Genomic DNA, 129,681 nt, shown 5'->3' on the forward strand with positions numbered 1-129,681 from the left:
TCCTGAGTTGGGTACAACTACACTGTAGAGTAACTTGGAAACTTTGAATGTTGGATACATTAAACTCCCTCTCCCTAGGCTTGTGTGTAGAAAGAAGAGAGGATGAGAAAGTAGGTGAAGTGCTTTCTGGTTCTTATTATCACTGCCCTCTACAAAGTTCAGGAACTAACCACCAGTGATGAGACTAAGACACTTCCTAGGTAATGGGGGAATGTGGGGGATAAGGCCTTGCTACTGTCCCAAAATGAAGACTGTTTCCCTCCAGTTCATTGCATCATCATCTAGAACAGCTCTGTGGGATGAGGTGGGACCAGCAGCCATTGTAATAGCACAGGGACTCCATGGTCTAATGAAAAGGGCATATTTGAAGTCAGCAGATCTGGTGCCAGTCCTGGCTCTATTAAGAACTAGCTGTGTGACCTGGCGAGTGATACGAGAACCTACGTAAAGACAGAGTTCTATTTCCTAAGGCAAAAAACAGGTGATGATCTGTCACAAGACTTTTTTCCATGAATTATGGACTAAAGCAAGGCCCAGAACACCAGACCCCTGTCAACAGCATACCCAGGAAGATGTTAAGTATTTTCAGATTTTGGTGCTAAACCACCCTGAACACCTGCCTATACCTTGACCTGTTTCCCTGGCCTCCTTGGTGGTTGACCTTGGTCAATTCGGGTCTTGCTGACACCTGATCTTTTTGTTTGATGCACTCTAGGTTATCTTGTCCTAGCCCTGTTTCCAGTAACAATTGTTTCCCCCTCAATGAGCAGAGGTCTCATCTGGCCTGATCCAGCTTCAGGGAGGAGCCAGTGAAGAAGCCATCTAAGAGATGTGTTCAATGCCAAAATACTAGAATTCCAGGGCATTTTAATGAGCTATATGAAGCAATGGAGCAGAATACTTGAAACCTGAACTGTCCTGGAAATGCAGGACATATGAGCATAGTAACCTGTTTTCAAGCAGTCTGCAAACAAGATGTCAACCTCTAAAAAGATCACTAAGAATATCAAACAACAGATTATAAATGCCAAATGAATGGTATGGATAATATTAATTCTGTAGTGAGAGAATGGTCAGCACAGGTTTTCAAGGTGGAGGACCAAGCTTAAGCGTTCAGGAGTGTGAGGGATTGGGAAAGATGGAAAGGAGGCAGTGAGGTATCCAAGAGATAATGGCATGAGCCATGGTGCAGCAATGCCAGGCACATATAGGCATACATGGAATGGGGACCATATTACAGGGCAGGGATAGGGATCATAGGCAAATGTTGAGGGCTCTGGGATGCAGAGCTGCTCTGATGCTTAGAGAACAGTGAGGAGAGTCACCTTGGAGCACAAAGTGGCAGAAACCTAAAAAGAAAGATGGGGCCAAATTATGAAAGGTCTTAACTATTAGGCAAAGGAGTCCATACTTAATGCAGTAGACAAATGGAGGGTGTCTCAGAATGATCTGAGCAAAAGAAGAGCAAGTGAGTGCAGAACTTCAGGAAGGTAAGTCTGCTAACAGTGGGAAGGGTGATTTGGGGATTGGATTTGACAGAGTCTACTGCAACCATCTCGATACGAAGAAGTAACAGGTCTTGAGACTGGATCTAAGGAGCAAAGTACAAGGTGAAGCCAAAAGTGAGTCTGAGTTTTCTGGGTAGAGTGACTGGGAACCGATGGTATCTGATAGAAATGGAGATCAGGAAGGAAGCTGGCCTTGGAGAAGACAGTGGGCTTAGGCTGACACTGATGTGGTGGCTGGACATCCGAGGGGAGAGACAGAGCAGGTAGGAGGGGCGGGATGAGAGATGTGGACAGACTATGCAGATAAGAAAGTCAGTAGTAAAAAAGTAAACATCAAAATGGACAACATGAATAGAATCTCTCTAAGGAAAGAGAGTGGAGAGAAAAGGAAGAGTGAGTGGACATAGTGAGGGAACGGGGACAGGAAGAGATCCAGGGAAGACACAGCCGGGGAAGGAGGCAGAGAAACCTGGGGTCAAGGAAAAAGAGGGGAGACTGCCTCCAGGAAAAGGTGGTCAAGGAAAATAAGAATTTACAGAGGCCACTGGGTTTGATTCATTTAACATATATGTATGAGGCACCTATGTATGCTGGACCCTGGGATATTGATTAGGAGTTATCCCCATTCAACAGACCTCTAGGAGTGCCTGTGATGCTGCCAGGTTCTGAGCCTGGTTCCTCGTGTGGAAGAGGAAGACTGAAAAGTTTTGCAACACTCCCTCCACCCCTACCCACCCAGCAGTAGGTAAGACTCGGATGGTTCTAGGCAAGAGAAAAAGCATTGCTGTAGAAGAGCATAACTTGTTGGGGAAGTTGGTGTTATTGTGGAATTAAATAGAATACTTAGTCTCCATTTCCGGAGAGCCAAGAGGAACCCATTCCGACTAGTTAGGAGACGCGTCAAAGCTGTAAAATGGGTGAGTTCTGACAGGGTGTGGTTGAAAGTGGGGGAGTCAGAAAAGGCGACCTCCTGGGAGAGGTGGTGTCAACGAAGGCTTCTTGTTGGAGGTGTTCTTTAAACTGTCTGGAAGAATGGGAGAATAGGAGAGGTCAGAGAATCCCCAGCTTGAAGCGCCGCTCTCCTTTCCAGAGAGCCTTCGCGCCCCGCACCCCTTTCTCCTCCCGCCTCCCTCAGCCTGCAAGCCCAGCTACCGTTCCCAGCACTGACGTCAGCGGGCGATGACCTCAGCGCAGAGGAGGCAGCGGAGGGGGGGGGGCGGGACTGAGACCTATGGCGCGCGGGGCGGGGCGGACGCCAGGCTCCGCCCCTATCCGCTGGCTGCGGCCAATGGACTCCGCCGCCGGCTCCTCCGGCTCTCGCAACAGTATGAAAGGCGCGTAGCAGGTAAAGTCCGGGCAAAGCCCTCGCGACTGGCGAGCGAGCAGAGGCTTACGGTTCGGCACGTCCCATCAGAGAACTCTCACTGACCCCCCGCCTCCGCCACCGCTCCCCGAGTTGCACACGACATGAGCCAGGCCAGCTGGACCGGGAAGAGAACAAACATGCTCCCGGAGATCGCCGCAGCTGTGGGTTTCCTCTCCAGCCTTCTGAGGACCCGGGGCTGCGTGAACGAGCAGCGACTTCAGGTTTTCAGCGGGGCTCTCCAGGAAGCCCTGATGGGTGAGCACATTGCAGAGGGTCCTGGCGCCCGTCAAACCCTGCCACCGGGGCTCGGCCCCCCACCCTGCCTGAGGCGTCTTTCCTCTCCACTTAGGGCAGGGCTCCCCACTCGAGCAGCTCCGGGACTTGGTTTCCTTCCAGGTCCCAGGGCGGCCTGCAGTCTCCTACCCCCACCCCCACATCCCCACCTTCCGCCCATTCCTCTGGGTCCTGTCTCTCCTCCTCGGCCCTGCTCTCGGGTCTCGGTCCGCGGTTGTTCTGGTTGGGCGCTCCCCTCCAAGCTGTCGCGGGCGCAAACACTAGTCCTGAGTGCGATCCCGAGTCCCCGGCTTATGCCCCGGAAGGGGGGGTACCTGCGGGTCTGAGTGCGAGCTCATCTCCCTCACTGGACTCTGAGACCCTGCAGGCAACAAAGCCCGACCGGCCGGGGGGTCCTTATGGAACAAGCAGGCGCAATTGAACCTTCTCAACAACTTGGGAGTCCCAGCCGTGGTTCTTCCGGCCGCGCGGGGCTGCGCTGAGCCTGCGTCTGCTGTTGACTCAGTCGAAGTTGGAATCCGGGCCCCCTTTGTATTTTCTCCCCCCCCCCCTCCCAACCCTTAGCCATCTGCCACCTATTATGGTACAGGGAGAGCCTTGTACGTAGTAACTGCGCTCTGCGGGCGTGTGTCGGGGTTGGGGGCAGTGCGACGTGAGACGGAGGAGGTTGACAAGATACAGGCAGCCGCTGGCTGGGGAGAGACCCATCTCCCAGCTGTTTCTAGCGGGTTGGCCGGCGGTCTTGGGCAGCAATAGCCATCTCTGAACGTGCCCACACAGATCCTGCCTTCTGAGGAACAACGTATGTTTCATCCAAACATCCCGGTTTTGCCTCCCTTACCCGCTGAGACAAGCCTCTGACTTTTCAAGGCAGAGGGAACCACTGAGGCACAGGGTGGGAGACATGATGACTTGCTGTGGGTCCGACAATGATGGCAGCCTTCTTGGCCTTGAAACTTCAGCTCATAGGTCCCCAGAGGCCCTGCCTGGACATGCCAGCCCCAGTCACACCCCTCCTCCTTAAACTGGGGATGTGCCAAAGGCAATATACTGGCTACAAAGGATTGACCCAGAGCTCTGGGACGCCCTCCCAATACACATAAACCCTTGTCCTGGAAGGAGGGGTTTTTCCAGATCCCATAATTTTTTTTCTGCTACAGTGTCGGGAGGGTTTCAGGAGGGTCCTGAAACTCATGAGAAACCATGTTGCTTACTTAAAATCACTAGGTCCCTTCCTCTCCTATCCCAACACCCCTACCCCCCTTGTGGTAGCATCCATGGCCCAGCTGCTCTAACTAGTGCATATCCCCCTTGTCCTGTCTCCACAGAGCACTACAAACACCACTGGTTTCCTGAAAAACCATCCAAGGGCTCCGGCTACCGCTGCATCCGAATCAACCACAAAATGGACCCCATCATCAGTAAAGTGGCTAGCCAGATCGGACTCAGCCAGCCTCAGCTGCACCGGTTGCTGCCCAGTGAGCTGACCCTGTGGGTGGACCCCTACGAGGTGTCCTACCGCATTGGGGAGGATGGCTCCATCTGCGTCCTGTACGAGGAGGCCCCGGTGGCCACCTCCTATGGGCTCCTCACCTGCAAGAACCAAATGATGCTGGGCAGGAGCAGCCCCTCAAAGAACTACGTCATGGCAGTCTCCAGTTAGATCCCCCGCCGCCCCACCTGGCACTCTGCTGTACTCATTCTGCTGTGACAACAGGCCACTGCATACCTCTACCTGGGGAACTGTATTTTAAGTGAAGAGCTATTTATATATATATATTATTTTTTTTAAGAAAAGGGGGGAAAAAACCAAAAGATTTTTTAAAGAAAAAAATCCTTAAAGGGAGCTGCTTGGAAGTGGCCTCCCCAGGTGCCTTTGGAGAGAATTGTTGTGTGCTTGAGTCTGGGAGCCAGTGTCTGGAATGGGAGAGGGGGATGGTCAGGGAGGGCATGGATCTGGCCAAGGTGAGGTGGGAGAAGCTTGGCTAGCAACCCAGGAAGATGTGAGAGGGAGCAAGCAAGGTTAGTAACTGTGAATGAGAGAGGTCAGGATCTGCCCTGGGGAGAGAAGAGAGGCTGAGTTCAAACCTCTCACCCAGGACACCTGCATCCCTGGCCCCTCTCTTAATCTTACTCAGGGGCATTCAAGCCTGGACTTAAATCATACTATATTGCCTAATCTTCTCTTTCAATTTTTGATGAGATCCTAGGCAGAGAGTGAAAAGACCTCTCCTGATTCCTTCTGTCCTGAGCAGCTTTTCTTGAAATCATGACTTGTTTCTAATTCTATTCTCAGGGGGCTGTAGATGTTGCTTCCCACCAAGAATATAAAGCTTTTTGTTTTGGGAGGCAGGGGAGTGAGGCAGGGGTTGAGGGTTATTGGAGTTGGGACAGAAGGCACTCTGCACAAAACCTTTGCCTTGCTATGAGCTGCTCTGTGTGTGAGTATGTGTGGCAAATACCTTGGGGTTGATTTGCAGTGGAATTTTGGTACCCAAAGAGTATCCACTGGGATGTTTTTTGGCCAAAACCCTTCTTTTTGTAACCAGACGGAAGTCCTCATGATGCTGCCATTATCCGTTTGAGAGGTGGCTCAAAAGCTACAGGAAACTTCAAGTCCTTGAATACTGCCTTCTTTTTAAAAGCACAACACTCCTCTCTAACTGCCCCCCCCTGGGCCTCCCCGCCGCTCCTCTCCCCTTCTGGTTGGGTCATGGAGCTCCCTATTTTCTAGGACAAGAGTTCTCAGCCACTGTGCAATATGGCCTCCTGGGTCCCAGGAGGATCTGGAGGAGGATCTGGCTCTCACAACCTCCTGGTGCCCTGGTGGGCTTAAGGAATCATTTCTCCCTCTGTCCTCAGGACTATGGCTGGATGCTTAGCCTTGTAGATATTCCTTGGCCGAATGGGAGAATGCCCCAAGTTCTGCAGGACTACTTGGTATTCTTGTAGGGCTGACACTAAAAGCCAAACCTTGGGCATTGTTTTTTCTCCCTGGTGCTCAGAGCACCTGTGGGAGAGGCTACTGTCTCTCTCAGTACAATCCAAATTTGTCTATAGACTTGTGCAATATTTACTGTTACTGTTGGAGAAAAATGGAAAATTACACAGGGAAGAAATCGCCTTCCTTCAGTTTCTCGGTGACATTAGTGAGGGATCCTCAGAAGGCCTTGAGTTTCCCAAACCCGAATCACCTTAAGAAGGATGTAGCTAGAACATCTGGTCAACCTGGCTACCCTCCTGCTGTTGCCTTTAGTGAGGAAACTCTCTCCCCACTGCCAGTCCCCTTTCCTGGATTTCTTAAATACTCAATTCTGACTCAAGGGTGCTAGTTACCAAACACTCCCCTACCCATTCCTGCCAGTACTGCCTCTTCAACTTTCCAGATCCCGAGCTACCTTCCCAGATCCTTTTTCCAGTCCTTATTCCTTTAAAGTTAACTTCAGGCCAGTAGACCCAAGAGCTCATTTTCTGGTCTGTGGGTTGAAACAAAGCTGTGAATCACTGCAGATTGTTGTTGCATCTTGTCTGCAAACCGGTCCCTGCCTTTTTATAAGCCGCCTCATGGTCTCATTCTTAATCTTTTCTCTCTTCTTTATCACGTTCACTTTAAAAACAACAAAACACACAGAGCTGGACTGTTGAGCAGGCCTGTCTCTCCCGTTAAGTAAAAAATAAATAGTAAGTTTGTAAGCTATTCTGACAGAAAAGACAAAGGTTACTAATTGTATAATAGTGTTTTTATATGGAAGAATGTACAGCTTTATGGACAAATGGACACTTTTTTTTGGTTTCTTTAATAAAAATGTAGCAGATGAAGTCGTGTGGTATAGAGAAGATAAAATTCCCACATCACTAATTTGCATTTCCCTCAAGCAAATCCTTTGTGTCTCATAGTATTTCTCTTCAGTTGGATTCAGAAGACCTATCACATAGGTGGTAGGGACATTTCCAAGCACCCCCTCTTTCCTGGGAGATAGCTCCTTACTTCCCTTCTTTAATGCATATTCTAACTTCCCTATGAAAATGCTAGATGGGCTAGTGTTCTAGTCTGAGCATTCCTCAGTCTAGCCAGGGCTCATCTTATGCATCCTGTTCTTGCTCTGCCTTACTCATTAGTTCATTCTGCAAGCATTTATTGTATGTGCTAGGTACTAAAATTATTAAAAATGATTAAGACTAACAGCCTGCTCACAGACTGGGATGGTAAACAGAGGACACTGAACCCCTTTCCAGGTTGGGGCAGAATTTTTTGAAATTCCTGGTCAAGCTCTCTTGTCATCTTTGGGGCTCCCGTTTGGCAACCACCATTCTTATTATACAAGAGCAATTGGGCCTCAGGATACAGGCACTGGAACTGAACATGTGACAGAAGGCCAATGTTACCAGTTAGCTAAAAAGGAGCTACTTCTGACAGCAAACACCAAGAGCATAGGTTTGTTACCCATTTATAACTCTGGCTATGTAGATAGGATCTATGCAAGGACATAGAAACAGCCTTTCTCATCCCTGACTCTTGGGTTCTACCCATGAGGTTTTGAAACAGGCTTCCCCACCCCCACTTCACTTGCTAGTTCCACAGTTTGCACTAAGGTCACAAGTACATTTTTGACCTGGGCTATCTTTTTTCTTGGCTGTAAGTGGACTATACTTAAACTAAATTTTAAACATGTTGTCTCATGAGCAGTGGCACCACCCCACACACACACACACACACACTTCATTTCATACCTCCATGACCCTCATCAACAAACATGCAGTTTGACCTAGGTGTCCTAGGTGGGAGGTAGGCCTGGGAGGCTGTGTGTGATATACTGGGAGGGTAGGTGAGCCAGGAGATGGGGGTCAGGGAAGCTAGCTTATCTGTATCACAAATAGAATTGGTTAGGGACCCACTTGTGTCAAGGAGTTGTTTAAAAGAATGGTCCCATTTTCATGTCTAGCTTCTAACACAAATGTCCTAGGTACTCATTTGTTAAGGACCTACCTAGGTTCTTAATCAATGAGGTTAGGGTCGAATTTTTGCCCATCCTGGTGTACTCTTCTCTTATTCGGTACAAAATCAGCATCTATCTTCTTGTTTGCTAACAGGCTTCTCTCATGAAGGATATTTTATTGTTTAGTCGAAGGCCTGAAATTCAGGGAGGGTTGTCTGGAGGCTAAGGGGACACCATCACCCACCTCTGTTTCCAAGCCAGGTAAACCACAGAATGGCAGATTGATCTTGAGGTTGCTCATGGCTCTAGGTAGAACTAATAGTCCCTCAATTTAAATAAGAGGGTTCTGTGATCAAGCAGTTTGTTATTTACTTTAGATCTGACCAATGTCAATAGGAGTGGAGAGTACCCCTTAGCCAGGTGAGGGAACAGGGGCTGTAGACGGGAATTGCTTGAGGAATTGCAGTTGGTGGCTTTTATGTGTGCAGGGACCGGGCGTTGGTTGGTCCATTCTGCTCCCAGCTTCCCCACTTGGTAAACAGTGCCAGCCTGGGAGACCTGTGCTTGGTCAGCTGTTTCTGGATGATAAGTACCACCCCAAAGAGTGTAGACAAGGCCCTGGGAGCTGCAGATTAAGAGCCCATCCTGGCTCCTGATAAGGAGGTTTGGGTGGGGAAGTCCTTGATGCTGCAACAAACGAGCCCCAGGGGGAAGAAACCCACTGCTGTGAGGCTGACATCTGCTCCTCGAGTAGCCTGTGGTCCGGAAAGATAGTGAGGACTCCTGGCTTCCGGGCCAGTGCTGGCACCTGGCCCAACAAACAGTGGTGCAATAGAAAGAGTTCTGGGCTGGGTGGGGGCGGGGGGTAGAATCTATGGGCTGTGGTCCAGGTTCTTCTTCCTAACTAGCTATGTGAGTTCGTATAAACCCCTAAAGTTTCCTGTCTCAGAAATTAGGGGGTGGATTAGATGAACTCTGTTCCTTTCTTCAGCTTGTGGTTCTAAATCATCTCCATTATCCTAGCAATTACTGGAGGGCAAATTAGCACAATTATTATCATATTTTCAATTAGTTGAACTAAAAGTTCATTTGGGCTGGGAAGTGAAGTCAGTAATAATCTTCCCTTGTTTGGATCAGACTCCTGCCTGATAAGGTTTCAATTTCCAGGTCTAGTGAGACAGTGCTGCAAAGAGGTCAGGAGCTCAGGCCCTGGTGTCAGGCTGCCTGGAGGTCTAATCTCAGCTCTACCACCTACCTACTGGCTGTGAAACCTAGGGCAGATTACTTCACCAGGCCTCCATTTCCCCATTTGTAAAATGGGATTAAGAATAGAACCTATCTCAAAATGGTATGAGGATTAAATGAGATCCATATTCTACTTAGAATAGTGCTTTGCACATTTAAGTACTAAATAAATGAGAATTGTAGTTTTAAGTAGAAATTAACCTCATCTCTTCATGGGCTCTGAACTTGTCCTGAGACGGATAAGGACACTCTGACATTCTGATAACTGGAAGGAAACCATTATTAAATTAAAGTTCCTACTAGGGCCTCCAAGAGCAGCTACAGTTAACACCAAGAAGCCTCTATAAGTACCTGATAAATGAATGAATGAACTGATGTCTGACCTTTGTCATTCTTGCTGAAATGGACAGTGTCCTTTCCAGACATCTGATTTCATTGACCACTGAGCAGTTTTGACCTGTTGGCTTCATGTTCTGCTTGTGGAGATTAACCAAACTGGCTACGTGCTCATTCACACACCAAGTGGGTGGGGAAAGGGATTTTCCAGTAACAACTTTGCTTACCTCCATCCTGCCCATCTGTGGAATCACACCCATCTGCTCTCCCTTCCCAGAAGAGAGAGAAATGAGGAGGTTGAGAAGGGGAAGGGTGATGAGTTCTGGAGAGTTCTGGCCTTCTCTCTGCACCATTTCTTTGCAGAGCTGGCCAAAAAAAAAAAAAAAAAAAAACCATTTGAGCTTAGTCTAAAAGGCTACCAGGGCCCTGGATAACAATGATCTTATACAAACAAGTGTACCCCAGATGTGCAGCCAGTCCTTTCCCTTGGATTGAGAGAAGCCTGGTTCTGTGAGCTCCCACCAGCTCCAAGACATTTTGTTCCCAGCTGAAGCCTGGCTCTTCCACTCCCCACCCTCATTGCCATAAACAAGGGCGGCCTTAATTCAACCCTGGTTCAGTAAACCTGACAGGCTGCCCAGAGCACATCAGGTAAGAGGAGGTTATAGCTGGGCAGGTTGGACCAAGGGCTACTTTATATACCAGCAGGGAGGGCCCCTTTAAAATTTGGTGGGTAGCAAGGGTGAGGGTAAGGCCAGACAGTCAATGAATGAGGCTAGCTGGACAGAGGCCACAGTGAACTTGGAGAGCCAGCTCAAGCCTTGTCAGAAAAAGACCCCACTCGTTAGCTCTATACCAGATATTGTAATTTTTCAAGAGAAACCTGAAATGTAGACTTCTATTTGACATCTCCCTAAATTCTAATGACGGCAACTAATTTTTTTAAAGTGTTAAGCTATTTTTTTTAAGTGCATATCAGCCTAGGCTGCCAGTTTGTGACCTATAATGCCCCTAGGAGTGGGGATGTAGAAGTTTCTGACCCCATCCCCCATACTAACAGTGAGGCTCTGCATTGAGGACATCAGTGGCTGGCTGTCACCATGGCCATGATCTTTAAGAAGGAACATCCCTAATAGAACCAAGGGCACACCTGGGGCCTCTTCCCCCTCCAAGGACTGGACTAGAAGCAGCTCTCCCTTCCCTCAACTGGTGTCCATTAACCTGTGCCTGGGACTGTGGCCTCTGGACCTTTACTCAGGGATGCTTTGCCCCTCTCCTACTCACCCACTTGATCTGGTTAACTCTTGCCTCTCAAGATTTAGACCATCTCTTCCAGGCAACTTTTCTGTGACATTTCCCCTTCCCAGTCTGGGACATGTGTTCCCATGTTAGTTCTTTCCTCTGCCCTAGTCCTTATAACCCTGAGTTTACAGCTAGAATGTAGGCCAGGGGCCTTATCTGAGTAGTGTTTGGTGCTTAGTGGGTGTTAGTGAATATTGGTTGAATGAATGAATGTCAAAGTGACCAAGAGTAGAGGCTAGTGGATGAAAGAGATTTAGATCAGAGATGGGAGGAAAAACTCAAGTCCATTCAGGGTCGGCCACGATGGGTCCCAGCTCAAAATACCAACCTGTGATTGCACCTTCTTAAAAAAAAAAAACCAATCCTTTGACTCTAGCAGGCTCTTAGGTCTTTAAGCACCTGCCATTGAAATGTAAATGTCACTTAAAGAGGGGTGCACACACTTTAAGTCATAATATGGGAGAGCCTTAGTTTACAATTAACTCCCAAAATGGGTTTACCCAGAAGGTAATCACCTGGAGAAGAAAAGCCTGGGCTGCCATCAGGAAGGAATTCCAAGGTGGCAGGAGAGAGAATAGACTCCACAGCTCCTGAACACTGATGCTGTCTACAGAAATTCTCTTCCCAATGTCTGCTTGTGAAGCCAGCTGTGGGGTGGTGGAAATAACTCTAGGTTTAGGAGTTGGGAAATAGGGTCCCTAGCTTCAGGTCTGAAAATAACTAGTAATAGATGTCTTTGACAATTTAGACTGGTCACTTTCGCCTTCTGAGTCTTGGTTTTCTCATCCGTAAAATGAGTCACTTATGCTAAATCACCTCTCACCATTCCATTTCCATTTCCAGATGGAACAGGAAAATCTCTGATTCTTCTGTCCCATTTAGGCCAGCACAGAGTCCTAGTCGGGCTCCTGTCACACTTGAAATAAAACAACAGCCTTCTACCTGCTCTACTACCTGGCCTGGCCAGCAGCCCGGGGCAAGTGCAAACTATTTTCGTCGTGCCATTCCCTTCCTGCTGCCTTTCTTTGTCATTCTGAATCCCTAAGATGGGAATATAAGGCTCTCCCAGTCTTTCCAACCTCAAATACTCTGTGCAATGGCCTATCTGCACCAGGACCCCTCACCTTGTCAATTCTTACCTGCTCACCTTTCCTTGCCGCCATGTCCACATTTGCAAGTTTCTCTACTCTGACAATTATCACGGCCCAAAACTGCTTGTAAAAGACTTTGACACACTTTCTTCTAGGATATGAGCACTTACCATGTGCTGAGCACCCACAATTGCCAGATACTCTGCCTGGTGCCTTGCACACAGAATGTTTCTTGTAATGTCCACAGCACACTGTGAAATATTGTTACCTCAAGTTCACAGATGAAGAAAGCAAAGCACCAGTAACTAGAGGGGGAGGTAGTGGAAACAAGTTTAAAATCTATGTGATTCTTGGGACTTCCCTGGTGGTCCAGTGGTTGAGAATCCATCTTGCAATGCAGGGGACACTGGTTCGATCCCTGGTCAGGGAACTAAGATCCCATGTGCCACGGGGCAACTAAGCCCATGCGCTGCAACTACTGCGCTCTGGAGTTTGCATGCCACAGCTAGAGAGAAGCCCGTGTGCCGCAATGAAGAACCCACGCGCTACAACGAAAGATCCCTTGTGCTGCAAGTAAGACCTGACGCAGCCAATAAATAAATAAATAATGCTTTAAAAAAAAAACACCAAAAAAACCTATGTGACTCTCTAGAGTTTTTTCCTTCACCTGTTGCCTCTTCAGGATACTTTTCCTGAATAATCCTGCTAGTCCTCTTTAAAAACATTCTTACCTCAGGGCTTTTCAATATTTGTACATATGGTTTAAAACTGCTTGCACTTTTATAACACATTTCTTACTCCAGAGCCTCTTAATGATATATATACATGTCATTTATTACTGTTTACACTTTCATAACAAAGAGTCAGCACATCTTCATGTTTTGCTTTTGGTTGAGGTCTGGTGGCTTTGTAAGCTTGCATCCCCTCTCCAACTGTTACCGTATACACCTCCATAGGAGGAACCATTGTGTTCTATTTCTTTTTATACCCCCATGTGCCATCCACAACTTGGCATGAGACAGTCTTAGTACACTGAGTACACTGGCAGTTGAATGAAAGGATGTGCCCACAGGTGACTGTGGGGTAAGTGCCCTCTTCTCACTGCCCTCTTCTAATCCTCCTTCCCATTCAGGACCTAGAAAGGAAATTGCCCACTTTGGGAGTTTCCTAAGAGGGGGTGAGGGAGCCCTGTGAGCTGAGTCCCCCTGCAGATATCACAGTTCCCAGCACATGGTCTACACACCAGCAAATTTGTTCTTAGGTTGATGCTGATGGTAGGACTTCACTTGATCTTTTCAGTTAAATCTGTTCCACACAACTGGAACCACAACAACTTGAAATAATAAGCAATAAGTAGGCAGATATGGATGCAGATCTAGATAAATAAGTTTGGAAATAAATGGAGACTTACTGTTGGAAAAATGCTTTCACATAACATAGACTGATGCATCATTTAAGGATTCTGTCTTCACGCTTATACCATGGGTTTAAATTTACATGGTCTGAAGAGGATTAAACTTCCTGGCTGAGAGTGAGGAGGCCACGGAAGGAAGGAGAGGGGCAGAGGCACAAGCCCTCTCAGGAGTCTTTCCTTTATGAGTATTCTTGTCCTGGCTCTAGGAAAGCTGGTGCTGGAGGGGGATGATCCCTTTCCTCTGTGTGTGTGTGTGGTTGGGTGGTGGGGGAGTGATAGTGCATTGGAGCAACTCAGCTGTTAGTCGGCCGCTGGTGGGTACCAGAGAAGTGCAATTAAGCAGCCAAGCCCCTCCCCCAGCTCCTCACTGGCCTAACTAATCCTGAAAGCCCTTTCTTCTCCTGGGCAGAGCATCCCCTTGCCAGCTGCCCATTCCTCCAGGTGTTTCCTGTAGCTCTTTGTTTGCTGGCTGGGTGGCTGAGGGCAGCGAGAGGGAGTCTGTTTTGGCTTCCTGTTAACCAATGGCAGCCAGTGTGGGGGTAGGTCTGGAGCTCCTGTATCTGGGGGGAACTGACCACAAACAGCAGCTGCCTCCTGATACCTGCCTTTCTGAGAGTGTATAAACAGTACTGGGCCCAAAGAGGAAGAAGGCTTTCTCAGCAGAGCAGGGCAGGGGCTTCAGTTGGGTCAGAACAGAGGGTCATTTCACAAGTGAAATGTCTAGAAGCTTCCCACCTTAATTCCCCTCTCCCCAGGGGAGAGGGTCAAGGTCTAAAGTGTGAGTCACCACAGGGACCTCAGGACAAAGGCCTGGTTGCCCTGGACTCTAACGCCGACATGACAAGGGCTGGTGGTGCTGGGTCACCCTCCACCATTCATCTGCCATAAAGTGGAGTGCATTGCTTCTCAAGGCAAAAGCTGAGAGTGGAAGGGGCCATCTTGACAAAGCCTCTGTTTTCTTACCTCAGAGCTGAAGCGACTGTACACCCCATCTTCACCAAACCTACCTAACCCCAGACAGTTGGTGCAAAGACAAACGCTGTCTTGGGTTTCTCCCTGGCCACTCTTCCCAGGAAGGTAGGGTAGTATTTGCGGTTCAAGTTTCTCCATTTTAGTTGAAGTGATCCACTCATCTGGATGATTATTTTATTTATGTCTCCCTGGGAGGCTGTTGGCTCCGGGAGCTGGGCTGCATATCTTGATGCTACATTGTATCTCCAGTGCTTGCATAGGACCTGGCATACAGTAGGTTCTCAACAATATTGTAAATGAATGAATGGGAATGTTACCTCCTTAATCCTTTTCTGTCTTTGTGTTTGCAATGGGCTAACAGAATAACACAATAATAAATGGCACTAGTGAGCATTCACCATGTGTATAATATCATTAAATTCTCAGAGTAACTCCATGGGTTGATATTATTACCCTTAGACTATAGATGAAGAGACTAAGACTCAGGGAAGGTGAAGCAAATTACCTACAGGCGTACTGCTAGTAAGTGACAGGGTCGGGTCAAATCCAGGACTGGCTGAATAAACAGAGGGGAAAAAAAAAGAAATAAAAACTAAGGCAAAGCTGGATCCAGGGTTTCTTCTAATTCCCCCTGTCACCCTTAGCCCTCTGGTCTTCTGGATTCCAGGAACTTTTACACCAAGCCACAGTTCACATTGCAGATAGTCAAAAAAAGGTAAGAAGTCTGGAATCTCAATCTTACGTATATTTTATGTCCAAACTCAGATTGCCTGTCCTCTGAAATCCTGCCACTTATCCTAGCCTTGATTGATTTTATAACAGCCCTCTAAACTTTTATAGGAAGAAGTTGCTGTTCCCTTGCTTATTCATGTATATGATCTTTTATTTGTGTATGTCTTCCTTGAATTTCTTTTTTGTTTATGTGTCATATTTCAATTTGAAGGTTCTAGAGATCACCTCTGGTATTTCTCAATACCCACTGTAGCTTCTGGGTTTAATGCAGTACCTGGGTATGAAACTGAGAGCAAGAAGGGCTGGGGAACCAAGTAGTCTAGTCTATACATTTCAGTGGACTCCCCCCAACCCCATAGGGCTCTCTCTCTCTCTCTATCTCTCCTTTGTCCTTTGCCTCTTTCCGGATGGAGAAATCCTGATCCAATAGAGACCAACCAGCCAGATGGATTGCTTCATCCTCAGCTGCTGACTTCCCAGCTCTTGTGCAAAACACAGGAACTCCTTGTGCTCATTGTGACCCACTTCCTTTCTTACTGGGACCTGCTCAGGGTGGAGGCTTAGGTCTCAGTGGCTTCTCTTGTTTTTGCAAAAGGAAAATAATCTCCCGGTCATAGTCGCCAATAGGCTTTTCCCATGACTTTTCCCATGGCACCTCCCAGGTGGGAGAGAAAAGAAAGGAACACTGTGTCCTGAGATGAGCTTCAAAGATACCCAGGAGGGCGGAACACGATGTAAAACCACTTGTTAAGATTATAGTGTTATTTGAATATGAGGGATTGAAGTGGGTCAATGCAGGTCTTGGAGTCCAGGGTCTATATCTGGGCTCTAGCACAGATCAAGCTGCACGTGCAGCTTGAAGGACATTTTTATGGTTTTGAGTTTTCAGTTTGGCAGGCAGGCAATGTGTCCTGGAGTAAGGGCTCTCTTATGTCCAGAGATGGGTCCTTGTGAGAAGCACAGTGTGGGGGGGTGGGCAGAGGCGAGAGTTTTTGTCCTCAGTGTGTTGTCAGTCCAAAGATGTTGATGGGATAATCATAAATGCCAGTATATAAAACACTGATATGTGATTAAATACAAATTAATGGAACTACATAGAATGATACATTCTACATAAATAAGTGCTTAGACAGTTGCTAGACAAATGGAAATGATTAGAGATGGGTGAGGTTGGCTGAAGCAAGGATCGGGAAAGAGAGATGTTTTGAGAAATGCCTTTATTATCTTGTGCCCAAAGGGCTCTGAGCACAGGCACCTTGGCCAACTCAAACAACAGGAGGTCCGGTGGGTGGGTGGAGGAGCAAGGCATGGAGCCATGTAGGAGGAGAGTGGTGAGCTCTGTTCCCTAAGCTCTGAGCGACTCTGCCCACTCCCACCCCTCACCCCTCACCCCCAGCACCACAGCTCAGTTCTTCTGCAGAAAGAGCAACCAGGGGCATTCAGCCCAGAAGAATGCAGACCTGTGGCCTCAGAATCATAACTTTGCATATGCTATACCTTTTTACTGTTTTAAGACATAAGGAATGATTCCCTTTTATTCTGAATGTATCGAGATCTCTTAGCACCTTAACCTAGAGTTCCCATTAATCCTCCCAAAACAGACTGGACTGATGTTGGAGGGTGGAGGGAGAAGGAGACAAAAATCGGAGATTCAGGAGATTAGGGGGCCAGGGGAGCCTTCACCTCTACTCTTTAAAAAAGATCTTTGCATTGCCCTAGACCTTTCTGGTCTCAATTGCCTCATGAAATAATAGATGTGAAGCACTTTGAAAAATGTTTCAACACTCCACCTCCTGGGAGTTATGACTGTGGGGAAGCTGAAAGTAAAGCCTCCATGGGGGACTTCCCTGGGGGACCAGTGGTTAAGACTCCATGCTTCCACTGCTGGGGGCACATGTTTGATCCCTGGTTGGAGAACTAAGATCCCACCAAAAAAAAAAAAAAAAAAAGAAAAGAAAAGAAAACCTCCTATTTGCACAGCCTGTCCTGTTTATAGAGCACTGGATTGCACATCAGCTTACTCTCCACTATGCTGGGAGGTAGAGGTGGCGGGTGATTTTACCATTTATGAAGAAGAAACTGAGGCTCAGACAGGCTAGATGACTTGCCCAGAATTATACAGCAAGCAGATGTAAGCTGAGCATGGAAGCCAGGTCTCCTGATTCCTGGTCCATTTCTTTCCACCTAGCCTCTTAATGTTTGAAAGCACACATGGGTTATTTTGATAGAATCCTATTCTAGAACAACTCAAACGTCATTATTTAATGGCAGTGTGCCAGATCTCACTGTTCTCCGCCTGTTAGGTCTTGGATTTTTCTATTTAACGCTATTTTTTGAGAGGCAAAACAATGCCCAGTCAAGGGATTTTTACAGAACGAAAACCTTCAAAGCACAAAGCCCCAAGCTACCACAGTGTAGCATTGTTGCCCCCAATTGAGGTCTCCCTTCCCAGGGGTCCTGGCTCTGCACAGAGCTGGACAGAAGCCGAGGAGGAGTGTGGGGGCAGAGCCTCCCCAGAGGGGAACAGATGGGCAGGCTGGCCCCAGTGCCAGCACTTTGAACAACCCTTTTCTTTTCCAGCCAAACATCCAACGTCATTCCCCTCTCACCTCCAGCTCCCAGGCAGCCTCCCCCTACCCCCATTCTGTCTTTGGGTGGGCTCTGAGGAGCTGATGGACTCTGGAGGGATAGAGGCTGTTCTCCTTTATGATTGGCAGAAGAATGAAAGGAGGCTTGAAACTGGTGTGGGGCAACTGTTGCCATCTGTCTGGTGGGACGTCACCAGGGATGGTCTCACCCATTCACTCCTTCACGCAACGCTGGGCTCGGGCCTTTTGTTTGGTTGGCTAGGGGTGGGGTTGCTGTAGTGCAGTGGAGAGAGGTGGTGGGCAAGAGAAGCAGCTTCTTTGTGCCTGCATCAAACTTTCAGTAATTCACTAGGGTGATTTGCATGAGGAAGCTGCCTAAGCCCCAAAACACCCAAGTGATTGACAACCTCCAGCCCTCTCCCCTGATCACATCCCCCCTCCCCCTCCCCCTTCGGCCAAACAGCTCCCCAGGGTTAGAGGGAGTGGCCCCAGCTCCTCTGCAGGGATGAGGAGCAGGAAAAGCTGCTCTGGCCCTCTCTGTCCACCCTCTGTCCCCATCCCTTTCGCAGTTGGAGGTGGGTCTGGTGTCTTCCTCCCTCCCCACCCCCACCAGTCCCTTACAGCTTTTTTCTTTTTGTTTGGTTTCTACGTACTAGGCTGGCAGGCAGAGGGGCCAAAGCAGGAGGAAAGGCCCATTAACCACCCAGCAGCTGAGCAGGAAAAAAAAAGAAGGAGCTGAATAGAGAAGACCGGGTTGGCAGCCCTCCAGCCCAGCTCCTGGTCTTTGAATAACACCCCAGACCAGGAGCTGGGATCAGTGTGTGGGAGGCTTTGGGGCATTTAATTATTTAAAGGGCTCACTAAAAGGAGCTAAGACCCTGGGGAAGGAGGAGGAGAGGCAGATGTTGTGCCCAAGTTGCTGGGAACCTGGAAACTGGGTGCAGGATGGGTGAGGGTGGGGGTGGGGGAGGTAGGGAGGACTGAGCTAGAGGTCAGGGTTCAGGGAGTAAGAGAATGGAGGAGGGGAAGTGAAACAGAGATTGCCCTCTAGACCCAAGCAGGCCCTGTGGATAGTCTTTGCCTACACCAGCTGGGGGCAGGCTCTCAGCCTCTCCTTTCTGTACTCCTGCCCACCACTCCCCAACTTTGAAATTCGTATCTGCCCTAAGAGGGAACCATTTTGGAAACACACAACAAAACTGTGAAGTTTAGGGGATTACCCCTTCTCTTCTGGCACTTAGGGATGCTCCAGATTGGTTTAATGGTGACCTGAACTGGGCAGATGGATAGGAGGATTTTCTCTTCCTCCCTCCCTCCCTTCCTCTTTCTTTCCTTTCTTCCTTCCCTTTCTTTCTTTCTTTCTTTCTTTCTTTCTTTCTTTCTTTCTTTCTTTCTTTCTTTTTCTTTCTTTCTTTCTTTCTTTCTTTCTTTCTTTCTTTCTTTCTTTCTTTCTTTCTTTCTTTTCTTTCTTTCTTTCTTTCTCTTTCTTTTCTTTCTTTCTTTCTTACTTGTGGTAAAACTTCTGCAACATAAAATTCACCATTTTATCTAGTTTCATTTTATACGGTGAGACCATACACTGAGTCTGTGGAAATACTGAGAAAGCAAATAATTGGAGGTCCTGCTCTTGGGGGCACAGGATGCTTCAAAAGGCAGTCTGTGCCCCCAAGAGCACAGGGGCCCTAGGTCCCTAGGTAGAAACATACTAGTCAGATTGAATTTGAATTCAGCTCTGCCATGTACTAGCTCTGCGACCACAGGTAAGTTATTTAATTGTTCAATGCCTCAATTTTCTCATCTTTAAAATGAGGATAAAAAATTGCTCCCACTCAGTATTCTTGAGGGGATTAATATAGGTGAAGCACTTAGAAGAGTGTTTGGCTCTTTGTAAGGACACAATAAATGTTATTAAATATTATCGTCATTACCATTACCAGATCAGGAGGCATTTATATAGGCTACACAGTGGAAACTGAGAGAAACAGGGAATTTGGGAATTGGGTACAAGGCCAAAGGGGAATTTGGTAAGGGTGTAGATTTGCCTCCATCCTTTCTCCCATTTGTAATGAGGTACGGTTGGAAATGTGGTCTTTGCTGTTCCAAAGATAGTAGTCCTGTTCGGGTAGCCCCCCTTTCCCACCTGCATCCCTCTTCCACCTTCACCAGGGCGAGCGAACAGTTCCAGGACCTGCGGCTCTGAAACCCTGTGGTCCAGACCCTTGCTTTGTGGCAGTTTAGGCATTATTGTTAGCCCTATTTTACTGATGGGATAACCAATTCAAAGGGCTTAGGGGACTTGAGATTTGATTCTTCTGCTTCTTGGGGCTTTCCCCACTCTAGCCCCGCCCAGGCCACAAGGTCATGTGGAATGAATTGGTCACTTGGTCACTGTGGGGCACACAGTGCAATACAGCATCTCAGCCTGTCTTCACTTCTCAGTCTGGTCGGCCTCAAACGTGTGAGGTGGGCTTGTTTTCTGCACCTTCCAGCGAGGCAGTTCTCCCGTCCTCAACACGCCTGGGGGGCAACGGCGACGGCTTTCAGTCGGGGACAGCCGAAATTGATCCCGCGCGGGCCGCCCGGACTCAGACATGCACAGCAAGGGTGGTGCTATGGGGAGCCTGGGGGCGTGAGGGCAGGCAGGTGTTTGGCTCCCTCCCTCCCGGATGTGGGCAGAGGGAGGAGCCCCCGGCCAATCATCCACGTCCCTCAGTCCCTACGGAGAAGCTGCCTGGGACCTTGAAACGCGACCCAACGCGCTAGCTAGTTGGTTTTCCTAGTTTGGCAACTGGGTGGTGCCGCAGCCTCCGCCCCCTCTGGGAAGCCCCCACCTTGGTAACAAGCTGCTGATTGGCTGGCCGTGGGGCACAGCGGACCAGTCAAAGCCCTCCCTGATGTCGAGGTTTGGCAGAGAGGAGTTAAAAAGGGCGGGGGGGGGGGGGCGAGACACTACGCGTATTCGGAGTGGAGGTGCTACGCGGATAGGTAGCGGAGAATCGGGCCTTTCACCAGGAAAGGGCAGGCGGGGGAGGGGCCGAGGAGTGGCTGCCTCTGTGCCGGGACCCCCTCCCTCCCGCCACCTGCTGCTAGAGCGTCTCAGGTCCCTAAAGCTTAGGTCTTTCCCCCATTTCTCAGGCCTTCCTCACAGCCTGACCGACTGCAGGGCTGGTGCAGCCTTTCTTGAGCAATTTTGGAGGTTCCGGGTTTCTGAAACCTCCTCGGTCCTCTCTCCGAAGTCCCTCTGTATTTGGGTGTTTATTTTCCCAAGTCTGTTACTCGGGCCCTCTTCGTTTTCTTCTTGTATATCTGTGTGTGCTCACGCCCTCCTGGGGCCGTGTTACCAGTCACCCATCCTCTAAAACCAAATTAACCATCCGCTTTATTACACTGTACCTATTGGCAACAACCTCCTAGACTTAGTTGAGTATACATTTCTGAGGACATACATTGTAAGCTTTGTAAGAGAAAGCATTTTGAATAACTTTGTTCCCCCACCTCAATGCACACAAACATACATACATACATATTCAAAGAACCTAGCACAGTAGCATCAAGATTAAGACTCTAGAGACGGTGACAGGGTACAATTCCAGCTCTGCCACTGCTACTGGCTGTGTGACCTTGAGCAGATACTTCACCTCTCTGAACCTCAGTTTTTACCAATGAAAAATGCTAATGATAATAGCACCTACCTCCTAGCATTATTATGACAAAATGCCTGACACATAATGCCTAATAAATGATATTATTTTAGATATTAATAAAGAAGGAATGAGTATTACTTCCCCACAGTTAATCTCAGCCCCCCATTCTTGGTTTAGGTGCTAGGGATAACAACTAGATTCTAGGGACATTTAAAATTACTATCAGTAAAGCAATTTAGGACTCAGAATAAAGCTTAGCACAGTCTCACAGCCCCCAGCCTTCACATGGGTCCTGTTTTAGCTCATAGATTTTACGAAGGGAGCGATCTGTTGGCAAGATAGGATTCTTTTTTCCTCAAGGACTTTTCTTAACAAGATTTTTTTTTTTTTGGCCACATTCAGCATGCGGGATTCCCCAACCAGGAATCGAACCTGTGCCCCTGCAGTGGAAGCTCAGAGTCAAGGACTTTTCTTCAAATTCCTCCCTCTCAAAAATTTTAGAACAGCAGCATCTGAGGATTTACAATAATCCCATTTTAATAGGATTTAACATTCTCCTTTTTTTTTCACAGACTCGTGGGGTGCCCTACCTGACCTCTCCATATACTTACATTAACACCAAGGTGTGATTGTTAAGTTTTCCCCAAAACTCTCCACTGAAGTCCTTTCTTGTTGCTCAGAGACTCATCTTTTCTGCAGTCTTTGCCTCTCCCCCACATGATACACACTGGTCCCTAGATTTTCTTCAGTGAACACGGAGGCTGGCAATTCAGTGCTCACAGACCCCTAGTGGTCATCCTGCCCTGTTCTATCACCTGCCATACTCTGTTGATGTCAGACGTGGCCTTTGTTGATGTTTTGCATTATTAAGAACAAAAACAATGATGTGTCTGGGGCACCTCAGTGGTGCCAGATGCTGGGGACAGGGAGGATGCAAGGGGCACACAGCACTGGGGTGTAGTTCAATGGGAAGCCAGTAGACCTGGGTTTCAGTGTTGAGTATATGCCATTGGGGCAAGTCAATAAAAAGTGTTAGGTCTCAATTACCCTATCTGTAAAGTGGGTGTATCAGACCTGTCTCATTACTTTATAGATATTTTGGGAAAATAAATGGGGTCATACTGTTGCAAGCACTTCATATTTTTTGGAAATTAAAAGGGGTGTGTTTGTGTGGGTGTGGGTGTGGGTGTGTGCAACAGGCTATTAAATCCATTTTATGCTACTATTTCCATTTGGCTCCCAGAAATATGATCCAACAGTTGTTATTAAAAAACTTATGAACCCAGCTTTGTGCTAACTGTTGTGAGGTATATGGAGGGATCATATGACACGATCTCTACCTTTAAAGAATTTACAGTCTAACCAGTTTGCTCAACTAACACATGAAATGATGTGTCGTATTGACTGTGGGTCCCCCACATATCCTCTTCTATCTTACAAGTAAAGGATGATCTGGTGGTGTGACAGTGGAGCCAATAGGTGGACGTGCCTTACTGCAGCTAGCACAACTGCTTACCTCTTACCTCTCTCTTTCTGTCCTTGGTGGAGTGTGGGGTCTTACAAACCATCCTCACTGCTGCCTTCACCAATGCTCATGAGTCATGGCCTGATGTCTTGTGACCTGAGCTTGGGGAGATGCTTGCCTTTGATGCTGCCCTTCACTTACTGTTCATGTAGTTACCTGTTCCTGATGCTTTCTCATCTGCACCTGCCCACTGCCACTGCTTACAAATGCCATCACAGCCATTGTAGCTACAGCAGCTCCTCTGGGGTGGGCTTTGGGTGGGACACTGAGGGTGCTATTATTCCCAGCCCCCTGTCCCCGGCAAGAGAGACCACCTCCCTACCCCTTCTAATCTCTGTATTTGCTCCCATGGCCAGGTAGACTAGAAAAGATGCAAGTTGCTCACATTTCCCCACAGCACAGAGGGCTGTGTCCCGTTTGGGGCTCCCCCCAGCCTTCTTGGTGGAGGGAGCTAGTCTGGGATGGGGTGGAGGACCAGTTCTGTTGCTGCATGCTCAGCAGGCAGATTCCAGCTCCAGATTCTCTGTGCTGGGCCAGCAGATTTAGCTCCTTTCCTTTTTGGAGACTGTCAACAAAGACTCAGTATAGCTTCTAAGAAGGAGTAGATCAGTGTAATTGCTATCATCTTTGAAAAAAAAGACGGGCATGCAAATTAAAATAAATATCAATACCAAGTCTCATCCATCAGACTGTCCAAATTACTGAAATCTGAAGCAGTATTTGGCATCATGGGGATGTGGGGAAATGGAGGCTCATGTACAACTGGTGTGAGTGCACATTCATACAACCCCTTTGGAGAGCAGTTTGACAGAATCTAGTAGAGGTAAATTGTTCATATTTCACGACTTAGCAGTTCCCTCCTGGGCATATATACCAGTAGTTTTTAACTGGTGGTGGTTTTGACCCCCAAGGGAACATTTGGCAACTTTGGAGATATTTTTGATTTGGACTGGGGAGGGGACAGATGCTAATGGCATCTAGTGGATAGAGGCCAGGGATGCTGCTAAACATCCTACAGGCAGTCCACTCTGTCCCCCCACCTCTTGCCCAACAAAAAATTATCCAGAGCCAAATGCCAGTAGCGCACTGTAAAGAAATCCTGATGTAAACTCTAGAGAGACTCTCAAATGCAATCTCAAAGAGACAGATAAAAGGATGTTCACTGCATTATTTGTTTCTAACATTACAGTATTGAAAATAATCTAAACGTCCCTCAAAAGGAGAATAGAGAAATAAATTTAGGTGTTTTCATACAATGGTTAGAATGAATGAACTGGAACTACAAGAATCAATATGGATAAATCTTGAACACACAATGTTCACTGAAAGAAGCAGAGTAATACAGAAAGTGCTACTCTGTAAAGTTTAAAGACACAAACAACTCTCTACTTCCCCCATGGATGTAATGCAAGTTAGTTATTTTTGTCTCCACCAAATTCCACAGCAAGTACCTGGAGACCTTTACATTCATTCTTTCATACACTAAATGCACCAACTATTGACATTATCTGGCTCAGGGTTTTGCATACAGAAAAAATTTGTTGAATGATTGAGCTGTGCTTATAGAGAGACAAGACCATGATTTGCTTTCTCTTCTTGCCTTTCCCCTATGATCTGCCTTTCTGCCTGTCTTTTCATGGCTTAATTTAGAGAGGGTCCCAGAACTTGGATGAGAAAACGCTGAATCTTCCTTTTTCACACTGCTAACTGAAATTTAGCATTCCCTTCAATTATGAAGGCAACAAGTCACTGCAGTATTAGCAACCTGAAGCTTTGTCACCAACTGAAATTACAGATATTTTCATATCACATTACAGTTATTGAAAATACATACATTCATGCTCATTAGCACTTCGAAATGACTGTAGTTATTTAGACTTGTTGCTGGATCTCGTTTTTTATGACATTAATACACATTTATATATATATATATGATCTAAAATATTTATACATTTTGATAACTGTACTTCATTGTAATTGGTTTCCTTTGGAATCCAATGGATTTTATTTTATACCTTTAAAAACATTTTGAGAAGAGGTCCATAGGCTTTGGCAGGCTGCCAAAGGGGTCCACAAATGTCAAGACTCCCTGGTTACACCATACCTTCTGATGCTTTGATTATTGGTTAAGTTTCCATTGGGGCTCGGTACTGATCAGAGCCGAATGGGAGAAAGTGGGCATGGATTGCCACCTTTAAAAGTTTCAGAAAAGGCTCTGATGGCGCAAAGTGAGATCTGCCCACTAGTTGCTGGAAGACAGAACTGTGAGATTGAGCCAGGGCTTTGGAATGTTGGTAAAGTTTTTTGGTACTTGTGTCTGAAATAAGAGAATAAAGGCAGTAGATGGCTTTACCCCTGCCTACAGCTCCAGCCTCGTTGCTCCTTGCCGCTGTGCCCCCAGCCATTTTTGCTGTCTTTCAGTGTCCAGGAAGCTTCCTCCTGCATTAGGAGGTCTATACATGCTGTTATCTTTGCTGGACTTTCCTCCCATCTCTTCATCTAGGTAAGTACACTCTCCCTCCATATCTGATTATCTGCCCCTGATCCTCCAGACTAGGTCAGGCTCCTTGATAATCCTCATGTAGACCCATCCTCATCTCTTTCACAGCCCTTTCTCAGTTTGTAACTATGTGGTCCTTGGGGTGACTCTTTAGTTCACTGCTTGTCACTGCACCAGATTATAAATCCCCCAATGGCAAGGAAGGCTTGCTTTTATTGTCTGCAGTATCCCCAGTGCCTGACCAAGGGCTTGTGGTAAATATTTATTGATAAAGAGTGAATTTTAATTGGAAAATTCATAATGGGACTGTGAATGCTAGCAGAATGGATTTAGGTCCACAAAAAATAAAGTCGGATGGCCTCCCCCCACTGGTGACACCCCACCTACCACCAAGCATCCTCCACACTCCTAGTGGTTCTGCATACACCAGTAACACAGAGATCTTCAGGCTAGCACAGTAGAAACAGTACAGCAAAACTGACAGGCTGGGGAGAGAGATGACCTGGGGTCAGATCCTGGCCTTGATGCTTTCTTCCTGGGTGATCTCAGCCTCTTTGTGCCTCAGTCTCTCCATCTATATAAAATAGTGAAAATAATAGTACCTCTGGCATAGAATGTTTAGGAATGCTAATGAAGCCACATAAATAAAACACCTAACACGTAAGTACTGATCAAATGGTAGCTTAAAGGAAAAGAGACAACTTTTATCCATCAGAGCCTGATGGATAATCCACTCCTGCTACCCTCTTGAGAAACACTGGATTTAGAAAGAGAATTTCACAGAATATATTAGTGAATATCTTCAGTAAATAATATATTCAGCTCAGTAAATATCAGTTGTGGTTATTTCTCTATTAGAAAATAGTGAATTGTCCTAAAAGCACAAGCCTAGCTCTTAAAGGCTTTCAAGAAATGTGCATTGAGAAGTTGAATGAAAGAGCAGATGGGCTACTGAATGCTTATTTTCCTTTTCCAGGCCCAACTTGGCTTTGCAGTACTTGACTGCCCTCAGTTCTACATAGTTGCCACTAGAGGGCAGGCGCGGTTAAGACAACAATACTCTGGACCCACCAGCGCCATAATTACTGGGTAAACAAGGGAGGATGGTTGAAGGAGAAAAATGATAGAAGGATTGAAAAAAAAAATTTTTTTTTCTTTATCTCTTGGGGACCAAATGGAAGGAAATATGGAGCTAGTGAGATTGAAGTTAGACTTAAAGAAGCACTTCCAGAACACAGAGTTTGCTAACTAGAGATTTTATACAGGTGACTTTTTAAAAACCTCTTAGCTATATCTACCCAAGAAGAATAGATGAGAAAGTGGGCTCCTCCAGTCTGAGGCTTATGTGACCCCCCCTTAAAGTAACCCTTCTGTGTCTGCCTTAATTGACTCCATTCTTGCAGATGCAATTGTAAAATAACTTTATTGGTTGGGTTAGCCACCACTCATGCTTTTCCTGTGATAAGGATCCTTTATAGAGGCATGATGGTGTTCACATGCAGATACTTTCTGAAGAGCCCTGGGGCAAGGGACAGCCTTGCCCCTCACCTCAGAGCTCCTTTGTTGAAATGAGCTGGTTTGGCTTTTGTGGATTTCAGGGTCTGGAGCCAAGAAGCAGTCCAAGTATCCCCCCCTTCCCTTTTCAGGGAAACTGCTTCCAAGCATACACTGTATCAGGGACACAATGGCATCTGGGCAAGGAGCAGATTAGGGCTAGCTGTCCTCAAGCAGTCCCTGGCCATGGCTGGATGGCTCCCTCCCAATGGTACCCCAAAGAGCAGAAGGGTTAGGTCCCCAGACAACACTACTTTCAGAAATGGGAAGAATTTCTTGCTCTCCACCCAAGCTATAAAGCAACAGCCATCTTCAGTAATGAGAGTGTAGCTCAGAGATGTGGAAGCAGAGGGTTTTGTGCTCAGTAGGCAAGATTTGGCTGCCTGGCCTGGGCTTCACTGACCCAATGAGCATCTCCAGCCAGAGCTGGTACTATTAACTGTGGCCTTAGGACAAAACAATTAGTACAGATACCAAAACAATTAATACCACAGCCTCCTCCTTTGGCAAGTCCAGGGCTGGTTGGAGTCTGTCTCTCCCATCAGGATATAGACCTTTCTGCTTGCATAAGAGGAGAGGACAAATTACCTCTCTCATGCTTTGAGAACCGCATGGACTCTGCCTTTGAAGATAAAGACCCAAGTAGGGAGCTGCTGGGAATGCAGAGAGTGCTGGCTAAGAATGAAACTACTGCAGCTGCTTCCTCAATTCAGCCAGTTCGAGGTGTGTTTCCCTCCATTATGGATGCTGATGATAAGCAGAATCTGGCCTTTCCTCTTTTTTTTTTTTGGTCAAGCCCAAACTAGTCTCCAGCTGAGTCCACAGCCTTTCCTCTTTTGAAGTCTGATCCACCTTCAAAGAATTGCTTAGCTGCTGAAATATAGCCCCATACATTTAGCTAAGCCTGAGGTTGGTTTTCTCCTCCCACGTCAAGCCAAGGACATGGTCATCATACTGGTGACCTCTGGTGTAGAGGTGACTCTTGGTGTCCTTCCAAACTCAGACACGAGTGTGAGTTCTCTGCACAGGCGCTGGGCAGATGAGCATATGCCTTGGGGTCTCCTGCCTCTGCCCAAGGAGAGAAGAGGTGTCTGTGGGGCAATGTTGAGTGGATGAGGCGGACTTAGGAGGAGGCAGTTGGCCAAGAGGTATATACTGAGAAGCAGCGAGTGGGAGCCCAGAGTAACTGCACAATTAGCCCAGCACATGGGAGAGCTGTCAAGCGCTGCTCACAGACAGAGTCAGTGATTGTTTAAAAAGTAAGGTTATGTACTATTGCTCAAGCAAATTTTAAGGTTCACGGCACCAGATCGTTGTGAAGAATGGGTAATGAGATTTCTGGGGTTGGGACTTCAGGGATTACTCCCTCTGCCACCACTTCTGTCCTGGAAAGGAGAGTTTCATGTCCCTCAGAAGAAGGCTGCCTGTCCCCTGATTCCACCTAAACTTGCCTACAGGGAAGAAGACTGTAGAGGGAGCCCATGGACTTCTGTCACATGGTCTGTCCCAGACCTTCCAGCAAAAGCCAAACCAAACCATCAAGCCAAATGCAGAGGGGCATGGGGGCTCTGGCCCTGCGCCCAGTGCATGGGCCGCTCAGATCTCGATGAGGCTGGCGAGGCGCAGGCAGAGGGGCGCGTCGGGCGGCATGGCACTGCGCTTGATCTCGTTCCCGTCCAGGCGCAGCACCTGCAGCTTGGAGAAGTTCATGACGTCCACCACGGTGCAGAAGCTGCTGATGGAGAACTCTGTGGGAACAAGAGGGGCGGGGGTGGGTCGGAGAAGCCCAGATCAGGGACCTGGGTCCGCAGTGAGGTCAGACAGCCTCTGTGAAGCTTCTAATGTGAGAGGTGGAACTCGGCTGGGTGGAGCAGGCACTTTCCAGGATCAGAGTCATACTTACACCAATTAGTGGGCAGAACCGGAGACAGAGTGGGGTCTCTGCCTGTGTAGCTCCACCTCATACCCATCCCTCTCTGTAGACCCTGGAATGTCCTGGAATGCCCTTCCAGCCAGGCCTTGATCTTTTCCCATCTATGGGCAGCAGGTGGCAGCAGAAGACAGTCAAAGACGAACCCTAGCAGCTTTGATTGCTTTTGGAGAGGAGGGTGTTTCCGAATTGCTTTGAGAAGGAAGACTGGGGAAGTGCAGGGACTTAAATCTGGAATATTTCCTAACACTTTGCAGATAGAGAAAGTGGCAGGAAATAAAAGAGAGAAAATCTAGACTGAGAGACAAGTGTCTCTGAATTCAGAGCTTTGAGGGCGTTGTCCGTGTACATTCTGAGTAAAGCCAAAGGAGTGAGCAAGGCCCTGAGGTTTAAGGAGATGGAGACTGATAGATGAACAGGGCTGCTATGGAGCTCAAAAGTCAAATAAATAATCCCTTGCATCCCGCATTTAATATGATATGGTTTACCCTCCTTTTTTGTGATCTCAAAAGAAGTACCCTTTTATGAAGACTTTCCCTCCAAACCATGCAATCCTAATTGATACAGTAGTTCTGTTTGATTTAAATACAAATCCTTCTGCTACCATTCACCTTGTTCTCCCTCTGGTTGTCCTCTTGGACAAATCAACCACCTCTGTCTCTAGCCTACTGGGTCAGGAACTTGAAGGATAAAAACCAAGAACTCAGCTAAAACTCCAGCAAGGACAGCCAGAGTCACCACTGAGAAGCTGCTGAAGCCCCTAGAGGCTGCCTTCAACATGGTGTGTGAGAGCGTCAGGAAGGTGGCTCATGTCAAAGGGGCTTTGGGTGAGGTTACCTGTCGGGTCTCTGTAGGCTGTAACACTTAGGCAGACCCAGAGCTGGGCTTGCTTTTGCTTCAACCAGAGGCATTCCTCTGCTTGCCACAGTGGTCAGGAGCTGTGTGTCAGCCTGGAGCTGGGCAGGAGGAATGGGAGGAAGGCTTTCCTGACTCTCTTCCTAGAGGTGACCTTCGAGGGCATTGTGGATGGAGAGATTATGGGTATGAACATGAAGGTTGCAAGGAAGACAGTATGGAGAGCTTAGATAGATGAAGAAATTGTTTTTTAAATTAGCACTAGCAATTGTTTTCAGTCTCTGTCAAGACTGACGGAGAGGAGGTGGGGTGAGGCTGCAGCCAGTTAACTTGTACCGCAAATGTAAGATAGAAAACCCAGCCCCAAAGAATAATGAGAAGAACAGGAAATACCCTTCTTTGGAGAGCACTCAAAGGAGGGGGGTGGAGACCTGGAATGCTTTTGGATGTTTCCTTTCTGGTCCCAGGGAATAGATCAAGTGGCCTCCAGGTGGACAGGTTGGGGGCAGAGCCAAGGCCAGGGGCCACACCTATGGTGTCTGGATGGAACAGGTGGAGTGGCTTGGGCTGGGGAGAAGTAAAGTGGCCCAGCTTAAATATCACCTCCAACCATGTCGGGGGACTGCACTTAGAGGTTCCACCATAGATTCTCTACACTATCCTGGGGCCTTCAGACTGCCTGCTAAAGTCCTGGATCCCAACTGTTGAGCACTTAGGGGCTGCTCAGCACACAGCATGTATAGATTCTATCCACAGGCTGAGCACCGTGAGCCCCCCTGTTTATCTTCCCTAAGCTCATGAATAGGACAGGGGCTTCTGCTTGGAGACTCTGGAGGACACTTTCCATCCCAGATTAAATTCTGACAAAAGTCTTTCCAAATTCCTCCTGGTATACCCACCCTGCTCTCTGGATCTCAGAGCTACTGAATAACATTCTGAGCTGTGTTTCCTGCTATTGCCAGGCTGGAAAAACTGAGGGAGATGCTAATGGAAGAAGGAAGGGGGAGGGAGAGGGCCGGGCCTAATTCCCCTGCACACCCTTCAGCTCCTGTCCTTTTTGCTCGCCTCTCAGAGGGTTGCTTCAATATCCCACCTTCACCACCCACCCCTGCTCTGGGTCCCTGACCAGCTGTGCAGGGAGACCTCCTTCACATTTGCCCAGGCGAGGGGCTGAGCTTGGAGAACTGTCTTTCCTGCTGGTGGTCTGAGTCGGAGAGATACTCCTTCCATTCTCAGCTAGAGAAGCCTGGCTTTCAGTCCTTTGATGTTGATGGTAGAGGCTATGCTACAAGATCTGGGTGACCTAAAGCGATTGCCTTTCCTTCTCTGTGTGTCAGTTTCCCCATCTTTGCGATGAAAAAAATAAAACAGAACAAAACTGTACCTGGCAATTTCAAAGTGGTAATGAGAAGAAAAGCTTATAATATAGTTACTGTGTATCGCTTTTTCAATTATATGCCAGGCGAACCAAGCACTCTACATGTATTAATCCACTAATTAAGAAAAATAAGGAGTTGGTGTTATTTTGCCAAAAGAAGACTAAGAGGGAGATAACCAGACAAAGGGGCTTTGGCTTAAATTGCACAAGAAGGGATTTGGGGTAGACACTGGACATTTCTAGGTTTGACTTAAGGGAGAACTTTCTTGCAAGACCTTGAGACACTCGACTAAAGTGATTTTATCTTTGGCAGAGCTTTTGGAAGGGGTGAGCCGCCTTGTATTTGAGCGGCAGATGTGGTTCTGCAAGAAGGCAGGGTGACAAGATGCTGCAGTGGAGACTTTCCCACCCCAAGTTTCACTGATTGTACAGTTAGGCAATAGCTAATGGCTTCTCTCCCATGACAGCCGCTCTTTGTTGTCACATTTTCAAGGTCAAACTCTGATAAAGCACAGTATACAATATGACGTTTCTGTTGTGACGATCCTCCTGTATTTAGAATGAGTGACAGATAGGTAGTGGTGACTTCTGGGTGGGATGATGGACAGCTACAAGCAAATGTCAAACCCTTTGCAGCATGCAACATCTTAGAGACCAGAGAACCCTGCCTTGGGAATAGGAAGACCCGCACCCCCACACCCCCACCCCCCAAAGAAAGAGAGACTTTAAGTACAAAACAGTTTGCCCTATACATGATGGTGTCTTGCACTTCCAACTAGAGAGCCAGGCACCTCTTCACCTTGCCCGCCTCACAGTCAACCTCTGGGACTGGTGCCTCTCTCACTCAGAGGGCTGTAGCTCGTTCACATCTTGCCAAACGACTGATCTGTTCCCTGAGCACAGGGAGAGAAAGTATTGATGGGAGAGGTTGTGGACTCAGTCCCTATCCATGCTTTGATGGTGCTGTTTGCTCTCAGCAGGCTCTACTTCAAAGCCCTTTGCCAATGGTCATTAATGAGTCCTTCATTCCCCAGGGAGAGGGGTACTTTGCTGCAGAGGAAGAGAGGTTAAAATCTGGCTCTGTACCTTCCAGCTGGATTAAGATATCAGAGGCCCTGGGGTAATGTAAGCACATTATGAACACAAGATCCCGAGAGGGAGCTGAAAATCAACTAGATAATCCAATCTGAAATGAAGATTTTAGTTCTTGGAGACAGAGAGGCAGCACTTTAGCCCTTTTCTGGGAAGAGCTTGGAAAACAAGAAGCCCTTGTCCTTGTCCACCACCCCAGGGTTTTGCGGTGGTCAGGCTCATGTTACCCTAGGGGGCCTCTGCCCTGCCACCAGGGGCTCCTTGTGCTCCAGGCAGAACCAACCAGAGCAAGTGCCGCATTCAGCTCTGAGAGGCTACAAATTCTTGTCCACCAGTTGTTATGTTTAAAAAGCAAATAAACATCCAAACACAAGACCAGGCTGTCGAGGCATGAGTAGATCAGGTGGAAACAGAGAGCTCATCCTCTTCTGGGTCAGTGAGAAAGTACAGATACCATGGTTTCTTAACAGCACGCTTTCCTCCTGAGATGGACCATAGAAGTTCAACTTAAATCCCCCTGTCTATGAACTGCCCCCTCCCAAACCTCTCCAAACTCCTCTCTCACTGCTTAACACATGACCCCTTCCTCTTAGACACACGAATTTCCTGGCTGCCCCCTCCAGGTGGCCTGTTAAATGACTGGGCCCTTTGTTTGTGGCAATTGCGTTTCTCAGAATGGCTTAGTCCTGTGTTCCTCCAGCCCATGCCCGCTTATCTCTCAAGACCTAAATTGAGACTTACCTCTTCTGGGAAGTCTTCTTCCATACCAACCCACTCTCCCACTGACTTTTCCTAGCACTGATGTGTAGTATAAGAGTATGCCACTATGTACCATTTTGTACAGGGGTATGGCAGGGTTTTCAGCTTACTTCATTGGTACTCTTTGGTTCCCCTACTTCTATTTCTTCTGTATTGCCCCCAGCACTCAGAATTGGGTCTTTCCAATGCAGCAGACAGCCCTCCCCACTCCCCTTTGCCAAAGTCTTACCATTGATCCTATTGCCTTGGAGGTAAAGGTTCTCCAGGTTGGTGTTCACTGGGGGGATCTTCTGCAGCTGGTTGTAGGAGAGGTCGAGCTCAAGGAGGCTGCTGGAATTGAAGGTGTTAGAGGCCAGGCCATTGTTGGTGAGACTGTTGTGGGACAGCCGCACATACAGCAGCTTGGGCGACCCCCGGAAGTAGCTGTCGGGGACCGAGTAGACATTGTTGTGCTCTAGGTACAGCTGCTCAAGGGCTGAGGGCAGTCCATCAGGCACCTTCCGAAGGTGGTTGTAACTCAGGTCCAGCAAGATCAGTGACCGGAGGCCTCTCATCGAACTGCCCACTTCCTGGATCTCGTTGTGTTGGAGGTACAAGGCCGTGAGGTTCTCCAGCCCCTCCAGCGCGTTGTTGGGGACCCTCGAGATCCGGTTGTGGTCGAGATGAAGCTCCCTCAGGGATCGAGGCAGTGGGCCAGGCATCCGGGTCAGGTTGTTGTGGTCCAGGTACAGCCTCTCCAGGTGCCTCAGCTTGGAGAAGACCTTCTTGCCCACCTTATCACTGATGATCTGGTTGCCATGGAGAGCAATCCAGAGCAGCCCAGTGGCGTTGTCAAAAACGCCCTCCTGGATGGAAGAGATCTGATTGTTCTGGAAGTAGACGTACTTCATGCGGGAGGGGACGAAGGGTAGGTACTTGAGGTTGCGGTTGTCACAGTACATGGCTGTGGGGAAGTTGGGGGGGCAGTCGCACTCTTGGGGGCAGTCGCGGGGCTCTGGTGGGGGTGGAGAGCCATAGGCATAGGCTGGACCTTCCTCTCCCCCGTAGGGGTAAGGCTCATAGGGCTCATAAGGGTAAGGGTCATAGGGATCGTAGTAGGTGGACTGCTGGTTGCGGAGGTAGTGGAACCACCAGTGGGTGTCTTCCTCATATTGTGCCCGGGAAAGGGAGCAGAGCCCTGCCAGCAGCAGGAGGGAAACCCACTGCATGTTGTCTCTCTGCAAGAAGGGAGAGAGAACAGAGTAAGCAGGCATGAGTGAGACTCTAGGGGGGCAGGGAGGCAGAGCAAGTGAGCCTTAGTCTTTGAGCTCTGCAGACCTGACTTCAGCAGCAAACAGCTGTGAGCAGGAGCCTTGCTCTCACTTCCTCTGGGCCTCCTCCCAGTGCCGCCTGTACACACTTGGTCCAGCGGAAACTTGGCTGTCTGGGGGAAGCTAGGTGCATTTTCCTCTGGTCATAGAGTCACAGAAACATAGCCTTTGAGATTAGAAGGAGCTTGAATGGAAGTGCTGCATTTTTTTTGGAGGGCAGGTCCATAGGAACCTCTAGCAACCTGAAGGTACTGTTGGGGGAGCTAGAAAGGCCACAGCAATTCCCATGGGAGTGGTAGTGGTGGTGGGTACTCTTTAGGCCTGAATTCACATCCAGTTTGGACTCCCCAGGACATAATGTTTCCCAAGAGTCCAAGGAAAAAGCCCTCTGGCTCTTTCCATATCTCTGGGAAACATCCAGAAGTGGCTTGAGATCTCAAAGGGGAAGATCTGAACTACTTGGGAAGGCAGAGGGTTTCTGTTTTGAGTCTGTGGGGAAGGTTGTGGTCCCCCTGCAGCCACCGCAAGGCTTGGGCTTGTGGTGCCAGCATCTGTAACAGTGCCAGCACCTATAACAGTCTGCTGGTAAGGAAACTCTCTGGTTGGCAGTTTGTGGCTACACATGCAACTTGGCTGGCACAGGGTCTTCATGTAACAGTTATAGATTCCCTCCAGACTGGGGCCACTGCCACCCAGGTATGGCACTTGTCTTCTAGAGTGGGTACTGAGTGCATGCAAGTCTTAGTGCACTCGTCCAGTAAAGTGTTACTACTTCTCACACTCCACCATGGACATTATGCAAGAGCCAAATGGGGCCAGGAGACTGAATGAGGAACATCAAACAATGGAACAGGAATTGAAGACTCTTGAGTATGCCCAAGGGAACATGGCTTTAGAATGGGATTCTGGCATCCTCCTCTCCCATCCCAAGCTACCTCCGGATTACCAGGCTCCATATCTAGGCCCCCACATTTCCTGGCAGCCCATTGCCTTCGAGCTTGTTATGCTAGCGAGATGAGAGCAGGGTAGGCTTAGAGAGAAGTGTGGGTTTGGTGTCACCTGAGAGGGAAGCTGAAGGAGTGGAAGATGAGGGGTCATGGGGTGGCATATCAGGCTGGATGTCTTACTCTGAATACCTATAGCCAAAGCACTGCATAACCCCTGTGAGCAATGGGTACCTTCCAGAGGGGTGATTGTCACCCTTGGGCAGAAAACCTTAGAACCTTTCTTGGTCTGGGAATAGTCACGTATGCCATTCACGTTGCTATTGGCCCTTGCTGGGGTTGGCAACTGTGGACAGGAGAAAGAAAGGAGTCTAAAAGCCAACATCAAATCCAATGAACCGATGAGAAGGACCCTAATGGTGACAATCTAGTCACCTTCTGGCCACCGTCTCTGTCAGACCTCTCTGTCCCCTGAAAACAATTCCCTTAGGCCCACTTTATTCCATTAGCCTCTGGGTTGCAGAGGCGAGGCACCTGGCTCATCCTCAGGCAGCCTCAGACAAAGAGCCCACAGTGTTTCTGAGGAGCCAACCCAGCCACCCACTGCCTGGGCATGCTGGCTGGGCCTTGGCACTGGCCAGGGGAAGACGGATGGAATGGCCCATTGCCAGCAGCACATTTTTCCATGCTCAGCTCTGGGCTGCTGCAGGATCACGGTGGCTGTCTGGAGGCTGGCACAGTGAGCCTCTGTCTTCATTTCTCCTTCCAGACTAGGCACCGTGGCAGACAAGAGCCATCTTCCTCTTCAAGACCCAGCCTTCCAGGGCTGTGCTTCCTGCCCACTTGACTCTCCTTTGGAGTCATGACTGCTAAAAGGGTTTGGTGGCACCTTATTCCTCTCTTTACCCTACCCCCATCTCTTAGCAATGTTGATCTAGGGTTTATACTCTTAAATCCTCAGCCCCCCACCCCCAATGATAGAGACCCTCCTGTGCTCAGAGTTTTGTGAGGTGGAGAGTTTCTAGGACTGGCACTCTCTGAGTTGGGGGGAGCTTACTCAGGAGTTACTGCTGTTCTTTCATTTCTCCATTCTAGAGAACCATTTCTCCCTTCTGTCAGAGTCCAGGAGGTCAAACCAGAGCTATTCCCTAACCTGAATTGGATCCCCATTTCACAGCTCCTTGGACCTGGTCAAGTCTCAACATTTCTGTGTATTCTTTCCCTTTCACCCCAGCAACACACAAGCGTGCGTGTGCACGCGTGCACACACACACACACACACACACACACACACACTACACAAAACTCCCTCTCTGCTCTCATAACAGAATTTAGTTACCACAACCCTTCTGAAGAGAGACTGCAGGGACACAGGGCTAGGATGGTGGGCTTTCTGAGTAGTAGTAGGGCAGAGCTGGCTACCTTAGATACCTGGCCCTTCACTTTTTCATGCCTGAGAACTGGATGTCCCCCAACAACAGAAGGAAACTGTAGGACAAAGGTAGCATGTTGGAAACCCTTCCTTCTACTCCCCTTTCCCCGCTCCAGCATCCTGGGACACAGCCCAGATGGGAGAAGGACGAATGACTCCTTCCGCCCGGCCCTTTCCCTGCTCCCCAGCCTCTTTGCTCTTGTTCCTTTATGGAACTACCAGGGACAAAACCTGAAGTAAAATGACTGACTTACCTCGAGTTGAACCTTTCAGAGAATGACCACGTCTCTCTGTCTGGCCTCCTTGGTTGGAGAGCGTGTGAGAGGGAGAGGAGTGAGGGTGTCTACTGAGAGTGTGTGTGTCTGTGCCAGGCCAGGGCCCGCCCCCAAATTCCTAATCAAATATTGTGAAGAGAGGGGTTGAGGAGCCCGGATCCTGGCTTTTTCGGCTCTGCTGCAGGGGCGGAGCTCACACTCAACCACGCAAAATCCTGCTGTCCGCCTGACGCTATAAAAACCACCTTCTTTCCACTCATCTTCCCTAAAGCATTGGCAGCTCAGGGTCTCTTTCTGCTGAATGAGTTAGTGGCGCCCTAGAAGTTATTTGTACAGTCTCTTACGAAGCGCCTGGATTTCTCATTAAACCCACAAGGGCAGATGCAGGGATGGGGAGGGCCAGGATTTGGGAAGAGGCATCTTAACTCTTTCAGCAACCCACGGGTCCCACCGGAGAGCTAATGCTCACCCTTCTGGGCTCCGGCGCCCTCTACGGGCAGGTGGTTAGGCTAATGGACAAGGGAGAGGACACAGGACAGCTGGCTCTGGCTCCAGTTCCATCCCTGACCAGTGTAGACCTGTCTGGGCTGTAGGGTTTCTCTCTGCCCACTGGGATAAAAGGGAAGAAAGGGACTCTCATATTTGTTGATCACTTACTGTTCACTAGCCTCATGCACTTTCGCCTGTCTCATGATGATCTTAGGGTTAGCAACAAGTACCTTGCTGAGTTGTAGCAAGGACTCTGTGAGGTAATTTGTGTGAGACCCCTGGCCCAGAGATGATTGCTGTTGTGCCCATTTTACAGATGTAGAGACCCTGAGTAAGGGGAAGATGAGGTCGGAGAAGCAGGCAGGAGCTAGACCATGAAGGGAATTTTAGGCTATGGAATGGATTTAACTTTTATTCTGAATGTCTAAAAAGCAACCTGTTTTAAGCAGAGGAAGTGAAAAGATCTGACCTACTTTTTTAAAAGCACATGGGAGAGACTGCTGTGTGGCAAAAAGCAGGAAAGTGTGGAAGCAGGAGCTCTAGCCCGCCTTTGTTGAGAGATAATGGCAGGTTGGGCTAGTGCAATGGAAGAGGGAACAATGTATTTTTAGACAAGGAGTCTTGAAAATGGACCAGATAGGGAGTTAGGGGAAGTCAAGGATGAGTCCTTGGTTTTGAGTTTGAGCAACTGGTTGGGTGGTAGCACCATTTCCTGACATTAGAAAGATGGGGAGGGACAGAGTCTAAGTTAGAGATGCCTGTTAGGCATTCCAGTGGAGATGCATGCAGGCAGTTAGATATATGAGTCTGAACTGGAAGTTCAGGGACTAGAAGAATTTGGATTACCTAGAATCTCAGTAGCTTAGATGAACCCATGCATCCTGAATGCTCTTTCCTCAACTAACTCCCTCATGCTAACATCCAAGGAACACCCCTTTAAATTTTTTTAAATTGTGGTAACTAACTCATAACATAAAATTTACTATCTTAACAAATTTTAAGTGCACAGTTCAAAAGTGTTAAGTATTGCTGTACAGCCAGTCTCTAGAACTTTTTCATCTTTCAAAACTGAAGCTTTATATTCATTAAACAAAAATGCCCCATTTCACCCTCCCTCAGCCCCTGGCAACCACCAGAGTAGAAAGAACTACTTTCCACCTCTATGAATTTGACTACTCTGCATGACTCATATAAATGGAATCATACAGTATTTGTCTTTTTGTGACTGGCTTATTTCACTTAGAATAATATTCTCAAGGTTCATCCATGTTGTAGTGTGTGTCAGAATTTCCTTCCTTTTAAAGACTGAGTAATCACTGTATGCATATACCACATTTTGTTTATCCATTTATCTGTCAATGGACATTTGAGTTGCTTACACTTCTTAGCTATTGTGAATAATGCTGCTATGAACATGGGTGTAAAAATATCTCTTTGAGATCCTTCTTTTAATTATACTGGTTATATACTCAGAAGTGGAATTGTGGGATCATATGGTAATCTATTTTTAACTTTTTTGAGGAACTGTCATACTGTTTTTCATAGTGGATACACCATTTTACATTTCCACCAACAATGCACAAGGGTGTGAATTTGAATCGCTCCTTATTTTTTAAAAGTACCAATTGAGAAAGCCTCAGATTTGAATCTGAAGAATTTAGAATTTGAATTTTAAAGAATGGCACTTTTGGTTGCTCCAATAGGGTTGAGCTGTTGACATAATATGAAAGGTCCTTATTAGGGACCCAGTCTCCTCAGGAATTTCAAAGAGTTTTTAAAAAGATTAAATATAATGAATGGGCCTTTGCTGACTACCTACTATAAACTAGATTGTTTACGTATGTTATCTCATTAATAATCACAGTAGATATTTTGTGTTGGAAATAGGGAATCACAGATATAAAGTGATTGGATAGTGGTAAAACAAGGATCTGAACCTTGACCTGCATGACTCCAAAGACCTTTCTCACAACACAAGGCCAGAGGACTGGTGGAGTGTAGGGGGTAATGACCACCCTGCTGTCAGGGCTGAACTCAATTAATATGGAGTGCAGCTAATTACAGTGGCCCAATCTGCTTGAATTTGGGGACAGGGGATTGTAAAGATGAGAGGGGGCTGGGATACCGGGTTTCTCTTCCTGACCCCACACATATTTCATTTCAATTTAATACATATGAGCATTTACTCTGTGCCTGGCATGCTCTTAAGTGTTCGGGACACAAAGAAGGTTTTGATAGAATACCTGCTCAAAATAAAGCAGATGTATAAGCAGCAAACTCTGATCTCATGAGGGAGGCAGAGTGGCCTTAATGTGAAGATGGTTATAAAGAAGGCACAGATAACTTTCCCATCATTTTTGAGTCTAGAAAGCAGTCACTTTTCAATGGAAAACACTAGTTCCAGCAACTGGGCCTGAGAGACACTCCTTAGCTGGATCTAGATAGCCTGGACAAATACACCCATTAGGTACAGATGTTAATTTTTTAAAATTCCAGCATACCGAATAATACTTCACTTAGTAACAATGAAAGTCAGTAGAGTCTGGGGGCCAAACATTTATTGGGATTCTTTCCAACTAAGATCTACCAAAAAACACAGTATCCCCATGTGGATTTGCACTAGGTCTTTAGTCCTCTATTCTGTTTCAAGGTAGGCTTGGGAGGAAGAAAAGAGGGAGGGGATGATTGAGATCAGGTCAGGAGGAAGAGTTTCAGGGAATCATTCACTGTTCAAAAATTCCTTTGTCAATGGATTCTAACCTCCATTTTGACTACTGCCTCTCTGTTTGCCTGGTTCCTGGATCTAGGCCCTCAGAGCTTGATTTCAATATAGGAAACCAAGTAGGGGATCCTGATGTCTCTCAGATTGCCAAAGGAATCCGCATGTGAAGAAAGTTCATTTGGGACACTGGTGCATTCTGGGAGGTGTCAAGCCAGCACTACCCAGTTACTAGACTGCAAGCAAACTAAAGAAAGAGGCTATGTTATTCATTTCTGTAGCCTCTATCCCCAGCTGGGCATATAGTGCTTGGCGCTTAGTAGGTAATTGGTAAAGTATTATAAAGTGAACTATATTTTTGGCTCCCTACAGAGTCTGCCTATCTTCAGAACCCAGTGTTTGGTAGAACAGCCACCACCAACCAGGCCAGGAAAACCCTTAGGCCTTCAGGCCAGTTAGACTTTCCAGGGGTTCATGTCATTGCTATTTCCTTCCCACCCAGAAAAGTTAAGCCACAACAGGTTAAGCCACAACCACTAGGCAAAGCTGATTGCCTTTGATGTTTGGACCCACCCTGTCTGGAAGAGACAAAGTGCCTTCTGATTCAAATTCCTACCAGCAAAGAGAGTTATGCACCTGTGGCCGCCAAACCCTTCTTCTTCAACCTTCACAGAACCCAAAACCCACTGTTTTTATAAAACAGCCTCTGATCCCAAACAACCAAGGGATGAGGGGTAAGCCTGAAATCCACCCAAACAGAATTATTGAGCTGGATATAAAGAGGTCAGTAGAAAGATGATCATGATGATACAATCCAGGCGCTGCTGCTTGCCCATCCTGAAAACTCTTGATGCCAGAGAGGGACTGTTTACTAGTCTGAGGTTTTGATGGGAGTGGTCATTAGACGTCCTCACCATGGATAGTCTCCTCTCTACAGAGGATGAAACAAAGATGTTGGAGCTGGGGGGAAGGCTTGTTTTCTTTCAAATGCAGTAGGAGAATATGAACTTGGAACCTCAAGTTCCAAGTTCTGGGAAATGCATTGAGGGCTTCAGAATTTCCTTCTAATAAGCTCTTTAAAAATAAGACAGAGAACAACCTTTCTTATTTAATGGATAGCATCTCTTATTTTACTGTATATTTACTGCATGCTTGCTATTATTAACATGATGAGGACATACATGATGGATTCCAGAAGATCACCTTCTGGAAAATATGAGTGTATCTGAATCAGGAAAGGGAGTTTGTTGGTTCAGGGAGCGATACCTAAATGAGGAAGGAGGCAGAGGAGAAAACCTGAAATTTGAAACCTGGAGGGTTTGGTTATTCAGTGACTCAGTATGTGACATCCCTCTTTGTTCTGCAAATGAGGTAATGGTTCCCCTCAGACTGTGCTTGGGGCTGTTGGAGAGAACAGGTGTAGGATAGACCAGTTCCCAGGATGCTGGGACCTGTCATGGATGTTACCTGGCTGTAGGTGAGACCAGGTCTGGATATTAGCTCTAAAATATCACGTACCATTTCTGAATTCTCACCACAACCCTATGAGATAGGTATTTTCATATCTAACTTTTACAGATGAGGAAACCGAAGTTCAGAAAGGCTAATTCATTTGTTCAAGGTCGTATAGCAATTAAAAGCAGCAGGGCTTGGATTCTAAACTTAAGTCTATCCACCTCTAGAGTCTGAGTTCCTAACCAGTATGCTATATAGAATCTCCAGAGTAAAGGAAAATGCATGGGTTGGGAACACAGATACATGTTCACATTCCAGCTCTACCACTTATTAAAGTAGTCTCTGTGACTTTGGGCTAATTGCTTAAACATCAGTGAGACAACGTTCTCATTTGTAAAATGGGGGCAATAACCTTAACCTCATGAGATGTTGGGAGGACTAAATGACATAAAGGACACAGGCTCCTAGTAGGGAGCCTGCCACACGTGGACCTCCAATAAATTGTAGCATCCTTTGGTTATTTTAGTAGATTGTCAGCTCCCTGAAGAATGAGGCAATGTCGTTGTGCCTCCCATTAGTACAATGCTTGGCCAAGTGCCTGGCATGTGTTAGCCCTTTTCTAAGCATTATGAATAAATGAAAGGTGAAGAAGCTGGATTTTACTAAAGGGTAGTAAACATACTTTGGTAACTTAAACCAATCAGAGAGAAGCTAGCCAAGGGTAGAGGTGGGACTTTCAGGGCTAGAATTATTGAACTGCCCTAAGGAAGGGCAAGAAAGGTGACTATAAGGTCAGTGTAGAACCCTCCACAGACATGTGCAAATATCTTTGGGGGATAGATAGGGAAATATCTTACTTATCTGGGGGGGGGGGTGGGTCATGGAAAGGTCAGGATTCAAGAGCCATGTACAGAGCAGCCCACAAGAGGAGATGCCTCATCTCCTTCCCAGACAGGAGTGTAAGAATCAGGTTTGGGTTGGGGAGAGAATACCACCTAACTGGTAGCACCACTCTGAATACCCTCAGGCTGAGGAGAGTGGTTAACTCCTACCTGGAGATGGATGAGGCTGAGTCCTCAAAGCAAGAATTAGGAATAGCTCCCATGAACCCATCCAAAGGTCGTTGGACTTGGATCTAGTTCAGTTAGGTCTGCAAAGACCAGGAATAATGATCCCTAGTACTGTGTGAGATATCTAGAACTCTAGTTCCTTCTGTGGTCCCTGAAATAAAACAACAGTTTAACAATTAAATAAAAAACAAATAAGAAAAATTCCTTAAAAACAAAAAGAGGAAGGGCAATATATTGTCATTGTCTTGGAAAGGACAGGGATTTTGAGTCAGACAGAATGGCTTTGAATCCCAGAATCTAGAGCATGCCCCTTAATTTCCTTGGTTCCCTTAATTTCCTTGGTTCTCCTTCAGGTTCCTTATCTGTAGCATGAGGATGTTAACACCTAGCTCTTTGGGTGGTTTTAAAACAATTGTAAGTATCTAGCACAGCACCTGGCACATGGGAGACATTTAGAAAATGTCATTTCCTTTCCTCACCTTGCGTGTTTGTCCCGGAACTGGTTAAAAATAGGGCCTTGTATCCTAATCTATGGGAAGGTCAGAGGGAAGACAATTTTAGTAGGACTGTAGCTGGTGACAGCCTGGAAAGAAAGCAGACTAAATACCTGACACTTGTAAGAAAAAACAGAAATAGGGGTTAGCAGGCCCAAAGGGTCTAGGAGTCTGACAATACAGCCCTCCATTTAGGAGGAGTGGTTCTCAGCCCCGGCTGCACATGGGAGCCACTGGGGTGGCTTTGGAACACACCCGGGCCCAGGCCCCACTCCAGACAAATGGAATAGAATTTCTGCAGTTGGAGCCTGACATCTTTTTGTGGACTGATTGATGATTTTAGTGTGAAACCAGGTTTGAGAGTGCTATCCGGAGGCAGGGGGATGATCATGATGACTTCTAAGATAGAGGTCATCCTAACATCTAGCTCCAAAAAGAAGGGCTTTTCAAACTTTTCTTTATGAAGTACCCAGAAAAGGAGAGAATGAATGTGATCAAGGAACATAATCCAAAGCAGCTCATTCAAACTGAAATCTCACATTTAATGTAAAAAAACATCTGAATTTTGAATTTTGTTTCATAAAGCATTCATGTTTATTTCAATAGAAATTACCCCTCCTCCCCCCAAAAAAATCTCCTTTAGTAAAAATGGTGCCCCAGATATGCCATGCTTCTCCAGGGCATCATGAATCCCAGGAATCCCCAACTGAACAGCATAATTTTAGGTCATTCACCTTGGCTGACGAGCTCCTCGGCCACTGGAGGACAGCTGGGCGGGGGGTTGCCCCTGTGCATCATGGTGGCTGTGGGGTCACCCAGAGCAGGAACTGACAGGCCCAGCTCCCTATGTCTGTTGCTGTAGCCTGAGGAGGGGACACTGTTGCTTCTTGCACAACTTTCTTGCTAGAGAAACTGCCCAATGGCTCCTAGCCAGGCAGCTTGGTAAAGCTTTGTGAAGAAATAGATTCCTTTCCCAATCCTCCTGAGGCTGTATTTCTAAGGGAAGTTACAAGAATAGAAATTGTTTTCATCTTCAGTCAAGATACAGAAAGCTTCACTCTCTCCCCCCCTTCCTCCCACTTTTTAGATCCCCAACTGCTTTAAGAAACACATCCTTGTGGGAGAATTTGCTCTTTCCTCTACCTCCCTGCCAGCAGCCAGCCTCACAAAAAGTTCTTGAACTTCACCTGCCCTGAGGCATTTCTGTCTGGCCTGCTACTTTCCTTTGGACCTGCCCCTCTCTCCAAATCCATTGCCCCCTCCTCCTCCAGCCCCCCATTTCATAAGTTTCAACAAAACAACATCTTCCAGGAGCAAACATGTTCTGGTTTGAGGGGATAAGTGGGATGTGGGGTGTAGGATTAGAAGGAGCTGCCTTCTTTCCAGAGAACTAGAAGAAGGAAGCAGAGGGAATTAATATTTTTTAAGGCTAAGTCCTCATACGTCATTTCATTTAAACGTCATAAAACGCTGGAACACAGCTACAATTATCTCCATTTAACACGAGATAAACTGAAGCTCAAAGAGGTGAACTGAGATTTAAACACAAGCATATGGTATATATAGTATGTATGAATGAATGAACAGATGAATGAATGGATGGAGTAAACTAGGAAACAAAATTAGGATTCTTTTGACTGCACCACCTGCCCAAGGGTCGCCAGAAGTCCCTATTGTCAGTGATTCCCCTCAGGGAAATATACTGAAGGAGACTGTCCCTGGCTTCTCACTGGCAGTGCCAACTCCTTATTGTCTGTGTTTCTCCTGCTGCTGCGGCTCCCAGCCTCCCATTGTCGGCCCAGGGCAGCAGCAGAGGCACTCAGCATTTCCCCTGGGACCTGTATTACAACCCATACTGTCTAAGTGAGTCTTCTGTGCCCACCTGGGCAAGTTAGTTGGAAGGAAGTTCTCCCAGAAAGCCCCAATTCCAGAAGATCTGCTCCTGGGGTCTCCACCACGGAGTCCAGGACTGTGGGAAGCCACCTGACCTGCTGCAGAACACCCGCCTTCCACATCTCTCTTTCTTCCAGAGCCAGGTTTCCATGAGATCCAAGCCTGAAGGGGACAGAAGTCCAGGTGTTCTTTGATTCTTTTTTTCTTTCTTTTTCTGTGTTCTGGCCTAGTTTTCTTTGACTCTGGCCCTGGTTTGTACTGACACTGCTGAAGGAACATCTCCTCTGACTCTGCACCCATGCCTGGGGCATCGTGGGTATTCAGTCAAGGATTGATAAAGTGCAGTGAGTTGACAGCTGCCAGACATACCATCTTGTCTCAACAGGAGGGAAGAGAGCCCGGACAGGACAAGAAATGGAGGAGAGGAGGGAGACACTGGGGAAGGGAGGAGGAGGAGACCCTGAGTTAGGAATGCCTTGGTCTTTAGTTGGCTACTGTGGGTTTGCTGGAGGAGAGGAGTTAGTGTCACCAATTAGTGGGATTTGACATGAACAAGTGCTGTTATTTGGAAGGGAATGAAGAATTGAAAGGTTAGTAGCTGAAGAGATGTTTTTGCCTAGTCATACTGTTGTTCTTAGAGGCCTATGTCTGCAGCCCAGGGCTGGGAGCCCCATGGAAGCTCTGAGCTGTGTCGCTATATCATCAGGAGGCATTTTAAGTGAGTGAAAAAAGTGACTGGGGTTCAGGCACAAAGTTGATGCTTTAATTAACGTCCTCTCCTCTGCTGTGTGAGGTCCTCTCCTAATTTAACATAGCAGGAGGGATGGGAAGAGAGCACCAGCTGGTTATAGGTAAAGGAAAGTCAGATTTTGTTGTTGTTCCTTTTTTCTTTTTCTTTTTTTGGCTGGATGCCTCTCCAACTGCAGAGGACCACCTCCTGACAAACCTCCTCCCTTCTGCATTATTCATCCTCTTGCTTCTTATGCATATGAGTGCCTGTGTGTGTACACGTGCACGAGCACTGGGGAGGGCAATAGGTGTGCACAGTTTGCCTGGTTGTGCCAGTTCCCTACCTCATGCAGACTGTTGTCTGTGCCCCGGGCTGCCAGCAGCATCTCCTAAAGCCCAGTACCTCCCAGGCCTGGGGGAAATGCAAGGAAACAACAAGGAACCATTACCTAAGACCTCTGGCTTCTGGCAGTTGAGTGGGCTTGGCCACCAGGCAGAAGGAACCTTGAGTGCTGCTGGCAGGGCCTCTGGCAGCTCATGTAGTAACTGTGGCTCCAACTCGTCAACCAGGGCAAAGGAGCCCAGAGGCATGAACTCACTTCCACTTTAAGCCCTGGGATTCAGAGAGGTCACCTGGCCCCATTCATCTGGGGTCATTAGGGATGTGGCCTCAGGGGCAACAAGGCAGCTCCTCTAGAGGTTGGTGACCAGGCGCCTGCTAGATAGAACCCTGCATCCTCTGGGGCTTAGAGCAGGCGACGGATGGAGGAGAGCTGGGGCCCCTCTTGCTTGGCAGTGTAAGAAAGCAGTCTTCCTGGTGAGCTTACAGCACCCAAGACTGTTCTCTCCTCACCTCACACACACTGTCCTGTCCACCCAGCCTTACTGGGATCTTCATGCAAAGTAATAAACCCAGACCTAATGACCCTAACAGCAGAAGAAGCCTGGGTACCAACCCGGAGTGCCCAGAGCAGCAACAATTTGGCCACACTCCTTCCCCATGGTACACATCCAGCCCTACAGGCTTTGCGTCCCTCCTGGCCCCTGCCTCTCCAGGGACCCTCCCCGAGGAAAGCAGTACCCTTTAAATGCTTGGAGATCAGTGCGGGAGGCGCCAGGGGAGTGTGTGTGTCATTCACTAGCTAAAAGCAAATCCTGCCTTCACATTTGGCTGCAAGCGCCCACAGCCTCCCACTTGCTATTGTCTCTGGAGCCTGCCCTGCATTTCTGTGAGCCTTCTGTGGGCACTGCTATGTGTGAAGAGACTCAATGAGAATAGGAACTCATTGGATTTGCTGATAATTCCCTACTACCTGAGATGGGTAAATTAGGACATATTTGCCCACTGCAGAGGGATGGGTGCTCCACGTGGGAACTGTGTTCTCTGCAGAGCACCACCGCCTGTGGGCACATCAGTGTATGCATGATAACATATGCCCGCACAGTCTGGCAACAACACTGACCTGGGAGGCTGAATTGAACCATATGTAGTGGAGCATGGTTGCAGTGTGCTTTAGAGGAGAGTTAAGGCAAGCTGCCCTCATCTCTTCTCATTGCAGAGGAGTAAGCAAGCCAGTGGTCATATACACCAAAGGCTTCACACATTGCACACTTCCATATATACGTACATATTTTATTGAGATAAAAATACAATTAGCCATTTAAATGTACACTGCAGTGTCATTTAGTGCATTCACAATGTTATGCAGCTACCACCATTCTGGTTTCAAAAGATTTTGTCACCCTTGAGGAATGCCCCTCACCCAATAAGCAATCACTCCCCATTCTTCCCTCCCGCTCAGTCCCTGGCAACCACTAATCTAGTTTCTATCTCTATGGATTTGCCTATTCTGAATTTTTCATACAAATGAAATCATACAATGTGTGATTCTTTGACCTCTTTAAGTTAGCATAATGTCTTCAAGTTTCATCCAAAGTGTAGCATGTATCAGGACTCCATTCCTTTTTATGGCTGAATAATAATCTGTTGTATGTATATACCACAATTTGTTTATCCATTCATCCATTGATAAACATTTGGGTTGTTACAGCCTTTTGGCTATTGTGAATAGTGTTGCTATGAATATTTGTGAACAAGTATTTGTTTGAGTACCTGTTTTCAATTCTTTGAGGAATATACCTAGTAGTGGAATAGTGGGTCATATAGTTAAACATAATTTTATGTTTAACTTTTTGAGGAAATATATTTTTTATTTGATCCTCACAACACCCCTGTGAAGTAGACAGGGCAGATATTAGAGAGAATGCATATTAAGCATCTAGGTCATTCATTACCTACACATAATAAGTGCTCAATAAATTTTAAAATGTTATTATTATTATCAGATGCAGAAACTGAGGCTCAGAGAGTTCAAGTGACTTGCTCAAGCTACCTATAAATAATAGAATCTAAACTAAATCCACAGCTTCCAATTTTAGACCACAGAGCCAGTCTTCTTCCAACAGATTTCAGGAACTCAGGCCATGGCTTTTCCCCAGGAAACAAAAAACCCAATAGTGTGAATTTCCCCTTGGGCTCAGGGACCTGCCCTGCCCTAGTCCAAGGAGAAGAGACAGGAGAACTGAGCAGGGAGAGACCTCCCACTCTGCTCTCCCAACCTCTGCGCTGTCCTGCCTTCTCCCTGGGCCTCAGCTCTGCAACAGCAGCCTGACAGCAGGTGGAGAGTGACGCTGAGTGTAACTGACAGCTGGCTGGGCTGTCACTTCCCCTGAACTCCTGTTGTCCCTCCAGAGCCCCTGGTTTTCCTGCCTTTGGCCCATCTGCAGAAATATTTACAATGAACTTCCTCCTGGGGCAACCCAGGGCGGGTGTGTGACCCAGAGGCTCGCCCCGCACAGAGGATCCATCTGCTTGTCTCTTCTCATCTGGGAGCCCGCCTGAGCATTTCATGTCTGCATCAATGTTAACTCACCAGCACCTCAGAGGGACTTGACCAGTACCCTCACCTCAGAGGGCTGGGTCTGCAGCCCAGAGGAGTTAGGTGACTCTCCAGCAGCCAGGCAAGGGAAAGACAGCACAAATTCCTGGCAGGATCTTCCTGCTCAGCTCCCATTCTCTTACTCTGCCCTGCCCCATGAGACCAAGAACAGGAGCACAGACTTCTGGAGAAGAGAGGTGTCACAAACTCAGGCAGGAAAGATCCAAGAATCCATGTGGTTCACCCCTGCCTCTGGATGAGATTAGGCTGAAATCCTGTGGATCTAGCTGACCCCTGCAAGTACAGGAGAGGCATCTCGGATGGGATGGGGAGGAAGAAGTGGCAGCCAGGGGGTCCTGGGGGACTTTGTAATTTTTGTTTTGTTTCTTTAACTCGCCCATGATTGTTGCCCTTGGGCCTATCCTTCTGCTTTCCCCCACCCCTCTCTTCTTGTTAAAAGTCTGTGGTTTGACCGCTTCAAAAAGTGGCAGCCACTCCCAGATTTTATGGTTCTGAAATGTCAAGACCAGTTGCGAGTTTTGTTTTTCTCCTAAAGAGTAGGATGGGGAAGAGCCCTAGAGCATCCTAGCTTCAGAGAACTCCTGAGCCTTAGGGGAAAAAATTGACAGGTTTCTGTCTTTTCCTGTGGTCTCTGTTGATTCTTCTTCTTCTTCTTTTTTTTTTTAATATCTTTATTGGAGTATAATTGCTTTACAATGGTGTGTTAGTTTCTGCTTTATAACAAAGTGAATCATTTATACATATACATATGTTCCCATATCTCTTCCCTCCTGCATCTCCCTCCCTCCCACCCTCCCTATCCCACCCCTCTAGGTGGTCACGAAGCCCCGAGCTGATGTCGCTGTGCTATGCGGTTGCTTCCCACTAGCTATCTATTTTACGTTTGGTAGTGTATATATGTCCATGCCACTCTCTCACTTTGTCACATCTTACTCTGCTGATTCTTAATGATGCAAAGGTCAGAATGGAACAGAGAGGAATGGCCTGGCAGTGACTACCTTGGGCGGAAGGAAGGAGGAGTGATTGGCAGAGGGTGCCTGGGAGCTGGCAACGTCCTATTCCTTGACCTAGTGAGTGGTTATGTGGGTGTTGCTGACCTTGAGCTATACATTTGTGTTTTGTGCATCTTTTAAAAAAAAAATTTTATTTATTTATTTGGCTGAGTCAGGTCTTAGTTGCGGCATGCGGGATCTTTCGTTGCGGCACTCAGGCTTCTCTCCAGTTGTGGCATGAGGGCTCTAGAGCGCACGGGCTCACTAGTTGCAGCGTGTGGGCCCTCTAGTTGTGGCGTGTGGGATTTAGAGCACGCAGGCTTGGTTGCCCCGCGGCATGTGGGATAGAACCCACGTCCGTTGCATTGGAAGGCAGATTTTTAACCACTGGAACACCAGGGAAGTCCCCTGTTTTGTGCATCTTTATGTATGTGTATTGTTATATTTCACAACAAAAAAGCTTAAAGAAGAACAATCCTGGCTTACGAGTCAGAATATCTGGGTTCATCCTCGGCTCTTCCACTTATTTGTCATGAGATCATAGTATAGTCAACTTAATCTCTCTGGTCCTCAGTTTCCACATCTATAAAATGGGGTCAACAAACCTTAAAGCTCTCAGGGTGGCTGTGAGGGTTGAGTGAAAAACTTGTGTATTGTTGATACCCAGTAAACTATAAAGCGTGATTCACACTTAAAATATTATTTTATTTTATGGAGAGTCAGATAAGGGTGGAGATCAGCAGGAGAGCAGAGGCTGCTGATGGGAACTGCGCCAGCCAAGGAAAGGTCAGCAGCCATGCTTCGGGTTTGCAGGGAGGATGGAGGTATTAGTTTCCTAAGGCTGCCAGAACAAATTACCACAATCTGGGTGGCTTAAAACAACAGAAATTTATTCTTCCACAGTTCTAGAGCCTAGAAGTGTGAAATCAAGGTATTGGCAGGGCCACACTCCCTCTGAAGGCTCCAAGGAAGAGCCTTTCCTTGCCTCATCCTACCTTCTCCTGGCTCCCCGTAGATCTTGGATTTCTTTGGCTTGCAGCTGCGTCACTCCCATCTCTGCCTTCATCTTTACACCATCTTTTTCTTTGTGTGTCTCTGTATCCAAATCTCAGTCTCCTTTCTCTTATCAAGTTGGCCCATTGGATTTAGGGCCAACTTTAGTCCAATATGACTTCATCTTAACTTGACTACATCTGCAAAGACCCTATTTCCAAATAAGGTCATATTCGCAGGTACCAGGGATTAGGACTTCCACATATCCTCTTGGGGGACACAATTCAACCCATTGCAATGGAATTCTGGATGGAGAGATAGAGAAACTGGACTCAGGCCCCACTTCTACCACTTTGTGGACTTGGGCACTGGCTTCTTCAGCCTAAATGAGAAAATAAGTAGGAAATTAGAATTTGTTAAATGCCTGTAACATGGTGTAAGGGCATTGTGAGGTTGACAATATCCTTATTTTGCAGATAAAAAGATTGAGGCTGGGAAAGGGCATGGAAGTTACCCAATCCCACTGCTAGTAAGAAGGATCTTCTGGGATATGAGTGGGGAGGAAGTGCATGGTGACCCCTTCTGGTGCTCAAATTCAACAAGTCAAAGCCATGTGATTTTATAAAACACCAGAGGGTTTATTCCTGGTCCCCAAGTGAATCACAGGATAGGAAGTTAAAAAATAAACTGTAGTTGAACTCAGAACCCAGGACTTACACTGCCTTGTGGAAATGATTATGAGTGTAGACCCCTGAGAGAGGACGCACAGCTGTGTAATTCCCTCTGCTCAGTGGCCAGCTCAGCACAGAGTCCTGCATTGGTCATGTGATGTGGGCTGTAGAGGACAGGACAGATTCAAGTCTCTGCTCTGTCTGCAACTATAAAGGTCCACAGCTCCCACCCCAAAGTGCCCTGACCCCTGACTGGGCTATGGCATAGGTTCCTATCTTCGTTATAATGTTGCTGTTGGATTGTCTGTGGGTGGTTGGCCTGTCCATGTGTCCCCCTCAGACTGAGAGATCCCCAGAGACCATCTGGTAAGCATTCAGCACAGCTCACTGTTCAGGTACCTTTCAAATGTAAGCACTGTGCTAGGGATATAGACAAGGGTTGGTTTTCCCACTCCAAGGAATTGGCCCAATTTTCCGGCAGACATTCTCTCTTTCTAACCCACTGGCCAGCTCCTTCCCAGGGATCCAGCTCCCTAGCAGGTGAGGATTGATCTTCTTTTGCTCTGACCATTTTCTGGGGCCACAGATGCAGCTGCCAACACTTCTGGTCACAGCTCCAGGTGCAGAGGAAAGGAAAAAATGATGGTGTTTGCTCATTTAACAACTTTGAATAGAACCTTTCAGAAGGGCCTTTGGCTGGCTAGTGGTCTAGCAGCCAGCAGAAACTAATGCCAGGTATAGCAATAGCCTGCAGAAGTTGTCCCTTCCAGCCTCTCCCTTGGAATATGCCGGTCCCCTAGAGAAGACTAAAGATGTTCCAGTGTTTTCTCCCTACCTCTTGGGCTGCACTGGATGTGCCCAAAGGAACAGTGGCTGAAATCAGAATTCTAGAAGGCCCCTCGGATCAATGGCTCTCAAACTTGAATCTATCTCAGAATCACCTAGGGCAGTGGTTCTTAGAATTTTGTGTGCACCAGAATCACCTGAAGGGCTGTTAAAACACAGATTGCTGGGCCCCATCTCCAGAGTCTGTGGTACAGAGGGAGAATTTGCATTTATCAGAAGTTCTCAGGTGTTCATGATGCCACTGGTCTGTGACTACCCTTTAAGAATACTGGTATAGGACCAGAATCTCAGGCCCCAGTCCAGGAGATTCTTAGTGAGAATAAGGTAGGGCCCAGGCATCTGTATTTTTAACAAACTTGCAGGTGATTCTGAAGCACAAGGTTTAGGAAGTCAATGCCTTAGAGCTACATTGTAAGTCAGGGCTTAGGACTCCCAAAGACACACTCAAGGGATACTGAGGAAGTGGACTTTGAGTACAGTTAGGGCAAGGACAGTATCATATACATAGACATCTCTATATGTATTTGGCAGCAAGCAGCATGAAAGAGGTGTGAAATGAGAGTTTATTGCTGAGTGAAAGCTAGGACTTCCCCTGGGGTAAATGGAGATCACGCACTTTGTTTTTTTAATGAAGGAGACATTGAATAAAGCTAGTGGTCCTGGTTACATTCTGGGACTTTGCTCAGCCTGATTAGAGGATATTTCCCACTTTGGATTAAGAACCAGATAAGATTCTTGTATCTTCTTTCTCTACCAAATTCTCCTCTTCCTAAAATAGGTAGAATAATGTCAATATCCCTCTGAGATTAGGAGGGAATGGGAACTCCCATGCCAGGTCTGAAGAATTGGTAGTGACTCTCTGGAGCTCTGAGTCAAGGGGGGGCGGTTTAAGTCTGACCTCAGCAGAAAAAGTAGGAAAGAGTAATGTGATTGATTAACAGTGGCTACCACGGGTGCCTAGTGAGGATCTGCTGTCCCTGGGCAAGAGCAGGAGGGCTGGGTAGCTGGCAGCCCCTAGAGGCAGGGGTTTACCAGGCTGAGTCTTTACTATAATTCTGGTGGAGAGGCTGAGATCTTCAGGATGTGAGGAACTGGGCCTCAGGAGCGAGGAAGAAAGCTGGTTGTCAGAACTGGGGCCTGAGGTCAGAGGTGGATGAACAGGCAAGGGCTTGATGCACAAATCCAGGGCTCCAGCACCTTTAATCCCTCTTGCCCAGGTCCAGGACTGGAACACCAGACTGTGTTGGGGCCCCTGAAGGAGTGGGGACCAGGCGAGGTAGCCTGCTCCGGCAGCCTGGACTGACTCATTCTGGAAAGAAGACAAATTTGGGGCTCCTGAGTCCTGTTGGCAGTGCTGACCTCTCAGCCCTAACCTCATCCATCCAGGCTCTGCTGAGGGACTGGCCAGGCCTGGACAAGTCATTTGGAAGCATCTGAGATCAGAAGAAAAAGAAAATAGCCCATATCTGGGAGATGCATTAACTTTCCACCCTGTGTTCTGGCACCTGGTTTTCCACTGGGGAAATTCATGGGATGCCGCTGCCTCCTTCCTGACCTCTGTGGCCCTGGCTGGGCCTCCTGGCCTTGTTGCTTCCTCTCATCCTTCAGAAGATGACCGTGCATCCATTCAGGCAAAGCGTAACACCCAAGATCTCCCACCCCCCCACCCCCTCCAGCCTCCGGTACTTGTACAACCCCGGTTTCTGCTATGAGTCTGTGCACATTCCTATCTGAGGACAGAAGGGGTCGTGATGGGCTCACAATTAAGTCCTGGAACCGCAGTGTGGAGCCAGTTAGTATGCAAGGCCCAAACAAATGTTGTGTGGCAGCCTGCGGAGGAGCCAATCTGGCCCCAGGGTTTCTGGGCTCTGAGTAGAGCTGGCTGAGGAGAGGGAGCAATAGGAAGGTAGCCCCTTACATCCCACCTAACATAGCAAGACTGTGCAGAACAGCCCTGGACTGGCACCCAGACGTAAAAATCACCCCTAAGAGCATTGCCTCTGCCCAGGCTGGCTCCCTGAGAATTCCCTCATTTCTTCACCAGCAACCTGGGGCCTCTGTCAGTTTCCCTCTCCTCCTCACTGTGCCACCACCTACCCTCCCCCAGTACAGTCGGAAAGTGGCCTTTTCAGCTCCCCTTCTCTGGCTCCCTCCCACCCTCCAAACCACAAGCACACAAGTACACAGGTCTTTCTGTTTAAAGATGTCTCTATGTGGAAACAGACAGGAGGTAACAGAATTGTAGAAAATATCCCCAAAGGTTTTATAAATTTTTTCTACCAGGAAAGAATTTCTACTGGGCAGTGGCTGACTCACAGTGACACAGCAGGCCAGTGATGCTTGGGGACACATCTGCTCCTCTTAACAGGGTTATATAGTCCATGCAATCAGGGACAATGCACGGTCCTCAATGATCCACAGGGTCTAGTGGTGCCTGCACAGAGTAGGTCCCTCATTCATTTTTTTTCAACAACGCTTATTGAGAATCCTTAAGTGCCAAGCATAGGGACTACATTGATAAACAGGACTGTGGAGTCCCTGCTTTTAAGGAACACATGGCTGAAGAAAGAGATGAACATATATCATTGCAAAAGAAGATGTCATCATAAGCCCTGTCAGGGTGGAGAGTTACTAATTCTTTTCCAGAGAGCCTTGAAGGATCAGGAGGATCTTGTCAGGTGTTGATGCAGAGAAAGGACATGGCAGACAAAGGGAGCAGTCTTGACCATTCCTCAGACGCATGGATGGGCCAGCAGGAAGTTATTACCAGAGTGGTCAAACTGAATGGGGAGGCCGTTCTTTCTCAGCACCCCCTCTCTGACCCCTTTGTTTGTCCTCCTCTTATTAGTGTGGCAGGGATTAGTGACAGGTGGGGAAGATGGAGCTCAATGGTCTTTCCATCTTCCTCCCAGCTCTTCTCTAGACTCCTTCTCCCCTTTCAACCCCCCCACCTATTAAACAAGGAGAGGGGGCCAGTTAGGGTAGGGCAACTGTATGGTATAGTGGCTCAGAGCAGAGACTTTGGAGTAAGACTGTCTGAGATCAAATTTAAGTTTTCCTACTTACTAGCTATGTGATCTTAGGACAACCCCCTCTACGTGTCAGTTTCCTAATCTATAAAATGGAGATAATAGTAGTGCCTACTTCAGAGGGTTACTGTGAGAAGGAAATAACATGTAAAGCACTTAGAAATAGTACCTGCCACATGGAGAGTAGCTATAAGTGCTAGCAATCATTACTACTCCCACCTCTATTACTATTGTTACAGGATTCTAAGTTATGATATCTCAGGGTCTCTTTGGAGTACCTCTCATTCCAGATTCCATAGAACTGATACCCTTAAACCAGTAATCCCCAAACTTTTGTGTGCATCTGTATTACCTGAAGAGCTATTGGTGCAGTCACGGGGGTCTCTATCTCAGGAGATTCTAATTCAGTGGTTCTGTGTTGGAGCCCAGGAATTTGTAATTTTATCAATCTCTCTGGGTGTTTCTGATGAACACCAAGGACTGTGAACTTTGCAGAGGCTGATTGTTTCCTCTTTCGGGTTTAGAGACTGGGCATTCTTGTTCTATTGCGCCTGACCCTCAGGGCTGGATTAACTGGGTACTTTGTTACCTTAGAGAAGCATACCTGGGGAGGAGAGTCGAATGTATTTGCATCTTGTTAGCAATCAGGAAGGGATACAGACAATCTGAACAAAGGGTTTATTTGTTGTAGCACTTAGGAGCGAGGGTAGGACTTCCAGGGACCCAAGCCTGAGAGACCTTGATTAAATGTGAAGGAGGGATGGTGCAGCAAGGTCTAGGTTACAAAAGGAAAGTCTTTTCTTGTCCAGGGGTCCAGGAGAAGAAGAAGAGGACCCGGGGATGCTAAGGTGGGGCAGAGCGGAGGTATAGACCAGCCCTAAGCCAGGGAAGCTGAGATGCAGATCCTGGGAGGGACGAGCAGTCCTTCCACTGACTTCTTGTGTCCCCTGGCCAGCTATCTCCTTTTTCCTCTTTGCAACTTCAACATTTTGACACCGTATTGCTCCTGTGTTTCCTCCCGTTTCCTGTTGAGAGGAGGATCTTGCCTCTTTGTGGAGGAAGGCCAGAGAAGACCTTCAAGAAATACCAGGCCCTAGAAAGAAACAGCATACATTGATTCAAATGTTAGCTGAGGAGAAGCAGCTGCCTTTCATATCTGCACCAACAAATGTTAAGCAAATCAATCATCCTTCAAGGCTGCTTCTCAGGGGAGGAAAAGGAAGGGAATTATGATCTAAGGCCAGGAGTCTTAGTTGACTTTGGTGCATTTCAATGGGGAGAAAACTTTTAGTTAAAAGCTGTTTTAGTGCTGATCCAAAGGGAAATTGAGCCAAGTGAACTACAAAGTAATTTCTGACCTTGGAAAAATGGAAGGCAAAATCCAGCTCCCCCTAAGCACCCCCTCGCCAGGCCTAGAGAGAACACTGAGTTGATTATTGCTATGCCTGCAGGTTATGTTCACTCCAGTAAGATAGTATTTAAATGTATAGTGTTTACCAAGCTGTGGCTTCAGAGGTAGCATGAGAGGTCTAGAAGGGGTTGAGGGGCCTTCACAGTGGTGAGTTCCATGACTGCTTCCAACTCTGCTCAGCTCCAGCTCCCTCTCAGCCAGAGGCTGCCACTAGGGAACAGCAGTGATGCTTTCACTTCTTCGGGGCCTTTCATGAAGGAGAGCTGCTAAGGGCTTAGGCCCTGGAACTCCCTCAAATATGTATGCCTGTCATTTCTGGTAATGTCTATTTCATATCTGTCATTCCACTTCAAAAATTTTTTAAACATTTCATATATCATGACTTCATATTCTGTATCTGATAATTTCAATACCTGAAGCTCTTGTTGGGAGGCAGGGGGCTACATTTGTTGTGGTGGTTTATTTCTTGTGTGTTTACTGATCTTTGATGGCGAGCTCATATTTGATTTTTATTTCTGAAAAACCTAGAGAACTAAAATGAAGATTCTTTTCTCAGTGAGAATTTGCATTTGCTTTTGACGGAAGCTAGGACCACTACGGACCACAGAAAGCTTTATACCCTAGTGGATCCTTGGCTAAACTTCAGGGTCTTGGGTTCAGCTCCTCCACTTTGCTGATGGCCCAAGGCTTAGTCTCCTAAAAGCAGCCCTGATATCAGCATTTATCCTCTGGGCAACCCTCACCTTTTACTTATGCTTAACCATTCACAGTACTGGTTTTAGTTCATGGTTTATAAGGCCTTTTTTCGTCCTTGTAGAATTGTTTATTACAAGTCTGGCACTGAAATAACTGTTATATTTTGTATAGGATCTAGTTGTTTTGTAACAGAAATCTTCAGAATTTTTAGTCCATCAAACTGCTGCATTATGAAGTCAAGATTTAAATTTGTATCCTGTCTCTGACATGTGCTAGCTGCATGGAACTTAACCTTTTGAGTCTCAATTTGACTCTCTGTGAAAAGATGTGTAAAAATACCTCGCAGTTGTTCCCATCCATTTCCCACTGCCACACACTGCAAATTGTAATGGATGACATTCACATGAATGACACACCAGATGTTTATAATACCTAAAACAATTTTGCAGGGAAGTAAAGCACTACAATAGTCTGTATTTGTTACAACTATTAATGTATGTGAGATGTAGTTACTACAAGCACAGATAAGATAAATCTCGTGTTATGTGAAATTTGCCTACCTTTACTAATTTTTCCCCCCACCCAAAATGGCATTTTGCAACAGAAATCAGCGAAAGACTTATTATGTGATAACCTTGATTCTGTTTTAATTCTAACACAATATAAAAAATGTAAATAATTTGAAAACTTTGGTATTCTAAGAGGTCTTTGTATAGCGAGGAGCTCATTCAAGCTGCTTTAGGGCATAGGCAGGCTGGTGGCTGCTTTGAAACCAGAAGGCTGTTGGGACTCGGCCACTTCTCTCTCCCTGTGCATATGCCTTCTTTTCCTTATAGCCTCTGTTCACTCCCAGTTTTGCTTCCTCAAAACCTCATCTTGCACACAACTTTCATGGCCTTTCCGTTCTCTATATCTTTCCACCTCAACATCCACTGTTAACTACCTCCTCCTTCCAATAGTTTCAACCTTGGATTTCTGAAAGCAACCATCTGAGGGTCCTGGTTAATCTTCTAGCCAGGGCCGGCTAGTCTGTGAATTGGCTGCCACTGGGTCACCTTTGCCCCAGTCAGCTGTATCTAAGAAGACAGACTCACAAAGTTACAGGGGCATTGGGCAGGGCAGTTTTCCTTAGAAGAAGTCTGTGGGTACGGTAAGCTTTCACTGAAGAAACACTTTACAGCTCTAGGGGAAACAAGGCAAAGGGTTTGTTACACCAGTGTGTCAGAACATGGTGATTATAACAAGCAAGGAGCACAGCAGCTGTTACACACACAGTGCTAAATATGTGAGTGTTCTTCCTGCCAGAAACTTTCCAACCCCAAACTTGTGAGGGCAGGTGGCTTCCTGAGGTTCTATTCCAGCTTTGGGTTTTCATGGAATGAACACATGCATCTGAAAGTATTCCTGGTAGTTGGGCCTTTGATGGACACCCGTTTTAGCCCTAACCCTCCAGGTGTCAGCAATAAGAAGAGGCACTGACTTCTCTGAAGTGACGCAGAGCCCTAGAGCAGAGTTGGCAGGACTAGGACAGTCTAATGGTTGACTGGGTGGACTCTGGAGCCAGACCACCTGGTGTGAATCCTGAATCCATCATTTACTAGCTACATGACCTTAGCCAAGTGTCTTTACCTCTTTGTGTCTCTTTTTCCTCATATGTTAAGTAAGGGTAATAATTATCTTTAAACGGTTGTGGCAGAGATTAAATGAGTTGACACACACAAAGCCCTCATGGCACCATAACGGTACCCAATAAACATAAGTTATTGTATTATTAAAACTTCCAGAGGTCATCCTGATGATTGTATGCCCCTCCATGATCCTACTTCTAATTCACCTCAGAGAACTATGAGTCGTCTCCTCTTAGAATCACCTGGAAGAGAATTCACAAACACTTCAGAAAGGCCTTATTATATCCCACGGCCCATAAAGAAGTAGAGACATTTCCCCCTGCTCATTCTGCTACAACACAATCTCATGTCTTTTTCGTGTCTCCTTGTCCTCAGAAGGAAGAAGGGCATGGCCCCTGGCCCCTTGTCTATGTGCTAAAGGGATCCACAGCTAGACACCAGCCCTTTCCCTTTGAACAGTGGTAAGAGGGCCACGATGTTTTAGAGGCAGATGGCAGCAGCTGGAGAGAGGGGAAGGGAAGCTTGGTATGTCCAAACTTGCCCCTTCAGGGGCCCTGGTCTCTCATCTTTCCTCTTACAACATTCCTTCTAAAGAATTTTTAGCTTAAACTTAACGATGAAATCCTGTCCCTGGATGAAATCAACCATCCTTATCATGACAGAAAAATGCAAATATCTGGTATTTTTCCATTACACATAGAGGAAACATAGGGAGTCTTAAAAAAGAAACGTTTGGGTGTTTTAATCCTTTCTTCAAAATGTTTCATTCCTCTCCTTTTAGAAGATAATGACGTTCTCCAAGCATTTCAACCAGGTTTGTGAAAGTCTCACTCCTGCTCACACGAATCACATCTGCATATGCAAAAATACAGACAGAGGAACACACAAACGTGATTTTATATGCGTTCAAACACACAGGTATCTACAAAATGGCACTCACACATGCCTGTCTACACACACACCACACACACACACATGTACCTGCAAACATTCAGGTTCACAATAGATGGCTACACTACACCCTAACACATACATATGAACAAATAGAAACTAGTAAATAGAGCCATTTCTGCAGTGTTGTTGCCATATACAAGCATACTTCATTTTATTGTGCTTAACTTTATTGCATTTGCAGATATTGCATTTTTCACAAATTGAAGGTTTGAGGCAACCCTGCACTGAGCAAGTCTATCAGCACCATTTTTCCAACAGCATTTGCTCACTTCATGTCTCTGTGTCACATTCTGGTAATTCTCTCAATATTTCAAACTTTTTCATTATTACTATATTTGTTATGATGATGTGTGATCAGTGGTCTTTGATGTGACTGCTACTACTCACTAAAGCCTCAGATGATGCTTAGCATTTTTTTAGCAATAAAGTATTTTTTAATTGAGGTATGTACTTTTTTAGACCAATGCTATTGCACACTTAATAGACTACACTATAGTGTAAGCATAACTTTTATATGCACTGGGAAACCAAAAAATTTGTGTGACTCACTTTATTGTGATATTCATTTTATTGCAGTGGTCTGGAACCCAGCCTGCACTATCTCCAAGGTCTGCCTGTACTGACACGGAGTGCATATACACATGCATCTTTGCTGTGGCTAATTCACTACCAGGTTTGGGGATAGGAAAGAGAATTGCATCTTTTCAGGGAGGATCAGAAATCTAGCTGAATTCCTAAACCTGCTGGGTTCCCCATCTCCTCCTTCTGTCCTTGGCTCTCAAGGGAAATGACTGAGTTTTGAACGGAACTGGGGCTGGAGGATTATTCCAACTCAGAATAGTGGATCCTTGAACATGGGCCCTTGAGAGAGTCCAATGGAGTCTATGTCCACTATGAAAAGAGAAATGAATAACTCCACCACTGAAAACAAGTGTCCAGAAAACAGCAAGTTTATCCTGTACTAGAGCCAAGGAGCAACCAGGTGCCAATTACATCCCTGGGGGAAGGGCAGGGCAATGCAAGCACAGACTGTGCCCTGTTGTAGGAGAGAGACCGGAGGCAGGAAGGGAGGAAAATCTGAATCTATAAGCTTTCTTTTTATATAAACCAGACTCATAAGTTTTCTTTATTTCAGCTGGAACTCACATCACAGCTGCCCTGTTTACTTACCTACCCGCTGCATTCCTTAGAACCAGTTTTTTTCCTGTTCAAATGGAAACCAGGCAGAATTGGGAAAATATTTCTTCAGCCAGCTCCTCAGCATTGCTGTCTGAGGGAGACCATCTGACCCAGATGCCCTTCAAGTAAGTAAATACAGTTTGGCCCTCTCCCTGAGCAGAGGAGAGTGTACGAAAAAGGCAGAGAAAACGTTGGGTTCCAGAGGTGGGCTGATGCTGGGGTTGTTCTATACTGACTTCCCTCAGGTCCGTGGAGTCCAGTGGTGTGCTGGTAAATGTTTAACAACCAATTCTTGGGGCCGGGCGGGGGGCTGATTCGTAGTGCCTGCTGATTTCCATGGCCTATTTGGAACTACCAAAAGTGAAGTCCCTGAACATGGAGTTGGGAAGAGATGTGCACTGGCACTCCATTTCGTAATATCTCTACCATCTGATACAATAGATGTACGTAACCTCCAGAACGTAAGTAATTATAAAACGCAGTAAGATAATTAGTGAGTGATGAGTGTTGAGTATTTATTACCTTTGTTTTTGTTTTCTTTTGTTTTCGTTTTTTGGTTTCTTGGTTTTTTTGGCCGAGCCACACAGCTTGGGGAATCTAAGTTCCCTGACCAGAGATCAAACTTGGGTCCTGGCAATGAAAGAGCCAAGTCTTAACCACTGGACCGCCAGGGAATTCCCACCTTTGTTTTTAATATGATGTAATTGTCAGTTTTTATAATTTAATTTCAAATGATGTAGAATGCCTTTAACAACCCGCTCACAAAGTTCTGGAAAATTGAACAGTTAGTTCTTGCAGGCCAGTGTGGGCTGCCTTTAGGGCACCACCGCTGGGATCACTCTGTTACTTAGAGTCAGGGAATAAATGCATTGGTGTTAAAACCACTCCCACTAGAAGCAAAGGCCACATCACCGGGGGAGAGGTTTAGAGTGGGTTCCATTTCCTTAAGGAGGTTCGGTCTTCAGAAGACAGAACAGACAACTGCTTGGGGGAGAACAGAGGTTGAAAAACACCATGTGGGTTTTTTGTTGTTGTTCTACCCACTATGAGTGTTTGACACATGGGTCAGGGGGTTCCACCTTACCCAGGCAGCTCCTAATTGTATGTGCTTCCACTTACGTAGTTGAGATAGCTTGATAACTTCTAGTTTTATTCCCTTAAGATCCATGTGCTCTAAGGATAGCTCTCTGGCTGGAGTTCCCCAGCATTATCTGGGTCTCAGACCTTTGCCATTTTAGCTGGAGGATCCTGGAGGTGTCTGTGGCTATGTGCTTTTCCTTGTTACTTCCTGGACCCCACCTATAGGAGTTGGGATGCTACTTGTCTCCCAAAACTCTCTTGTGGGAAAACTTCATGCATAAGAGAGACAACATTTTACTCAGCTGGGGTCAAGGGAGGCTACACATCTGCCCCAGCCTCTGATCTTCTGAAAAATTGCTGAGCTTTATCCAAAGTACTCAGGTCCAGAAGTGGCAGTATAAGGAAAAAAGAGTATAAGGATTGAAACTTGAGGAGAATAATCTTATTAGTAGGGTTATAGGGCCAAGAACTGAGGTAGATTTTTTGCTGAAGGATGTACAAAATGTGCCAGGGGCAGAAGGTCAGACAGCAGACAGCTGCCTCAGAAGTGTTTAAAGTGTGGAGAGGTGGGAGTGAACAATGGTAATAGGTTTGGGTCTTCCATTTTAGGGTTGTCTCTGGTGGCCGCCTGCCGGCACAGTCAGTCTCACAGTTCTTCACACTCATCAGCATCTTAGCTACATTGGCCCTGAAATTTAATGACCCTCATTCCCCTCCTGTCTTCATGTCCCTCCTAACCCAGGGGGGATTCTATGGTCCTTCAGTGTAATCACCCCTTGTGTATGTCTTTGTCTTTCTCCAACATGCTTTAATGAGGTTCAGTACTGCCTGGAGATCCAGCTATACTTCCCTAGTAAATTCACTCCCCAATTCCCGACTGCAGTGGATGTATAGCCCCTGCTCCTATTGAGGCAGGTCCCTCTCCAAACGTTGGGCTGATCCCATCTCCCCCTGTCTACTAAAGACCTTTGTCCTGCAGTTCTCCCCCCTCTCTCCTGAAACATCAATTATTTCCTCTCTACTTGATCAAAACTCTAAATTTCTTATAAAACTCTCTCTCTCTTTCTCTCAGTACTTCTTCCTCTGCTTCAGGACAGAAGCTGCAGAGGGCAGAAGGGATGGTGATCAGCTTATATTCTATGTCCCCACCTTGTGCATCTCCTCATTTTCCCCTCTCTCACTAGGCTGCCTCGTTCTCCAAGGCCGTTGCTCAAGGAGAGAGAGGAGATGCAAGGAGCAGGCAATTCTTACTTGACTGGTACTGTTTAGCATAGTGCTGATATCTTCTGGCCTTAGTGGATGTTTAAAGCTGACTTTCTTCACTTGGGTCTAACATATGTTTCTTGGTGATGCCCCTGTTGTGGTCCTTTGATGGCAGCTTCCTTGATACAAACCATGCCTTTCCTCTGGCTGCCCATTTACCATTCCTCCCTTAGCTCATGGGTATCTTTTGGTCTACACCACACATACTCTTGTTGGGGCTCCAAAGTTCTTCTGGGAAGTCATCATGGGCAGGGTCTCTACATAAAGTCACAGATCACCATCCTTATTCCAGGCTCCTATCAGCATTTTGGTCCTACTATCATGAGAGCACAGCTGCTTCCCAACACAGCCTTCTCTACTCCACTATGCCAAGGCACTAGCCAGTCACAATCTCTTTATTACCTTTACAGGCACGGGCCCAGCACCAGTCTATTATGTCTATTATATTCTTCAAGTGATCCCTTAAGACCTAATCACCTTGTTTGATGTGAAGGGCAAGCTTCTCCTCCCCACCTCCAAAACACTTCTATAACTTTCTCCAAAAAAATCAAATCACCTCCCCTTCAACTTCAATCACAACCCTTTAATACCCTTAAGGTTGTTGATGTGCTTAGAATTGCAAAATGGGTTTTAAGATATCTCCTTTGCAAATCCTGTATAGATGGTTTAGCACCTCACTCTGGAATGTGGAGTCACTTTGCACCCATGGCTTTGTGCAAAGCCTTTGGGCTCTCAGTCAAGACAGAGGGAGAAAGAATTGTATTTTAGCGTCTCGTTACACAATATCCATATCTGTCTGTAACTAAATCCACATGATGTCGCATTATATAAAGCTCGCCGGTTGACAAAGAAAAGACAACACAAACTGAGTAGTGAGAGTAACTGTAAAGTCTCTGACTTTGTCTGCTCGGGCTGCTATAACAACAGAACACTGCAGCCTGGGGTGGCTTGTAGCAACAGATTTTATTTCTCAGTTGTGGAGGCTGGGAAGTCGGAGATCAGGGTGCTGGCAGATTCGATGTATAGTGAGAGCCCACTTCCTGGTTCAGAGATAACAACCTTCTCACTGTGTCTTCACAAGGCAGAAGAGGTGAGGGAGTTCTCTGGGGTCTCTTTTAAAAAGACAGTAATCTCGTTCATGAGGGTTCCACTATCATGACCTTCTTATCTCAGGCCCCACCTCCTAACACCATCGCATTGAGAGTCAGGATTTCAACATATGCATTTGTGGGGATACAAACATTCAGTCTGTAGCAGCCATTTTCATGGTGGACCACCAGAGCAAAGGGGCATGGACACCCTCCAATTTCTGTTTCTCCTGAGATCTGGCCATTAATCTCTTCCTGGGTTCCTCCATACATTTATTGAGGCAACTTGAATGGGCCTCTTTTCCTTGCCTTCAAAAGCCCATCCAGGGAACTTTCCAAAACTAGATTTGCTTCTCATCAAATACTTCTCTGTAGGACTGCTCCCCCAGCAACCCCTGATTTCATCTCATTCAGTCCTGCCCTCCAAAGCCAGGCCAGGGGACAACCAGGGAGGCATCAAACACAGGAGCTAAAACCTGAAACCAACAACAACGCAGCAACTTTTCAGGGCTCCAACAGGCTGGTTGGAACCTCTTTGCCTAGTATTTCCTGATTACTTGATAGGAAACCACTATCTCCAAGTGACACTCAAGGGCAGGGGCAGGAACCTTCTGGAGGGTGGTGAAACAAGAGGAGCATGTCTTCCCCCAGGCTGTCCTCCCAGAAGGCTTTCCTAAAATGCATTTCATTTCCTGAGTTAGAGTAGATACTAAGTTCTTTCTTGGGACAAGTGTTAGTTTCTCCTTGCAGGCCAGAAAGATGCTGCTTGTTCCTCAGACCCTTTTCTACTTTTTATATTTTCTTCTTTTTCCTCCTCTCTTTGGTGGCATTAACCCCTGACTCTACTCAATGGTCTTTAGCAGTTTTTGTCTTTTCTAGTCTTCTTCTTGATGGGAAAGTATTTTCCCTGCCTGTCTATATCTAGCTTTTTTGTTCTTGATGGTTTACTATGGACATTTATCCTTTTATTATCTTTTCCCTGTTGTGTTTTTGTTCCTTTGAAGGTCTTAGCTTTTATTTGCCTTTACTTTTCATACATATGTTTACTTTTTGTACATAATTTTACTTTGTTTCCTTGTAAAATATTTAACTTTTATTTAAAACATTCTTAAATACCTAATTTTAAAAATAATAATTCTTAAGGTTTGGTTTATTTATTTATTTATTTTTTTCTGTTTTATCCTTTTCCAACTTCTGTTCCTGGCTTTAAATTTTTTATTTTAATTTTCATCTCTTCCTCTGTTTTTTAAATTTATGTTTAGTTTTATGATTTGTTTCTATCATAGCCTGCAAGAGGGGTGGGTGCAGGAATGATAGCAACTGGAAGACGCCACACAATGCAAGGGGATGATGGGCCACCTTCCTCCTGTCCTTCGGAGCTACTCTGCAGGCACCCTCAGAGGCTCCTGAAATGACTCCCCATCGCTCAGGACAAATGTAATTGACATTTGTCCTGCTTTGGGGCAGCCCAGCATCTTTTGAGTACTCTTTTGTGGCATCTTTAAGGTATCAGCTTTCTTCTTCACACTTGTCACCACAGTGCTATAAAACCCAGGATGCTCTCCACTGGGGCACCACATCCATGTTCCAGGCAGGAGGAAGGAGGGAGGGGTTGAGTCTGTGGGAAGGAAACACAAGTTTCTCCATGAATTCCCTATACTCTTCTGCTTATGTCTCATTGGCTAGAACTGTGCATCCCTAGCTCTGAGGGAGTCTGGGGTAGTGAGAATAATATAGAACTCTCTAACTTTGTCAAAGCCTTTACTTTTTTTTTTTCTTAAAATAATCTCAAATTTAGAGAAAAGTTGCAAGTATGGTATAAAAACCTCTTTTCCCTGAACTGCTGAGAGTAAGTTGCCAACTGATGCCTCAGCACCCCTGAAAAATTTAATGTGTGTTTCCTACAAAAAAGGGATATTCTCCTACATATTGTATAACTACAACACAACCATGGAAATCAGAAAATTGACATTGGTGTAGTACCACCTTTTAATCCCTAGATATCGTTAATGTTTTGCTATTTGTCCCAAGAATCGCCTTTATACCAAAAGTATCCCTTTTGGAATCACATGTTGCATTTAGTTGCTGCTTCTCTTTAGTCTCTTCCATCTGAACCAATTCCTCAGTTTTTCCCTGACTTTCATGACTTTGACTCTTTCGAAGATTACAGGCTAATTATTTTGTAGATGTCCCTCATTGCTTCCTCCTGATTATTTTCAGGTTATGCATCTTTAGCAGGAATATCACAGGAGTGACCTGTGTTTTTTTCATTGCACCCTAATAGGTGAGGCTTGATATCAGTTTATCCCGTTACTGAAGAGGCTTTCATTACTTACGTTGGTGTCTGCTGGGCTTCTCCACTATGACATTTTTCTTTTTTCCTCTGTAACTAAAAAGTATTTTATAGGCAGTGCTTTGAAACTACTTAGATATCCCATTCTTCATCAAACATTTAATTAATTTAGACCAGGAGTCAACAAACTCTTTGTGTAAAGGGCCAGAGATACTACTATCTAGTAAATATTTTCAGATTTGCAGGCCAGGAAGCCAAGTTGAGGATATTATGAGAGGAAAAAAATTTTTCCAGAACATTTTCACGGATGAAATTAAAAATATAATTATTGAGTACAATTTTTTTTGTAGTGCAGATCTCCTAATGAGAATAGAATTCTTTTGGGGGTGGGGGAAAGATTAGACTTAACTGGGGTTCAAGGTCAGTGTTCCCAACTATCAAATTGATTGCAAATGTTCCTCTGCAAAAATCATTCTGAGCCTGTGGGCCATACAGAAACAGACAGAGGGTTGGATTTGGTCCACAGGGCATCGTCTGCTAACTGATGGGCTTGTCTTTTACTCAATAGGTTACATTCTGTTGCTAACATGAATTTTGATGTTGAAATTTTCTCTGAGTTGACTGGTACAAGCTCCTTCAAGCTGGCCTCTGTGTCCTTTTGCCACATCCCCATCATACTTTGAGCACTTCCTTGCCTTTGGCACAAGGTGTTCTAGGCTCCTTTTGCATGTTCTCTGCCCCAGCCTTGAAAGCAACCATATCTTCACAGAGCCCTAGTGTCTTTCAGCGCGGAGTGATACTCAGAAGCTGAGCTCTGGGTGCCAGGGATGCTCATTGCTCCTGGGGTGTTACTCTTCCCAGGCCCTCTCAGGGGGCAGAGCTAGGATATACATGTGTGTTTACCAATGCCTCCAATTCCAATCTAATACCACAGGGGTGTTTCTACTCTTTCTCCCTTTCCACACTTGCAACTTCTTTTTCTGACAGAGAGAAACCTGGCTCCTCCTATAATTAAAATACTTTGTCATTTAATCAATGCCCCCTGTAAGTAACCACCTTCCCATTCCCGTTCCCAACCCTGCCCCTTACTGATGCTCTCTTCATCTTGCTCAGGCTCTGATAACCTTCTCTGGGCCACACTTGTGTGTGGAGGTCAGGTCATCATGCCCAGGCTCTGACTCCCATGGCAAGCTGCCCTTTTACTTGGAACCTCTACTCACCTGTTTGGGCTGACAGCCCAGGATGGATGCTACCTTTTCACTGTTCACATCATGAATGTCTTCCTCACACCCCTCCCCTTGGACTCCAACACCTTTTCTGGGCTATCCCCACATGGATACCCTTCTCACTTTGCTTGGGCGCTGACCCCCCACATCAGCATTCCCCCTACTTGTGTGGATGCCTTGCTACTCTGCTCTGGCTCTGACACCACATGCCAGATCGCTCCTCTCCATGGATGCCTACCTTGCTCTGCCTTACCTAACAGCTTCAGGACTGAATTGATCAGGAAGCGGAAGGAGTAAGACTGCTTTTAAAAGTCTTTACATAGTTACTGAGATTTTTTTTTGAGATATAATAATAGCTAATGCTCATGGTGCTTACTGGGTGCTGGGCATTGTTCTAAACACTGTATACTGAACTCAGGTAATTCTCACAGCCTCTACAGGGGGTTGTATAATTATAATCTCTAGATCATAAATAAGGAAACTGAGGCACAGAGAGGTTTAGTGACTTGTCCAAGGTCACTCATCTTATAAGTGGCGGAACCAGGACTCAGGCAAATAAGTTCACCACACACCACAAGCAAAACTCTTCAGATACAGTTAAGCTCCACAGTGAACTGTCCCTGTTTTCATTCCTTTTCTTGTGTTTCCCAGAGAAAACACTACAGTCATTTGGTGTAAGTTATTCCTATGCATATATTTGTACTTTCATTATACATATAGTATAACTTTGCATGCTTTTAAATTTTATGAATATTATACTGAATGCATTACTTTGCAAATTTCTTTTTTTTTTCTATCTACTTCATGATTTTAAGATTTATCCTTATTGCAATGCATAGCTTTAGTTCATTCCTTGAAATTGCTATATAATATGTTGTATGAATATACCACAATTTATTTATCCAAATACCGTGGGTGGACAATTTAGGTTGTTCACAATTTTCCACTATTAAAAGCATTGCTGGAATTTCCCTGGTGGCACAGTGGTTAAGAATCCACCTGCCAATGCAGGGGACACGGGTTCAAGCCCTGGTCTGGGAAGATTCCACATGCCGGGGAGCAACTAAGCCATGCGCTACAGCTACTGAGTCTGCTCTCTAGAGCCCGTGAGCCACAACTACTGAGCCCACATGCTGCAACTACTGAAGCCCACATGCCTAGAGCCCATGTTCCCCAACAAGAGAAGCCACCGCAATGACAAGCCTGCACACCGCAACGGAGTAGCCCCCGCTCGCCGCAACTAGAGAAAGCCTGCGCACAGCAACAAAGACCCAACGCAGCCAAAAATAAATAAATAAATAAATAAACAAAAATAAAAGCATTATTGAAATAAACATTTTTGTCTTTTTATGCAATTGTGCAAGTTTCTTTAGAATATGTGCTTAGCAGTGGAATAAGCTATGTGCATCTTCAACTATGCCTAAGTATTTTTCCAAAATGGTTTTACTAGTTTACATTCCAACTAGGGGTGACTGAGTTCACGTTTTTTCACTTCCTTGCCAGTGTCTAGTATTGTCAGACTTCTAAAATTTTTCTAGTCTGATGGGTGTAAATATTCTTATTAATTTTCTAATTTACATGTCCCTGATTACTAGTGAAGTTGAGACAATTTTCATAAATATACAGAATTTGGGCTTTTCTCTTTGGTGAATTATCTGTTCACATCATCTGTCTATTGAGTTTATAATTTTCTTACTGTTTGAGGAATTTTTCAAAGTATAAAATGGATGCAAATTCTTTGCTCAGTTATAATTTCTCCTGTTGTGTGGCTTGTTTTCTTCATTTAATAGATGGTATTTTTGTTGCGCAGAAGATTATAATTTTCAGGCAATCAAATTGATTACTTTTTTATGGTTTACACTCTTTGCATGTTGTTTAAAAATGTCTTCCCTGTGGGCTTCCCTGGTGGCACAGTGGTTGAGAATCTGCCTGCCAATGCAGGGGACACGGGTTCGAGCCCTGGTCTGGGAAGATCCCACATGCCGCGGAGCAACTAGGCCCGTGAGCCACAACTACTGAGCCTGCGCGTCTGGAGCCTGTGCTCTGCAACAAGAGAGGCCGCGATAGTGAGGGGCCCGCGCACCGCGATGAAGAGTGGCCCCCGCTCGCCGCAACTAGAGAAAGCCCTTGCACAGAAACGAAGACCCAACACAGCTAAAAATAAATAAATTAATTAATTAATTAAAAAAAAAATGTCTTCCCTACACAAAAGGCATAAAGATATATCTGTATTTTCTTTTTAGAGTTCTAAAGTTTTGCTCTTGAAACATCTAAGTATCTACTCATTTGAAATTTATTTTTGTGAATATTATGAGGTAAATATCTAATTTTATTTTTTTTCCTTATGGATGCCTAATTGTCTCTGCATCATTTATTTAGAAGTCTATCTTTTCCCTGTTGATTTAGGATGCCATCTCTGTTGTGTACCAGGTTTCCACATGTGTGGGTCTGTTTCTGGTTTCTTTAATCTGTTCCACTGGACTGTTTGTCTCTCCCTGTATGAATACTACACTGTCTTAATTATAGTAGTTTTTAGAAACAAGTTCTCATATCTATTAGGGCAAGACTCTCCTCCTTTTGTCATGGCTGAACTTGGCTCTTTGCTTTTCCATATTAAGCTTATAATCAGCTTGTCAAGTCTTTTGTTTCTTGGTTTTTTACAACTTTATTAAGTTACATGTACAAAAACTGCACATTTTTAACATGTACACTTTGTTGAGTTTCAACATAGGTGTATACCCATAAAGTCATTGACACAATCCAGTAAATTAATATCCCTGTAGCAAACAGACTCTGTGAGCTGCTCTAGCAAATTAATCGAACCCAAGGAGGGGGTGTTGGGAACCTCTGATGTAGAGCCAGTCATTCAGGATTACAAGTAACGACAATGTGGACTTGTGACTGACACATTGAATTGGAGGGGGTCATTGGAACTTCCAATCTACAGTGGGTTGGTCAGAAGCACAGGTGATAACCTCGGCCTGCAACTTGCGTCTGAAGTGGGTGGGGGTGGGGAGTCTTGTGGGACTAAGCCCTTAATCTGTGGAGTCTGATGATACCTACAGGTGGATAGTGTCAGAATTGAGTTGAATTGTAGACAACTGGGGTCTGAGAATTGTTTGTTGTTGTTATGGAAAGCACCTCCTCCCCTGCAGTGGAACTGGGTCGCAGAACCCCAAATATTCATGAATTGGTGTATCTTTCCATTTGTTTAGGTCCTCTGTGAGTTCTCTCAGCAATGTTTTGTACTTTTGAGTTTAAATATCTTGTACATTTTTTGGCAAATTTATCCCTGGACTGTATTTTTATGCCATTATAAATGGTATTTTGAAATTTCAATTTCTGTTTTTTTGTTGCTAATATATAGAAATACACTTGATTTCAACCTTGTATCATGCAACCTTGCTGAACTCACTAAAAAGTTCTGTAGGCTTTTTTTTTTTTTTTTTTTGGTAGATTCTCTAGGATTTTCTATATAGAATATCATGTCACTTGAAAGTACAGACATTTTCACTTCCTTCTTTCCGATATGTATGCCTCTTCTTTTTCTTTCCTTATTGCATTGGCTAGGACCAAGCTGTCTTATAAAGTCATTATGACACCAAATTGACTGCCATAAAGTCATTCATAACATTCCCTTATTAATGCTTTAATGTCTGTAGGATCTATAGTGCTTACCCCTTCCTCACTCTCGATATTGGTAATATATGTCTTCTCTGTTATTTTTCTGATCAATCTGGCTAGAGATTTATCCATTTTATTGGTCTTCTCCAGGATTCAGCTTTTGGTTCCATTGATTGTTCTTTGTTATATTTTGGTTTTCAATTTATTTTCTGCTCTTTATTTCCTTTCTTCTGCTTTGGGTCTAATTTTTCTTTTTTTCCTAATTCCTTCAGGTAGAAGTTGAGGTTATTGATTGTAAATCTGTATACCTTTCTAACATTAGTGTCTAGTGCTATAAATTTTCCTCTAAATCTTGCTTTAGCTACACCCCACATATTTTTATATGTCTTATTTTCATTTTCATTCAGATCAAAATATTTTCTAATGTCCCTTGTGAATATTTGTTTGAAACATGAGATGTTTTCAGAAGTGTTGCTTAGTTTACAAATACTTGGGAAATTTTCAGGTATCTTTCTATTCTTAATATCTAATATATTCCCTTTTTGGCCAGATAACATATTTTGTATGATTTGAATTATTTGAAATTTTTCATGACTTGCTTTATGGCCCAAGTTATCTATCTTAGTAAATGTTCCATGGGCACTGGAAAGCAATGTGTATTCTGCTGCTGTCTCACAGAGTGTTCTCAAAATATCAGTTAGGTCCAACTTGTTGTAGGGTTGTTCAACTCTACTTTATCCTTGCTATTTTTTGTCTACTTGTTCTATCAATTATTGACATGGGAATGTTGAAAACTCCTGTTGTAATTGTGGATTTGTCCATTTCTCCTTGTGTTTCTATTAGGTTTTCTTTCATGTATTTTGAAGCTCTAATATTAGGTACATAAATATTTTAGGACTATTGCTTCCTCTTAAGGAATCGACCCCTTTATCACTATGAAATGACTCTCTTTTTCCTGGTGATATTTCTTGTTCTGAAACTTACTTTGTCTGATATTAGTATAGTCACTACAGCTTTCTTTTGAAATAGTAACATGGTACATCATTTTCATCCTTTTACTTTTAATCTGTCTTTTCCTATATATTTAACATGGGTATCTTAGAAAATAATTGTCTTTTTAAAAAATCCAATCTGACAATTTGCCTTTTGGTTAGACTGTTAAGACTAACTGCATTTAATGTGATTATTGACATGGTTGGGTTTAAATCTATCATCTTGCTATTTGTTTTCTATTTGTCTCTTCTTGATTTCCTTTATCCTTTTTTTTCCTGTCATCTTTTTGGTTGATAATTTTAATGATTCTATTTTATCTCCTTTATTAGCTTATTAGCTATACTCCTTTGTATTATTCTTTTCGATTGTTGCTTTAGGGTTTATAGTATTCATCTGTAACTTATACAGTCTATCTTTACCACTTCATGTAAAATATAACATCTGTACAAAGTATATTTGCATTTCTTCCATCCCAACTTTTGTGCTATTGTCATATATTTTACTTCAACATATGTCATAAACCCTATAATAAATTATTATTATTATTACACTAAACAGTAAATTATCTTTTAAATGTATATTTTTAAATTATTAAAATTTATATTTATGCAAGTATTTACCATTTCCAGTAATTTCTTTTATTCTTTTATGTATATTCAAATTTTCACCTAGTATCATTTTCCTTTTGTACTTCCTTTAACATTTCTTATACAGCTTGTCTGCTTGTGATCTTCTCTCTTTGCTTTAAGACTTTATCACTAGTTTTAAGCAATTTGATCATGATATGTCTTGATGTATTTTTCATGTTTCTTCTGCTTAGGGTTCGTTGGGATCTGTAAGTTTACAGTTTTGATCAAATTCAGAAAATTTTTAGTAATTATTTCTTTAAATATGTTTTCTGTTCCTCTTTTCTGGGTCTCTGATTATATGTATATTATGCAGTTTGATGTTGTCCCTCAGTTCACTGATGCTCTGTTTATTTTTTATCAGACTTTTTCTTGGTGTTACATTTTTAATTGTTTCTATTGCTATGTCTTTCGGTTTTTAAAGTCTTTTCTTGTATAGAGTCTAATAATACGTTATAATCTCATCTAGTATATTTTTCAACCTACAGAATTTGATTAGGTATTTTGTTATGTCCTCCATACCTCTCCTTATCATGTACACTCATTCCTCTGCATTCTTGAACACACAGAGTATATTTATCATTATGTTTTAATGTTCTTGTCCACTTAATTCTATCATCTGTGTCATTTCTGAGTTTGTTTCAATAAATTTACTTTTCTCTTCATTAAAGGTTATATTTTCCTGTCTCTTTGCATGCCTGGTAAGTTTTGCTTGGATGCCAGACTTTGTGAATTTTACACTCTTGGTTGCTGGATTTTTAAAATTATATATGTATTTAAATAATTTTGAAGTTTGTTCTAGGATACAGTTAAGTCATATAGAAATAGATTGATTCTTTCTTGAACTGCTTTCAGCCTTTGTTAAGCCTTTAGTCTAAGTCTAATTTGGCCTCACTACTGAGGTAATACCAGTATGAGGACTCTACTTTATGCCCCATGATTTAGGAGATCCTTCCCCTCTGGCTTGTGGGAATAAGAACCTACTTTCTTGAGCTGTGTGAGCAATGGGGATTGTTCTGCCTCCTCCTTTAAGTGGTTCTTCCCCCAGCCTTGGGTAATTTCCTCATATGCATGCACTGATCAGTACTCAGGTGAAAACTTGAAGGAACCCTCTGTAGATCTCTGAAGCTCTCTTTGTGTGTAGCTCTCTCCTCTCCAACTCTGCCCTTCAAAGTCTGGCCAACTTGGACTTCCAAAACTGAACTTTGATCCTTAATTCAGAGATCACTTCATTTGTTTCCCTTCTCTCAGAAGTCATTATACAATGCTGCCTGTTGTCCAAAGTCTGAAAATCATTATTTCATATATTTTGTCAATTTTTAAAAAGTTGTTTAAGGTGGGATGGCAAGTCCAGTCCCTGTTACTCCTTTACAGACAGAAATGGAAATCTTCACTATCTTTACTTGCCTGGTTGTCTACAACCCCAAGTACTTAGAAAAAAATTTACATATTTGCAGAGATAGATGTGACAAAATTCTAATACATTAGTACATAAATCCAACATTACCACCACTGTGACCCCCTCAATAGATAATGTTCTGGGGGATGGCTCCTTCTATGGGGGGGGGGGATCAGGTAAGGTATGCAGCATGGGAGATAGCCTATGGTTAGTGAGAAATTTCTGCCCCTTTTCCACTCAGATCCTATCAGACTATAAGTAAATGAATGTGATGTTATTATTGAGAAAATCTTAACATTTCTCAAAATGCAATAATATCTCCCATTTAAAAAACAAAACAAAAACCTCTCCCTACACTCCTACTCCAGCTATTGCCCAATTTCTCTCTTTTTTACAGCTAAAATTCTTGAAAGAGCTCTCTAAGCTTGCTCTCTCATCTCCTCTGTCTCGCATTCTGTCTGGTCAGGCTTTGGCTTCACCATTTCAGTGAAACAGTTCTTGTCAGGGTCACCAGTGTCCTTCATGCTGCAGACGCAATGATCGTTCCTCATTTCTTATCTTCTGTTGTCTCTCATTTGGACATAACTTATCATGCCCTCTTTTGAAACCTTTTTTTCCCCTTGGTCTTTGGGAAATCACTCTCATCACTCTCTTCCTACCTCAATGGCAGCTCCTTCTCAGTCTCTTTTGCTAGCTCCTCCTCATCTTCCTGACTTTTTTTACCCATACTTACTACCTAGATGATCCACCAAGTCCATGGCTTTAAATACCATTTATATATTGATGATTTCCAACTTTACATCCCTATTTCCACCCCTTATCCTGCATTTAACTCCTCTCTTCAACTGCCTACTTATTATACATCTCCACTGGATATTCAATAGATATTATTAAACAAGTCCCAAACTAAACTGATCTTCCCCCTCAAATCCATGTACCCTGTAGTCTTCTCCTTCTCCATAAATGGCATCACCACCCTACCAGTTATTCAGGTAAAAAAATTGGGGCTAGTCTTTGCTCCTGTCACAGTCACATGCAATCCGAATTCTGTCAGCTGCACCTTCAAGTCCAATAATTTATTATCACCTCTACCAGTACACAGTAGTCTAAACTGCCACCAAATTCTCCAACAGCTTCTTATTCCACATACAGTAGGCTCAAAGTCTTTGCTATGGCTCACAAGGCCATTCATGATTAGTCATCCTTGCTAATTCTCTGACTTCATCTCCTACTCCTCCACCCTCACTCTGATTCTACCACCCTGACCCTCTTGCACATTCCCTCCTTGTTCACCTGCACCTACTATTTCCTCTTTCCAGAGCACTTTTCCCCCAGATATCCCCATGGCTTACTCCATCACTTCATTTGGGTCTCTACTCACATATCACCTTACCAAAGAGACTGTATCATCTTTCCTGCCTTATTCATCTGTAAACATTTATAACCACTTGCCAAGTTGTTGATTAAGTAATTATCTGTTTCAGCCCCGCCTCCCACCCCCACTAGAATGTAGCATGACAGCATGACTGAGAATTGCTACCATTGGCTATATAATAAATTATTTTAAAAAACAAACAGTAACAGAGGAGAGTGAACAACAGGATCCAATGCATTAGAGAAGTCCAAACTGGTAAGTACTGGAAAACGTCTATTGGACTGGGCAGCTGGAAGGACTAGCAACATTGAGAGCAGTTTGTGCAGGTTGTTGTTGGCTGGAGGCACCAGACTGCAGTGGGTTGAGGACATCCTTTCCTTCACAGTCTCCTAGTTCTTCCCTCAAAAAACTCTTCCTCGCCCTTCACAGCTCTCAATCCTAATAGTCACACGGTCATACCTGTGTATGAAACACTACCCGTGAGGCATTGTCAGTCCCTGCTCTCCAGCTGGGCACAGTCTGGTGGAGGAGGGCCCAGGGAGCTCCCAATCAGATGGGGTGTGTGTGTGTGTGTGTGTGTGTGTGTGTGTGTAGAAATAATAATAATTAAAAAACAACAAATGTAAAAAAGCAGATCAGGAAGACACCTAAAGTCAAATGAATGCATGCTAAAGGGATGCCCAAGAGAAGAGGTTGACTCTGGAAGAAAGGCAGGGACACCCCTGCTGGCTCTGCGGCGCCAAGACTGACTGGGATGTGATGTCCGTAATTCATAGCTGATCAATCCTGGAGGGCCCAGTGCTCCAAGCCCTTTGGAAACCGCTCTCTTCTCTGACAGCTGAGCCCTTCTCCTCAGAGGCCTAGGGCAGGAAGGTTTCTCTGTGAGATGTACTCTGGTCCCCCACAGCCAGGATGATGGATGAGGAAGCAAGAGCTGCTCAGGGCAGCTGAGACCAGTGGGGCTGAGCAGGGAGAGAAATACAGCAGCGACACAGCTCTGTGTGTAGAGAATGATGAAGGCTCAAAGGCAGAACCCTGGGGAGCACCAAGTTTAGCAAGGGGAGTGCATGAAGAAAGCAGAGAAGGGCTTTCAGAAAAAGATGGAGAAAACAAGAAACGCGAAGACAGTTTCACCATGAGAGAGGGAACGCCAAGAGTGACTGCTGAATGCTCCAGAGAGGTGCCTGCTGTAAGGCCTGGAAACACCTCCTTTAGATTTGATCATTAGGAGATCTCTGGGGAAATTGGGGAGAGCAGGATCAGTGGAGAGGAGGAGGCAGAAAGCAGATTTCAATGGGCTGAGCAGCAAATGGAAAGTGAGGAAGGGGGTACAAGGTCAGTGGGGTGCCAGATTTAGCAAATAAAAATAAAGGATACCCAGTTAAATTTGAATTTATCTGAAATTTGAATTTAAGATAAACAATGAATAATATTTTTAGTATTAGTAGAATAAACCAATTATTCGTGGTTTATCTGAAATTCAAATTTAACTGGGCATTCTGTATTTTGTGTAGTAATCCTAACAGGGTGGCATGTGGACTTCTCTCTCAAGCAACGTGGCTGGGAATAAAAGATGAGTGCCAGGGCCATAGATGGAAGGGGACCCAAGTCAACGGAAAGTTATGTCTAGATGGGATTGTCTGAGCATGTAGAGCAGACAACAACACTTCCTGTGGTCTGTTTGTAGGCTGAAGGGAAAGAGCCCATAGTGGGAAAGGCTAAGGACACAGTTGAGGGAGTAATTGATTACGTAAACCATGGGCCTCTAGCCAGGGTGAGAAATCACTTCCCACCCATAAAAAGCAGACAGTCCCTCCCCAGCCCTCCATCCCACAAAAAGCTCAGGAAACACGAATTTCCAAATTTAATTTGCAAGTTGTTTGCTGCTACTTTGAAACTACAGGATTGTGGGTTTAATATGGAATCTTTCTGGTAAAAATTTTTTTCTTTTGTTCTGTCTTTTTCTTGGTGTTTTAATGGACCACCATAGCTGCAAACATTTTTCTAAATAGATGAATCCACTTTGTCAACTTCATTTCTCAAAATCCCATCACCAGAGCAAATAATTTTTAATGGCTAGATTCCATTACCAGTTCAGGCCACAAGCCCGAGTTTTTGAAGCAAATAAATCAGATTAGTGCTGTAACCCAGCTCCTCCTTCCTCTTTCTCTATTTTAAATCTTACTGTGAATGGTGAATTTGTCAAAGCCCCTTTTGATGATGAAAGATTGATATCATTTGAGTCACCACATGTTATATTCAACAGCTGTTTTTCTTCCTCATTACACCCTATTCCAGGGTCACATCTGGTTTGAAAAACTGGAAAACTGATGTCTTTTTGTTTATTTTTGTTCATTTTCCTCTAATTCCTTAGATTTCTGCCAGATTGGTAGCCTTCGTGACTCTTTTGTTTCTATGCTTGTGTGACAGAAAGAAAAAAGCACCCCCCTTTCCTCAAATCCTAACCCTAAGTCTGTCTGGTCTTAGCCCAGCCCACAAAGGCTAATTCTTTGCTGGGTTTTAGGCATGTGGGCCTCACAGCAGAAGCAGCACTGTGGCTTCCACTGCCTTTCCTAAGAATGTCCCTGGCTGCTGTTGGGACATTAGCAATGTCCCTCCTTCATAAGTGTCTCTGAGACTTTTAGTAAGGAAAAAAAAAATAATAATATCAACATAGGGATACACAAATTCCTTTTTTCCCAAATTACTTGTTCTATATTAGCTTCAAAATAAGAGATCACCAGCTTTGTGTTAAAGAAAGCACCAGTGGACTGCCCACTGTACTGCTTGTTCTGTTTCTGATCAGCTCCAGGCATCAGCAGAATCCATGTTAAGTGGAGAACAATTACTTTGAACAGATATCCTCAAGATAACCCATAATTTTTCCTTTTGCTTCCTCTCTCTTAGTACTCTGATTAGAGGTTGGTCGTCTTTGACATCTGGAATTCAAGACTGGGTCGGGGGAGGTTATGTTTGGGACCTGATCTCAAATGAAATATCTCTACCCAGTTAATGAGCAATTTAAGAGTTTTTCTATGGTGCTTATCCCAAAAAGTAGACAAGTGCAGAGAGGGCTGGAGTTAAGCTGGGGCGAGGACAGGACATGAAAGGGAAATTTCTTTATGGATCAACATATTTGCAGAGTTTCAAGCAGGTGTGGTACCAACAGGCCCCTCTGTTGACTGCTTCCTTCTGCTAAGCTCACCAGGGCATCAGGGTGGAGTGGCTCAGTATCAGGGACGATGTCTACTGGAACATGTGGCTTAAATCACCTTATCTGACGGTTGAAGTTCTCAAACTGTTCAAGCCAGAAAGGACTTTGAAGTCCCTGTAGCCCAGGGTCTGCCAGACTTTTAATTTCATGGCCTGTTAGGACTTGGGGGGGAAATAAGGTTAAACAATAACAGGTTGTCAATTTTTATTTTGCCTATTGAACAAATAAAATATTCATCTTCTGTCATCATTTCAAAAAAAGGCACTTTAACATAAAAATATGAAAGACTTTTATTCTTACTCTTAACATAAAGGTTATATCCCAGTTCTTTCCCAGAAGGTCAGTGTCAAGCTTACACCAATGTTACACAAATATATTAGAATACGTGTGTGGACTTGCATGCATCCAAATGCACACATGCTTATCATCATCCGCCTTAGTTTTTCCTTAACACACTGGAGCTGTAGTGTGCTGATTGAGTACATGAACTCTGGGGCCAGAATACCTGAGTTCAAACACAGGCTATACTACTCATGGTCTGAAGAACCTCAGATGAGTTACTAACTTCTCTGAGCCTTGGTTTTATCATCTATTAAGAGACGGTGATTACACACTTTTCCAGATTTGTTATCAGGATTAAACAAGTTAGTATTCGAAAAGGATTTGGCACAAAGGAAACATCTGGTAAATAACAGTCATTATTATTATGTTTCCACAGACCAGGAAGTCTTCATAAACTGGCCTCTGGGAACTGCAGATAGAGCAACGCTTTCCTCTTCCAGATAAGGAAAAACTGGTCTAGAGTAGACGTGACTTGTCCAGCTAAGGTCCATGACCAGTTACTGAACATACTGAATAACTTGAGTAGAACTCAAGTCTCTTGACCAAGTATGATGTGTCTCTGAAGTTTCCTAGAAAAAATTGAATTTGACAAATGGCTGGAATCACTGGGCATCTGTCCAGTGTCTGGAGGGATGGGCAGGGAGCTAGCACTTTAGTGGGGCACAATGAGGTCAACCAAGAGCCACCAGGAAGTCTGGCTACTGCTGCCTTCCTTTCTCTTTCCTCCAACCCCAGAGAAAAATGAAAACAGGAGTAGGTTACCACCTGGGGATGAGGGGTGAGGGAGTCCCCACGTGAGGCAAGAGTAGGTGAGTAGCTGCGCTTTGCAAATCTTCCTCTTTCTGCCTTCAGTCCCACCACAGAACACCTGCTGAGCCTCTCAGGTCCCACCTCTCACAACTCTGCTGGGGGTGCCCGCCCGCCTATGCTGCATGAGGTCCTGCCCTCCCAGTCACCAGTCACAGGGAGATGCCCCAAAACTATGACTTGTTTTTGCTGTTGTGATTTGGGGGCTATTCCTCATTTCCTAAGCCTTGGTGAGGGCCACTGGGTCAGGTAGGACTGCGTTTAGTGGCTGGTAACACACCCATGTCAGTGAGGCTGCCTTTCAATTTTACGTAGCAGGAAATCAGGTTGCCTGAGGCAGGCTCCTTCAGCCTCTCTGCTCCATCATCCTTTGCTTATGACTTTCATCCTCATGATTGCCTCCTGATCACATGTTCCAGGCAGGAAGAAGTAAAAAGACAATGATAAAAAAGGAAGGGGTGGGCCTATATCAGGAAATCCAACCTTTCTCACAAAAGCTCCAGCAGCTTCTGCAGATGCCTCATTGGTCAGAGCTATGTCAGAGCTCCTAGGTCCAAGGGAGGCTGGGAAGTATGTTGTGTCTGGGCAACAAATTGTGATTTATTAGTAAGGAAAGAATGGATAATTGGTAAGAAACATTGTCTGCCAGGAAGGCATAATGAATAAAACTGAGCCTTTTTGTTTCCCTTTATCTCTAAAGTCTACTTCACCAGGTCACGTTTGAAGGAACTGTTAGTCCAGCTCCAGAAACCTTGACATCAATATGGGTCTTCACTGAAACCTCCATGCACATGTGCAGCAGATCACACGGCACACCTAGCCAACCTTTTTTACAAGCCTCTTTATGCTATTATCTACCTCCTCTCAGTACTGCTCCAACCTCCCTCTCTTGCTAAACAAAGTAAAACAGGTGTATCTTCACTCACAACTCTGACCTCTTGTCCTATGTTTCCATGTTTTTCTTCACTGGTCTCTGTGCCCTTTCTTGTGGAAATTGACTTGGTCTCTGGGCTTTTACAAGTCTAGGCCTCTACCCATCACCCCTATAAGCACAACCATGGCTGAAAACAAAGAATCTGGGAGATTACATTGGGGCCTGTAACACATCCTTTTATATTTCCCCAGCTACCCAGGTGATGAGTGAACCCATGTAAACTCCAGCCCTGTTTACATATACCACATCTGTAGACACCTGTCAGGGCCAGTGAGACCCTCTCTGCCGCCATGGAGACCCGGCCGCAGCCTTCCCGCTCAGCCTCCTGCTCTCCTTGCACTCTGCTTTAGTCCAAATTTTCCCTCTCCACGTTCATACCCATCCTGTTGGATTCAGCCCAATAATTTTCATTTACTCCTTCAAAGACCCACTTAAGACTGACTCTGAGAAGACTCTCTCAGTTAAGCTCGCCTGCCTCCAAGCCAGCCAGTCCACTGTGCTACTCTGAAAGCAAGCCCCTGGTTTACATGATTTTTATTTGACTTGGTATTCAAATTTTGGATCTCATGTCTGTTTTCTTTATAGCTGTTTTCTCTCCACCATTAGGCTGTGAGCAACCTGAGGGTAAGGGTAGGGCCTGGGTCTCCCATCAACCCTCAGAACAAGGGTTACTCTTTTTTTCTAGCTGGTGTGTTTTGGGCACCTTCCATGTGTCAGACACTGAGGGAGGTGCTAAGGATATAAGGCAGATGCAGTCCCTGGCTTCCCTCTTCTGGTCCTTTTCCTGCCCCCAGGATGGTTCTCTGCCTGATCCATCTGACTGACCACTGTCATGATGGAGATGAGGAAGGACATTGGGATTCAGCCCCCAGAGATGAGCCCCATCACTGTCTTCCTGGACTCCAAGTTCATACCACTCTGGCAGCTCCTCTGAAAAGTCCCCAGGTCTCCTCCCAGTATCCCGGCTTCCGGTGTTACTGTGTTGGCTCTGCCTGCCTGCCTGCCTGCAGCACAGCCAGGGACTGAAGGAGCTTTCATTCCAAATGAGGGCAGTCAGCTGAATTTCCAAATAACAGATTTTTTCCACTTCAATTTTTCTCTTTTGCCCAAATAACACATTCATTTTGTGGAAAAGGGATGGGGCAGTTCTTCTAAGGGTTAAAGGTTTTATGAGGAATACCTGGGGTATGGGCAGGGCTCAGCCAAAGCCCTTCTCCTGTTGGGAGGGAAGGCAAGAGGAAGCAATGGAGAGGGCTCTCCAGGCCCTAAGGAAGACAGAGGGGATGAGGTCAAGTCAGGGAGCCAAGTCTTTTCTCCTCCTACCCCATTCTCCACCCACCATTCCTTCATCTTTTTCCCTTTTTTTAATCTTCTTCTCTTTCTCTCTTCTTTCCTGTTTTCTTCTGTCCCTCTCCTTCTTTGTTCATGCATTCATTCATTCATGCATTCTCTCAGTGGGCATTGCTGTAACAGCTGCTATATGTCAAACACTGTGCTATGAGCTAAAAATACAGAGTCAAAAAGTCAAGGCTCAAGGCTTTTACGGTCTAGGGCCTGTGGAGGGTGGGGCACCCAGATGACAGGCTCGGGGGAGGAGTGACAATTGGCAAAGAGAGTTAACTGCTAAGTCTCCAAGTACATTCAGAGTCTTAGGCAGTACATCTAAAACAGGGAAAACTGGGGTCAAGGAGACAAGACTCAGAGAAACTCCAGTGTGTATCCATGCCACCTGGCTCATTAATCTCTCCTATCCTATCCTAGGCAGAGGCATCTCAGTGGGAAAGAACATGGACTATGTGAGCAGGCTGCCCCCCATTCAAATCCCAGGTCTACCACTTTCTGTGATCATAACAAGTCACTTAATCTTTTATTTATTTATAACAGATTTTCTTTTTCTAGGGCCATTTTGGGTTCACAGCAAAATTCAGCAGAAAGTAAAAAGAGTTCCCCATGTACAACTGCCTCCCCCTCCAGGCACAGCCTTCCCCACTATCAACATCCTACACCAGAGCAGGACTTCTGTTAGAGTTGGTGAACCTACACTGACACATCATTATCACCCAAAGTCCATAGTTTACTTTCAGGTTCACTGTCGGTGTTGTACATTCTATGGGTTTTGACAAGTGTGTAGTGACATGTATCCACCAGTACACTCACTGTCATACAGAAATAGTTTCACTGCCCAAAAAACTCTCTGTGTTTGCCTTCAGTTGGTCTTTTTATCCTCAATTTCTTCTTCTTTGGGCGATCATGGGGGTAAAACGTGGTAATATATCGTACATGAGTGCCTTGCTTTAGGTGTGAGTTATTAGTATAATATTCCCATGAAAAGCCCAGAGGCCCTCCCCCAGTGGGCCCTGATCATATTGCATGGTATTGGAGGAAGGAATGAACCAGGTGGCGAGGGGTGAACGCTCTCTGGAACAGCGAGATGACACGCTGCCTCAGCTGGTTGGGTGGTAGGCTACTTGGGGAACAATAGTGGAAGGAGGATATGGAGACGCACGGAATTCCAAAGGGACTCTGGACTGCTCTCTGCTCCCGAAGTAACCCATCCAACTTTATCCAGGCAGTCCTCTGACTGCTCTTGGCAGGGGTTTAGAGAGCCTGCATGAGTCAGGTCCACGTGGCTGATGTGAGGAGGGAGGGAGGGAGGGACAGGGAGGTCTCATGCCCAGGCTGGGCCACGCTGGCTTTGGAGAAATTGTTCCTGAAAGTCCCTGGCGAAAAGAGAGCTGCTGTAGGCTGTTAACCTGCCATTCAAATCGACAAGTAAACAGTCTCCAATGAGAATCTCAGATGCCTGGTTCATTGCAGAGACCCAGACACTTATCCTGGGCTCCAGGTGGGGGCCAGCTAGAGGGAGCCTGTGCACAAGCCGAGGCAGAGCTTCCGGCCTCTCACCCTCCCATATCCAGACAGGGATGTTGCCCAGGAGATCTCAGTCTCCTCCTGTCCCCAGACAGGCACAGGGAGAAGAAGACTTGACAGTACAGATGGCACAAATATATCACCTGTTGTTCAGATGGGAAAACTCATTCTAGGGTCTGCTTGGGCTGACTAGACAGAGCAAATGAACTGGACCCTGGTGCTAGAGACATGGGTGGGCTGTGTGGTGGGCTTGGGAGTACACCCTCAGTCTCCACCTCCGTTGGGTCTGTCACCAGGCAGGGGCACAGCTGGGTTTGGGAGCATGCCAGGTGCTTGCTGTATATATACTCAGAATGTATTGGCCTGTGGTAAGCACGGGTGGGGAGGGAGAGGATGGAATGGAACACATCTGGTGACCTGATTTTTTTGTTTTCCTACTCTTGCTTGGTTGAGGGCCTTTGCTGTGCTTGGGGCTGGAGGAAGAAGTCCGGAAAATGGGATGAGGCCCTAAAAGGGAAGATGGGGGCAGGGAGTGTACGTTACTTGGCTGGGCTCAGACAGGGAGAGCCGGTTTGATCCTGGGAAGGCCTCTGCACCTTACAGAGTGGGAGGGGGCTCAGTTTCCTTGTGTGAAGATTCAATGAGGAAGAAAAGTATGATCACATGAACATTTAGCAGCATTTCCAACAAAGACAAAACATGCAACCATATCCATGCATAAACCCAAAAGAAGTACATAAACACATACACCTTCAAGTATAGTTGCAAACGCAGCCATCAACTGTACATACAATGAAAGCTCATACATCTTACTTACACGCATACTGCTTCTGAAACACAGGCAGCCATGTTCATCAAGACCAGAGGGAGTACACTGACCCTAAAGATCAAGACCAACGTGCCTTGAACCATCATCACCCCTTGGATGTTGCAAAGCCTAACGCCCATCTCAAGTTTTCTGCATATTTCCAGAGGGCATGCCTGCTTTTGATGAATCATATAGGCTAGGGTCCCCTGGCCATTCCTCACGACAATCTCTGTTCCACATCACCTCCATGCAGACAGAGAACATGGCAGAAACACTCTCAAGGCTTCCATGATGTGGCAAACTTAGGAAGATTTGAAGAAATGAAGAAATTTACATTATAAAAGTGCAAAAAACTCAAATAATAGACATTTCTGTTCTTATTTTTAAAAACCTATTGGTCATTCTCACAACTCCAGATCCAGACTCTCTCCACCTTATTCAGCAAATCTTCTTTCCCCTCTTCTCTGTTGTCTTCTTCTCAGGGGCAAAATCCAAATTCCTCTCATTTTCTTGCATGGAGCAATTCAGCTGTCTCCAACCTCTGTCCCCAACCTTGGCTCCTGAACCCCCTTAGGACAGCCAACAACTCACTGGAAACTCTGAAAATAGCCCCTGTGGCTTGCTGATTAAGGCCATCTGCCTCTCCCATCTTCCTCAATCAGGGTAATATATATATATATATATATATATATATATATATATATATATATATATATATATATATATTTTAACATCTTTATTGGAGTACAATTGCTTTACAATGGTGTGTTAGTTTCTGCTTTATAACAAAGTGAATCAGCTATACATATACATATATCCCCATATCTCCTCCCTCTTGTGTCTCCCTCCCACCCTCCCTATCCCACCCCTCTAGGTGGTCACAAAGTACCAAGCTGATCTCCCTGTGCTATGTGGCTGCTTCCCACTAGCTATCGATTTTACATTTGGTAGTGTATATAAGTCCATGCCACTCTCTCACTTCATCCCAGCTTACCCTTCCCCCTCCCCGTGTCCTCAGGTCCATTCTCTACGTCTGCGTCTTTATTCCTGTCCTTCCCCTAGGTTCTTAGGAACCATTTTTTTATTTTTATTTTTTAGATTCCATATATGTGTGTTAGCGTATGGTATTTGGTTTTCTCTTTCTGACTTACTTCAGACTGTATGACAGTCTCTAGGTCCATCCACCTCACTACAAATAACTCAATTTCATTTCTTTTACGGCTGAGTAATATTCCATTGTATATATGTGCCACATCTTCTTTATCCATTCATCTGTCAATGGACACTTAGGTTCCTTCCATGTCCTGGCCATAGTAAATAGAGCTGCAATAAACATTGTGGTACATGATTCTTTTTTTTTTTTTTTTAATTACAGCTACTAGTTCTTTTTTTTTTTTTTTTTTTGGCTGTGTTGGGTCTTCGTTTGTGTGCAAGGGCTTTCTCTAGTTGCGGCAAACGGGGGCCACTCTTCATCGCGGTGCGCGGGCCTCTCACTATCGCGGCCTCTCTTGTTGTGGAGCACAGGCTCCAGACGCGCAGGCTCAGTAGTTGTGGCTCACGGGCCTAGTTGCTCCATGGCATGTGGGAATCTTCCCAGACCAGGGCTCGAACCCGTGTCCCCTGCATTGGCAGGCAGATTCTCAACCACTGCGCCACCAGGGAAGCCCCCATGATTCTTTTTGAATTATGGTTTTCTCAGGGTATATGCCCAGGAGTGGGATTGCTGGGTCATATGGTAGTTCTATTTTTAGATTTTTAAGGGACTTCCATAATGTTCTCCATAGTGGCTGTATCAATTTACATTCCCACCAACAGTGCAGGAGGGTTCCCTTTTCTCCACACCCTCTCCAGCATTTATTGTTTGTAGATTTTTTGATGATGGCCATTCTGACTCATGTGAGGTGATACCTCATTGTAGTTTAGATTTGCATTTCTCTAAGGGTCAGTGATGTTGAGCATCCTTTCATGTGTCTGTTGGCAATCTGTATATCTTCTTTGGAGAAATGTCTATTTAGGTCTTCTGCCCATTTTTGGATTGGGTTGTTTGTTTTTTTGATAGTGAGCTGTGTGAGCTGCTTGTAAATTTTGGAGATTAATCCTTTGGCAGTTGCTTCATTTGCAAATATTATCTCCCATTTTGAGGGTTGTCTTTTCGCCTTGTTTATGTTTTCCTTTGCTATGCAGAAGCTTTTAAGTTTCATTATGTCTCATTTGTTTATTTTTGTTTTTATTTCCATTACTCTAGGAGGTCAGTCAAAAAGGATCTTGTCATGATTTATGTCATAGAGTGTTCTGACTATGTTTTCCTCTAAGAGTTTTATAGTGTCTGGCCTTACATTGAGGTCTTTAATCCATTCTGAGTTTATTTCTGTGTATGGTGTTAGGGAGTGTTCTAATTTCATTCTTTTACATGTAGATGTCCAGTTTTCCCAGCACCACTTATTGAAGAGGCTGTCTTTTCTCCATTGTATTTTCTTGCCTCCTTTATCAAAAATAAGGTGACCATATGTGCATGGGTTTATCTCTGGGCTTTCTATCGTGTTCCATTGATCTATATTTCTGTTTTTCTGCCAGTACCATACTGTCTTGATTACTGTAGCTTTGTCGTATAGTCTGAAGTCCAGGAGCCTGATTCCTTCAACTCTGTTTTTCTTTCTCAAGATTGCTTTGGCTATTCGGGGTCTTTTATGTTTCCATACAAATTGTGAAATTTTTTGTTCTAGTTCTCTGAAAAATGCCATTGGTAGTTTGATAGGGATTGCATTGAATCTGTAGATTGCTTTGGCTAATATAGTCATTTTCACAATGTTGATTCTTCCAATCCAAAAACATGGTCTAGCTCTCTCTGCTTGTATCATCTTTAATTTCTTTCGTCAGTGTCTTATAGTTTTCTGCATACAGGTCTTTTGTCTCCTTAGGTAGGTTTATTCTTAGGTATTTTATTGTTTTTGTTGCAGTGGTAAATGGCAGTATTTCCTTAATTTCTCTTTCAGATTTTTCATTATTAGTGTATAGGAATGAAAGAGATTTCTGTGCATTAATTTTGTATCCTGCTACTTTACCAAATTCATTGATTAGCTCTAGTAGTTTTCTGGTAGCATCTTTAGGATTCTCTATGTATAGTATCATGTCATCTGCAAACAGTGACAGCTTTACTTCTTCTTTTCCAGTTTAGATTCCTTTTATTTCTTTTTCTTCTCTGATTGCCGTGGCTAGGACTTCCAAAACTATGTTGAATAATAGTGGTGAGAGTGGGCAACCTTGTCTTGTTCCTGATCTTAGAGGAAATGCTTTCAGTTTCTCACCATTGAGGACGATGTTGGCTGTGGGTTTGTTATATATGGCCTTTATTATGTTGAGGTAAGTTCCCTCTATACCTACTTTCTGGAGGTTTTTTATCATAAATGGGTGTTGAATTTTGTCGAAAGCTCTCTCTGCATCTATTGAGATGATCATATGGATTTTCTCCTTCAATTTGTTAATATGGTGTGTCACATTGATTGATTTGCATATATTGAAGAATCCTTGCATTCCTGGGATAAACCCCACTCGATTATGGTTTATGATCCTTTTAATGTGCTGTTGGATTCTGTTTGCTAGTATTTTGTTGAGAACTTTTGCATCTATGTTCATCAGTGATATTGGCCTGTAGTTTTCTTTCTTTGTGACATCTTTGTCCGGTTTTGGTATCAGGGTCATGGTGGCCTTGTAGAATGAGTTTGGGAGTGTTCCTCCCTCTGCTATATTTTGGAAGAGTTTGAGAAGGATAGGTGTTAGCTCTTCTCTAAATGTATGATAGAATTCACCTGTGAAGCCACCTGGTCCTGGGCTTTTGTTTGGTGGAAGATTTTAAATCACAGTCTCAATTTCAGTGCTTGTGATTGGTTTGTTTATATTTTCTATTCCTTCCTGGTTCAGTCTAGGAAGGTTGTGCTTTTCTAAGAATTTGTCCATTTCTTCCAGGTTGTCCATTTTATTGGCATAGAGTTGCTTGTAATAATCTCTCATGATCCTTTGTATTTCTGCAGTGTCAGTTGTTACTTCTTCTTTGTCATTTCTAATTCTATTGATTTGAGTCTTCTCCATTTTTTTCTTGATGAGTCTGGTTAATGATTTATCAATTTTGTTTATCTTCTCAAAGAAACAGCTTTTAGTTTTATTGATCTTTGCTATTGTTTCCTTCATTTCTTTTTCATTTATTTCTGACCTCATCTTTATGATTTCTTTCCTTCTGCTAACTTTGGGGTTTTTTTTTGTTCTTCTTTCTCTAATTGCTTTAGGTGTAAGGTTAGGTCGTTTATTTGAGATTTTTCTTGTTTCTTGAGGTAGGACTGTACTGCTATAAACTTCCCTCTTAGAACTGCTTTTGCTGCATCCCATAGGTTTTGGGTCGTCGTGTTTTCATTGTCATTTGTTTCTAGGTAATTTCTGATTTCCTCTTTGATTTCTTCAGTGAACTCTTGGTTATTTAGTAGTGTATTGTTTAGCCTCCATGTGTTTGTATTTTTTACAGATGTTTTTCCTGTAACTGATATGTAGTCTCATAGCATTGTCGTCAGAAAAGATACTTGATATGATTTCAATTTTCTTAAATTTACCAAGGCTTGGTTTGTGACCCAAGATATGATCTATCCTGGAGAATGTTCCATGAGCGCTTGAGAAGAAAGTGTATTCTGTTGTTTTGGGATGGAATGTCCTATAAATATCAATTAAGTCCATCTTGTTTAATGTGTCATTTAAAGCTTGTGTTTCCTTATTTATTTTCATTTTGGATGATCTGTCCATTGGTGAAAGTGGGGTGTTAAAGTCCCCTACTATGATTGTGTTACTGTTGATTTCCCCTTTTATAGCTGTTAGCATTTGCCTTATGTATTGAGGTGCTCCTATGTTCGGTGCATAAATATTTGCAATTGTTATATCTTCTTCCTGGATTGATCCCTTGATCATTATGTAGTGTCCTTCTTTGTCTCTTGTCATAGTCTTTATTTTAAAGTCAATTTTGTCTGATATGAGAATTGCAACTCCAGCTTTCTTTTGATTTCAATTTGCATGGAATATCTTTTTCCATCCCCTTACTTTCAATCTGTATGTGTCCCTAGGTCTGAAGTGGGTCTCTTGTAGACAGCATATATACGTGTCTTGTTTTTGTATCCATTCAGCCAGTCTATGTCTTTTGGTGGGAGCATTTAATCCATTTACATTTAAGGTAGTTATCGATATGTATGTTCCTATTACCATTTTCTTAATTGTTTTTGGGTTTGTTATTGTAGGTCTTTTCCTTCTCTTGTGTTTCCTGCCTAGAGAAGTTCCTTTAGCATTTGTTGTAAAGCTGGTTTGGTGGTGCTGAATTCTCTTAGCTTTTGCTTGTCTGTAAAGCTTTTAATTTCTCCATCAAACCTGAATGAGATCCTTGCTGGGTAGAGTAATATTGGTTGGAGGTTTTTCCCTTTCATCACTTTTGGCTTGCAGAGTTTCTGCTGAAAGATCAGCTGTTAACCTTATGGGGATTCCCTTGTATGTTATTTGTTGCTTTTCCCTTGCTGATTTGAATATTTTTTCTTTGTATTTAATTTTTGATAGTTTGATTAATATGTGTCTTGGCATGTTTCTCCTTGGGACTCTCTGCACTTCCTGGACTTGATTGGACTATTTCCTTTCCCATATTAGGGAAGTTTTCAACTATAATCTCTTCAAATATTTTCTCAGTCCCTTTTTTTTTCTCTTCTTCTTCCGGGACCCCTATAATACGAATGTTGGTACGTTTAATGTTGTCCCAGAGGTCTCTGAGACTGTCCTCAACTCTTTTCATTCTTTTTTCTTTATTCTGGTCTGCAGTAGTTATTTCCACTATTTTATCTTCCAGGTCACTTATCTGTTCTTCTGCCTCAGTTATTCTGTGATTGATTCCTTCTAGAGAATTTTTAATTTCATTTATTGTGTTGTTCATCATTGTTTGTTTGCATTTTAGTTCTTCTAGGTCTTTGTTAAATGTTTCTTGTATTTTCTCCATTCTATTTCCAAGATTTTGGGTCATCTTTACTATCATTACTCTGAGTTGTTTTTCAGGTAGACTGCCTATTTCGTCTTCATTTGTTTGGTCTGGTGGGCTTTTACGTTGCTCCTTCATCTGCTCTGTGTTTCTCTGTCTTCTCATTTTGCTTAACTTACTGTGTTTGGGGTCTCCTTTTTGCAGGCTTCAGGTTCGTAGTTCCCATTGTTTTTGATGTCTGCCCCCAGTGGCTAGGGTTGGTTCAGTGGGTTGTGTAGGCTTCCTGGTGGAGGGGACTGGTGCCTGTGTTCTGGTGGATGAGCTGGATCTTGTCTTTCTGGTGAGCAGGACCACATCCGGCGGTGTGTTTTGGGGTGTCTGTGACCTTATTATGATTTTAGGCAGCCTCTCTGCTAATGGGTGGGGTTGTGTTCCTGTCTTGCTAGTTGTTTGGCATAGGGTGTCCAGCACTGTAGTTTGCTGGTTGTGAGTGGAACTGGGTCTTAGCGTTGATATTGAGATCTCTGGGAGAGCTTTCGCCATTTGATAGTACATGGAGCCAGGAGGTCTCTAGTGGATCAATGTCCTGAACTCGGCTCTCCCACCTCAGAGGCACAGGCCAGAGCACCAAGACCCTGTCAGCCACACAGCTCAGAAGAAAAGGGAGAAAATAAGAAAGAATGAAGAAAAGAAAGAAAAGAAAGTTATTAAAATAAAAATTTTATTAAAAACAAGAAAAGTAATAAGTAAAAAAGTAATAAGTAAAAAAATAAAGAAAAAAGAAAGGAAGGAAGAAAGAAAGAAAGAAGAGAGCACAAAAAACAAATCCACCAATGATAACAAGTGCTAAAAACAATACTAAAAAAAAGAAAAATGGACAGACAGAACCCTAGGACAAATGGTAAAACAAAGCTATACAGACAAAAATCACACAAAGAAGCATACACATACACACTCACAAAAAGAGAAAAAGGAAAAACATATATATATCTACATATAAAAAAAAGGAAGAGAGCAACCAAATCAATAAACAAATCTACCAATGATAATAAACTCTAAATAGTAAACTAAGATAAACATAAAACCAGAAACAAATTAGATGCAGAAAGCAAACCCCAAGTCTACAGTTGCTCCCAAAGTCTAACGCCTCAATTTTGGGAACATTCATTGTCTATTCAGGTATTCCACAGATGCCAGATACATCAAGTTGATTGTGGAGACCTAATCCCCTGCTCCTGAGACTGCTGGGAGAAATTTCCCTTTTTCTTCTTTGTTCACACAGCTCCTGGGGTTCAGCTTTGGATTTGGCCTCGCCTCTGAGTGTAGGTTGCCTGAGGGCATCTGTTCTTTGCTCAGACAGGATAGGGTTAAAGTAGCAGCTGATTAAGGAGCTCTGGCTCACTCAGGCTGGGGGGAGGGAGGGGTATGGATTGCAGAGCGAGCCTGCAGCGGCAGAGGCCGGCTTGATGTTGCAACAGCCTGAGGCTCACCGTGTGTTCTCCCAGGGAAGTTGTCCCTGGATCACGGGACCCTGGCAGTGGCAGGCGGCTCCCAAGAGGGGAGGTGTGGAGAGTGACCTGTGCTCGCACACAGGATTCTTGGTGGTTGCAGCAGCAGCCTTAGCATCCCATGCCCGTCTCTGGTGTCTCCGCTGATAGCCGTGGCTCACGCTCATCTCTGGAGCTTGTTTAGGTGGTGCTCTGAATCCCCTCTCCTCACGCACCCCAAAACAATTGTCTCTTGCCTCTTCGGCAGTTCCAGACTTTTTCCCAGACTCCATCCCGGCTAGCTGTGGCGCACTAGCCCCCTTCAGGCTGTGTTCATGCAGCCAACCCCAGTCCTCTCCCTGGGATCCAACCTCGACCTCCGAATCCCCAGCCTCAGCTCCCAGCCCCCACCCACCCCGGCAGGTGAGCAGACAAGTCTCTCAGGCTGGTGAGTGCTGTTCAGCACCGATCCTCTGTGTGGGGATCTCTCCACTTTGCCCTCTGCACCCTGTTGCTGTGCTCTCCTCCGTGGCTCCAAAGCTTCCCCCCTTCCACGCCCCCCCCCCCACCGTCTCCACCAGTGAAGGAGCTTCCTAGTGTGTGGAAACTTTTCCTCCTTCACAGCTCCCTCCCAGAGGGGCTGGTCCCGTCCCTATGCTTTTGTCTCTGTTTTTTCTTTTTTCTCTTGCCCTACCCAAGTACGTGGGGAGTTTCTTGCCTTTTGGGAAGTCTGAGGTCTTCTGCCAGCATTCAGTAGGTGTTCTGTAGGAGCTGCTCCACATGTAGATGTATTTCTGATGTATTTGTGGGGAGGAAGGTGATCTCCACGTCTCACTCCTCTGCCATCTTGAAGGTCCTCTCAAGGGTAGTTTATATTTTTCTAGTTGAACCTAAATATACAAATACACACCTAGCCACAGAAACACAGAACTCTCTGTCCACGTCACCAGACAGGTTAGGCAGAAGACGAAGTCATCTCTGCCATGCTAAGGTCAGTAAGCTAAGTCTAACCTTCTGCCTCCTCCCCCACCCCCTTCCCACTTCCCACTTCAAGGGTTCTATGGGCTCTTCCAACCGTGGACTTATTAATTTATAAAGTCAACATCACTGGGAGTCTGTTTATGCCAACCAGTCTTCTTGGGATGCAGAGATGAATAAAACGAAGCCATGGAACATAAGGAGCTCAAATCATAGATGTGGGGGGCAGATAAGTACAAGGGTAATCATGATTTAATGAGATTAAGCCTGTGATATGGAAGTAAAATGTGCTGCTGGAATACAGACAAAGGGTAATTTAATCAGTTTGGCAGTGGAAGTATGGAGAAGGTGTGCAGGATGAGTAAAAGTTCATCACTTAAAAAAGAGGGGGTGTCACTGGGGACCAAACCATCATTCATTCATTCATCCATTCATTCCTTCACTCACTAATTTTTAGGACTGTGATAAGCAATAAACAAGACAGACAGACTTTACTTTTAATGGAAACTTTAACACACATGCGAGTGTTCTGGAAGGGGAAACTGAGTGAGATGAACCTCTCTAAGGAGGTGACACTTAGGCTGAGACCTAAAGGAAGAATAAGCATTAGCTAGGTGAAAAAGAGTGGAAACATGTTCAGGCAGAGGAAGGAATATGCTCGAATCTAAAAGTGAGAAAGAGTTTCATGCTTATGAGAAACAGCAAGACGTTTGGCATCATTGATGCTAAGAGACACGGAGGAGAGTGCCATGAAATGAGGCTAAGGAAGTAGGAAGGGTCCAGACATATTAAGGGATTCCCCCAACACACACACTTCCTCCTGATATGGTTGTGTGCAGAATTAGGGGGAACACTAAGAAGACAGAGCCTGGAGTTTAACTCTATGAGTTGAGTTCAACTCTATGAGATTAAAGAGCTTTGGGCTGGGAGCTCCTCTGCACCCAGTCACTTGGTATGGGAGATGTGGTCTAGGAAGAATACAAGTGTAAGCCAACAGAGCTGCAACCTTGGTATACTGTAGCCATGTCACATGAAGGCATGGGATTCTCCTTCCTTAAAGACTCACCATCATGGCTGGTACAGGGCCATGGATCAACAAGGGTGTCATGCAGCATCAGATAGGGATGCATCAGCCAAACGTGACCAGCCTACAAATAAGACACCATATAACACTCAAAGGTGGCCAAAAGAAAGGACCTGATGGTGGCCTGGCATATTCTCAAGTTCCCCACCTTCTTTTGACATTTGAATGCAGATTGACTTTCTTGGACTAAGCGACCACTGTGGTCCTTAGGCCCAAAAGGAGTACAGATTGAGGCTCAAGTGGCTAGTGTGAATAGTAAACAGAGGCAAGCCCTTATTTTTATTCCAAACTTGTAACATTAGTCATACAAGTTACACTAAATGTTTTTGATGGGACACCATCAAAAGCATTTAGGCTAGGAAATGTAAAGATCAGAATTATGTTTGTAAAAGATTACTTTGAATACTGGTGAATTCAAAGTATTCAGGGCTTCCCTGGTGGCACAGTGGTAGAGAATCTGCCTGCCAATGCAGGGGACACGGGTTCGAGCCCTGGTCTGGGAAGATCCCACATGCCGCAGAGCAACTAGGCCCGTGAGCCACAATTGCTGAGCCTGCGCGTCTGGAGCCTGTGCTCCGCAACAGGAGAGGCCGTGATAATGAGAGGCCTGCGCACCGCGATGAAGAGTGGCCCCACTTGCCACAACTAGAGAAAGCCCTCGCACAGAAACGAAGACCCAACACAGCCATAAATAAATAAATAAATAAATAAATAAATAAATAAATAAATAAACAAACCCAAAGTTTCAAAGTTTTCATGGAATACTTTGGAATGCATTAAAGGAGAGAAAGAGAATAAAGACAGAGAGACTAATTAGGAGGTTTTATTAGTTAGAAATGCTTTCAGCTTCAAGTAAGAGAATACCCAACATAGTTTAAACCTTGGTTTAACAACAAGAAGTCAGGAAATCAGGCATCCCCAAGGGATGGTTGGGCAGCTCAATAATATCATTAAAGACCCAAGCTTGTTCTATCCTTCCACTCCACCACTGTCCATGTGTTGGCTTTTTATTCTCTTGCTTGTCCCCTCATGGTTACAAGATGATTGTCTTACCTCAAGACACAATAATCTTATTGAAGGCAGAGAAAAGGAGGAAGGAACAGTGCTAGCCACCATCTGTTCCTTTTCTCAGAAGAGCAAAACTTTCCCAGAAGCTCATCACAGATGTCTCTTTACATCTCATTTGTCAGAATTGGATCACAATGCCCCCCCAACTGCAAGCAAGACTGCAAAATTGAAAATCTGGATTGTACATTATAATTCAGTACCTGAAGCTAGACACATTGCTGCCTGGAGCAAAATTGGGGTTCTCATAGCCAGGTGAAAAGAGAAATGACTGTTGAGTAGGAAATAAACAGCAAGAGAACAGCAAGGTCACAGAGGCAAGAGAAGAGGGCCCCAGATAAGATACATTGGAGATAGAGACATTTAAAAGGTGGAAGTTACAGAACTTGGTGATGGGATGAGGAGAATAAAGGAGGGGAAGAGGAAAAGGTTGATTTCCAGGTTATCAGTTTGGGCAGCCAATGGATTATAATGTCATCAGAAAATATGAGGAAAAAACACAGATGTGGGGAAGATGAAGTGTCTACTTTTAGACATTTTGAGTTTGAGGAGTTTGCATATATCCAAGTATTAATATCATATATGGAGGTGGATATATCACTCTGGAGCACAAGAGTAAGGTCTGGGCTATAGATATGGATTTGAGAATCATTGGAAGCCATGGGAGTAAAGGGATTTATTAAAGAGGATGCTTTGGGTTACACAGAAAGAAATACAACTCAAACAAGGTTAAGGAGAGAAAAAGAACAAATTTGGCTCACACAGCAGGAAATACATAGGATGGGGCTAAATTTTAGTCCAAGAGCATCTAATACTGATACTCAGATCTGAAAGTTGGTTTTTTTCTCTTCCCTCCAGCTTCCACTTTTCTTTATCTTTTATAAGATAACAAACCATTTCTGTGTATATTAATTCATTATATCCTCATGACTATCCTTTGAAGCAGGTATATTATTGTCCCCAGTTTAAACATGAAAAGTCAAAGCCTAAAAGATTAAGTGTCCTGTCCTCACTCAAGAAGGGAAAGGAATTTAGATTTGCAGTCTTCAAGGGACATGAATCTCTGACTCTCAGTGCTCCTAGACCTTTAGCTATGGGCAGAAAGGGCCTTTCAATGAAGCTGTAAATTATTTCCTTCTTGTTGTCGTGTGGACAAGCATGAGTGATGATTGTCTCTCTCTTGCAACAACTCACTGAAGGTCAGCAGGAACTGACCAACACAAGTCAGCATCCCAACATTTTTCTATCAAGCCCCCTAAATCACCACTCCTGGAGTTGTTTGACTTTTGTCACATGGGAATGATTTGAGCATGTATAAAAAATGAATAAGATCCAGGAAAGCAGAAAAGATGGAAGATACAGAAAATAGAGGTGTGAAGGTGGTAGAGCGTGGGATCCATAGCACCAATGGAAAGACTGGCCTCACAAGCTGCCTTCCATTGTAACAGGAAGGCTGGAAGAGAGAACGGGAAAGGATAAAAAGAGGATTGTATATATCTATGTCAGCTTGCTCTACCCCATTTCAATCCCTTTCTATATTACCTTTCTCTGTTATAGAGGCTGGAAAGAGCAAAGCTAAAATTTCTGGTGTCCCTTGCAGCTAGGAGTGTCCATGGGATGAGTTCTAGTCAATGGGAGTAGCTGAAATCCTAGAGGGGGCTTTCCCTTCCTGAATAAAATGGCAAAGCATCTCTAGCAGTGGGCTTTTTCCTTCCCACTTTTTAATTTCCTCTCTTTTTCTTGGCTGGGCATTGGCTTTGATGCCTGGATATCCAGCAGTTATCTTGCAACCATGAGGAGAAAGTTCACACACTAAGGATGATGGAACAGGAAGATAGAGCCTGGTACTTTAATGATCTCCTTGAGCAACTGCACTTGCCCTGTACTATCTATCTCCACACTTTTTGTTTCATTGAGGAAGGAAGGAAGGAAAGAAGGAAGGGAGGGAGGGAGGAAGGAAGGAAGGAAGGAAGAAAACAACTTTCTTAGTTGAGCCATTATCTGTCAGGGTTACTATTACTGATAACTAAACATAAACCTGGTTTATGTATACCCCTGGGGCCTCTGGGATGCCTCCTTTTATTCATAGATGCACTCCCCTGACAGCTGTGGACACAATACTAATGGCAGTAGATGCTGGGGCCCAGTGGGCCATGCCATAGAACATGTGGGTATCAGGACTCCTGTATAAGTACAACAGGAGAGCAGAAGGAGCTGGGTTAGCAGACCTAGAGGAGCCTCTCTTTGGAAGGGAGTAGGGAAGACAAGAGAGACACGCTGTGTAGCAGGAAGAGCAGTTGGCTGGGATTAGTTACCCTGGTCCTAGCCCTCAGCCTGCCACTAACTATCTGTGTGACCTCTCCGGGCCTCAGCCTATAAAATGAAGGATTGGAGCTAGATCAGTGCTTCTCAACTTTACCAAAAAGGAGAAGAACCCTGTATTTTTTGAAAGACTTTCGGTCTACCTAACTGCATTTATCAAACTATTCATATTCCCATGAGAATACTCTGTTGATATAATTCCAGCCAAAAGCAAAGAAAAACAACTTTAAAATTTAACCTGTTTAGTCTTATCATAGGACAAAATTTCCATTAGTTCTTTGGAAAGTTGTAAATGTTTCTCAGGTCCACATGATTATCTTTGAGGACTCGTCATAATCTAGGGATTCGCCTAGGAGATCGCTGAGGTCCAATTCCCTCTCCCATGATGCCGGAGCCCTGTGCCCCTTAGCAGCCAGTGGAGGTACATTTTCCATTCTGCTCGTAGGCTCAGTTCTGATTTCCAGTTCCAGGAGATATCTTATTTCCTTTATGAAAAACAAGCCTATCCTAATGGCACATTCCTCCTGGCCTGCAAGTACCTCATTTGCCCTGCGTGTCTGCAAGCCCTCCTCAAAGGTGATCCTTTTCTACCTTATCCCACCTTCCTCCTCATGCCAGGAGGGAGCTGTCTCACCCAAACCTTCATCTCAATTACCCTGCTGTGCAACCTTCTGACCTGAGAGACCTGGAGACCCTCTCAGCCAGTCTGAGGATTGAGCCCTGATCCTTTCCCTCAAGTAGCTCCATCTGCTGCTGAAGAGAGAGGGGCAGAGACTCTCAATCCAGTTGAGTAAATGCTGTGATGGAGAATCCAATTTGCTGCTGAAGCACTTAATGGTCAATTCTGCTTGGACGTGGGAAGGCCTGAGAGAGGTGGGAGAGAAGGTGATATCTGAGTAGAGCCTGAAGGGTGAAGGGAGAGCCAGGGCAACATTTGAAGAGCAGTGCCACAAAGGAAGGTTGGGTTGGGCTGGGGAAGGGCAGGACTTGCATGCTGGTTCGTAACTCATTTGCCTGACAACTTTATTTAAGGCCTCCCTCCCTCCCTGCCTTCCTTCCTCTCATAAATATTTATTGAGCATCTTTTTTGTGTCAGGTATCCTTTAGGTGGTAGAAACAAATATGAATAAGACATGTCTTGTCTTGAAGGAGCAGACACTCAGGAGGCAAGGATATATCCACTCTATTCCTGCTCCTTAGAAGGGACTGATAAGGATTGTTCCTCCCCACCCTCTCTGACCCTGACACCTCACTGCTCTAGAGGAGTCCAGGCCTGGATAGAGGATGAGTGGCACACTCAGGAGGCATGGGCAGTTAGTGGAGAGCCTGTGATGAGATCATCATAAAATAATCCTCAGTGATGCTGTAATCCTAGTAGATCCTGGAGGAGAGAGGCCAGCACCAATCAAGTCTGTTCAACAAAATTTACCAAGGATCTCCTAAGGCCAGTGCTACTGTTGGGGTTCCCGGGGAGAGGAAGTATTCCTTTCCCCCCAAAACATGCACATTGAAGTTGTTGAGACAAATACACAGTGAGAATGTTAGGGAGAGTAAGATAACTTCCCTGGGAGAGGTACAAAAACCAGGGGAGCTCAGAGGCAGGGAAGAGCCTACTAGTCAGAATGGTTAAAAATGGAGAGAGCAGCTGTTGGGATGAGGCTTCTCATCAATTAGGACAGCCTTTGGCTACATGTGACAGAAACCTGATTACTGAGGTTTAACAAACAGGTGTTTGTTTTTCTCTTGTAACACAAAGTGTGGAGGGAGGCCCGTGCAGGTCTCAAGGATGTCATCAAGAACCCAGGCCCCCTCTGTCTTCCGGGCCAGCATCCTTAATATGTAGCCTTCTTGGGTTGGAAGTTGGCTTCTCCACCCCCAGGCATCAATCACATCATAGACTTTCAAGGGAGCAAGAAAGTGAAAAGCAAAAGACACATGCCAGATACATGACAGCTCTGCCTCCTCCTTTTTTGCTAAAAAAAAATGTATATCTCATTGGCCAGAACTGTGTCAGATTATCACCTCTAGCAACAAAGAAGCCTGGAAAATCATTATTTGTAGGAGGGCACATTGATCTCCCTTCTCTAAACAAAAGCAATGTACTGTAAATGAGGCAGAAGGGGAGCACAGATATGGGCTGGACAGCAAGCAGTGCCTGCCAGAACCCTAAAGAATCAGTAGAACCTGCTAGAATGAAGTGTGGAAAGACTTCCAGGCAGAGGAAACAGCAGGAGCAAAGGCGCAGGGTGGGAATGTGCCAGGCATGTTTGGGGCACCACGAATATTCCAGTTCAGCTGGAACATAGGGTGTGACTAGTGGGAAGAATGGACCCTCTCACTTAGTCCCAGCTTACCCTTCCCCTTCCCCGTGTCCTCAAGTCCATTCTCTACGTCTACATCTTCATTCCTGTCCTTCCTGGGACTAATTTCTTGAACAAACACTAACATGGCACTTGCTATGTGTCAGACACTGTGCTAAGCACTTTCTAAATAGTAATCAATTAGTCTAAATAACAGCCCTATGGGTTAGGTACAATATTACCAATGTGTTACAGATAAGGAAACTGAGCTACAGAGAGGTTAAGTAACTTGCCCAAGGCTCCACAGTCACTCACAGCAGAGTCAGATTTTGAGCCAGAGTCCACATTCTCAAGGACCTCAGTGTGAGGCCACTGTGTGGAAGCTTCAGGAAGTTCTCTGGGTCACAGAAGACATGCTCTCTAAGGCGACGGTCAAAGATGCCAAGGGCTAGGAGGGAGTTAAGCATGGGCACGGCTGACCTCTGTGACCTCCGAGGACTGTCTCTCACCTTAAGCCCTATCCAGGGCTGCTAGGAGTCTAAAATGGATTAATGGGAATGAAGGTGCTTTGATAAAGTTGGGCTGTGCTCCCTGAATACAAGGTCATGCCATTCCCCAGGTTGGCCAGCACTGGAATATCAATGAGGTCTTCTAGTGAGACTGAAGGTCAAGGACACTGAGAGGCAGGGAAATTATTTCCCTTCTGGCCCTGCCTGCCCGCCCTCCATTCCTGACCTTCTCCAGCTCCAGGAGGGTGAGAGGAGAGAGTGAGGCAGAAAGGAGTAAGAAGGCAGTCAACACAAGAAAAGACAGGCTGACCTTAAAACAATAACCAAAAGTCCCCTCCTGACTTAGAAGTTTGGTCTATGCTCTGAGCTTTTGGATTAAACTGAAACCCTTTGGCCCATCCTGCTTGCTGGGCACAGAGTTTGTTTTCCCAGCAGATCGCTTCAGCCTGACCTGAAATTTTTCTAGCAAAGGGTCAGTGCAGACCAAGAAGAGGGCCTGGGACAAGAAGAGATAGTAGCACCCATCTTGCAGAATGGGCGGAGGCTCTGGGGGGTTCTCTGGCATTTTGTCAGAGGAGCCAGGAAGGCAGCCTCGATTCCTACTTCTCCCCAAGCCGACAGCTGGGTGAGACAGCTCCAGGGCCCAGCCTGCAGACTCACTTCAGTTGTTCTGTTTCCATCTGTCCCAGACTGACTGCCTCAGGAGCTGTGGTGTGGTGGACAGAGATAAGCTCTCTGCCAGAGGCAGTATCCAGCGTGGCTGGGAAGATGTCTGGGTCCAGGAGGGGCTGTGTACAGGAGACATTATGTAGCCGCCATCTAAAGACAAATTACAGGGATGGAGAGGATGGAGAGAAGGGATGGAGGTGGCTCCTGAAGCCTTGGGGAAGGAGAAAGGGAAGCTAAATTAGGACAGTGAAGAAAAAATAAACACACAGAGTAGAAAAAGGAAGGAAGAAAGTAAAAAAAGGAGCATCCTCCTGGAGGGCGAAATAGAGAAGATAGCTTCACTGCTAAACTTCAGCAAGAAGCATTGGGTTAGATCTTAGATTTCAAGAGGGGGGGCCCACCCACCTTTATCCACTGGCATGGTTGCACAGTGAGACGTCTTCCTTAGAAGCTGGAAGGAGGGATGGGCTCTGAATACATGCAGGGAAACGGGCCTAGGGACCTCCAGAAGCCCTTCTAAGTAGACTTTACAGTTTCCTCAGAGCCAGGGAAAGAAGAGAGAAGCAAGAACTGGGAGGAAGGAGGGCAGAACTGACATTAATTGAAGGCCACAGTGTAGGCTGTCTGCTGACGTTCTGTCACGGAATGCAGACACTGGCCCCTGTGCAGGGGCTAGATCTCTCTTTCACAAGGGAATAATCTGAATGCTATACAAGGTCAAATGGCAATTAAGTAGCAGAATCAGGATTTGAACTCGAGTCTGGCACAAATGCCCATGATCTTTCCACCAGGGTACTTCTTGGGAAAAGGCAGTAGGAGGAGGCTTAGTGGGAGTCGAGGAAGAGAGCCTGCTATAGTGGAAAGAATGCTGAACCTCAAAGACCAAGGTCAAATATCTGGATCTGACGTGCAAGAGATGTCTTATGACCTTGGACATATAATTTCCATCTCCTAGTCTCAGTTTCCCATCTTATAAAGTGAGAGCTTGGGCTAGGTGCTCTCTAAAGCCTTTACTGTCTCTAAGCACATAATGTTTAGTTGTGAACCTGCTTCCATTTACTGCAGTAGCCTTCTTTTTCCTACTTCTGGTATTATGTTCTATTCTGGGCATGTGAACTAGGGGTGGGTACCCCTTCCTGCAGCCCATTCAAGATTGAGGGCAGAGACTAGAAATTATGACGACACTTTCTAACGTGGTGTGATCAATTAATTAACCAAATAAATAAACAAATATGTATTAAACCTACCATGTGCTTGACATGGTGCTTAGTTGGTGATACAAAGGAGAATGAGACTTGACCTCCAGGTCCAAGGAGCTTACGGGCTAATGGGAAGCCCACATCCACAAAGGATATTTGCCAAGTGTGATCAGAAATCGCTAACGCTTTATGGAAAAGCTTGGTAAGCCATGCCCATTTCAGCCCAGGCTCCTCCACTCAGAGATGCATGTGAGCCAAGGTCAAGGGTGTTTGGGACCACACCTTCTCTATTTTGTCAGCTGTACCTTTGGCCTCTTGGATGCTGGCCACCTCTGACATTGGCACCCACGTTGTTGAAATCATAGTCAATTGTCTCTGACTGTGGTTGGCAGTCTCTGGGGGAACCTGGGACAACTTGTTCATGACCAGTGGATGGTGATAAGTGTGGGCATGGGGCAAGCATGGAGCGGTGTGGCCACACTCAGGAGGGCTTGAGACAGGCTGGGACCCGGGACCCTTTGCTGCAGTGCTTGTACCTGAACACACGTCTCCTCGAGCAACAGAACACAAAGAAACTATAAGGGACTAAAAATAAATGTGTGCGTGCACAACTGGGGCAAATTCTGGACAACGAGATATAAAGAGACCAAAAAGCCCAACTGCCACTTCCAAAGAGCCGGGAGCAAAATCAGGGGCTTGGGAGAAAAAGCAGGGTATTGCGTGTGACCCCTGCACACAACACCACCTAAGAGGAGGGCAAACCACTTAAGCCACCCCTCAGGTCTGACCCCTGGACACACCCCTACCCTCACCGCATATTAGAAACAACTTGCCCCGCCCCCACCCCAGTGAGCGAGTCAGCGAGCAATCAAGGGAACCTGTTGTTTGTTCTCGTTACCCCTGCTGCAGGAGGGGCCCCAATAAAGCCTTGCCTGAATTTCTTGTCTGGCCTCTGATCAATTTGTATTGATTAAGGAGGCCAAGAACCCTGGTCGGCAAAGGCTGAACAACCTGACTGTGGAAGGGAAGACCTTGGGAGGACGAGACCACCGAGACCACCGATGCAGAGGTAGAGGTGGAGGGCTTTCCTGCCAGAGGGGATGAGAATGTTTACAGGCCTGGAGGAGAGAAAGCAAGAGTCTCGTTCCAAGGATTGCAAGTAAATACTTGCATTGGCTGGAGGGTAGAGATAGTACTGAAGCGGAAGGCAAAGCCAGCTGCAAAGGGGCTCAGAAGTGATGCTGGGGGTCTGCACTTTATCCTGAGAGTAACAGGGAGCTGTCCCTCCTGCTCTTGTCCAGAACAGCCCTTCTGTGGCCATTTCCCTTTCCTGCCTTCCTTTACAAGGCTCCCAGGTGCCTAGGATAAACTCCCTTTAAGCTTGGCCTGGTTAAATCTTGCCCATCCTCCAAGGCCCTGTTCAGATCCCCTTTCCTCCAGGAGGCCTTCTTGGACTACCTCATTTCATTTATTCATTCATTCAACAAATGTGCATTAAGGTCCCCCAGTGGGCCAGGCACTGTACTAGGCACTGGCCATGAACAAGCAGATATGGTTCCCATCCTTGTGCAGTCTGTGGAGCACAATGTTTTGGAAACCTCGGTGATGTCTCCTCTTTTGATCTCCTCTAGGTGCCCCGCCAATGAGGCTGTCCAGGACCCTTCCATGAGAAGTCCCCTCCCTCCTAGACAGACAGCAACTCGGGGCAGAGACCAGGCCTCCTCATCTCTGTATTCTGGAGGTGGTTGGCACAGTTCTGGGCACTTGAGATGCTCAGCCCGCATTTTAGAGATATCTGGCTTTCCAACAGCTTTAAGCAAAGTGGAAAGTTCCCCTGGCTGACACCCACCCTTCCCCTATCCTCCCCAATTCCAGCACAGCTCCTCTGCAGAGAAAAGAGATGGAAGCTCCAGCTGAACCTTTAGCCCCAGGATGCAGAAAGAGAACAGAGAAAGGAGGAAACGCCTGGGCTGGATGCCAGCCCGGATGCCTTGGGCCAAGCTGGGGGCTCTTGGTCCTCTGCGCTCTGGAATGTGGCAAGGGCTTGCAGCTCCTCCCCCAAGCCACTGGCTCCTCACCCTGCACAGAGCCACGCTGGCAGCTCGTCCCGGGCCCTCCTCATGGTGCACTGGTGCCCCATGCTGGACAGAAAGCAGGCCCCGATCTCATTCCCTCCTGAGGGTTTGTGTATCACTGATGCAGAGGCCTCAGAAGACCTTGCATGGGGGTGAGCCTTGGGCACGGCCCCTGAGCTTTCTCCACTCTGACCTCTGACCACTCACCTGGACTCTCTGGGGTTTTTCCTGACAGTGTGGCAAACTCATTGTCAGGATAGGCTGACCCCACTCCAGTATTGTCTTCCTTCGAATCAGGCACAGACCCACCACCTGCTGGTGGGCCTATCCCATTGCAATCTTAAATTAAAAACAAGCTCCTTGGAGGTCAGTCCAAATGCCCACAGCAGGGCTGGGGCACCCTGTGTAAACCTCCCACCTTCAGGGGTGGGGAAGATGAGAGTGATCATGCCAACAAGAAACCAAGGCCAGCCTGCAGCTTGCCACCTCCATCTGGGCAGAGGATGGAAGGCAGAGTCAGAGGGGATGGCGACTGAGGTGAGGCGGAAGGCTGGAGGAGGATGGGCTTCTCCTGGGGCTGAGACAGAGCCCTGGAATGCTGTGGAATGTAGGAGCATCCGGTTTTTAATTTTAATTTCATTTTCCCCCTAATAACAGGCTGTGTGCAGCTGCTGGAAAGAGAAGGGTGTTAACCTTCCAGAGCCATGGAGTGGACAGTCCTATCTCTATGACTCTGTGCTGGCCCCTCACCTCCCAGGGCATGAGCCTCCTGGAGGGACACCGCCACAGTCCTACCAAAGAGACCAAGCAGGGCTAGCGAGAGGAATGCTGCAGGGAAACAGGGTCAGGGAGCAGTGACCAAGACTGGAAGACGTCAGGAGGAAGCAAGGTCAGAGACAAGGAAGAAAGTGCAGGAGGGCAGCTTGAAGAGATAAAGTACAAGGAACGGTCAGATCAGTCAGTGAACAGGACTGAGTTTATCCACCAGAGAAAGGAAAAGCTGAGTGTCCTGAGACCCATGTGCTAGGGGTTGTGTCAGGGCCTTGTAGACACATATCATTTAACCCTCATTTCAGCCAGGTCCTGACCTCTTTTACAGCAGACTGAAACTTTTGTAAGGAACTTCAGTAACTTGCTTGCGGCTCCATGGCTGAAGTGGTGGAGCGGGGATTGAATGCAGGTCTATCAGACTGCAGGTGGCTTCCCCGTCACTCTGTCTTCGCTGTGAGAGGAGGTGTGGCTGGATCAGAGCAGACAAAAGGAACTCCGGAACTCTGGAAAATTAGGACTGGCATCGGCGTCTTCTACAACGACTCTGCCTCCAGGAGAAATTAGATTTCAGTGAGAACAATGTCATGTCTTAATTAGGTAGCCAATTAATTTTGAAGGGAGGTCACAGAATCAACCAACCTTCCTTCCTTCCCTTCCTCCCTCTAACGTTATTTATGGAGCAGTTACAACCTGTCGGGCATGGTGTGAAGTCTGAGGAACAAACACGACTAAGAACCAACCCTTCCCCTTGGGGAACTCACAATCCTTTGAGAAATTCCAGGAAATTGAGGCAGCTCTTTACACACACACCCTTATTCTCAGGACAATTTTTCCCTATCTTTACTTCTGAGTTCCTAACTGGGGGGCCAGCAAAGCTCCTGCTTCTCCCCCCAGCCCAGCTCCCTCTATTTTGAGAGATAGACAGTCAAGCTCTGGCCAAGCCCCTCCTTCCCCCTCTTCTCCCAGCGTTGCTCCAGGGGCTACAGCCAGAGTAGTCAGTGACACCACAAACAGACAGGTCTCTAAAAGCCCCGAGAGTCTTTGCTCTCCTTTCACATATCTGGACGCGGTTGGGCCTGGGGCAGCCTAAATTCTCCAGGCCGTAAGTCACACAGACTTCTAAGCCTGGAACAGATGAACATTTCTTTGGCTTCGAGCCTCTTCCCCTCACAGTCACTGACCCAACCGTCTCCTACACATAGAAACACTCACCACACCCCATTCCTGCTCTGCTGTGAAATCACAGCGCAGCCCCCAGAGAGCTGTCACCCACGTGGTCCATGCTCAAAGCGGTTGCCATCAATAAACTCAGTCTGGCAACCAAAAAATTTTTCAAAATAACTCAAGTTATTTGTAGTATTCTCAAAACAATACTTCTCAAAATCCTGTTTCCCCTCTCCCATTTATTTCTCTATATACCAAATCTGATCCTGTAGCTCTCCTTTCCAAAATTCCTACCTCCAGACTCCTTTTCCAGCTCTTCGTCTTATCTCCACTTTCCTCCTGATTCTGTAACACAAAAGCCCCAAACACACAGACCACCCCTGGAGAGAGAGGAGGGGAAGAAGATGACTGGGTAAAGCCCTCTCTCCTGGGCAGGGGAAAGGGTGAAGGCTGGAAATATTCATGCAGTCATCACTTTTTCCCCATCACAGTAGCTGTCACTACAGATAGCCCTTACAGATCACACCAAGCCCCAACTGGGCAGGACAATTGCTGGACAAAGGGACCATACCAACCTGACTATTCTGGTCAGCCCTGATCTAAATATTCTGTTCCAATTCTAAGCTACAATGGGTTACCATTAGTCAATTGTCCCAGTTCTGAGTTGGAAAAATATGGTCACCATATCTCTGACCCACATTTTCTCTTGGCAACCCTAATATATCCTGACTGTATTAAATACTTTGTATATTGCTGTAGACTGAAAGTTTGTGCCCCCCGCCCCAAGTCATATGTTGAAATCCTAATTGCCAATGTGATGGTATTTAGAGGCGGGGCATTTGGGAGGTGATTAAGTCACAAGGGTAGAGCCTTCATGAATAGATTAGTGTCTCTATAAAAGAGACCCCAGAAGGCTCCCTTGCCCCTTCTGCCATGTGAGGACACAGTGAGAAGACAGCTGTGTGTGAGTCAGGAAGTGAGCTTTTATCAGATACCAGATCTGCTGGTAACTTGATGTTGGACTTCCCAGTCTCCACAAAGATGAGAAATAAATTCTTGTTTATGAGACACCCAGTCTATAGTGCTCTGTTATAGCAGTCCAAATGGACTAAGACATTATATATACAACAATATACATTGTTGATTGCATTAGTGTCTGCTTGGTCACCTGGAGACTGTAGGTTCCTTAAGGTCTCAGACCATGTTTATTCTAATTCTGTCCTAAGCCTCATGAACAGGTCTGTAGTGGTTAGCTAATGCTGCATAACAAATCATCTCAAATATTAGTGACTTAAAACAACAACAATCATTTATTACCTTTCATTGTTTCTACGGATCAGGAATCTGAGAGTGGCTTGGCTGGGTAGTTCTGACTCAGCCCTCATGAGGTTGTGGTCAAAATGTCAGCCAAGGCTGCAGTTCCTAAAGGTGTGACTGGGTCTGGAGGATCCACTTCCAAGGTTGCCTATTCACATGGCTGGCCAGTTGGTGCTGGCTGTTGGGGAAAGGCCTTGGTTCCTCTTCAAGGGGACCTCTTCATGTGGCCTGGGCTTCCTTACAACATGGCTACTACCCATGGCTATGGGTTCCAAAGGCAAACATCTTGAGACAGAGTGAACCAGCCAGAAGCTGAAGCTTTTTGTGACCTAATCTTTAGAAGTCACGCGGCATCACTTCTGCTGTGCTCTGTTGTTCAGGGCAATCTCAAGACCCTGCTGATTCAAGGGGGGAGGGAACATAAAACCTGCCTCTCACTGGGTTCCAGTCACCTGGTAAGGAGAGCTCATGGGATGGGATAAATATACAGATGTAGCCGCATTGGGAGAATAGAGTGCGACCACGTCTCTGGCCCTTGTGAGCCCAACACAAGTGCTCATGGGTGGACTTTGTATTCACTGGCACTTGGAACTGAAACAACCATGTCATGGGGGAGGGAAATTAATTCAGAGTCCAAATTCTTCACTGCTCTCTGTATCCACATCCTTTACCGTGAAATCTTTGGTGCACTCCCTACCTTGACCCTGGCCCCAACCATATGGCTGGCCTTGACCAACAGGTTGTCAGCAGACGTGAGTCCAGCAGAAGCTTTATAAGGCACTTGCATGTTTCTCCTGGTGCTCTTGCACTTCTGCCCTTGCCGTGAAAATAAGTCTGAGCTAGCCCACAGAGGATACGAGACATACAGAAAGGAACCGATTTGTCTCAGCTGTCCCAGCCGAGGAGGGCTGACCTACAAATATGTGAGCAGGACCAGGGAAGATGAGAACCACTCAGCACCCCTCAGGCTTGTGAGCTAAATGAACACTTCTAGTTTGCAGGCCTCAGTTTGGGGGTTGGTCAGTTATGCTGCATTTTTGAGGCAATACGTAACTGACATAGCCCTCTCCTACTATCACAGGAAGCACCTCATGAGCTGGGAGCCTGTGTTCTAGGTCAGGCTCAGTATCTGTTGTAGACAGAATAATGGCCCCCCCAATGTCCACATCCTAATTCTCAGAGCCTGTGAATATGTTACCTTACATGGAAAACGGGACCTTGCAGATGGGATTAAGTTAATGATCTTGAGATGGAGAGATCATCTTTCATTATCTGGGTGGGCCCAATTTAATCACAAAGGTGGTTATGAGAGGGAGGCAAGATGGTCAAAGTCAGGGAGAAGGTGTGATGACAGCAGAGGTTGAGTGTGTGTTCCTGCTGTGGAGGATGGGGCCACAGCCAAGGAATGCAGGCAGCCTCTAGAAGCTGCAAAAGGCAAGGAAAAAATTCTCTCCTAGAGCCCCCAGAAGAAACACCATTCTGTTGAAACCTTGATTTTCACCTATAAGACACATTTCAGCCTTCTGGCCTCCAGAAATATAAGGGAATAAATTGGTTGTTTTAAGCCACTATGCTTATGGTAATTTGTTACAGCAGCACTGGGAAACTAATACAGTGTCTAACAAGTATATGCCCTAGAAGCAGTCAGGTGCCACACTGTGAGCCTCACTCTTCTGGCAAATGAGAATGCATGGTAGATTAAAAGGCCACAAACCTTGACTACTCCTCCTTTTGAGACCTGGGTTGGCCTTAGTGGCTTGCTTGACCAATAGAATGTGGCAGAAGTGATGTTCTGGAACTTTCAAGGCTTGTAACAAGAAAACTTGCCTCCTCTCAGGTCTCTCAAAACACGCTTTAGGAGCCTAGCGGCCAGCCCCTGTTTTAAGGCAGGCCTATCTCCTAGGCAGCTGGTTACCTGGCTCAATTTTTAACAAAATGTCTATGGACACCCTCTCCCCCAGTCCCTTCAGACTCTGCAGGGGGGGTCCCAGAATCAAATCTTTGGACAAGTGCCCACTGATTAACTGGACAGAGAGTCCAGCTTTCCACCCGAGTAACAGCTTGCCTCTCCTACTCTGTATATCACTCTTTCCATTGGCTTCTGGAGACAGGGCAGCACTGACTGCTTCCCTTGGAGCTGTCATCCCAGGCTCTGCCCCAGCCTGCCATTTCCCTGGAAGCCAGTGGGTTAGGCCTAGAGTTTGCTGGGGTTGGACAGGGTGAGGAGTATTGTTCAACAGAAGGTCTGGGAATTAGAGAGCCTAGAATTGGAGCTGGACTGGGACAAGGGAGAAGGGAACAAGCTCCTGCCTTTACATAGAGGAAGTGTTGGTGCATTCCAAACCTTCCAACTCATTTACTCCAACTTCCCTTTTCTACAAGCTCTTTACAGCCAGGACCTCCATGTCTATATTTGCCAAATGTAGGAACAGCATCAACATTTTCAACAATGAAATTTTCAACCTTTCCCAAAAGATGCTATCTATAATTTAAAAATAGGTTTTCCACCTCCCCTCTTTTAATGCACTAGTCTAGCTATTTCCCATATATATATGTTATGCATCACTCTGCATTCTCTCTAGGAAACAGCAGAGTCTAGGAGTTAAGGCTGTGGGCTCTGGAGTCAGATAGACCTGGGTTTAAATCCCAGCTTGCCTCTTAACAGCTATGCAGGTGAGTTACTTAACCTCTGTAAGCCTTGGCTTTCTTTTCTGAAGAATGGAGTGAATTATTGCCCTTACCTCATAGGGCTATTTGAGGAATTAAATAAGACAGACCACATCAAGGGCATATAATAAGTGCTGTAGCAATTGTTATTTAGACACTCATTGCATGGTTAGCTCTGAATAAGTCATTACACAACTGACTTCTTCCCTGGTTCTTTATCTAGAAGACAAGAATCTGGGGAGATGGGGAGATAGGCACGAAGGACCTCGACCCAAGGCATTTCTGTTCTCCATTTCCACTGTGGGTAAGGTCAGAGGGGTGGGCTAATGAGTTCAGAAATATACCTGAATTTGATGAGAGACCCTGGGGCTTGGGGTAAGCTGTCATCCTCTCTGTTCTGTTCATTTCTCTGCTCTAGTGACAAGCCTTCCAGCCTCAGTCTCATACTCCACAGGGTAGGAGAAAATTCCTCAAGGGAAGGCTTAGAGAGAGCTGGCTTTGGAGGACTGAGCACCATTTAGAGAACTGGGAGAATAAAAATATATGCCCATGTCCATATCTGTGGGTGTATTTGAAAGTGGAAGACACTTGAAAAAATGCAGAACTGAATGATAGCATTAACTGAGTCACCCCCTGCTTGCAGGCACTCTGACCTGACTCCCGATAAATAGGTAAATCCCCAGTTTCCCTTGGGACATGAGCCAGTATTTTTTGGTCCAGATGATGTGGAAATGCTCCCCGATGTTTAATGTAAATCCCTCCTCCTGCAGCCAGCCTAAGCCCTGTTCTTCCTTCCGAGAGGTCAAGACAGTGAGCAGGCAGTCAGAGGGCCCCCTCTTCCTTAGCAAGAACATTTTCCAAGTCCATGGTGGCAGCTCATCCCAGTGGGAAGCCACTGAAGGCAGGAGGTTCCATGGCTCCACCTCACAAAGTGCTGGGGGAGCGGTGGGTACGGGACTCGCCGGGCCGCCCTTCAGAGGAGCGGGTGAGGCAGCTGTTCCAGACGTCAAGGCTGCTAGGGTGTTAAACACATAAAGGTCAACGGAGCCTGTGTCTGGAGCCTCCTCTGGGCTCCCCTGAGCAGCAGCCACCAAGGCACACTGTGTTCATGACCCATTACACCACCCAAGGTGGCGACAGCTATGAAATTGCAAAATATTTTCCATCCTCAGCCCTGTTCTGGTAACTTCACTCTTCGTGGCTAATACTTCTAGTTCTTCCATATTTGCCTGAGATGAATGAATGACTAGATTCAGGAGTTTTGTTTGGTTTTTTTTGTTTGTTTTTTTGGTGAAATGTTTGGAAAATTACTGCTAACATTACAGTGATCCTCTTTCTCCCTTTTTTTTTTTTTTTAAGGGAGTGGAGTTGGAATAATTTTTTCTTCTTCTTCTAAAAGGTACTAGAGATTTAGATTTGTAGTACAGTGACCACCTGTCTTATATTTTCTCAGAAAGCTCCAGTTTTTTAAATGTAATTTGTGTAACCTTCACATAAATATGATTTAAATTTTATGAATCATTATTCACAAACTCATGTGTACTAGAAGTGTGACTCATTTTCTTTCATTTCTGTTTTGACTTTTTATTCAGTTGGGTTGGCAGAATCTTCAAGAACCACTCCCCTTCCCCAGGGTGGTGTCTAATGTGCCTGGTCTGATTCTCAACATGGCCTGTTTGCAGAAGAAACCTCCTCTGGGACCTCAGCCACCCTACCTGGTCTTGGTGGATGGGACCCTCAGATAGTGAGTAGATGTCCTTTGTTCTGCCCCATGGTCCCTTCAGGCTGATGGCTCTCTCCGTTATTCTCTGCTACTCTCCAATGATTCTGGAGCTCCAACCATGTGCTGGAACAAACAGGAGCTTCTATAAGGCCTTTACCTGCCTAGGCGGTTTACCTGCCTAGGTGTAGCATTTCTCTACACACTTGTTGCTGCCTGGAGCTGTCCCAGTCGATGAGGCCCACACCCCCTGTTCTTTTTTTTTTTTTTTTTAAAGAATCTTTTCCCAAACCTCGTATCCACCACTCCTTTTCTTTTTCTTTTTTTTAATTATTTATTTATTTATTTATTTATATTTTTGGCTGTGTTGGGTCTTCGTTTCTGTGCGAGGGCTTTCTCTAGTTGCGGCAAGCGGGGGCCACTCTTCATCGCGGTGCGCGGGCCTCTCACTATCGTGGCCTCTCTTGTTGCAGAGCACAGGCTCCAGACGCGCAGGCTCAGTAGTTGTGGCTCACGGGCCTAGTTGCTCCGCGGCATGTGGGATCTTCCCAGACCAGGGCTCGAACCCGTGTCCCCTGAATTAGCAGGCAGATTCTCAACCACTGCACCACCAGGGAAGCCCCATACTCCCCTGTTCTTGGATTCCTCTTATCTCCCTGGTATTTTCCCCTCTCTGGGGTCATTGAGTGAAGAAATGTGTGCAGGGTCAGCTTTTCCAAAACTCATCAATGTCTGTGCTCTCTTGTCCCCCTCCCCCAACCCGGTACATCTGAATTTTAGGAGCTGTCCCTCTGAGCAGGGTGAGGAGAGTCTTATATTTCTTACATAAAAATATATACTATTATTAATATATTTCTTATATTTCTCTCCCAAGTCTTGTATCTAGTCTGTATTCTAGTCAAGGGGACAAAACTGTGCAGAGGGTGATTTTTGCTCTGCTGATACAACACTGCCCAAGGTAATGAACTGAGAAAGCCTTAGCTTTGGAGAGGAAGGGCAAAGAGGAGATGGAAACAAGGGGTGGGGGCAGGGGGAAGCATGTTAATAGTTCTGAAAGTTTTCCTGCTCAGCATAAAGACTCACAGCACTTTAATATGTTGACCATATGTCCAGTATTTCCTATGACGGTCCCCAGTTTGAGTAATTTTATTCTTTAAAAGGAGACTCAGTGTTAAATCTGTAGCTAAGTTTGTTTTAAATTGCATCCTTTGGGAGGGCTTTCCATATAGATACATTAAAGATGGGAGAGGGTGGGAGGACCCTGAGGTCGGCCTCGCTTTCTTGTGCAGGTGGAATGCATCATGGCCAAGTGGAGGTGTCCAGAGTCCCCTTGTGCCGCCTGGATTGGAAGAAGACATTGCTCAGAAACCCTTCCAAAGAACTGGGGAGTGTCCCTGAGCACCTCCCACTCCCAAAGGACAGTGCATGTGCTCCCTGTTTCCCCAAGCCTAGCAGGGCAGCTCGCCCCTCATCCAGAGAATTGTGGAATCCTATCTGCTTCAAGGACTGTTTCCAAAATGATCTCCCAAGCAGCTCATGCCTGAACTTGGAGTAGTGACAACTACATATCTCACACCCCACTCATTTTGTTCTCTACTTGTCCCTTCTCCCCAAGTATAGCATCCTGTACTAGCATTTCCTAGTATGTAAATAGCTTATAATCGGGGCTTGGTTTACCTAGTATGTTCTTAGAGAAATAAAGGTAAGTGTCATGTGTATAAGAGTCACACCCAAGCCCCCCTGCTTTTCTCTCCCCCCACACCGCCCCAGGGTCATCCCAGCCACTCCCATGACTTCAGCTACCACCTATCTGCAGATGACCCAGTCTCTGTGTCCAGCCTACACTTCTCACTAAACCCCACACCTAACCACCCATCTGCCTAAGCACCCACCTTCCACTTGGAGGTCAAATTTGAAACAACTCAAATTCAAGTTCTCCAAAAGTGGACTCCTTAATTTCTTCCATAAACCTGAAGCTCCTTTGTGTTCCATATTCTGAGGTGTCACATTTGACAGTGGTTTTCGGTCCATGTATGTCAGTGGATGGATGGGGGGGGGGAAGGGCGTGTATATGAACCTCTTGAAATTTTATGCAAGATTTTGTGTGTACATGTGTTTTCTTCCTGCAGAAAGAGATGGCAGGTTTTTCAGAACCTGACTGTGACCCCTGAACTAGAGAGTCAAGCCCCCGTCTGTTTCTCTGACTTCATCTCTTGGCAGTCCCGCTTTGACCCCCAAGCCCCACATCTCCTGAACCTATGCTCACGGGCAGTGACTGACTCTTGGAGTTCCTGGAAAATGCCATCAGTTTAATGTATGCTGGTTCTTCTGCTGAAGGGTGTTCCCACCCTCTTTTTCTGCAACTTTCAGGCAGTACCTCCTCTGGGAAGCCTCCCTTGCCTGACCCAGGCAGAGCTGATCAGCACTTCCCTAGTGCCCCACCTCCATATGGCATCCATCATACTGTAGGACAGCCTCTTGCACCCTGCGTGTGCCTCAGAATCCCCTGCTCATCTTTTAATAAAATGCAGATGCTCCAGCCTTGCTTCCTCCCCAGTGAATCAAAACTGTGAAGGAGAGAGGCCCCCAGGGGACTCTGAGGCACACGCTGCATGCTAAACCACAGTTGTAAGGCCTTTTTTGGGTCCATATTACTTGGATGCACCAGACTATGAACTCCTTGAGAGCAGGGATCTTGTCTCAGTCACTTCCCCAATCCCCGTGGCACTTAGAACAGTGACAGTGCACAGTAGAATGAGCCAATCTCAACACTGGCCTACTGGGTGCCAGGTACCATTCTAGGGATTTCCATATACTGCCATTCAGCACCTACAATTTTCTCATGAGTTACATCATTGATCCCCTTTAGAGATGAAGAAATATTTGTGGATGAGTGAACAAGTGAATCATACTTTCTAGAAAGCTGATTGGTTTAGATAAATCTGAGTATGATTTAGTTCATAAACATGACTTTTTACAGGGGCAAGAAATGTCTCACTCTGCTCTGATCATGTCCAGGGAGGGGAGAAAGAGAGAATCCGGGAAGAGATGTGATGATTTTCTGGAAAAGAGAACTACTCAGGTGGTGGCAGAACCAGACCAGGGCTGCCAGAAACTCACCCAAGAAGCCCCAACACAGCCCAGGCTGAGCCTGCCTCTTCCCAAACATGAGGGGCTTGGCACAGGGCAGACTAAGGGGGCCACCAGGGGAGGGAGGGTAGCATTCCTGTCTCCTGCCTCTTCCTTCTCATGGCCGTTAGCCCCAAGGCCCAGTCTCTAGCTGCCATTTGCTCTCTTGGGAGCAAAGTGATCAGGAGTATAGTTTAAATCATGAAATTATTACAAAGCCCTTGCCTACATAGGAAGCAGGCCTCTGTGTCCATTCACAGCCACCTGCAAGCTGAATAAGGCCTCTGAGATCACAGAATCCTGCTCCTTACCACGGAAGTAATGGGAGGACCACTCCCAGCCAGAAAGCGCAAGTAGGATTCAGGAAACAATGCGGAAAGGTGGTGGGCAGGCCCTCAGTCACACCACAACCGTGGCACCGGGGTGACCCAACCCTGTTCTCTTCCCGTTTTTCAAGGTCCTGCTCTTCAGGGACCATCTTAACACTAACCCTCCAGAAGCCTTCCCAGAAATTGCACACTGTGTCCTCTCTCAGGCATCCACACCCAACTCAACCCCAGGGCTTTCCCTCATAACACTTCTCTCTTCCCAGGCTGCTAGTCCCAGCTTCCCCAGGGAGCCATGAGCCCCTCAGACATCACAGACCTCCCATAGGAGCTAGCACCCCACTGGGAGCTCAAGAGTAAACAGCCTGACTATTCCGCTTACCAACAAGTCTGAAAAAATTAAAACCCTCCCAGTAAAATAACATCCAGTTATTTGAGTGAACAATTTGCCCTTACATTTTAACGTAGATTTTAGAGTTGTCCCAGCACAGTTTTTTAGAGATGTAACACAACAAGAGTTTAAAATGGTCCTGAATTCTAGACTTAGACCCCTTGGGTTCAAATTCCAGCTCTGCACCTTATTAGCTGTAAATTCACAGGCAAGTTCCTTAACCTTGCTGTTCCTCAGTTTCCTCATCCCTAAAATGGGTATAAAAATAGCACCTAGTCATAGGGCTGGTGTGAGGAGTGGATGAGTTAGTGTAAAGTACTTAGGACAGTGTCTGCCACACAAGCAGGAGCTCGTAACGGGATCCTCTCATTAATTAAATTGATGTGATTCTCACATGACCTCTTGTGATTCTCACAACACTAGAAAGTAGGTAAAGATCTCTCCTCTTCACAGAAGAGGAGACCAGTCTCAGAGAAGTTATGTGACTTGCCTCCGACAACACAGCTAATACATGAGCACATGGTTTCTCAAAGCCAGGATTCTGAGCTCCACAGACACGGCATAAAAAAGCCCTGGACTCTGGCACCCCTACTGTCCCTCCAACTTCCCCTCCCCTGGCATTCCTGTGGCCTTCCCACACATTCTTGAAGCTTCGCAATAACAGTTGGCTTTCTTACCCCAAACCCACTGTGGGCTGGGGGAATGGTGTCCCCCTCGCCCGCCACACTCCTACTTTTCTGATCTTGGGCAGAGAGACATTCACGAACCACTCTGGGCTCAGTTGACAGTGCTGGTGGGTGCTGTGAGCAGGCAGGAGCCACGGCCCTCATTTGGCTCTCCCAGGACCCAACCTACACAGGATCCTATAGATTATCTCGTGGTGTCATCCTGCCAGGCTTTGCTGACACAGCTGCCCAGGGCCCAGTGCAGTGGAGCCTGTCCGAGGGGGATGTCCTAGAACACAGGACTCTGCCCCTGAGGCAGCTTGGTAGAGCTGATGTGCCACGAAGGTGGCTGGGTAGGTGTCCTTGGACAGGCAGAGAGGGCAGAGAGTGGGTTGAGGAGCTTGCTCTGCATGGGAGCCAGATGCTATCTGAAAGGCAGAATGATGTTGCACAGAAGATTAGGGTGGGATCCGCAGACAGGAGAGACCTGGACAGAGACACATGAGCTGCAGCGTGAATGCTGATCCCTTCAGGGTGTCCTGGGCTTTGCAGCTCACCCAGTCCCTTCAACACAGGTGTTGCCTCACTAAGTCTCGTAACCGTCCTCTCAGGTAGATATTGTTATTATCTCCAGTTACAAGTGAAGAACTGAAACTCAGAGCTCCTGTCTCCAATTTAGGGGTCTTGCTACTAACCTCACCGTTGAACAGACACAAACCTAAGTCAGGAGACCAGGCAGGATCCAGACACGTATGTGAGCGGGTGACGCTGGTGGGCAGTGGGGTAGAGACTGGAGAGCAGGCTCTGCTCAGTGCCTTCTGATCGTTGCCTGGTGGGAATGCAGCCTCAGGATTACAGGATCTTTGGATTTTTCCGGAGAAGCTGGAAATCTGCATTTTTAAAATGTGAAATTTCCCATTTTTTAATGTTGGCAACTAATTTTATTTAGTTTAAACTGTCTAGCAGGCTTCTCTGGTGGTGCAGTGGTTAAGAATCCACCTGCCAATGAAGGGGACGTGGGTTCGAGCCCTGGTCTGGGAAGATCCCACATGCTGAGGAGCAACGAAGTCTGTACGCCACAACTACTGAGCCTGCGCTCTAGAGCCCGTGCTCCACAACAAGAGAAGAAGCCACCGCAGTGAGAAGCCCACAACAAAGAGTAGCCCCCACTCAGCACAACTAGAGAAAGCCTGCGAGCAGCAACAAAGACCCAACGTGGCCAAAAACAAATAAATAAATTAATTATTTTTAAAAAAGTCTAGTGGGCTAAACAAAACACATTCTTGGGCTGGACTTGACTCAGGCTGCCCATTTGCAGACTTGGGCCAGCACACTGCCTTTAAGATGCCAATAAGGCTGGGATAAGCCCCATCCTCCTTAATTGAATTAAAATGTTCAAATGCCCCGGGTAGGTCATACACATGTAAGTCAACACAAACCAGTGAGTGAGGAATTATTTACTGAATGCCTGTATGTCAGACTTAGTTTTAGGGATACAGGATGTATCTCAAGAAAAACAGAAAAAACACCAAACTCATGGAGTTATATTCTAATTGGGAGACATATGATAAAGATAAATTTGTGAAATTTAGGATGTGTTAATAACAACTGCTAAGGAGAAGAAGAAGGCAGAAAAGGGACTTACGAAGTTTTGTGCAGGTATTTCAGTTTCAGGCAGGGTGGCCAGAGACAGCCACTGAGAAGGTGAAATGTGATAAAGACTTGAAGTTGAGAGGCGAGGGAGTTATGTAGATATCTGCAGGGAGAACAGGCAGAAAGAGGGAATAACACGTACAAAGGCCCTGAGGCCTAAGGAGAGTACCGGAGTGGTTGAGAAACAGGAAGGGAGCAAGAGTGGCCGGGAGAGGGGTGAATAGTAGTATTAGAGGTGAGAGAGGTAAGAGGAGTGAGGAGGAGAAAGCCGAAGTACCTAGGGCTCTGGGTCTCACTTGGAGTGAGACTGGAAGCCATTGGAGTGACAGGGTCATTCTTGCTGCAGTGTTGAGGATCGGTTGAAGGGAAGCAAGGAATGAAGCAGAAAGAGCTTTTAAAAGGCTAGTGTGGGGCTTCCCTGGTGGCGCAGTGGTTAGGAATCCGCCTGCCAATGCAGGGGACACGGGTTCGTGCCCAGGTCTGGGAAGATCCCACATGCCGCGGAGCGGCTAGGCCTGTGAGCCACAACTACTGAGCCTGCGCGTCTGGAGCCTGTGCTCCGCAACAAGAGAGGCCGCGATAGTGAGAGGCCCGCGCACCGCGATGAAGAGTGGCCCCCGCTTGCCACAACTAGAGAAAGCCCTCGCACAGAAACGAAGACCCAACACAGCCAAAAATAAATAAATAAATAAATAAATTTAAAAGGCTAGTGTGATAATCTGGGTAAGGAGATCGTGGTGGCTGGGGTCACAGAGCTGGCTGTGAGGGTAGTGAGAAGTGATCAGATTCTGGACATATTTTGTGGGTAAGCCCAGTGGTGTGCTAGTAAAGGCTGAACAACCAGCTCTTGCAGGGTGGTGGCTGATTTCCATTCCTAACAGGTACAGAGCGGTGTGTGAGAGCACCAGGTCTGGAGCCCTCCAAGGGGCAGGAAGGGTGTCAACCCCACTCTTGCTGGATTCAGCAGGGGCCTGGAGGCAGAGTTACGCTTCCAGGTCCATTCTTCCCCACCAGCTTGGCTATCCAACTGCTTTTGTGGGATCTTGGGTACCCCTGCCCATGGGGCAATGAAGAATTGTAAGACACAGATCTTCTATGGCTCGTAGCTGTGTGGCTTTTGACAGGTTATTTAATCTGAGTCTCAGTTTTTTTGTATTTAAAGTGGGGATAAAAATGACAATGAGGCAATACATTAAGGTTCTTAACATATTGCCTGGCACATAGTAGCCATTTAATGTGTGAAAATTATTATTATTATTAATATGACAAGACTAAAACAAGGGGAAAAAATGAAAGATTAATTTAGGGTAAGATATAATTAAGGATATTTTTAGGTGGTATAGACCAGATCAGCCTTCAGTCTTGGAAGCAAGTAGGGCCAAGAAAAGGGGAAAAATAAAATTGGAGTTAATGCATCATTCATGCATTACATAAATATGTATAAGGGGCCTACTCTGTATCTTTTTCCCCCCTTCATAGTACAACCGCCATTTGTGATATACTTAGATTTATTTATGCGTTTGTTTATTTTTTTTTCCAGCTCTATTGAGGTATGATTGACAAATAAAAATTATATATATTTGGGTTACACAATCTGATGTTTTTGAGGTTATTTTCTGTATCTCCTGCTAGACTGAGCTCTCCAGGAGGGCAGGGACCGTGTCTGTTTTGTTCACAGCTGTGTTCTCAGAGCCTAATATAGTGCCAACCACATAGTCGGTGCTCAATAAGCATTTGTGGGATGAATGCCAGGCCTGGGCAGGGTGCTGTGATACACTGTAAGACTTCATAGAGCATTTCATCTCAAGGGGAAGCTGGAATAACTTAAATAATTCTTTGAGGGCAGTTTTGAGATCTTTGTGAGAGCAGAAGGTATCAGGCAAGGGGCCTGAAATGAGGAGAGAGGGACAAGGCAGTGGAGGAAGATGACAGGCACATGAGCACTGATAGGAAGGCAGCAGGGGCACCAGAGATGGCCTGGGGTGGAAGGTGCAGGAGAAAGGGCCCAACGTTGGGCCTAGAAGCCAGGAGCGGGGCCAGGAGGGTGAGGGTGAAGCTTGCAAGAGGGAGGCTGAAAAGGGAGTGGCCTGGAGCCACCTCCGCCCCAACCCACCAGGGGCTTGGGTGGAGGGAAGGGACCCAGCTCTGGGTCACAGGGACCGGGTGGAGTCGAGGCAGCCTGGAGCTGCACGGAAGGGTTGGGAGAGTCCTGGCAGAGCTGCAGGGCTCGGAGGCGCCTGGGGCTCAGTGAGGGCCTGGTGCAGAGGAGAGTGCTGCTGGAGCGGAGCGGCCAGGATGATTTAATCCCACGGCAATGTGACGGCTAATGAATTTCATATCCCCTCCCTGAGCTCAGCCACAAGAGGAGCCCAAGGCTGGGGGAGAGAGGAAGAAGCTGGGAGCAGGATGGGAGAATAAAGTGAGCAGCCTGAAGATGAGGAAAAGGAGAGGAAATGGAGGGATGGGTGAAGGGGAGGGAGGACCAGAGGAGAAAGGAGGGGGAGAGAAGAGTGGGAGGGAGGAGCAGGGTCTCCTGACAACAAGAATCAGTGTGACAACCTCACGGACCAAATGACCCATATCACACCCTTGTACCTCCACGGGTGGTGACCATCATAAATCAGGTTCATAAATGCCAGTCTGATGGGGTGACACAGCCTCTTTCTGGGAGAACATGTAGTCTAAGGGCAGAGCCACGTTATAAGAAGAACATAGCTGGCTCCCCTCTGAGCCGGTCCTTGCTTTCCTCCTTCTGCGCCCTCCTCCCCACACCTCCCCATCTCCCCTCTTTCTTCCTCTCCCCAGAACAAATGGGAAGGAGGGTGGCTGCCTGTCCAGAGAGCTACTGCATTCAGAAGGAGCAGACAGACGAGTAATGTTCATGATATAATAGCCCTAATGACAATGCCACCGTTTACCCAGCACCTGTCTCCAGAACCCAAGGCTCTCTTCAAATCCAAGTTCTGCTTAAGGCGGGAGGGGGCTTCTCTGTCCTCCAATAAGGATCTGAATATAAAAAAGGAACCTGAATTCCAGCATGAGAGAGGCAAGGTAGACTGAAGGAAGAACTTCCTCACAAGGTCATTTAAGCTTAAAGTGCTAGGCTAATGAAGACTGGGGGTATGAAGGCAAGGTGGGGTGGAAAGCCTTCATTTCTGGGGGTATCTAGTGAAAGCAGAGCCACCACTATCCCAGACTGCCTCCTCCCAACTCACCACACCACTTTGCTAACGCCAGAGCCTCTCATTGAGCCCTGGCCCATGGAGCAGACATTCGGGGCTGCCAGCCACCTTCCAAAACATGTTTTGCCTTTTTGCCTTCATTCTGTGGCTTGGCTCAACTGGGCCTGAAAATTCCCCACACCTGGGGTAGGCCAAGATGGAATGCTCCACCATTAACATCACTGTTTCCAGCCTGAATGCCCTGCTCTGTCCTCAGAACAGCCTTATGGGAGGGGACAGCAGGTTTTCAGTCTCCAAAAGCAGCGAGGGGCAGCTTCCAGGGCCACATGGGGGGAGGGGCATCCAGAGGCCGTGGTTCAGAGTCTCTGGGGTCTTGCTGCACAGCCCCTAGTGTCACCCCCAGAGTGCCTCCCAAGAAAGAGCATCTACGGTGGTCTTCTAAGACCTGGCTGGAGCGGCCCCATCAGCTCACTGCCAAGAGGTGACTGGAACGAAGGGGCATCATTTGTGCCCAGTAAATTTCTTCCCAGATTGCAGCCCTCGGCCCAGAGCTCCCTTGGCTAAATCCTCTGTCTATGGCCGCCAAGACCAGTGTAAACACTACAAAGGAAACACAGTGTCTCTTGGCAAGGACACTTCATAACAAAACTCGGGATTCTTCCATGATGCTGTTTCATGAGCTACGGCCATAAAAAGTATTTATCCTTTACTGTGAATCTTTGGGTTCAGACAGTCGTTATGGGTCTTGTTGCCCCGATTGTCCTGTCTATGTGTGTATTGCCCATTTTAGACTGAGAGTCCATGGAACACTTCAAATAAGCCCTAAGTTCCCCTGCTACCCTCCCTGGGCACTGACTGGGGAGGGAGAACAAGGATGAAGCCAATCATGGCTCCTCTTCCCCACACCATCAGCTGGGAGAATCCCTTCTCACACTGCTCTTGGGAAATGCCAATGCCAGTCTGATGGGGAGACGCAGCCTCTGTCAGGGGCAGAACCACACCATGTGAAGAAAAGACAAAGGAGATCCAAGAACAAACCACAGGCACGCAAGTGTGAACAGAAGGCAGGGTGAATGTAGGAACAGAGAGGTTCCAGGGATCTGCTCGGGTGGGCCGCCCTCCCTTCCGGAAGGGTGCTTTGACACAATTTCCAGGGCAGGATGGTGGCTCCACTCTGGAGAAGCAAGCTGGGGCCCACAGACAGCTACCAAAGGGCGTTCTCTCTCTCCCTCTGCTTCAGCCTACAGAGGGAGAACCCCTGGAGGCAACAGAAGCCTCAGGCAGTGGGTGGGAGCGCATGCACACAGTGCTGTGACATCCTGCAGTAGCACTTCTGAACACTGCAGGCTGAGAAAGGAGAAAACTGGAGCTGAGAACATTGGCTTCCCTCTTTGCCTCTGTCTGGATCCTTTCCCTCTGGTGGCGCCGGAATCAGGAGGGAGCTAAGGGTGGGCAGCCACGTGGCTCAGCCCCTGAGCCCTGTGATCTGGCTCTGAGTGAGGCCAGGGGTGTGCACGGGAGGTAGGCGGAGGGGGGCCAGGAGGCAAGAGGGAGATGGGGCACCGTTCCCTGAGCTGCAGGCCAACCAGTCATTTTTCCAGACTGGGCAAGCAGAGCAGAACACAAGAAAAATAAAAAGAAAGGAGGCTGATGCTCATGGGGATAATGAGAGGAGTGGGCGAGCATCGTGTCAGCTGCTGGAAAAGAGATAACAGCTCTGTTATCTCAGTAAAAGCCACAGACCAGGTCTCAGGAGACCAGGGTTCCAACGCAGCCTGACACCGGGAGTAGTGTGGGTAGGAGTCGAGTCATATCATGTTTTATTAACTAACACCGCCCCCCACACTCCCACACACACATAACTCACTGTGGATTACCATTCGCTCAGCAAGCATTATCAGTATAGGGTAGCATGGACCCTAGAGCCAGGCTGCCTGGGTTCAAATCCTGACTTTGACACTTAGAGACTATATAATACTCTGTAAAATGGGGATAATAATAATAGTACCTAGTCCTGTGGTTGTTATGAGGATTAAATGAGCTAATGCACTGTAAACTACATGCATGGCACATAGTAAACTCTTGGAAATGTTAGCTATTCTGATCATTATTAGTCCTCTGCCAGGTCCTTTGCCAGGAGCTGGGTTTCTGCCTTGGAGACCCTCCGATCATACATAGGAGGTACAAGCAGTAACTGCACGGTGCGGTAAGTGCAGTAAGAGAGCTGTGGCCCAGGGGAGCACGGACAAGAGCAAGCTCACTCTGCCTGTGGAAATCAGGGAGAGCTTCATACAGGAGATAATATTTGATTTGGGTCCTGCAGGGTGAATAGGAGTTCCCCAAATGACGAATAAGGAAAGAAGGACATCTGAACCTAGATTGGGCAAAAGCTTAGAGACATGAAAACCTGGGATACATGACCTCATGAATCTGGCTCTCAAGTTCTGTAGGAATTATAGAAGGAAATGAGAATGGCAGGAAAGCCAGGTCAGACTGCAGGGCCTCGTGTCATGTTAAGGCATTTGAATTTTGTTCTGTAAAAACCTGAGACTCACTATAGAATTTTAAGCAAGGGGATCGCATGATCAAGTTTGTGTTTTGGGAAATAACACACTCGTGGGTCATGGAAAATAGATTAGAAATTGAGAAGCCTGCAGAAAAACACACACAGGAGGATTTTGCAATGGCTTGGGCAAACACAAAGGAGGAGAAAGTATTTTAGTGCTTCTGGACTGGCTGCCAGATTACACTGAGGCCAGGGTGCAGGGTACTGACACCTACTGTGTGTCAGAACTGTGCCAGGTCCCAGGGCTCCAAGTAAGAATCAGATTTGACACAGGCCACTGGGGAGTTTGTAGAGCAGGCAGAGAGGAGAACAGAGGAGGGCAGGGAAGTGGCACAGGTCCTGGGCTGGACACACACAAGGGGGCCGCTGGAACACATGGACAGAGTGCTTGTGGCTACCCATGGGGTTGGAGAGGAAAGTGCTGTCAGGAGATCATCCTAGAGGATGCAACAGCTGGCGGACAGAAGGGTCAGAGAGCAAAGATGTGGAGATGTGAAATAGCCTGGAGGATTCTGGTTGTTGTGAGACAGTCACATGGTTAGGGTCTAGAGTTTGAGAAATGGGGCTGAAGAAGTAAGGAGGAGTCAGAGCTCAGCCAAAGGTGTGGATCCCAATCTCTCACGGTGGCAGCCTTTAAAAATACAGATCTAGGGCTTCCCTGGTGGCGCAGTGGCTAAGAATCCGCCTGCCAATGCAGGGGACACGGGTTCAATCCCTGGTCTGGGAAGATCCCACATGCCCGGAGCAACTGGGCCCGTGAGCCACAACTACTGAGCCTGCACGTCTGGAGCCTGTGCTCTGCAACAAGAGAGGCCGCGATAGTGAGAGGCCCACGCACCGCGATGAAGAGTGGCCCCCGCTTGCCACAACTAGAGAAAGCCCTCGCACAGAAACGAAGACCCAACACAGCCAAAAAAAAAAAAAAAAAAAAAAATACACATCTATTTGAGTCAGCATCTCTAAGTGGTGGAGTGGGCGGAGGGGGTGGTGGGCTCAGACATTTTTAAGAGCTCTCTGGTGAATCTGACCTGCACCATAGGCTAAGAACCATGGTTATGGGGACAGGGAGTCACTGAAAGGTGACCTGGTCAGATCCACGCCTTAGGAAGATCCAGGTGGAAGGTGGAGGGCAGAGGGAGGGTTGAGGCAGGGACACTCGTTCAGGAGCCCCAGTAGTGGTGTAGTACCATGGCAGGTGAGGGGGGAAGGTGCCAAAGCCATTAAGGAAATGGAACTGACAGAACTTGAGGAGTCCATAGGGTTGGTGGGGGAGAAAGAGAGGAGTTGAGAGTAACTCTGTATTTTAGGGATGAGAAACTGAGGCCTGGATCAGTGGTTCTCAACAGTTTTGAGTGTGAGGATTTCTTTTCAACATAAAAAAAAAATGTGGTGATAGTTAAACTTGCATTAATAGAAAATACCTCAGGACACCAGCTACATGGATTTCTAAAATGATCTCTAGATCATTTTAAAGATCTTGCGTTTTATTCATCACAACAGCATAGGTATATACATGAACAAGAACATTGGAAGCAGGGCTTCCCTGGTGGCGCAGTGGTTGAGACTCTGCCTGCCAATGCAGGGGACACGGGTTCGAGCCCTGGTCTGGGAAGATCCCACATGCCGCGGAGCAACCGGGCCCGCGAGCCATAACTGCTGAGCCTGCGCGTCTGGAGCCTGTGCTCCACAACAAAAGAGGCTGCAATGGTGAGAAGGCCCGCGCACCGCGATGAAGAGTGGCCCCCACTTGCCGCAACTGGAGAAAGCCCTCGCACAGAAACGAAGACCCAACACAACCATAAATAAATAAATTTTTAAAAAAATGCAAACCTTAAAAAAAAAAAAAAGAACATTGGAAGCAGAACAACCTGGATTCCAATCTTATCTCTACCATTACTAGACGTGTGACCTTGGGCACATGAACTATCTGTGCCTCCGTCCCTCACCTGTCCAATGGGTGTTTCAGCAGTACCGCATCATGGAGTTGTACTAGGATTGAAGTGTTGTTCATGTAGAGGGCTGAGAAGAAGGCTTGAGGTATGGTAAACTTCAATGAGCTTTAGCTATTACTATAACTTTTATTCAGGTTAAAGATGATGCGTGGTGCACATGTGGATGTGAGGACGCCCAAGGTCATGTGTGGTGGTCCCAGGTTGGCCTGAGCTGCTCCTGCCCTCCTGAACTTTGCAACATGGGGCATAATTAACTACATATGCCCACGTGTCATCATCACATGGAGGCAGTGTGACTGTGCCTATGTAAGGCAGTGTCATTACCCAATATTGCATCGCATGGAGCAGGATGCCGTCGGTGACTCATCAGAATTATATCTGGAACTTGGATATTAGATCTCGGTGTTGTGACTTGCAAAAGGCAATTTTTACAACCTAAATATTAAGTGAGACTGGAGTTCCAGGATGATGTAATTGGAGGGTGGAAGAGGCATCCCAGAACCTTGGAGGACCTCACCTTGGAAGGCAAAATGCCATTACCACTCCCCTGAGCCTGGCTTCTCGAGGACCTGAGGAACTCTGGAAGCAATGCTGACTGAACAGCCCCCTGACCAGTGTTGTCTGGTCATGCCAGCTGATGGTGTAGCAGGACTGATCAGCTGGCCCACAAATTGACAACCTCTAGACAGGATCATGAACAATGAGCAGGAAGGGACTTCAGGGTCCTCCAGTACAACTGCACTCCCTGTGTGGCTGCAGACACGGTTCATTTCTCCCCTCCCTGTCTTTCCCCCTCCCTTTGGTTGACAACCAGAGCCCTTGGGGGTTTCTGAGTATACATGCAGCGTCTCGGCCAGAAGTAAAGAGGATAAGGAAGCTTCTTCCCCGAGAAGGAATGGTCCCTGGTTGGGGCCAGACCAGGGGAGAATGTGGGGTCTGGGGGACCAGAGCCCCTGGCAGAGTGCCAGGAGCCAGCATGTCTCCAGAAAGGAAATGACAGCTTTGCAGCAGGTTTCTGGCCTCGGTACACAGCCTTAGAAAGTGTCAGAGGGCTTCTAGGCCAGAGGGGCCCCCCAGGATGAAGGGCGTGTCCTGCAGCGCTGGAGGTGAAACGTTAACTGCCTCAGCAGCTGGACAACCCCGAGGGGAGGGACACCCAGGACTGAGGTGGAGTTTTCCACTGTCCCAGTGACAAGAGTGCTCAGATTCAGAAACTAAGTTAAATTATAGAAGCAAGTTTAAATTATAAAATAATTTAACTACTTATTCAGTAGACTGCAATTGATACCTGCCACACACAGATGGGAAAACTGAGGCTCAGGAGGGGCAAATGAGTAGCCCAAGGCCACCTGGTTAGCATGGAAAGGAGGCAGAGCCAGAACTGGACCCAAGTTCGTGAGACTCCAAGCCCAGCACTGCTTACCTTAAAAATGGGTCAGGAGGTGGCAACAAGCCCAAATGTCCATCAGGAGGGGCTGCTCAGACAGATATGGGGCAGAGAGTGAGAGAGAGCCTTTTGCACCAATATGGAGTGATCATCAAGATATCCTGCTGAGTAAAAATAAAAGTGCATAGTTGCTTGAACCTACTGCTTGTATGTACATTAAGTTAAATCTGGTAGCACGCAAGAAACTGGTATGCTGATTGTGTCCTGAAGGAAACTGGGTTACGGGGAAACAGGCAGGGGGAGAAGACTTTTCCCTGGTGCAATCTTTTGTACCTTTTGGATTTTGAATCAAGAGAAGGTATTAGCTTTTCATATTTTTACAATAATAACATTTTTAAAAAAGAGATCGACAGAGAATGTCCTTGTTCAACCCTCTTAAATGTGATGAAACAGACTCCTACTGAGCACCCAGGCTGTGCCAAGCCTCAGGTGGGTGCTGCGGGTTATACCACGATGGGCAGGATGCTGCCTCACCCACCAGGAGCCACTCACCCCAGGCGACCCAGACCCCCCAGGCTGGCTGAGGGGTGCGCTACCACAGGACTCCCACAGCTCCTCCCTCTTGTGCATTTGCCCGGACCCCCAGCCACCCGAGCCTGGGTGTGAGCCTCAGTTTGTGAGGGGTGAGGGTCTGACCCAGATCCAGCCCCTGTGGGCCTGATGACCACGGGGCAGTTGAGCCCAAACTGCTCAGGGCCACACCTCTCCTTCCTGGCAGAGTCTCCAGACAGGGCAGTGGGGAGGTGGGGAGCCTGAGCTGCCTCCCTGTGTAAAGGATCATAGACAATCGTGCCCTTTCTTCTCTTGCATTAAGCACTCACTGCTTGAAATCAAGCAGCAGTTACTGTGCAGATCAAATACGCAGTGAGCCCCCGAGATGGGACTTCAACCTGGGTGGGAAGTGTGAGCAGGTCCTGACTCTCTGGAAATGTAGCTGTAATCCACCACATTGGAGAGCCACCTCCCCACTGCCTTGCCTTCCCTGCACTTTTCTGTCCCCACATTCCGCCCCCTCGCTCCATCCTAGGAGTGGGCAACTGCAGCAGCAACCCAAGTATCTTGACTTCCCACCACTTTTCCCAGCCTTCACCTCATATTGTCCTTGACGCACCAAAAAGAGATAAATACCTCCCTTGGGGTGAAGCTACACCAACTGGTGCCCCCGAGACTCCAGGAAGGGAAGCTCTTTCTGGAGGAGACACATCTTTATGGAGGAGGCTAAGGGTCCGGCTATATGAAGCCAGTGAATCGCAAAATGCTTCCAATGAAGCAGCTCTCCAGGGACCTGATGATAGAAAAAGTAAACATCATCAAATTTTCTAAGTAATCAGCTGAGGTGGCAGGAAGTTTTGATGGGCTGCTACTTAACACTTAGCTACAAGTGTGTTGCAGTGTTTTAACTGAGGAGAATTGTTAGAGGTAATGGTCTTACTTGAATGGGTCTTCTGGGATGACATGGACAGGGGACATTTGGGTTTCCTCATGTACTTTGTGTGATTACGATACAGCCTTCAACTCTCTCCTGAGTGTGATATACATGGAGAAGCTGAAAGAAGACACTGATGTTGTTCACACCGACCACTGTCAGACCTTACCACTTTAGGTCTTACATAAAATCTTTATTCTGCCTTCCCTTTGCAGTGTGATCCCAGGCCAGACTTTTCCCTCTCTGGTCCTCTGAGCATCCTGGCAGCCAAACCAAGGCTGTCTCTTGTGCTAACTCACACACAGCAAGACTCCATTCCCTTAGCAACCTCCTAGACAAGGTGAGCCAGGGAAGGATTGTCACTGCTCAGAGGACACATCCCACACCCCTCACATTTGGGAATGTAACAGCAGGGGAGTGAGGGGCATTAGAAGCAAGGCAATTGTTAGGAGGAGGAATGAAAGAGTCTGGCGCTTTTCATTCCTTTTCCTCTG

At 46.1% G+C, this 129,681-nt stretch overlaps 2 protein-coding genes and 1 long non-coding RNA gene across 3 annotated transcripts; 2 read left to right on the plus strand and 1 right to left on the minus strand.

Moving 5' to 3' along the window:
- The first annotated feature begins 2,846 nt into the window (after nucleotides 1-2,846).
- BTG2 (BTG anti-proliferation factor 2) lies at nucleotides 2,847-7,295 on the plus strand. Its single transcript, XM_068541533.1, has 2 exons — nucleotides 2,847-3,129; nucleotides 4,497-7,295. The coding sequence occupies exons 1-2, from the start codon at nucleotides 2,976-2,978 to the stop codon at nucleotides 4,829-4,831; spliced, it is 489 nt and encodes a 162-aa protein (XP_068397634.1). The 5' UTR covers nucleotides 2,847-2,975; the 3' UTR covers nucleotides 4,832-7,295.
- A 19,563-nt stretch (nucleotides 7,296-26,858) lies between these two features.
- FMOD (fibromodulin) lies at nucleotides 26,859-37,280 on the minus strand. The gene is made up of 3 exons (XM_068541535.1): nucleotides 36,963-37,280; nucleotides 33,252-34,239; nucleotides 26,859-28,756 (listed from the first exon to the last, which is right to left on the minus strand). Exons 2-3 carry the CDS (start codon nucleotides 34,228-34,230, stop codon nucleotides 28,605-28,607), a joined length of 1,131 nt encoding a protein of 376 aa, XP_068397636.1. The 5' UTR covers nucleotides 34,231-34,239; nucleotides 36,963-37,280; the 3' UTR covers nucleotides 26,859-28,604.
- A 23,417-nt stretch (nucleotides 37,281-60,697) lies between these two features.
- Nucleotides 60,698-69,475, plus strand: LOC137761534 (uncharacterized). Its single transcript, XR_011073428.1, has 3 exons — nucleotides 60,698-60,994; nucleotides 61,148-61,316; nucleotides 69,243-69,475. It is a non-coding gene; the product is annotated as an uncharacterized lncRNA (long non-coding RNA).
- Nucleotides 69,476-129,681: the final 60,206 nt, after the last annotated feature.

This window comes from Eschrichtius robustus, chromosome 3, assembly GCF_028021215.1.
Source record: "Eschrichtius robustus isolate mEscRob2 chromosome 3, mEscRob2.pri, whole genome shotgun sequence".
Classification (NCBI taxonomy): domain Eukaryota; kingdom Metazoa; phylum Chordata; class Mammalia; order Artiodactyla; family Eschrichtiidae; genus Eschrichtius; species Eschrichtius robustus.

What these genes read in the sequence shown, in the direction of transcription:
- BTG2 (XM_068541533.1), top strand. Translation starts at nt 2,976, where the DNA reads ATGAGCCAGGCCAGCTGGACCGGGAAGAGAACAAACATGCTCCCGGAG. An exon ending in TCTCCAGGAAGCCCTGATGG is followed by an intron (nt 3,130 to 4,496) that starts GTGAGCACATTG and finishes CTGTCTCCACAG; the next exon opens with AGCACTACAAACACCACTGG.
- FMOD (XM_068541535.1), bottom strand. Translation starts at nt 34,230, where the DNA reads ATGCAGTGGGTTTCCCTCCTGCTGCTGGCAGGGCTCTGCTCCCTTTCC. An exon ending in CCAAGGCAATAGGATCAATG is followed by an intron (nt 28,757 to 33,251) that starts GTAAGACTTTGG and finishes TTGTTCCCACAG; the next exon opens with AGTTCTCCATCAGCAGCTTC.